The sequence below is a fragment of the Haliotis rubra genome, unplaced genomic scaffold (genome assembly GCF_003918875.1).
Source record: "Haliotis rubra isolate DU_JTF1 unplaced genomic scaffold, ASM391887v1 Scf60, whole genome shotgun sequence".
NCBI classification, from domain to species: domain Eukaryota; kingdom Metazoa; phylum Mollusca; class Gastropoda; order Lepetellida; family Haliotidae; genus Haliotis; species Haliotis rubra.
The window spans coordinates 1,480,987-1,625,165 of NW_025767302.1; the positions used below are offsets into that span (position 1 = coordinate 1,480,987).

The 144,179-nt window shown below is 39.3% G+C and overlaps 1 protein-coding gene, 1 long non-coding RNA gene and 2 pseudogenes across 2 annotated transcripts; all 4 read right to left on the minus strand.

Annotated features, from left to right (window-relative positions):
* Positions 1-45,666: 45,666 nt before the first annotated feature.
* On the minus strand, positions 45,667-80,215 carry LOC124255449 (annotated as a pseudogene).
* A 7,123-nt stretch (positions 80,216-87,338) lies between these two features.
* Positions 87,339-108,678, minus strand: LOC124255423 (15-hydroxyprostaglandin dehydrogenase [NAD(+)]-like). The gene is made up of 8 exons (XM_046689339.1): positions 108,655-108,678; positions 93,116-93,225; positions 92,172-92,295; positions 91,310-91,416; positions 90,476-90,572; positions 89,875-89,951; positions 89,421-89,557; positions 87,339-87,564 (listed from the first exon to the last, which is right to left on the minus strand). The coding sequence occupies exons 2-8, from the start codon at positions 93,206-93,208 to the stop codon at positions 87,438-87,440; spliced, it is 762 nt and encodes a 253-aa protein (XP_046545295.1). The 5' UTR covers positions 93,209-93,225; positions 108,655-108,678; the 3' UTR covers positions 87,339-87,437.
* On the minus strand, positions 99,409-102,549 carry LOC124255425. Its single transcript, XR_006892687.1, has 3 exons — positions 102,453-102,549; positions 99,740-99,816; positions 99,409-99,451 (listed from the first exon to the last, which is right to left on the minus strand). It is a non-coding gene; the product is annotated as an uncharacterized LOC124255425 (long non-coding RNA).
* Positions 108,679-113,033: 4,355 nt separating the features above from the next.
* LOC124255424 lies at positions 113,034-119,684 on the minus strand (annotated as a pseudogene).
* Between the last annotated feature and the right edge of the window lie 24,495 nt (positions 119,685-144,179).

The window sequence follows — 144,179 nt, forward strand, 5'->3', positions numbered from 1 at the left end:
CCCGTATAATGTAAAAGTAAGTCACATTTATTGATATAACGGGAATTATGCTCTCATAACGGGAATAAGCCAGTTAACACAGTTTTAAACCGTATTTATGATATACGATAGCGTGTCAAATTTTAGTTGGAGAAAAGACAGAGGTAGTACATATGGCAAACCAGGAATTGTAATGATGGCGATTTGGGGATTCGAACCAACGATAATCATATCCTGGCATGCCTTAGGGACGCCAACTCTGCAAATAGGATTCTGATGATTCTGACATCCGGGGCACCTGTTTTGCATTACTTAATATCTCAGACATTATTGAACAAGTAGACATTCATTGAAGGTTCCTGTTGTAAAGAAACGCTTTATTCTTGTACATGAAGAACTCCCTCTAATATTACAGAACGTACAAATTTATTAAACAATATGTTGAGGGTATTTAAACAATACATTTCACGAATTTCCTCTGTAACATTGTGTACAACCTGCAACATCTTCTTAGGGTCAAATGAAGCTGAAACTGCTATCCATCTGTATACACGATACTACAACTGTAACTAATAATACCAAAGGTTGGATTTGATTTTCTTATCATGCATGAGTGATTCTAAAACATATTTGAGCTTTGTAATCTCTCCTGGGTAATGTCTATTATGCATAATGGAAACTCCAGTGCCGGAATCGTCTATACTATGTTGATTACCTACTTTATTAGCACATGAATTTGAACGACCTGATAAAGTAATTGTATAGATTGGCTTGTATTCCTCTTTTCCCTCTCTTAGTGTAAACCTGGTCTTTCAGTGTGTCGTCCCCTGTTTAGACGCTCGCTTGAAGAACTATGGCCGCCTTCGAATCTAGCACAATACCTGATTTGTCGGACCGTCTCTTCCAGTTTCTACTGTATTTATACATAGGTTCTCCATGTTCTGTCCACGTGGCCTCTCATACCACCAGTATAACATTTCTTACGAGGGTCATGATCTACCTCGAGTTGCTGCACTGAACCCGCAACGCTGAACAATACGGACCCATGACAGAGATCCGTGAACATCCGGGTTAGAAATTGGTCTTGTGCAACCCATGCTTGTCGTAAGAGGCGACTAACGGGATATCGTGGTCAGGCTCGCTGGCTTGGTTGACACATGTCATCGGTTCCCAATTGCGCAGATTGATGTTCATGCTGTTTATCACTGGATTGTATGGTTCAGACTCGATTATTTACAGACCGCCGCTGGAATAATGCTGAATGCGGCGTAAAACTAAACTCACTCACTCACTCACTCCAAACTATCCCATGACACAGATCCGTGAAGATCCGGGTTAGAATTTGTCTTGTGCAACCCATGCTTGTCGTAAGAGGCGACTAACGGGATATGGTGGTCAGGCTCGCTGGCTTGGTTGGCACATCATCGTATACCAATTGCGTAGATCGATACTCATGATGTTGATCATTGGATTGTCTGGTCTAGAGTCGATTATTACCAGGCCGCCGTCATACAGCTTGAAAATTGCAGCGTTAAACAACAATCAAACAAAGTAAGGGTGCTGCAAACAGAGTTCGAAATGATTAAAATGAAGAGAGAAAAAAAAGTCATGAAAACGGTACATTAATTCATATTGCAATCCGTGTTCTAGTAAGGACGTTATGTAAATATCTCGATTAAAGTTTATTTAAAAGCTGAAAAGAAATTGACGGCACTGAAGAAATTGTGACATGAGTGAAAATGAAGTCTTTTTAATACAGGGAAGTTATCATAAGAGCCTTACAAGAACTATGATCAAAAACACATGAAAGTTATTAATTTGCGGAAATGAGGTGCTTGAAGAGCACTCGTGGTGCTTGTATGAATTAATCGCTGCAAAAATAGCTGAGCATCACAGCATGACGACTGAAAATGTCAGCTGGCAGACTGAGAGAACGCTTTCATGTACTATACTCAGGGTTTAAAAGTTCACAGAGAATACTCAGTACATGAGTGTCCAATATATATTTACAAACTGCACCAGATAAATAAGATATGGATTTTCAGGGTTAGATATTGCCTGTCTTTCGTTTATTTTTAGAGATAGATTGAAAGCACAACATTTTGAACTTAACATGCAACAATTATGACTGAATGGTGTCATCTCGAACAGCCTTTACATGTCAGGGATAGTATTGATGGTAATAGTAAAAGATTTGCTTATATAGTAATAACTTTTTTTAAACATATTGAATTGTGAAACTTCGTTCATTCGGAACCTGTTTGTACAGAAACCCTGGCATTCCGGCGATACCTTTTTGGAACATACGTACTGATGCGTTTTACTGTATGTTATCCAACAGAAGTTCGGGTTCGTGAAATAACAATGTTACCGTCGGTCGTCAGAAAAAAGATCAACAAAAAAGATGACTGTCAGAGATTTAATGGTTTCGGAACGAAAACCTATCACCACACCACACTCGGAATTTTGGAGGGGGTCATTCTTGGTTTTGATACCTTGGTTAAAAGCCCTCAAATCATATTGTTTACTTTTAAATTATCAGCTGTAACGAACAAGCTCTCTTAGCTTGTTTAAAAGCAGAATATGTGATCAGTTGTGGAATGCTTCAAACAGCAACCCTATGGTGGAGTAGTGCTGGGTTCAACAAGTAATACATACATCGGATTCGACAGAAAGGAACATAGCTGTACCCTGAACTGATATACTGCAGGAAATTAGTTCATGCCGTTGCTTAACAATTTGGTTCCAAGTTGATGATATAACTTTAAGAGAAGAATATAACAACGCCTTCAGTTGCTGATAATGTAGGGGCTGTTTACAGTGGTGCTCTGTTTTCAACACATTTTTAACTCACAAAATCTCCCGAAGGCCCAACGAACACCAGTGAAGACATCGGCACATGTCCAATCGTCCTTGTAACGTTTAAAGATATTACATCTAGTCCATCAACAGATGTCCAACCCCATATTCCTTCAACACAATTCAGTTGGAAATAATGAAAAATATATTTGTCGACTTTCTGTTTCAATGGAAGACTTATAGCACAATCGTTCAGTAAAATTGTGTATCTGATATGTTGAGTTGGTACGCATGCCACCCGCTGCAACTATGTAAGGCATTGCAATGTAATTTGATCCAATTACTCGTTGACCAAGACGTTTTCGCCAACTTTTTCAAATGTTCCTTTATTTGAATACATTCAAAATCAGTCAGGCAATCATGTAATCTGAAAAGATTATTGTTAAATTCATTGTGCACATTGGCTTATATTCCTAGAATAGAGAGCGTTAAGAAGGCTTTTAATGTTTTTTTACGTAATTGCTTAACTTGAAATTTGGAAGCCTGTTGGTTTCAACATACACCAGTGAGATTAAGCGCTTCACCGCCATACAGCTGAAATGTCGCTAAGTGAAGCATGAAAAAAGCAGCAGCGATGCTCTACAGCACGGTTCAGTGTTAGTGGATAAAATGAAAACATCCACGCACGCCGTTATTATCGAATATGCAAAAGAACTTGTTCCAGGTAATGAACATTTAGCAGCGTAAAGGATATCTGTACTAATCAATAATTCTTCAAAAACAACATTTATTATCATCTTTCCACATTCGTGCAACTAGGCTTTTGTAAACAAATTCTCCCACGTGTATTTGTATGTAAATATCACTTTATTGGCAGATGCGTCTCATCTGTTTGGCACATCGACGATTCTCATCAGTTATCATTTGGCAAGTAATTGCATCGATATTATATTTCTTGCATAAAGTTATTTTCATGATTGCAGAAGATTTTTTAAGATTTCATAAGCGGTTTCCTATGTTTGTTTTCTAGTAAGGTGGCAATTGGCGTGTTCCCCTTTGTCGTTAATTAGCGATCAGTGAATTCTATACTCAATATCTCAGACTTTTTCGAGATGAATGAAAACAAGTTGCAATTTTCACTCACAGCTGTAGGAAGTTATATTCCATAAAATAACACTCAAACATAACAGCTTTCTTTCATCTTGGGGAGAATTCTGTGTACATTAGTTTTAGTGTCGTTACATAACTCTTTACAATGTTGGTATTAGTGTTCTGTGATTATTATTACTTGTAAAAAAGAAAGAGTTTTCAGATTCCTTTAGGCGCCAAAAAACAAATAAGCTGTCGAAATCATAAGAATGAACCACATATAATCAGTAATGACAGTGGCGTTCAAAGTAAGGTCACCATGACCGGCACCACTTCTTATTATTTTTAACGCTTCCAGTATGTGTATTGGCAGACAAAAAATATATTCTCAGGTATACATGACGACAGACCAACCAAAATGATGCAGTTGAAGTCAATGACGGTGTTTAGGTCGCCCTACAAAGACTTGCTAAAGCAACCAGGTGGACCCATTTTAATTTCTCAGCATTATTTCTTAGAGAGTTCGTAATACAATCAGCATGGAAAAATCGTGTTTAAAGCAATTCAACGTGCCCTTGATTGTAATTCTGCGAATGCAGACGTAACTATTCATAAACATGAAAATGTATAAAATGTGCATCTATATGTAAGCAAATCAAAACGATTCCAGTAGTGTTTTTCCTCTGTACCTTTTGTATCATAATATTTCCCCTTAACTGTCAGTCTTCCTCTGTGTCTGTTTCTAATGATTGCTTGCACTGGCAGTTGTTTTTGTAAATAATCTTGGAGAGGGGTTTTCTAAGTTGTAAGAACTTGTTCCAGATCCTTTTCACTTTGTGAATAAAATATTTGAAACTAACCGATTTAAAGCACTTACTGCACTCAACAGTTTTGTATATATTGTACAAGAGCTATATTGGTGACAATCATGTAGCAACATTTGTGTGAGGCATTTATTATACATATTCTTATATATTATACACATAATATATTACGTGTATGATTGCGTTATCGTATGCACATTGATACACCGGTAGGTAGGGAAGATTAACACTTCTCTGTGAAGGCACTCTGTGGTGTGTCACTCCGAGATGTATACACTGACACGGAGCACAGGTCAGTGATCAACAGGTTTGTGTAGTCAGTATGTCAAAGTTGAAAGTGAGTGAGTAAGGTTTTACGCCGCTTATTGTAATATTCCACAGCAGGGACATACGAAATGGGCTTCACATATTGTACCCAAGTAGGATATCGGACCGGATCTTTGGCGTAGGGGAGCGGACGGTTTAACCATTAAGCTCCACTACGCCCCCTTACGAGTAAAAGGAAGCACTAGTTAATGTACGTTATCATACAACATTCAGAATACTTAGGTCATGATGCACGGTTAAACAAAAACAACAACAGTACTAACATTTATTATTTAGTTTTTCATGTTCGATTAATTTCAATTTCGATTGCCAATTAACCTTTACAATATTCCATCCTGGAACCTTTGAAAAACGTTCCTACGAAGTTGATTGGTTTCAGTAATTGTCGTGATACAAAACTCCTTCCGAAATCTTAAGCTGTAATGCTTGTTTTTACTAGTTTCTTTCTTCCAACTGAGGACATGACAGAAATGTGGCTACTGGAGAACGAGTTGTAACATTAGCTTAAACTGTTCCAAGGCAATTGTTTTATTGTGACAACGTACATGTAGTTTTGTTACAGTCGTCCAATGGATTAAATAACGAGACTTTAAGACCTTGCTATGTGGTGCTCTATCGGGTTAGACTGCCGTGACGTACATTTAACAGCCAAGAATGTATTTCGATAACATTCAGTTTGAACTGATTTTTTACGAAAGGCTAAACAATGGCCTCGATCTTATCAGAACATCTACAATGCAAGAGAATAACCAGTCTTCGTTATCTTCAGAAACAGATTCCATTTGGCATCAAGTGCCAAAGAGTTGTAAAAATTAAATGAATAAAACCATCGAAAATAGGTTACGACACTTCCCTAAATGTTCTCGGTCGGTTCGACTACATACCCTCACATTATTCTTACTACAAACTGACTATTCCTTTCTCCCTTGCGCTAGCTGGGTAACAAGTATTATCTTGTAACGTCTTTGGTACGACGCAGTCAGAGGATTAAACCATTGATTACCCGATCTCAGGATTCATATTATCACCACGGAATCGGTTGCTCCGAATAAACCTTAATGTAGGGTTGAATGAGTAAAATTAGCTGAACAGTTTAAAGCAGGTTTAAACAATACTACAGCAACATTTGTATGTCCAAACCTTGGACGCCGACTTGTCTCGTTATATATTGATCTACTGGGGCAAGCCTAGCTGGTCAGTAAGACCAATGACCGTTGGAATCTTGTTATTGTGGTCAGGTTTCGCTTCTCGTTATACACGGATCCGATTGGTAAAGCAATTGAACGTAATGAGGGACAATGAAGATAAATTCATCATAATTTAGGGAGGTTGATTTTGATTTTACTTAATTAAGTAACCACCTTCTTCATGGCCGGCGGCACTTTGATCATAAGGGGAATCAAGGTTGATAGACGTGAAGTTCCGAATTAATTGGACCGACACACTGCAAGTCGACCAAGATTGCTTCTCTAACGAACCCTGTTTTATATTGATTACTGAAAGTGTCCTCAAGTGAATCTTGTCAGTTCTTCTACATCTCAACAACATTTTTGAGATGTACGTACGGCATTGATAGAACCTTTTCCGCACGGCCTGAAGCCCTTGCTGTTTCCGAAAAATATGGCATTAAAGTTAAAAGCGAAAATGACACTTGGATATTTTTGTGCTCTTGGAACATTGTCATACATACAAAGGTCTGGTTTTCAGCATGTTACTGAATTGACCGAAATCATTCAGTTGCCTTATATGGAAATGTGAAAGTACATTCAATAGCAATTGAAGAGGTGTGATCCTACTATAATCCATTTGAGGTAATATTCCACAAATGTGTAATTTTTCTCAGTCTCTCGGGACGTAGAGGAAAGATTCCTGCTGATTTTGTCATTAATTACAGAAAAACACAATACCGGAACGTATTCCCTGTATAACGACTTTGTAAATGCAATTAGTGTCAAGTAATATAGTACGACATTACAGCAAGTTAGACTCGTAGTATACAGCAATTGTCTTTATTGTACTCCACCAAAGACCCAGGTTCGATTCTCCACATATGGGTGAAGCCCAATTTTGCCCCAATTGCTGGAACATTGCTTAAAACCGGCGTAACACCTTACTCACTCACTCCCATAACTAACTGCCTTTAATACTACAATGAATAGCTCATACTCTTTTCAGCTGATGCTCTAAGATGTAAGTGGTGGTCTCCACAATACTACAACGTTTCGTTGCTTGGATACCTTGGTACGTGGTCTAGTGTTCCGTTGGTGTCGGATCGGGTTTGAGATCTGTGTACTGGAGTTTTCACTAACTGTGGTATAGGGTCCCCCATGCTGCTGGAGTAGCTTTATCTCTTTCGAAATTTAACATTCAATGAATCATTGTATAGACTATAGCGGTAATGAACTCCGCAATAGAGTCTTGTAAGTTAGGAAAAGCGTTCACTCCCTTAACTATAACAATCTGCATTATTCAGTATTTCACCATAGCGTACTCTTGCTGCGTTTTAGGAGTCAATATACCTTAGCGTGCACTCGCTGTACACTAGTTCTCGTTTCTATACTCTGGCGGGCACTCGATACACAAGAGCGGTATTCTCCGCTCAGAATCTCACCGCTCGTTTGCTCAGCCTAAGCGTTCTCTCTGGACTGGAATGTGAACAGTACCGCTCGTTTGCTCAGCCTTTGCGTTCTCTCTCTGGACTGGAATGTGAACAGTACCGCTCGTTTGCTCAGCCTAAGCGTTCTCTCTCTGGACTGGAATGTGAACAGTACCGCTCGTTTGCTCAGCCTTTGCGTTCTCTCTCTGGACTGGAATGTGAACAGTACCGCTCGTTTGCTCAGCCTAAGCGTTCTCTCTCTGGACTGGAATGTGAACAGTACCGCTCGTTTGCTCAGCCTAAGCGTTCTCTCTCTGGACTGGAATGTGAACAGTACCGCTCGTTTGCTCAGCCTAAGCGTTCTCTCTCTGGACTGGAATGTGAACAGTACCGCCTGTTTGCAGCGTTCTCTCTCTCTGGATTCTGGAATGTGAACAGTACCGCTCGTTTGCTCAGCCTAAGCGTTCTCTCTCTGGACTGGAATGTGAACAGTACCGCTCGTTTGCTCAGCCTTTGCGTTCTCTCTCTGGACTGAAATGTGAACAGTACCGCTCGTTTGCTCAGCCTAAGCGTTCTCTCTCTGGAATATTTAGTCGCTGTTCTGAAGATCCGGGTTAGAACTGGTCTTCAGCAACCCATGCTTGTCTTAAGAGGCAACTGACGGGATCCGGGGTCAGGCTCGTTGACTTGGTCTACACATGTCAACGTATCCCAACTGCGTAGAACGATGCTCATGATGTTGATCACTGGATGTCATGTCCAGACATGATTGTTTACAGGCCACCGGCATACAGCTGATATATTGCTGAGTGCGGCGTTAAACAACTCAAACAGACTTTCATTTGGAATGTGTTCCAGTGATCTTGACCAAAATGTGTAAAGCGCATTCTTATGTTAAGCTATCGGTCCTTGTTAGGGCTCTCTGTGGTATCGGGGTTCATCATGCAAATTGAAGGCGTAATATTTTTTCTACCCAAGTGGAAACTGGTGGTAAGGCATGAAATGAGGGAATTCAAATATAGTTTGCAATCTTAAGCGCCCATTTTCTGGTATAAGAGGCAACTGACGGGATCCGGGGTCAGGCTCGTTGACTTGGGTCTACACATGTCAACGTATCCCAACTGCGTAGAACGATGCTCATGATGTTGATCACTGGATGTCAGGTCCAGACATGATTGTTTACAGGCCACCGGCATACAGCTGATATATTGCTGAGTGCGGCGTTAAACAACTCAAACAGACTTTCATATGGAATGTGTTCCAGTGATCTTGACAAACATGTGTAAAGCGCATTCTTATGTTAAGCTATCGGTCCTTGCTCTGTGGTATCGGGGTTCATCATGCAAATTGAGCGTAATATTTTTTTCTACCAAAGTGCAACTGGTGGTAAGGCATGAAATGAGGGAATTCAAATATAGTTTTGCAATCTTAAACGCCCATTTTCTGGTATGGAATCCCATGCGGTTTCCATTAAAAACGCTAAATTACCATTCAAAATTGGGCATGCGCTTTATCTTGCCTCTGTCGGTCCAGATAACGGTGACCGATTGACTAAAACGAGACAAGTAATTTCATGTATTTAGATGAATATGATAACTTGAAGCTGCTCTTCTAGTCCTGGCAGACACTGCTGCAGTATTCAGGTGCGTTCTCTCTGTTTGGCAACCGGACTTGGCGAGCAGAGTGCAGAAAGTCGCGACATGCCACTATGTTTTCTTAACAATCATGTTTGTTTCTCTGTCTACTGCTCGGTATTAAGGGTTTAAATTCTGCTCGAGTCAGTTTGATGTGACCGAGTAGAATGTCCGTCAACTTGAGTAATACGAGAGAAAGAGTAAGAGAAAGGACTGACTGAGTATGGTTTTACGCCGCTTTTAGCAATATCACGGCGGGGAACACCAGAAATGGGCTTCACACATTGTACCAATGTGGGGAATCGAAACCGGGCCTTCGACGAGCGAATACTTTAACACTAGGCTATCCCACCGCCAAGAGAAAGGAAGTGAGAGAGAGAGAGAATATGCACCGTGGAAAATATTAGATGATAACGTTTATATATTGATCTTGCGATACCTTATGATACCATTTATATACTGATGCTACGATATCAGATGATAACGTTTACATACTAATGCTACGATATCAGGTGATAACGTTTATATACTGATGCTATGATATCCGGTGATAACGTTTATATACTAATGCTACGATATCAGGTGATAACGTTTATATACTGATGCTACGATATCCGGTGATAACGTTTATATACTGAAGCTACTATATCAGATGATAACGTTTATATACTGAAGCTACTATATCAGATATTAACGTGCATATACTGAAGCTACTATATCAGATGATAACGTTTATATACTGAAGCTACTATATCAGACGATAACGGTTATATACTGATTCTACGGGTTTCTTCAATAACTCAGCCTTATATCTGCATGGAATAGACAATACAGCTGATGTGGTGTCTAAATCATTTGATTACATTCGCAGTACTTTAGACGCAGGTGTTGTAAACAGTACACCACAAACATGATTTTATCCAGATGAATTGTTATTGCACGTCAGTGGAAATGTGGAAGGTGTTAACTTCAATTTTAACAATAATGAGAGATAAACACAGTTGAGATCAGGCATAAATAGCCGATCTTTTACAATTTATAGAGAGATCGAATTCGACATGTTCAGGTTTTTCGCTCAAATATTCACAACTAAACCTCCATCTTCACACCGGTCGTTGATTGAATGTATTTTGTAATGCATATTCGTCAACGCTTTCTTGAGATGAGTAAACCAAATTGTTTGTGAGCAAAGAGATGACAAGAGTGGCATAGACGTGATGTAAACGTCATCCAAATTAAGCATGTTATTGAACTGTAATGATCGAAGTACCTGGTTTTACACCACAATGTAATGAAACAGTCGGCCCATCCGCCAAACAAAATCGAATCTTTCCCTACACTAAACATGAAATCCCTACTACGCCTGTCTAGTTCTAGAATAAAATTTGTTGATTTTGTGTTCCTTGACAGTTATGTGGTAGGCATTGGGCGGACACATTTCAGGTATCAGTGACAAAATGATGCCCAATGCAATTCATTATTTTGACTTATACCATGTTTCCGTGGCATGTCAACTGTTGATTTGGATTAGCATGTGTTTATGACGGATGCAAGAGGTGTGGAACGACAAGCAAAAAATTTCGCAAGCATCTGGTATTACTTGACACTGATTCATCAACACTTAGGATATAGATGTAATCGTACAATCGGCTCTGCCTTTTTGCAGAGATTCTTATAAATATGGAAAAGGGTTATGTTGATTCTATTCAAATTGGCAAAGTATGCAAAGGAACTAACACTACAAGCTGAGGTTTTTCGTGTTAACTGTGGTGTCAATCATTTCTGATCCCCTAGACGATAGGAGTTAATATCTCCCCCAGGGAGACTGACATGTTAGCGGAAGTCGTTAGTGCTCAAAGAGACATTTATGCCATCCTGGTTCGCGGGCCTCTAAACGAATGACAGGCCCGGGAACCAGGGTGTTATGCAGGCTCTCATTCAGGTCTCCGTTCAGGAGGGTCTTTTCGGTATTACAAATACAATAGATGTTGAGGGTTCAAGTGGACAGTCGACCCAGTCTGGAACTTACAGAAATTTGAAATTCAAAGAAAAGAGCACTTATTTCTACATGTATGTGTGTCTTTGTTATTAACGCTAATTATATAAACATCAGGTGTCATAACAAAACTTGGCCGTAGGGTGGAGGTGTGTTGGCACTTCCATCTCTTTTGTCTGATCGAGACAGTTATTTGTAGTCAATAAATAACATGAATATATGTCTGTCGACAATATACAGTCGGACTCCGTTGTCCCGAATTATCGAATCTCCGAAACTCCAAAACTGTGTCCCAGAACTCACAGTCCGGTCTCAGAAAACTCTCAAAATTGACGGCCCCGATAATTTCCCTGTTTTAAGAGATAAAAATAAGATCCTGGCAGGCTGAACTCAAACCTATGCTAGGCACAATTATGTGTGTTTGATTCGCTTTGTCAGACGGTATAGGGTCGGTAAACCCGAATAAATCAAACTATCTAAGAATGTCGTACCTTGCATTTAGGGACACGCAGTCCCTCTGTCCATGCAGGAAGCAAATGTACTGTAAGTCCCCATGATCCCTCGTATGGTGATCTACCTTCAGTTGTTGGTAATCTATAGCCTGTTTTTGCATTGTCTTGTCATTTCTGATTAACATATTTTAGATTTAATTACTAGTTTTAAATGGATATCTGTGATACACAAGTAGTTTTACTGTTCTTCGTCAACAGGTTTTAATTTCTAATTGCATTAATATATGATATAATCATTTCTTGTTCTCGTCACGATATGGCTGAACTATTGCCGATAAGAAGTTAAATATTAACTCACTCACTAAGTCTGTGGAATATATAATGCTATAGTTACTCGCTTTCGCCTCCACACCTTCAGTGCCTTCACACAATGTTGTCAGATATGAACATGTAGTTATCTGACAACAATATGATAAGGAATCTTACAACTTGACGTAACTACGAGGAATGTTTAGGTCGAAAGGGTCTTCCGTCGACATTGTGTTCAGCTGATCTAAATAGGGCCTGATACCTCCTCCTGATCTTTTGTTATGCGGCAATAGACAGTGTCTAGCCGAAGTTAATACAGTCTAGGTGACTGTCGATTTCACAAGAAGATTATTCTCGAGTGCTCGCTATCATCGAGACCAGGCGATTAAATGAATTCGTCAATTAATGACAGCTTCCATTTAGTGTTCCAAAACGACTAGACTGGAAATGAGGATCTATGATACGTCATGGGAATGGGTTTGTAATTAATAGCCGTAGGCTGTCCAGGCGTCATGGCCATTTGACAGTGCGACACTGCGGTCCTTCAACAGGCAAGTGCACTAGATTGTTAGATTACTGGACTGAAAATAATGCCTATACAATTTGAAAAAAATATTGTTCAGTAGAAGCACACCATCTCAATCACTTCACCCTGTCACCCGCAGCCTCCATCTCTCGAGCAGCCTGCCAAGATCCGGATCAGAATTTGTCTTCAGCAATCCATGCTTATCGGAAGAGGCGACTAACTGGGTCGGGTGGTCAGGCTCGCTGACTTGCTTGACGCATGTCATCGTATCCCAATTGCATAGATCGATGCTCATGCTGTTGATCACTGGATTGTCTGGTCCAGACTTGATTATTTACAGACCGTCGCCATATACACCCAACCACCACCCAACCAATCATGATGTCATCATCAACTTTTAAAACGGCAAAACATTTACATTCTAAGTCAAACTTGGTATCAGCAAAATACCCCTCGCTATAGCACTACATGAAAGTGACCTCGGCATCAATCATATAGGCATAAATGTTTGGGATGTGTTCCAGCGATCGAGCCACCAAAAGTAGGCTCAAAGTGGCAAGGGTGGAAACGGACTTATAAAGATATAGGCGACTTGACACGCTTGCCTCAGGAAGAAGGCTTGTTCGTGGTTAGAACTGGGTTTTTCTGCCATTACTGTAACACGACAATATCAGGCACTCAAGATTGATAGACTGGACTTCAAGTAATGATGACTACGATGACTGTCCCCTTTGAGATATACATTTGGCAGCGTTGTTCCTATCGCTCGGAACTACGGATGAAGGAAGAATGCAGTCAAGCTTCGTACACGACATATCTTCGTCACACGAACCTTTTATTACCTGTCAATTAGGGAACTATGTCTGGAAATCGTCAACACTTTGAATCAACACAATTTGAGAGTGATTCATACAAACATGCTTGGGTGAGTTAGTCTGAACGCCGCTTTGAACAGTATTCCAATTATATTACAGTGAAACATATCAGCTTATGTATGGCGCTGACAAAGATAGAAACAAAATATCGGGCTGAACCTACCCACAACTACAACCACAACCACCAAGGTTGCATTATATTCAAGGTTACAGTCAAGCCTTTTAGGTCTCAGCAAAGCTGTAAAAAGTCCAATGTTCTATGGAAGTAATGTACTGGAAATATTAAAATGTGACGCATCAGTGACCGAAATTATGTCCGATGCCATTCCCTGTTTTGACCTGTACCAGACGTTCCCGTATTTCTTCAGGTGAAGAATTGACTTGCCTCTGCGTGTGTTCATGGCGGGTACCATCGGTGGGGCAGGATACGCTTATTTATTCGCCAACAACTGGAGTCATGACCATTTGATAATTATGTATGTTACAGTCAGATTGTGAAATCAGTCATTTCGTGAAATGACTAAAATTTCAATAATTTCGTGAAATGATTAAGAGGATCAGCCATTTCGCTATTTGTGTATAAATAGGTTTGTACGTTTCCATCAAATTTGATGAAAATGTGCTTGATAACGATTGCCAATGTTCGTTATGCACGAAACAAAACGCCAAAACGCATTTTGTGGCCTCGACTCTCAGAAACACGAAACACATGTCTTAGTCGGATACATGGGAAAGATCGGGCGAAAAATCAGTATAAATGGCCTGTCCAACACAGCAATATCACTGCATCTAAAGTCACACAGCGAGAATGCCAAGGTTAACCCAGGAAGAAAGAAAACGGGCAGTAGGGATAGTTGAATGGCTGACCCTCTTAGCTATTTTACGAAATGACTGAAAGTTTTAGTCATTTCACGAAATGACTGATTTCACAATCTGACTGTAACATATAAACATATGCTCACGATATGGTCAGAAATGTACAATCGACTCTGCTTTTAACAGAGACTTTTTATGGGTGTTTTGTCGCTTTATATTATATTCATTTACGTAGAAGTACGGTAGTGTAGTCCTCTGCAATGGTAGAGTTGTGTCCTTCAGGACGCCAGAGGTTGCGTCCCGATTCTCCCTGATTGTGTTTCTAGGTTTGTCAACACCCTCCCCGTGCTTGTGTGTCTCATCAAGGTGTTAACGTGTCAGACTTGCATCGCTTCTGCCTTTCCTCCCACATATAGCTGACACGCTGTGATATAACTGGAATACTGCTGAATACTGCCGTTAAACCCGTGACATGTTTACTCTCAATGACATCAAGTTACTCATCGCGGATCCGCAAGTGCGTGTTTTGTTGTTTTATGTTTTGATTTATGCTCTATTGGTAATAAATCAAAAGGGAAGAACATACAAGGAAATCAATTTACATTCCTTTAGACCTCCACATCGTCTTCAAATTGTCATTGATTCGGGTTGTTATTTTCGATACGCGAAAAACATTATTCAGTTTGACAGTATCAGTTAGTGTACAGCTACTACTGTCTAGACATATCGCCATTACCATTGATCGGCAATACTTCTAGGTTTGGTATCAATTAGTAGAAGAAAGTGTTACAGCCAACACAATGTACATACAATTATATTCACTAATACATCAAACTGCGTTCACTCGGATAGACAACGGGGTATGAATTTGATGTATTAGGAGGCATAGAGTGCAGAGGAAAGATAGTTTACTATCTGGACGTCCTTTAAAGGAACATGAATCACCCAAAACAATACCTGCAATGACAGTTATCCAGTTTTACGACTTACAGTTGCATATAGTATAAGTATAAATCTTCCATACTTCAGTGACAATAATTCCCTCAAAATCCCTGAATCCAGTTGGCTTACATTACTTGGTACGTACTACTATTACTATGTAATGTGGAAAATGTAGCGTTACAGCTACAGTACAGTTTCCCATTGTTATTTCCTCATCCGTCCTCGCATACCAACATATGCCATAATATATTTAGTGCTAACATAACAGCCAAGACACGTGTGAGTTCTGTTCTGCAGACATACAGAATAACAGAAGTTTATTGTATTTCGAGGCCAGGAGGCCTAGAGTACAGTTAAGATGTAACACAGTTAAACAACATGTTCAAAGCGCTATAATCTTGGAATACACAATGTCATTGAGAAAGTGGTCAAATGCAACACATGTTTTGTTTGGAACCACGTCCTCCCAGCAAAGCACTATTTTGTTTGTTCTACAGACATATCACGTGTTTTAAAGACTCTCTCGTTGTCCTACATCAGTCACATCACCTAGTTTGGAGCGTAGCCATAGTAACGTATTGCGTGTGTGCAAACACAAGGGACTGCTTTCCATGCTTTGTGTCGAGGAACCTTATTATCGCAAATTGCTGTAAGAGCGTCTCCTTCTTCTTGAAGGCCGGCAGGAGTGTATTGGGTTCCTTTGGGTAACGGAGTTCACTCTGACGTGTCTGTGTCAATATCGCATGTGTGTGTACTTGAGCTAGAAGGACAGCGGAAGTGGAACCGAGGTGATACATGGAATATAGATAACGTTGGCTCCGAAAATAGCCCAGGACATGGCAGACACCCTGGCTAATCAGAAGGGATGGGTTGATCTACTGAGGTGGAAAGTGGACAGCGTAGGATATCATTAACTGCATGTTACTATGTGAATTCCAGCGCAGGGTAAACACAATGGGTTGTGGAATAATCCTCCGAGGTGTTGTACAGGCCATGCCCATCCTTAGGATAGCTGATAATTACATGGTGTTATTTTAATTCTACAAGGGTTTATTTCTACGGATGTGTAATTGAAACACGCGGATAAATGTAAATAAATAATGTCCCTATCCCTCAGCAAGTGTTTGGCTCCATGGTGCTGTTTCAATATTGCAATGTACACATGTCACACCTCTACCGTCTTTAAAGTTCGAACCTAAGAACAGTGTCGTGACTTATTTCACAATGGTGTTAGAACCTACGTCGAAACGTCGCTCTAATTGTAATAAAGAAAATCCATTTTATTTTTACTTCGCCTTAAATGATGTGAAGACGCATCTTTTTTCACAAACTCATTTCCATGATTCACAACACTTGCAAGAACGGTACAGTCTTGGTATTCAGGTTAGAAAGGGCTGGGGAAATATTGGTCTCCTTTATTAGATTTCACACTCATAGGAAATCATTAAATTTCAACCGAGTGATGTCTCAGCTGCGCTTGATAAGCCCAAAGGTCTTTTATTGTCCCCAACCCCCTCAACACGCACAAACTACACAGATACGACAAGCACCGTGGGTAATGAGGCGTTCGCGTTGTCAGTTAGGGATCGCAGGTTAGAGTGATCAGCACTTCGTTAAAAATCGGGAAAATAAAACAGAAGGATGCGGCGGTGAACAACGACGAGGACCAGAAACATAACAGATTTCCACTGACGACTGGCAGGTGATAAAATAAATTACTCTTATGCTGGATTTACCGTTGTAACAACTATAAAGCTTCCGCTTCTGCGTGATTCACTGCATTCGAATCTGCAACATTCGTTTGACAGACAGACAAACTGACGAAAGGAGGTGTTGGAGAGATTTTGAAAGGGGACATTATCTAAATTTTCAGTCACGAAATCAGATTACGTTTCAATTTCAGTAAAATCTTGGAAAATAGATTTTTTGCTGCAGAGAATTTCTCTTTTCTACAGTCAAAAGCATAAGTATCTACACACGTCCTCCCACTCGCCCACAAACCCCATCCCACACATACACACACTAACGGCAGGTGGGATCATTGCTACGCTTGATAAAGCAATCACCATATATGAAACACCTCAAGTTAGTCATCGACGGAGATTGCAGTCACCATTAACCTTCAGGGTGACTGGCCTCGCACTAAGGATGTCGACATGTGTATGACGAGACACTACCTGTCTCCACCACAATCGTGTGCTGTTGTGCATCAAATACCAGCGACTGCGCTGACATGAAGATGTTTGTATGACATCGCTCCTCCAGTTCCTTCGGACAAGGTAGATTCCACTGGGAATGGATTTCATGAGCTTGAGTCACTACATCGCTACTCCGTAGGTGGGAGTAGACCACACCTTCATTTATACTGCTTGCAATAATCCACACCTTCATTTATACTGGATGCAATAGACAATACTTTCATTCACACTGTCTGCAATAAACCATACCTTAATTTACACTGGTTGCAATAAAACATACCTTAATTTATACTGGATCGCAATAAACCATGCTTCATTTATACTGCCTGCAATAAACCATGCCTTCGTTTATACTGGCTCCAATGAACCATACCTTCATTTTATAAATACTGGCTGCAATAAAACATGCCTTCGTTTATACTGGTTGCAATAAACCATATCTTCATTTATACTGACTGAAATAGACAATACATTCATTTACACTAGCTGTAATAAACCAATAGACCATACCTTCGTGAACCTGCATTAAACGAAGTCACTATCGTAGGACAGTCACACACCGTTGTGTCGATGTTGAAGGGACCTATGAAAATAATTCGAGTTATACGAGATTCGACAAACCGAAAATGATTACTCTGAAAGGAATACGAAGGGTCAAGCTTCGAGACAATCGTATGTTCGACCTAATAATAATAATAATAATAATGTGTCCATTTATATAGCGCCAAACTCCACACTAGGTATGCTCATAGCGCTAACAATCAAGGCCATTATTACCCCGGATAACCCAAGCTGCCTGTTAGGCGCTAGAAGGTTATAGTCATATGACTTTCTTCCACCGGGTACCCATTTTCCTGCTGGGTGAACAGAGACAATTTTGAACAAACTCACTTGCCTAAGTGTGCCTGTCACATGTGCTTCGTTGTGGGGCAGGACTCAAGTCCTAGAAACTCTCAGGAGTCAAGCTGCCAAACACGGTCACCCATCCAAGGACTCTCCGAGCTCGACGCTGCTTAACTTCACCGATTTGTGACCTCAGCTTTAAGCACAGGACCACGCGCCATCACAATGGTGTTCGGGCGTAGTTGATTATGGCTGTAAGATACCCAGGCCCGGGATTTTCATTCAACAACAGAAGTACTGAGCAAAGAACGAGTTTTTCCTATACAGATATTCGATGTCATGACCATTCATTGAACATATCGATCTTTAGTTCACATATACATACTGATATTCGATGTCATTACCATTCATTCAACGGATCGATCTTAAGTTCACATATACATACTGATATTCGATGGCATGACCATTCATTCAACGGATCGATCTTAAGTTCACATATACATACTGATATTCGATGGCATGACCATTCATTCAACGGATCGATCTTAAGTTCACATATACATACTGATATTCGATGGCATGACCATTCATTCAACGCATCGATCTTAAGTTCACATATACATACTGATATTTGATGTCATGACCATTCGCAGAACGGATCGATCTTAAGTTCACATATACATACTGATATTCGATGGCATGACCACTCATTCAACGGATCGATCTTAAGTTCACATATACATACTGATATTTGATGTCATGACCATTCGCAGAACGGGTCGATCTTAAGCTCACGTTTTCCAGTGATTATAAATTAATATTGCTTGAGCAATTACATGACATAGACACATGCATCATATGGAACAAATGGCCGGTGGTGGGTATATGCACGATAAAATTCCATGTATAAAACTGCCTCATACGAACTATGATTGGAAATCAATGAATATCTATTGCTGAATGACGACCAGCAAATCTGACATATATCCGACTTCAGGCAACAAACAAACAAATGAAGTTGCCATGACTAGGTCCATTATTCTACTCTCACCATTTCCTCTGTCCACACAGGTTGTGCTTATTCTTACGCTCATCAACAGTCTCATTCCCCCTTTCGAAGAATCACCATTATGACGCTTCCGCGCACCTCTCACACAGCTACATTCTCGTGGGCGTTGATTCAATACAACGTTACATTCAAGAGTCCGGAATCAAATGAAACAAAGAACTGTTATTATCATTACTGAGTTGTCACCTTGCACTCCTATACACAACGACCTTACACTGTGCAATGTCACATTGCAAGACGATTTCAGGAGAGCAGTCCATTTCGCCTTCTTTCTCAATCAAGTCTCTAGGATCTCACGTCCACAGAAATGCACTCTATTTAATGTTAGAGGCGAAAGACACAATTTTCCCTAAAGCCAAATTACGAAACGTCAAAGAAAAATCGTTGCACCATTACCTCTGCTGTATTCCACAAAGCCAGAAGTCGATGGTGTTGGAGATGGATTTTATTATTCGCGTTAATTAGTTGTCGTGGTAACAATGAAGCGGCTGCATGTAAACTGATTATTTAAACGTATATCCAGAGTCATCAATACATCAATATTTGTCATATCAAAGGTTTGGAATTATAGCGTTATTCATTTTTTCCCGAGAGTCACAGGCCCCTACTATTTTCAGTGACTTGTTCCACCGAACCAAACTGTAAATGTGGTTATAACTATGACATCCTGTTAAGTTCAAAACAAAAGACTTCACCATTTAGACTTTCCATTGGAATATTGCTGAGTGCGGCGTAAAACTAAACTCACTCACTCAGTTATGAATCATTATCAAAACACTGATAACACCAGGTGTTCGTAACAATGTGTGCGTATCAACTTTCGATGTTTTAATATTATCTATGATTCCCTACAAGTACCTCAGGCACACGTAACATCAAATTCGAACCGTCCTGTTTCCTATTCACACCGCAGCAGGTGCATGATGCTGTAGATACAAATATGGAGAAAGAAATTTGGAATATGTACATTTTGAACGGATTGCATGTTTTCAATAACTCACTGCCAAAACAAAAATTAGGGTTTTTTTCAATCAAAGGTAATGGGGTTGAAAAAGAACTTTCAGCACAATAACTGAATCAACAGTAACGTGCTGTTAGTCTGATCAGCTTCTGTCTTAATGCAGATGTATTTTCATATTTTTACATGTTTCTTGTCCTACTTTACATAAAAGCCATTCTAGCAGAAGGGTAAGTTTTTTCGTAATTTGCTGTCAATGGAAACTCTAAATACTACACTCCTTGTCATGTTTCTCAATCTAAAAGAGCAAAATTGGTCTGTTTTTTCCAGGTCCACAACTCCTTACAAAACTCCTTTTCCTAGACGTGCTCTAGACCGTCTTCGATAAAGCAACTGTCAGATCCCAAGTTCGACCAATTACGCATTCTGATTGCACACCACAAAGAATTACATCCCTTCCGAAGAAAATGAAACGAAATAGATTGAACTGCTTCCTGTTGGTATGCATGGAATCGCCTGCCTGTTGGGAGAACATCGGTAAATTACCATGGTAATAAGAATAATGGGTCCATTGCCCTTTGTCGTATTAAAATCTATTACGATGTAACGTGCCTTGAAAAGATCAAGACGGATGTATATCACTCTCCTGGTAACATTTGTTTTGGATTGGATCATTGACCAGTTTACTGACAGAGTTTAGCTTTACGCCGCTTTTAGCAATATTCCAGCCGTATGACGGTGGGCTTCACACATTGACCAGTTTACTGACTGAGTTTAGCTTTACGCCGCCTTTAGCAATATTCCAGCCATATGACGGTGGGCTTTACACATTGACCAGTTTAAACTCTAAATGGATATTGTTTGAAATGGTTTCAAGGAGTGTGGTCGTTTAGTGAAAATGCCATTGACTTCATATTACATTTTGTAATATTGTTGAAGACATATAGATTGTGTTTATTACTTGCTTTTTTGTCTCTTATCGAAATTCATCAAACATTCGATTAAGACTAAATATGTTATAATTGGTTTGCATGTATGTTTATCAAAACCAGCCAAATATGTTATCAATAAACATGTTTTCATGTGTGCCTCGTCTATGTTATTAATAATCTTAATACTATATCTGTTAACTTGGTGATGGACAAGTTTGTCCCGTCTGTATAACATATACATTCAGCGGAATGTTCTTCAAAACCTAACTGCACCCACAATTTACGTAATCTATGTCTACAAAGGAGCGACTTCAGTGACGCGTATGTACTTCGCTGACTGGAGGCAGCCATTGTAATTAGACTGAGTGAAGTTTATCCCCAGCTGTATTTCTGCAGTATCACAGCGGGGATACCACAAATGGTCTTCACGCGTTTTAATCTTGAGGGGAATCGAACCCGGACTTTCTGTCTGACAAATTAACGTTTAACCTCAATCACTTACGAATGTACCATCAACACCAAAGCTTTAAAGACAGATGGTAAATGTAACTTTTGGGTCACCCCAACCCATTAACTCCACCCCAAATTCCCATTTATCGCACATATCCTGTGATGTCTACGTAAGACACTCCGCCACTCATACACATATTTTCAGATAACCTGTGCAATTTGAATCATATTTTCTACCACACTACAGCAGTTAAGAGAGGGTTCCATGCATGATTGGAAGGTATATCTGGAATAGCGTTACAGTAAAATCGCCAGTTCCCATGTCTTTCTGAGGATAATCGAGACTTGGTATTCTTTCGCACTGAAAGTACTCCTCTGGACCAGAGAAACTCTTGTGATATAACTGTAAATACGTTTGGAAGAAAGTTACTTGATTTTTGCTTTACTCGTCACTTGTACATATGTAATGGTAGATGTCCGGTAGACAGAGAGGGCAGCTATACTTATATATCAGAAGTGGATTGTAGTGTTATTGATTACGTTATTGCATCTGTAAATACCCATTCATATTGTAAATACTTATCAGTGCACTCTCGAGTTGAATCGAAGCATATGCCTGTTGGTTTACTGTTAACCTTTGACTCTGCTGAATTTACAAGCGTAGATAATCCCAGTAATGAAGAACATTTGTATCGTTATATATGGGATGAGAACCACAAGGAAACATTTTTAGATTTGCTACATCAACAGCAACCACCATTTAACGTATTAACTGACTTAGTAAATGCTGATATCAACCAAGCGCTGGATTTATTTATCAGAAATGTTTTGAACGCAGCTGAAATATTCAAGAAAACACCAAGTAAAGCAAACAAGCGTGTTTTTTATACTAGAAGTTGTCAAAACGAGAGGCTAGACGTGCACTTAGACGCTTCAGAAATACTAAATCAGTTTCAGGTAGACGCAGTTACTGTGAATTAAGAAATAGATATAAAAATTAATGTAGAAAAGCTAAACGTATATTCCAAACAAAGAAAGGCGATATATTAAAATCATCTCTCCATAATAGTTCTATCCTTTGGAAGAGTTAAGAAGCTTGTATCACGCTCGAAACGCATGTTGTACTGTGGATAAATCTGTTTTATTCAATCATTTTAAGGATTTATTTAGCACACACAATCATGTTGATGATACGACAAAGAATGATTTTAACTCTGATGACCATAAGCCTTTAAACGAGATTGATTATTGTATTCTTGAATCCCCTTTTATTGAAGATGAAATAAGTTCTTGTCTTAGCCATTTGAAAAATGGGAAGTCAGCTGGAATTGATGGGGTTATTGTAGAAAGTTTTAAATCATCTGAACATATTTTTATGGCATTTTTAAAAAACATTTTTAACAATATCTTTGATATGGAGACTTTTCCCGTTACTTGGACAAAGGCAATAATTATCCCCCTACATAAAAAGGGTGATCGGACAAATCCTGATAATTACAGAGAAATATCCTTACTATGTAATTTAAGCAAATTATATACATCCATTTTGAATGTTCGTATCACGAATGGGCAAATATGTGGAATAAAATACCTGAGACAGGCTGGATTTAGGCAAGGATACTCTACAACAGATCATATTCTTACTTTACACGGTATCATTGAAAAAAGTCTCCTAAAAAAACGAAAAAAGTATTATGTTGCATTCATTGACTTTAAAAAAGCCTTTGATTCAATTGACCGCTCTAAACTATGGAATTGTTTATTCAAATCCGGCTTATACGGGAAAATGTTAACTGCTATTATGAGTATGTGTAGCTCTGTTAAAGCCTGTGTTAGAAATGATAATGGATTTACTGATTATTTTGACTGTCCGGTCGGTTTAAAGCAAGGGTGTGTGCTCAGTCCTCCGTTGTTTTCTCTATTCATTAATGAATTATCAGATGAATAATCAAAAGATGGTAAATATGGTATACAGTTATTTCCTGACTTATAAGAAATTGTATTACTTATGTTTGCAGACGACGCCGTTCTTGTGTCTGATACAATCCCTGGGTTGCAAAATCAACTAAATATTTATAATACTCGAGCTTAAAAATTAATTTAGATAAGACAAATATTGTTGTTTTCAGAAGGGGAGGTCGAGAAATGAAAAGTGGTTTCTGAATGATAAGCCAATAACAACAGTTAATACTTATAAATATTTGGTGGTAATGTTTTCGTCAACTTTTAAAATGAGAAATTGTGCAAATGATCTGGCATTAAGAGGTAAACGGGTTTAAATGGAGGTAATTACTAATCTCAGTAAAATTGGAATTATAGATCCGAGTGTATTTTTTTTAAATATTTGATACGCAGATACAACCAATATTACTTTATGGGGCTGAAATATGGGGAATGCACAAATTTGATGAAATAGAAAAGGTCCATTTGATAGCCTGTAAAAGATTTTTAAATGTCACTCCACAAACTCCTACCGCTATTGTCTATGGTGATCGGGAAGGTACCCTCTTTTTATTAATGCAATGTGTAAAACCTTGAAATATTGGTTAAAAATCACTGGTATGAATGAAGACAGAATTCCTTTAAAGGTCTATCAAATGCAGATGTACTATGATAACTTGGGATACAATACATATGCTTCATATATAAGAAATATTCTTTTTTTCACATGGTTTTGGTTATGTCTGGATTTCGCAGACGGTTGGTGATAAAATTTATTTTTTTAAATGAATTCAAATCAGTTGCAATCAATATGTTTTTCCAGTCATGGACGTGTATATTAAATAACAGCTCACGATATTGTATGTATAGAGAATTTAAAAGTTTTTTGGCTCCCGAAAACTATTTATCATCTATTGTCGACAGAAAATATTGATTAAATTTAGATGTGGATTGCTAAGATTTAAGTATAATGAAGGTAGATGGCAAAATATTATTTAAATGTAAAGGAACGCAACTGTCCATTGTGTTATTTAGGAGTAGAAGAAGAGTACCGCTTTTTATTTGTTTGAAATGTCTATAATGCTCTTAGATCAAAAATTTACCATCTGCATATTGTCAAAAACCTAATTATCATAAGTTGAAATCCCTATGAACTACTAATAAAGAAACACTTCTAAGAAAATTATGCACATTATTATAAGAGAATTAAAATACCTGTCAATTCAGTAAGATAATATTATATATTTTTGTATGATTTCTCCATGTACAATGTCATCATTTATATGTGTTGTTAACTGAACCTTTGTTATTGTATACATGTGTAAATGTAGGTAAAACTTGTGTATATGTTGTATACGGGCCTGTGGTCTATAGATAATAAAAAAGACTTAGACTTTTACTTGGAATGTCCTGAAAAGTTTTAATCATCATAGGGGAGATTCTTACGGAATGACCACTGACCGACTTTCGAGGACTTGAGTGCCTGCTCGCGGTAGATGAATGTTAAGAACGCGAGGAAATTTTCCTCACACACTGTTGTTACCTACTTGTATGTTTATTAGTGTGTAGCAAGGAGCATGTCAACTTTATTCATGTTGAAATGACTTTTTTGTCTGAAATTATGAGATACAGTTAAACACGGCTGTGTCGAACTAACCCTTGTCCATGTAAAATCTTTTTCTTTAATCGTCAGTTTTCGATTGTGTCCAACCTCAGATAAGTCGCAGTATCCATACAACTTCGACACAACACATCACAACTCGGGATATCAAGTGGGTGTTGCGTGGATGTCTATTCTTTCTTCAGTCATCGAAAGTTATAATATTGTCATACAAACTAATATACAAAAATGTATATTCGTGCTTTATATGTCAGAGGTTCAGGGAAATGATGTTAGACTGGATTCACGAATGATAATGATTCAATTTAGAAGTATCAGTTGATGTATAGAGGCGTCTAGACGTGTCACTATTACCGGGTGTTTAACCTTTAAAACCGGATCCATTTTATAATGAGTCTACACTGGAGTAGCTACAGGCATTTGACTTCGCAAAAAATCTCAGTAATATGAAAAGGACTATTGAAATATATAATCTAAGGAATAGTTGGGAATAACTTTAAAAGAATCCAACTCTGTGAGAGATATTAATTCTAATGATACACTCATCAAAAAAAGAAACGCACAGACGTCTTCAGCAGTTCGTTTCGATATATTTTGACAGCAATCGTCATAAGGACAATTCCTATTTTTGAATCTCGTTAATCGTGTAGTGGTTGTTGTGTATTGCGAGCGTTACGAGCGTTTTGCGCCGAACTGCGTTCGACAGGTGGACAGATTTAATGAAGAAAGCGTCATGGTGTGGGGAACCATGTCGGGTAGATCAGAGTTAGTTCAAGGCAACCTTCACAGCAAATCGCTACATCGGCCAAATTCTGGGACCTCACTCCTCCCACCTTTTAACCGCCAGAGGGAACTGTTTTAACACGACAACGCTCGGCCCCACATAGCTCGTGTAACAGGTGCCTATCTCGCCAATGCAAAACGTCAATGTCCTTCCCTGGCCTTCTAAACCGCCGGATCTGGGACGAACTTGATCGGCGCGTCCGTAAAAGTCACCATCGTCCTCAGACACTTGCGGAACTTGCCAGAAGGTATGGCAAAGAATTCCTCAAGCAAACGTCCGACGACTTGTGCAATCTCTTCCAAGGCGGTGTCGAGCGGTGACGGCTGTATGGGGTGGTGTCTCTGATGTATGTAATGGTGTTATGACCGCCCATGACCTTGAAAGATGATAAGGGTCAGGTGGGAAAATTGAATGTCGACGTTTTTGGATCAGTAGTGAGACCTTTTTATGACATAATTATGTTCGGTGTTAAAACTGTGAAAATTTTGACGGGTATTTTACTTTGCTTTTAGAGAATTGTCACATAAACACACATAACACATTCAAAAGCGACCGCTTTGGCTCAATTTGGTATGCGCTGAACGAGAAGTGTTACTGCCTCCCATAATGGACATTGGGAGAATCAAACGCAGTATGCCCCGTCGAGTGAATGAATGCCAGGCAAATCGCGGCGGTATTACGCACTACTGAGTCTAAAACTTCACCGTTTAAATCGCTCCAAGCATATATAAGAATCGGTACATTCAGAACTGAATTGTGAAATCAATACCAAAAACACAGATAGATAGATAGATAGATAGATAGATATTCTTTATTTCCTCCAACTGAATGAAGATTACAATGTCTGGTAATAATATATTTTACATGAAACGATTAAGATAGATTATTGATAGAGTCACAAATTTTCATATACATACAAGTGTTTTAGCAGTATCGCCATTTCCTTATAAAATGGCTTACATTAATTATTACTTTTGCCCATACATCTCTTTCTAGTTCCATGATACACTCTATTGGACATCCACCAAGTAAAAATGCAAGAATAACATCATCATCTTGATCCCAGATCTTAACAAAAGTTTCTACATCCAGAATATCACATATGGAGTTAAAAAGTTCATTTCTGTCATTCATATTTATCGTACATGACATAAACACGTGCTTTACAATATCATTGGCGACAGTTTTACATAAACATTCTCTTGAAACAATTTCAGCTGATCCATAGAATACAAGTCTTGCAATATCAATTAACTGGTCGTTTTTCTCTGCAGCTAGCATCCAGAGATAGTGTTCATTACTGGATCATATATTGATATATCTTGACAGACTAAGTCTTGAATTCAGATGAACATAAAAATTGATTTTCTCGATGAGATTTAGTAGCATCATTTACGGCATTGGACCAGCATTTCTTACTGATGAATTGACGATTATTGACATAGTTAGCTAGTATATCGTTTAGGTTATACTTATGTACAAGTTGCAGCATATTGTATATCGGGGATTTTCTACAAAATACATTGCATGTAGAGCTATCTGTACACATAAATTGACCAAGGCGAACTAGAAACATTACTTTAAAAACACAGTTATACTTTGCATTACATAACTTTCCTAATAGGTAGAGGGTTCTTTTATCTATATAATACTGTAGTGGCATGATACCGATACAATCCAATACAACAATACTGGGAGTGCGCTTGTGTAGTCCTTGAACTTTTTTACAATATTGTCGTTGTACAACTTCAAGCATTTCATACTCTTTAAGAGGCAGTTTACCCCATACGTTACATCCATAGAGGCCACATGATAAGATTACCCTCTCCCAGATACGTGCTGCAGATATCGGGTTAAGACCTCCAAAATACAACCCATTATTATGATTAGTGTTCATGAGTACTCGTAGCTTTTCACATGCAGTTTTTGTACGTTCAAGTGATGATTTACCTGTACTGAGATGTTCACCTGCATATTTAATAGATTTCCTTTGTGGCGAAACCTGAAACCTGAAAGATCATGCCTGTCGTGTTCACGTTTACACAAGAGACTGACTGAGTTTGGTTTTACGCCGCTTTTAGCAATAATCCAGCAACATCACGGCGGGGGACACCAGAAATGGGCTTTACACAAGAGAGGGTGCTTCTAAAATGCTCTCGATGCCGTCGACAGCATTCGACATTTTACTAACGCTTCAACCACTTGCTGCCACTACATGCAACTTACCGTTTGTGTCAGTTCTTGATGACATTTTAATCTCTTTACTGGGTATCTATGTGAGCTTCATTATGCTGTTAGTTTCTTTTCAAGTATGTAACAACTGATTTTTATTACAGTTTGAGTTTTACCACTTGCTGCGAAAGATTTTTAAAAATGAGGGAAATACTTCATTTCCGACCAGTGACTGAAGCTGATCATGACCACAATGCTTTCAATAAACTTCTTAAAGTTCAAACCTTCTTAGCTTTACGGTCCTTCAGAAGAAAATCTATAAGATTTTTAAACCTGTTTGATATATTGGTTTATAGAAATGCATTCTAAGTCCCTCTTCTTTGTTCCAGTATTTTCAGGGAATAAGATTTATATATCTCAAAGAACAAATATCATCATTATACACAACATAAATAATTGAGAACAACTATAACCCTATTTTTGTCATATTGTATTGTGCAAACATAGGATGGCTTACAAAAGAGATTATATATTCGGATATGTTTGACGTACCCACATTCCCAGTTTGTTCTACAGAGCTATCGTTGGATGATCTTAGATGCAAATTGTTTGAAATTATTCTAATTTCACTTGATAACTGTTTTGGCAATTCCTCTTTTGCATAACCTGTTTGTGTATCTTTTCAAGTGTGTCGAAAATCAAATGAAGTGAAAATATCGGGAATTTGCTTTCCTGTTACAAACAGGACTGACAGCCTTGATAGCCCTCGCTCCCAGTACAGTTCACCTTTCTAACTTCCTCTCAACAACCGATTGGTGTGCTTAACTGAAACTAAAAGAACGCCGCTTGAAATACAATATAGAGACATAAAAGCTTCAAAATAGCTGTTTTAATTGCAAAGTTCCCAAAGTTGATAACTCCTTCAGTTCGTAATGCAATCCTGTTTTTCTTTAAACATTAATGGCCATTGGCAGCCCACTTCACAAAGAGAAAGCCTGGCAGCATTTCGTAACTATAATATTTCTTTCTTTAACAAAAACTAAGACCCTTGAAATCAGATAAAGCGTGCTTTGAAATGTAATATACAAAATCAAAATATACACACAAAAAACGATCAGCGCAGATGAAAGTGGATAAGAAAACTACTTCATTATCAGAAAGCATGTTAGGCTTGTTATCCGAAACTTTAGTCATCCAGTAATTGCGATATGATCTAAAAGTTCTTATTCACTTTGTAGATATGAAATAATAGAAAACTCTTTAAATATGAACCAAATTGCGTTGTACGTTTGCCACTGAAATTTTGACGAGAATTCACCCGCTCAAAACTCTGAGAGGTTTTAGGAACAATATTTATGTGAAGATAATGTTGCAGGTATATCATGCCATGCAAAGTCGATACCTTTAAAACTGAAACGGAAATACATAGCTATGTATATTAAAATATTCATTAATTTGGCGTCATTCAAGATGTCGTATCACCTGATCGTTTAAATGAGTTATAAACTTATGCGTGTTAACATGACGATATGTTAAAATAATGAATATCGTCAAATCGTGTCTGTTAACTATCTAAATAAGATAGGTGAAATATGACTTACGGACACAACCTCTGCATATTTTGTCCGTTTCTTCTCCGTGTTGTTGGGGCGGTGGGGTAGCCTAGTGGTTAAAGCGTTCGCTCGTCACGCCGAGGACCCGGGTTCGATTCCCCACATGGGCACAATGTGTGAAGCCCATTTCTGGTGTCCCCCGCCGTGATTTTGCTGGAATATTGCTAAAAGCTCTCTCTCTCTCCGTGTTATTGTCATCGGCATATGATCACTCACTCACTCTCGTCACGATATGGCTGAAATATTGCCGATGTGACGCTAAATAATAACACACTCACTCACTCACTCCTCAGCATACGCACATTTTATGTAACATATATTTCACCTATGTCCCAGTGGTTTTGTTTAGGTATTGTCGAGTATGGCAGTTGCTGAAATGAGAAAGTAGGAGCTCTGTGCATGTTCGGATGTAAATCCTCTTATAATCAATAAATATCCGTGTGTAGTTGAAATTCTTCACCAAAATAATGCCATTAACCATTTTGAAAATTAGTTCGAAAGATGATAGTTTTAATGTGACAACTGCGCAACAAGCAAATTTCAAATTTTGTGTCGTATCAATAATCTCAGGCGAAAATAGGATTAATCAGAAATTCTTCATTTGCCAACACACAGAGCAAATGAATTCAGAGAGAGCATCCTAGAAAGTAATTATGATGAGGCATGGTGATGGAACCAGCAGTATTCAGGCACTGAAGCAATTCGATAGAACAATTTCATGCCCCTTATCATGAACTACAAATAACCGTCCTCCACGAACAGATGAGGCATGGGAAATCGATTCCAACATATAAGAAGTCAGAAAGAAATGTAAAATAAAATCATGTGAGCCATCCTAATACTGGTGAAATACTATCCCCTCGGGAACTTTAATACACGAGGATGGAAGATTGATTCGACTTTTAGGACAATTACAGTAATCTTAAGTAAAATATTCATCTTATTCGACACATTTTGTTACTGCAGGGAAAAAAAAAGTGTATTGGTTACTGATATTGGCAATCCAACTGACAATGATCACTTTGTAAGTATCGCTCTTGCATCGCCATGATCTTTACACAGAATCAAGGCCTGAACACATCAATTCGGTTATCACGCTATTTTACTGCCAGTGAAGACCTATTCACAACCGGGAGGTTAATACAAAAAGCTCAAAATTGTGGTACTGTGGGGCAGTTTGACATCTTTTAGTGTTATTTCACTTGGTGTTGTTCAAGGGGAACATTTCGTTTACTGACCATAGCGGAACAATTTCACTGTTCAACAAGAACAAGTTTAGCGATGTGAGAATTAAAGTACATCCAATGGACTGAATTGGAGGTGAGTAGAACAGAGTGTGTCTCAGGTGGTGCTAGTGGAGATTACTTCACGCACTGGCCCTTCTCGGCAACCATACAGACAGGACTCAATTGTGAGTTATATCCGATTGCCTTCTCGCTCTATCGCTTTCTCGCACAATGATATCACTCTCTCGTCTCGCGTTTCTTGTCGCTTTCTCGTCTCGCGTTATCGCTTTCTCGTCTCGTGTTATCGCTTTCTCGTCTCGTGTCATAGCTTTCTGGACTCGTGTTATCGCTTTTTCGTCTAGTGTTATCGCTTTCTCGTCTAGTGCTGTCGCTTTCACATCTTGTGCTGTTGCCTTTTTACCTCGCGATATCGTTTTCTCGTCTCGCGATATCGTTTTCTCGTCTCGCGATATCATTTTCTCGTCTCGCGATATCGTTTTCTCGCGGCTGCATTTTAAGGTGAGAAAGCGATGGCCCTTCTCGGTCACCATATTTAACACATGTTTGTATGTCTTCGTACTCGCTAGCTCTGTGGTAATTCCGAGACGAATAGGTTGAACTACTCAGTATCAAGTGATCATAATATTGTCAGACTCGAACCCCATCTTCGTCGACAGTTTACAATATGTTTTAACCTTGGTATGGTGCAGTGTAACACGTGTACAATAACTTAAGGCAAAGGGGGACTACTTCTAAAGTCATGTTCGTATGCTGTAATTTACTTTATTCTTTATTTGACAAGTATAATACCCTTATGTTTCACCAAATCCATATTTTGCTATACTGTAAACTTTGGGCAAACCAGGCCCAAAATATTGTCATCATGGTAATGTTGTGTACACGTAATACATGCCCGTTTCAATGGTCAACTCTTCTATAAAATTATGTAGATGGCCTTTGAAGATCCAGACACTAAGCCTGCATCAACCCATCTTTGTGAGATGCTTTGTCGTACAAGGAGACTAACGTGAGTTAAACCATGCCAGTTGATGACGCTCGTGTTGTCAATCACATGACAGATATATATACAGTTCCATTTCTGGTTCACGTTTACACTTGTATATAGCACCATCAACATTTCCCCACGAACAAAACGACTTACATGCAGAACCAATATACTCCTATTTACAATATATAGCTATTCTTATGCATAAACCATGCCAATATTACTTTGATTAACATTTTACAAGTAGATCATACATTGATTGTTTCATCCTATGAGATGCAATAGGTAATTTCCAACATTTTACACCAAAGTTTAAGACAGGTTTATGCATATGTATCTTTACCGATTATTACCCCAAATATTTCCTAACCGTGATGTAGTGTTGATAATGCACACCGTGTCCATTCATTTATGGTATATGTTCAAAAGGTTTTGTTGTAGAGGCTGTTGTTCTCAGAGATTATCTGAAACAAATGCAGTAAACTATGGGGGAAAGCGTATAACGAACGAACTACGGTTATGGCGAATTAAATTTAGTGGTTTACTTGAGTTCGTTATATCTGTACTTTATTGTTCCACGAAATGCTCACTTTAACACGCTGACTGCCTATCACGAGTATACTCGTAGTATCAATTCTAGCCGAATTTGCCACTTCAAGTTATCTCGTAGCTACATCAGTGGTATTTAAATTGGCACACAAAAAACAAACGTCTTCTGACGTTCTTTGTTACCGCAAGGAGACGATTGCTTCTTGTGCCTGTTTTGCCAACATGTGAAACTTGTTTAACATACCACTGATAAAGCTACGAGATAACTCGTAGTGGTACATTCGGCTAGAATTGATACTATGAGTATACTCGAGGTGGCAGTCAACGTGTTAATGCAGTGAGCTGGGATGCATCTCCTGATTCCAGTTTTTTTATTCGCAATAAAAAGCAATTGCAGCCGTTATATATTTACTACCGGAAGAACACTAAAACACTCGAACAAAATTAATGAAATAATTGGAAAAGACTACAAACAAAAACAAAATTGACCAACGATTCGTTAACCCATAATTGTGATGTTATCGGCGATTTTAGCGGTGAATGTTATTGACAGATCTTAACGTGTTGTGCTGTTTCTCAAAACAATTGTCAGTTCTTCCGCCATGATACTCAACTGGCGTTGTTTTCGTAAGATGTAGTAAATATGCTTGAAAGCCATTATCAGCCAAGTCGACATTTACGGTTTGTGATCTCTATATTTTTTACATTAAGTGCCATATGTCTCCGAGTTTTCGGGTGAACAATTACTGATTTGATAATTGATTCATATACACACTCGGAATAAAATCGGAATAGTGAGTGAGTACAGATTTACGCCGCTTTTAGCAATATTACAGCAATATCACGGCGGGGGACACCAGAAATAGGTTTCACACATTGTACCCATGTGGCAAATCGGACCCGGGTCTTCAGCATGACACTTTAACCATGAACCATCTCATCGCCGATAGTCGGAATACCCTCGGCTTGTAGCAGATTATAACAGAAATGGCTTTGGTTCCCTTCATTCAGAAAATGTTGGAGCTATTACAGTTGATCTGATACTGGACGACATATGTGACAATCTGCATTGAAAACACTAACAGCACTTTTCCTCAAAAAAGTAAGTTGAAAAGTGTTCATGTCATTAAAACCACGGAATCACTCACCCTCACCCACTCACCCTCAAAACTGAAGCTATATGTCGCTTGTGTACGATAAAACCCAAATGAGCGCTCTGCCAAGGGAGACACTCTTTTTGGTGTTATATATCATAAGTTCATATCTTCAAGCAGGTATGATATTTTATGTTATAAAACTTATTACCTAGAGCACGTAATTATTCTGTCTGTGGTATCTGTATTCCAGAACTATTATCATGCTTCATAATAAGATCAAAGTACCGACATTAATTTATAAACTACACTTTTAAGATTAATCGGAATTGGATGACCTGTTCGAATTACAACCACCATGATCTATTGTGTCCTCGCAAGCACCGTTCTGGCATACCTGTCAATCATGAAAGCCCATCCTCCTCAATGTTCGATCCGGGAAATATACTAATTGAAACGAATAAGGGAACATGAAAGTACAAATGTTCCTATATTCTTTTCCAGGTTTCTTCACAAGGTATGTATTGCACTGTGGGTTAAATTCTGGAAATAAATGAAGGAACACTTGTACTTTCATGTGTTCCCTTATTCGTTTCCATGAGCATAGTTTCTTACAATGAATCTCATAAACAACAGATCAACAAAGTTGTCAGTCTTCAAAAGAAAGCACTGTAACGGATGTATCAAATAATCCTGACAGTTATCTCGCTAAAGGTTTTAGTGTTAAACGAAATTAAACACATAATTCTTTATGATAACACACTTTTGAGTACGAACTCGGAGTGCACACTCAGCAGCCCGTGAAATGATCATTTTAAAACATATCATATCAACCATCTCTGACGTCGAGGGGTTCCAGTGAACAAACCCCTGTGTTTGTATCAAAACGAGGATTGGGGAAACACCTTGCTTGGCAGAGGTACTAATATGTACAACCAACTCACAGAACAACAGAAGACTTGAGTGAATATACAAAATAGGTTTATTAGACATCCACAGAATCATGCCACATAATAAGTCTTCTCTACAATATATACAATCAAGTTTTATAGCACATTACAATTATTTATAAAATGGACATATACACCATGAGCAGCAATGACATAAAAGAATTATACAAGATACATGAGTCATGTGAACTTCAAGGAAAACGATCTAATTCAGCAGTTTACACATGATTTCATAGAACACACCCGACACACTCTAACTAAGACATTACCCGAGCGGGTAGTAAGAAGATGTACAGTATACATATTCATAGTACATGTTGAAAGGCAAAGACCGTAATGAAGTTAAACAGAACTAAAGTTATCTATTCTGATCAGTAGAAAATGAGAATCTGAGAAAAACAGTAAGTATAATACCTCCCACATAAACCTGAAGGTAGTACCAAGGTTAATAGCATGTAGTTGGGATGCAGTAGATCAAAGTTAAAACATAATAGTTTGGGGCAAAGATTTAACAAGGAAGATGGTAAAGTTTCTTAGCTCAGTAAATAGACCATATGTTTTTGGTCAGTTACAGAGTGATTTGTGACTGACTGCCATCCTTATCTCATACCTATTTTAGCCACTACAGATAATCGCACTTACTGATGAAACTGACGATAAAAGTTGTCATTATGAATTTCTTTGGCGCTATTTCGACAGAAATATATCATTTAGGTTGACCGGAGAGCATTGATGTTAAATGTGTATAATGGCTGGCCACGAATGCGTACGTGGCACCAACGTAAAATGTACACTTAGCCGTAAATACATATATACGTATTGCACCTTGGATCTGTTAACTGATCGCTATCTGACCAGCACAATAAACGATACTGGTCTTGGATTATATCCGATGTTGGTTATCATTTGTAAACCTTGCTGGTTGAAACATAGCCAGTTAGTTTGTAATATTTCCAGTTTCCAGTCGCATAACAAGTGAAAACTATTTGTAAAACTTAGTTCATGTTTACTTGACAGTCACGTTTTTATGGATAACAACAAATTTTCATACTTTACAAAACGTTTCAGAGCAAAGTTCACACAATGAAGAAGCTCTGAAACGTCGTGTAAAGAATAAAAAGCAGTTGTTATCCATAAAAACGCGTCATGTATTCATGTTCGTCCAACTTCCAATTGCCTTTCAAGAACTTTGTTCATGTTCCTCATAATAATATCTGTGACAGCAGCCGAATGTTGTTTGTGGCCTTTGAAATTATCAACAACAGCCTTGAGCAATCTTTGAAAGGTTACATGGCCACACTTTCTGTTGTTCAAAGCAGGGTTATATATCATCTCTTGAATTGAGGGCGCAGCTATTTGCTGGAACAGCTCATTAGTTACCTCTTATCGAGAAGTGACAGTGTACGGCGCCGTAAATTATAGATATGATATTAATCGCATCTCTGTTAAAACACAAATTATTGTTTTCAGCAGGTTGTAAAAGCAATGCAGTTTCCCCAACCAACATTTCGTGTCAAGCACCACAGCACATTTCCCCCCTAAACTATTAAAACGTTGAAGCACATGGACTAAATAGATGATCCTCGTACTGCACCTAATAGTTCAGGACAAAACTGTACCTTATTGCACAACGCAGAGAGGAAGAGCATCAATACTTGTGAGTGAAACTTCGATTACGGTGATTATACTTTGCATGAGTGTGAAGTGGAACGAGTCGGAAGGAGAAAGCTTAAAATGAATACACCGAAGAGAAATTGTTTTATTCCAGGCCAGGATAAGCTTTTGTCAAGATCTCTTTGTCCATCAGATGTCTCATGTCACAGTCCTACATTCAGAAATCTGTACATAGATGTTTTTGTATGTGTGATTGCATGTACGACATGATCATGAACAGCATAAACATTGTACATTGGGTTATTCGCGTTTAAAATACATGTAAGAAGGTTTAAAATGCAAAAAGGAAAATAATAATAAGTCCATTTGTACAGCCCACTATATCCAATCACCAAGTGGTTGCTCATGGCGCTGACATATTTCCAACTGGAGTTCATTTAGATGTCATAGTGCTTCTTCAACAGAAATGTTTTTAAGTTAGACTGGAAGCTGGCTATTGAGGGAGATTCTTTGAGAGATACATGCAGATTGTTCCAGAGGATAGCTGACAAGAAGGAAAAACGTCGATGTCCGTATGTCTTCAGACGTGCATTTGGCACGATGAGCAGCGACTGATTAGCTGATTTAAGAGTCCTGGTTGGAACGTACCCTTTGACAAGACTAGAGAGATGGAGCTGCATTGTTAAGAGATCTATACGTTAAGAGATCTATTTTGTGAACCCAAAATGTTTTTTCTATGGTGTGAAAAATAAAAATAATCTTTGGGTTGAGAGGAATTTTAGGGTGAAGAAACAAGAAAATGTTTATATGTGGTCTAAATGATACACAGTATATTTTCATTCTTTTGAATGTTTTTGCTATATCATTACCTATTTTATGAAATTTTGCCAATATCATTATCATTATAGGATTCTATATGCATTTCAAGTTAGATGTATGTGCAACATATCAATTGAAAGAACATGAAGAAATTGATGCACTTGATAGGCTTATATGATACGTTTTTCTCAAGAATAAATAGTGTAGGATGAATGTTTAAGATATGATATGATAATTTTTTATATGTCCTATCTTATGCTTTTGTATTTAACTTTTTTTCTCAAAATTTATACAGGTCACAGACTGAACTCATGTGTGTTCCGCACATTTTTACTGAAAATTCATATCAGCGAACCCTAACAGGAATTCGCAGATTAAAGAAAGGAGCAGTGCCAACCATTTTCTCTTGGAAGGAGAAGAAGGAGAGGCAGCCACCTAGAAAGCGATCAAGAAGTTTGGTTGGAATTATAAATTTCAAAATCTTTAACTGTTTAAATTATAGTTCCAAGTTTTGAAATGTGATTTTTGATTGATTACAAATATAAACATTTTGCCTCATTTAATGTACAAACACTTCTTTAATTTCAGAGTGTTTTCAAGTGAAGTTTTTATAATAAATTACTTTTTAATATATGTCACAAATTCATGTACCCCAAATCACTGCACTTATTGAATTAGGTGTTAATAATATTAAGTACAAGTTACAATATTATTTTGAATTCAGCTATTCATATGAGGACAACCTCACAGATATTTTGTTCTGGACCCGATAACAGCAGCGAGAATGTAACTACTACACCAGCTCCTATGCCTGATCATGATTATGCCAACCCACCAACTAGTACTGCTGACCAGCTCGAATCACTGAAACAATACGCAAAGAAATTAGAAGACCAACTTGCAGCTGTGTGCTCCAAAAGGTTTGGTATAAACCGATTCACACAGGACCAAGATTTGATACAGTTTTACACTGGATTTAGAACCTATAATAATTTTATTTCAACTTTCAATGCACTGAAGCCAACAGCTGTAAATATGGTGCGATGGAGTCAAGTTCAGAGACATCGAAGTTCTAATGCAGAAAATCCACAAATAAAGAGTGACATTTTCAGAGATGAATCCATCCCATTAATCGATCAGTTTTTTTCATGTTCTTATGTCGTATCAGTTTTTTAGGTTGATTTAGCTGTGAGGTTTGATGTATCCGTCAGTTCAGTGAGTCGTATTTTGGTCACCTGGGCTAATTATTTGTATGTCATGTTGGGGATGCTACCGACTTGGCAAGAGAGAGCTGCTATCAACAAAGTTATGCCAGAGTGTTTTAAGAGCACATATCCCAATACCAGAGTCATCTTAGACTGTACAGAGATCAGAGTGCAAACTCCAAGTTCAAAGACAAGAAACTCTGAGATGTATTCCCACTACAAGTCCCACTCACTGATTATTCCTCCTTTTCTGAGAGAAAAGGGACAGTTTTCTCGCACAGAAGTGAAAGAAACTCAAGAGATTGCAAGGCTTAGGATTCACATTGAGAGAGCCATTCGGAGGTGCAAGGAATATCATATCGTTGATTCTGTCATACCTGTAACATTAGCAGGATCCATAAATCAAGTTTGGGTTGTCTGCTGTTTGTTGACAAATTTCTATGGAATATTATTTTAGTTCATGGGCCAAAGTATGTGAACCCAAAGTGACAAGTATATCAAACAAGAAATGTTTATGAAATGTATTTATTAACACCACGGACATTGTTATATAATGACAAAGTGTGACCATTGACAAGTGATGGTGGAATTCATATATGAAAAACATTTTTCATTGAAATATTACACATATTTCATAAAATATCTATATAGATATGAAAACAGTATAAGATATGAACTTGTTCATATGCAAATATTCAACTTCATCATCATTGATCTCTCATATGTGTACAATATTTACCGAATGTGTAGAAAGGTCCTATTTCCTTGTTCATGTGCAATATGCTTCAATTTATTTATTTTTTGACATGGCAATAAAGTTCAATGTAATAGAAATTTTGAAGCTGTCACTGGTATTGGCCAGGGTAGGATTTCACATATTTATCTAGACTGCACTTAGTGCTGTCTACACCATTTGTATCTGCAATATTGTATTCGTGAATAATTATTCGTATTGGTTATCCAATATTCATGATACGCATCATATTCGCCACATAGTGTATTCATTGCAGCCCTAAGAACAGCATTGAATAAACTTGAAACATTTGTTTTTAAATACTGCACTTCCTTTAATATTTTCTTTTATTGTTTTCAATAGTCATATATTTTGATGATTTCAAATCCCATGCAGAGGAGATACATGTCATGTAAACAATCAAATTATTGATAAAATGCCAACTCTGGTCTGTATTCATGTCATCTGTAGATACACACACACAAGATTACTTACAATTGCAAAGATGTGGCAGGTAATGATTGAAGCAGAATATGTCTTCACATTCCCTACACACACTTCAGCTTCTGCAACTTGTGATTTTGCATCATTAGCATTGAGCATTCTTACGAGTTGATTATCATCAGCATAACAATGATGTAAGATTTTATGGCGAGTAATAAGGTCCCCAAGACTGCTGGTGTAGAGAGTGAATATCATCGGTCCCAATACGGAACCTTGCGGAACACCACATGAAAGGCTGTGTGTCTGAGATCTTATATTTTGGATGAGCACAAACTGAGATCGTTCTGATAGGTATGAGGAAAACCATCTTAGAACAGAGTCGCCTAATCCAAAACGGTTTTGTAGACAATCAAGAAGCTGTTTGTGATGTATCGTATCGAACGCTGCCGATAAATCAAGAAGGACGAGTACACAAGCCTGGCCAGACTCTACCGCTCCAAGCAGAGTGTCCATTACATGAAGTAAAGTTGTCTCAGTGCTGTGATTGCTCTGATACGCTGACTGGAATTCATCATATAGACTGTGGTTTTTCAAATGAGCAGTAATGCGGGTCTTCACAGCCTTTCCCAGCACCTTGGACACAAAAGATCTGTGAATGGCCAGATCATCAGTGTCAAGGCTTGGTTTCTTCAAAAAAGGCTTCACAGTAGCTTACTTCAGGCATTCTGGAACATGTCCTGAGACCAAGCTGAGATTTGCAATCTGTGTAATGAAGGAGAATATCCACAAATGTAAGCTAGAGCGTGACGTTGACATGACACAGATAGCCCCTTTGGACAGTCATATTGCATGAATGTTGGGCTGTACAAGGCAGACAACAATGTGACTGCTGCAAAGTATCAACGAGACAGATCAGACAGCTGATCGTTTCAGCGACATGACTATATTCATGTAACAGGTATCTGACGTTCAACCCCATTATGTCATCAACTCCATTAAGTCACTCCATCAGTGATGACACTTTTGCATGGTGCCGGTATAAGAGCCAATCGCGAAGTCATTGACCAAGGAATACTGTATGAATCTTTTACAACTGGCGAGGACTGTGCGATGTCGGCAAGGTCGGTGCTGTTCTAGTTTGCTGTTCTGGCTACACTGGCCTATAGACGAACAACTACCACAGCCTCCATTCAAGCAGTAAAGTGGTTTGTGGATTCAACACAGAGGAGACCATTGGACACTATACAGAGAAATATGACGCCCAGAGTTACAGGGATGAAGTCATACAGCGAGTAGGCCTCACTGCCTTACAACATCGACGGAGGGTCTTGTGTAAGACTGCAGACCCCCTCCTGTAAAAAGGAAACTAAAATCAATCTTAATGCGACACGCAGGTATGCTCATATTACCCCCAGACTCTTTGTATTGCAAAGAATGAGCGACCTCTTGACCCGTTTCTCACGTCGACAGATGTTCTAGTTATGATGGATGAAAAATCCAGCAATCGCACCACACCATGTCAACATTTAACAACCTCATTCGCAGAAAACGCCACCTCCATAGAAGCACAAACTTATTGTGCCAGTGCATGTGGTAACATAGTTACTTTAAGAGCTTAACGTAAAAAATAAGTTCAACTTTGGTATTAGCATCAACCATTAGCTTTAATGGCTCCATTGTCAACTCAAGGATGTCAGTTCGTAGACAATCCATGGCAAGCCTGTGATCCTATCTACTTTAAACATAGGGAACAGTAATCATTCTCGTTTATGTAATCTTCTTAACTTCTACTGGGGAATAAACATTTGAACTGGCAAAGACTTGTGACGTAGTTAACGTCTTCCCTCTGCCTGCTGCATCATCAACCCAAGAGGACAATGTACGGATGATACTGAAACGCCAGTTAAAAGGGCAACTGCGCAGTCTTCCGGTTTAAATGTCAGTCGGTAGGAGCCAACTGACTACACTGAAATGTTTCGTGACGGTTTTAGACAGCATTGCACAAAATAACTGAACTGTTTTAATTCCCATGTGGGAGGTTCTTTCCACTGTTGATGAATTGAAGAAGTACGACAGTGTTCTCCCACAGGGTTCTCTCCTTGTCTTCCGATAGTCTGGTCTGGTAGATCCAACACACGAGATCATCAATCATGGTGTCCATCTTGGGGATAAACAAGCATTGGACTGACAATTACCATCAACATCTCCATAGAAGTGTCTAAGCGGTCCACTTAAGCACGCCATGTGAGATCCTTGGAACAATGCCGTTGCAACCCACAGACATGGTAATCGGCAGGTCATTGTGTGACCTGACAACGTACCCGGATGCGTGGTCCCTGCTCATTTTGTTAATAAGTGGTTTACTTGACCTGGGCTCAATTATTTTCAAGCAATTACATGATTATTCACATGTAATTGTCCTGAACATTGATTAGTGTCGCAAAATGAGATTCATCGACGTCTCTATGAAAAAGTATACATTTGAGACGTGGACGTCTACTTGCATTTGAAATTCATTAAGATTCCCCGAATTAATATATATGTGTGTTTGTTTGTTGTTTAACGCTACACAGTATTCCAGCTATATGACGGCGGTCTGTATATATTCCAGATAATACAATGATCACAACATGAGCATCGATCTGCAAAGCTGAAATATTCCTGAGTCTGACCTTTCTGTTCTACAGCGAGCGTATATTTGGTGATGATGCTCTTTGGAAACATATTTCTCATTAATGTCATGCAGTACACGTCTTGTTACCCTAATGAAGAAGAATTACTTCAACCTTTACCTATTTGTGAAATATGAATGATCATTTCAGTTATTGACGCGAAAGGCTGTCTGGCGTACTTAAAATGTCATTGATAACACAGCGCAAGGGATATCAGTCTTCAAGTATGCATCCATAGAAGTACTGGTGATCTCACTGGAAGTAGGTACACGCTAATGACTACGCTCCATCTACGTCAGGATGTTCATGTCCAACAATGAATCATCGTTATGAGAGTTCGTTGTTCTATGTAGCCAGAACATAATAAGAAGAAGAACCAGTGATGATCTGGGTCTGAATTGGTCTTCAGCAACCCATGCTTTAAAGGGATCTGGTGGTTAGTCTCGCCGACTTGATGACTCCCGCTCATGATGTCAAACACTGGATTGTCTGGTCCATACAAGATTACTTACACCGCCCTCATCTAACAGGGATATTGTTAAGCGCGGCGTTAAACAACAAACTGTACGAACGTTTAGAATTGTTTTCAACCACATCCAACAAGAACAAAAGAAGGTGCGGTGAAATTAGGTTTTACGTCGTGCTTGAGAATATTTCGCTCATATGACGACGTGCATGCGTGTGTATGTGCATGTGCGGCTGCTTGTACTAGCCTAGACTTAAGCTGGTTTTATAGTGCTAGCCCACTAAGATACCAAGCCGCAGTGAAGCATGAATACCCCACTCAGACACATTATACTGACTCCGAGCCGACCAGTCCTTGTTGTACCCATTAATGCCGAGCGCCAGGCAGGGACCACCAAGTACCATATTTTAACGTCTTTTGGTATGACGCGGTCGGGTATCGAACCCGCGACCTTCCTCTCTCCGGGCGGACGCTCTAACCACTACACCACGGAGGTAGAACAAAAGAAGCGTCATAATTTCAGATAGAAAAGTCTTTATTTTAATAATATTGAACGATGAAAGTGTATGGCGATATGAAGATATTTACATTTAAAACATAACATAAACTGCCGACCAATTGAAAAAAGTATACACGTGAAAAGTGGATTTGACCATTGAAAACCGTCATCAAAAGGGTGTGAACTGACAACAGTTGCAGAATACTGCAAACCTGAGCCCGAGATACGTACGACTGCAAATATCAAATACTTCACAATCCATTTCCAATTTGTTTAAGCATCGACCACCATCAAACATCGGTGTAAACTTATCTTCCCGGCAGGCAGCAATACTGGATGCGACAAAATGGAAAAGGAATTTTTGAGTGTTATGTGTTCGTTCCACTGAAGGCCCTTATATTGAACAAAACGCATCATGGCCGAAAGTGTTTCGCATGGACGGAATAGGATATTTTACGAGTGCTTCTCTAATTGCTTCTGAAGGGCAGCGTTGTGTTTTTTCACTTTTAACTGCATATGGTTGACACTGTTGATATTGAAGATATATCATAATGAGAGATGACAGGAGCCACCATCACATATACCATCCGTATTTTTCATGTCCCTCATCTCCAGCCACAACCAGCAACAACAAACATGCATAAGAGACCATTCTAATTAATGGCTAAACGGAGGGGGGCATCAATTTAGAACACATGTACTGGGGGTGAGTCAGCAATTTTGTACATGACAAGGGTGGGTGGGGTTGGTACTTACTTTGTAGATATAATTTAGGGGGAGTCATTCACATTGTACATGCTTCTCCATAAAAATCATCACCCCCAACTCTCTAGACATAAATTATGAACGGTCCCTGAAATGGAAAAGAAAAATGTGTAATTGTAAAGCCGCATTCAGCAATATTCCAGCTTTAAGGCGGCGGTCTGTACATAATCGAGTTTGGATCAGCCAATCCATTGATCAACAGCATGGCATATAAATCTGTATGTTACAAAGAAATATCAGATAGAAAGACTTCAACTTGAAAGGGTCTAATGTTTTGAATACATACTTGATCTTTTCCCATCAGAAACAAAGATTTTCAAAATATAACTGCCAAATATATCATTCTTTTTGGCACAACCGTAATTTTTAATTTATCATAACTGGAATCTTTTTCGGCAGTTAACTGTTTACAACTAAATATAAAACAACACTATAATGAGACACATTTTGAAGAAACCGTTAAATATCTGTATAATTCACTGTGATTCATTGGTTACGAAACGTTTGTAAAGTATAACTAACGACACAACTCCCTTGAGAGAACTGTTTCATGAGGTGACGTCATCTTGTTTTGGGTTCTGTTCAGGTGATGAAAGAAACGAATTTTGAAGATGCAACACATATTTTATGTGTGTATGTATGTGCATATGTAGTTTATGTAGTTTTCTGAAGGTATTAAATGCAATTTCCTATTTCTATTCTGGGACGGTAGGATCATTCAAATATCTGAAGAAACACGGAGGTTAATTAACAGAGAGGGGTTTGTTTTTGTTTTAGGGGGGTTGAGGGTTGTGGCGGAGTTGGAGTTAATTAACATAGGCTAAGGAGACAATCACCCAAAGGAAAGAGTGAAATTGCTTCATCGTGTTGTGTTTGAGGTGTATTAATAAATAGTGATTGTGGAGTGGTTGAGTAGAAGCATTAAACGAGAAATACATGTTCACTACATACAAATTGTAAGAAATGTCGGTTGTATTTTCATGGCAAGATACAGGATATGATTGTACACTTGAACAAATGATTCATAACAATAATAATAATATTAATAATAATAAGTAAAATTCATTTGATTAAATGGTTAAACATCACGTTATTAAACATGTAGATACACACAGAATAATCCCATGATCCACACGTGGTGGCGGACTCGCAACTGTTCAACGTCATCAAGAAGAGATTTTATCAAAGATGTCGGTTATATACTTATAATGAATACCGTTCAAATGGTTCACCAAATTTCACATAAGTTGCTATTTTGCTTAGGTCAGACATTAATAATATTCTCGTTTTTCTGTATGGCTGGAGTACAGAAACATCAAATGTCGATTAGTGACAAATTGTGTAATTACAGATGACGTTGACAAAGTTAGGCCCATATCACATGGGTACCCATAAACAATCAGTCCGAGTTGGTTATATGACTTCTTCAAAAGACATCACATTGTAACCTGAGATTTATATAAGGCAGAAGGGTTTTGTACGTAAACTTTCAACCATGGAAATGTGGTCAGTCCACAAACAACCTCTGCAATGCTTTCAATAGAGATTGTCTTCGACATGTAGACCACATTCAATCAGCTTAGATTAATCCCATCCTGGTAGCGGAATATGCCGAGCGGATCCGAGCGATCATGGTTGCCATTAAAACCCATACAGCAACACAAGCGCACAAGCAGTCATGAAACGTGTTTCGATTGTCTTAGTGATTGTTTTGTCTTCGGTATTTTCAGCGAAAAACATTCCGATCAAATATAGATGCGTACTGGTCAGTGTTAAAACTGAACACCACACAAACTGTATGAAGTACTGTGCCATTCTGTCCCATGATCAGTCCAAGCCTTAGAAACCCAGGGGCTAATCTTGAGACGCGTTCAATTCATCAACACATCCAAGATCTCACGTTTCGACGGTTATACAGTGCGCCAAAGGGCTGAAAGATGTCAATATTTACGTTAAAGCACACAATACAAACAAAAACACCTAACCGTTACAGCTTTAACTGCAAAATGTCCAAGAAATATTATCGACCGCTTTGTATGGATGTGACATCCAATTAGGACGTACCTGCACTCCATCTTACTGACAGAAAAGATCCGCAGCAGGTAATCACGTGACTTGTTGGGTTGATGGGTACTTGGAACAAGCAGGTAGTCGCCCGGATCGAGGAAGAATCGCCCGGATGTCTCGCGGTATTCTGCGTAGGTTTCTTCGTTTTCCGGCATGAGGGGGATCAGAGATTGAAAGAAATCTGACTTAGAGCACAGCAGGTCTCTCGTAACTGAAACAATAGCCACACTTACTACATGATCTCTTATTCACGACCAATGTGTTATAACTACCTTTTTCAGGATAAATACCCTCCATTCAAGATTTGTCCAAATACCAAATAACACTGACATGCGAGAAAAATTATATAAGTTGAAACTGATAAATGGAATCGGGACACGGACACACAAATCACGAATCCATATACTGGTTCGTTTGCACGATGTAGAACTTCGATGCCAGAGAAAAACTAGTCTCGATTATCCACTGATTATCCACCGCTAATGGCTGAATAGATGTGAACATTATATGATTTGATTACTAAAAATTATCAGTGATGTCACTTCGTGAAAAGCGTAACCATTTCCTGCCAAACTGGGCCCCGTATCACAAAGACATCGTAGCGCTACGACTGCCGGAAGCCTATGTTAGGTAAAGTATAGGAAGTACGACAGTCGTAGCGCTACGATAGCTTTAATGAAACGGAAACCTGGTAGTAAATCCACAAGTCACAAAACGTACGTAAAATGTAAGCTGCACAGCCAGAACTCCAGGCGTTTCTCCAAACTGGATATCAACACATCGTCGAGGAAGTGTGCATCCTGCTCTGCACCTCTATAGACTCATGATGATACAGATGCTACTTTCTGTCAAATGCTAGGGTGAGTTTTCGAAATATTTTTCCGTTGTAGATTTTTTGTAGATTTGTTAGTTCCTTTAAATAATGTCGCCACTAACATCAACTCTTAGACTCAGAACATCATTAAAGATGGCAATGTTTCTGGCAATAAGTAACCCTTGACAATCCATACAGCACAATAGCATGCGTGTGGGAGTGTGGAAATATCAGCGGAAATATTCCAAGAAAGTGGTTCATGGCAACCTTCATATATTTACCTGGAATGTTTCAAAGCCCAACTGCGTGTATCTCGCCTCCCTCCAACGTTTCCTGGCGGCGGTAGACCTGGAGAAGTGCCACCGCCAAGGGGAGACTGACGAAGTACCGCCTCTGTACGCTCGCTGTGAGACAAGAATTTGTTGTAAGTACACTGAACAACACGATTCTCATATCGACGATAAGTCCGACGATAATTGTACATGTAGTAATGTATAGTCACACATAACACTATCTATTATTGACATCCTATAACTAGCCCCATTCAACATATATATATTAGCCAACCTTGCAATGTAAGATTGTCAAGTGACATTTCGAATCCATAGTTTATGTTAGTCAAATGTGTTTGTCATTTTACTGCCGCTTCTTATGACTATTGTGTTTGGGAGGTTGCCGGAGGTGTTGTCATCATAGACAACATTGTTGAAAGTAACATAAAAGCTGAATGACGCGACGCATATTATAGGTATAATAATACGCGCGTGATATGATTACATGTACACAACAAATGTCCCTTTCTACAGGAAAGCGGGAAAGCCTCTCTCTCTCGTATACGTAAGTTTTGCTTTCCTTCACGCACTCACACGCCTAAACATTTCTACAGTTCTACTTACCGTCCGGGTACATAGTGAGAAGATACTGGGGGTTGGTATTAAACGACTCGCACTCCAGCCACCCTCCTGCGTTAACACCGCTGCGCCAGCGTCCTTTCAGGTATCTCTGATACTCTGTTACAACATACATAACCATAGTGGTATCATGTGAAGTAGAACAATACATTATGCTGCGTTTGCACTAGGCCACAATTAGGCTACGGTTTGCTTACGATTTCGGATTTGTTTTGAAAATCGTAACTCATCTTGTAAAGCGTGAGATCGTAGATCCAAATCGTAGTGAACGCAGAAGATGTCCATGATCGTGAGGCATCTTGATAATCGTGCAAAATATTAGTAGTACTGCGTAGTAGAAAGAGTAGACATCAAAACAAATCGTATAAGAGCGTGAGAAAGCGTGAAAAACGCAATGGAGCGTGTCGGGATGATCGTAATAGCGAGTATGAGATGATAGTTCCAATCGTCCCACGATTCTACCAAGATCTACTGCGATTCTATAATGATCTATTACGATTCTATTAAGATCTCCTGGGCTGTGTCACGTTGTACACAATCTATCTCGATATAATACGATTCAATGAAATTCTATGAACTTATTAACACGGCGCACCACGAATAACTTCCACGATCTATCTCGACCCGTCACGATCTATTACGCTCCCTTTATGCTGCTACACGTTCTTCTGCGTTTGGTGTAAGTACATAAACTGTGTCACACTGCCAGACGAAATTCATTGTGATCCAACTGCAAAGCCATATCACACTATTTTATCAGTCATTTTCATGGTAGAATATAGGAGATATTATCGAAATAGGGGAAAAGGGCAAAGGAAAGGGCTCTAGAAGTAACTCATGATGTCCGAGAATCGTGTCACAATCATGTTTAATAACCCTCTTTACCTACCAGAAGGTAACAAAAGTAGCAGATCGTTATGAACATCTCAAAACGTAAGATATCGCAACAGATCGTATACTCAAATCGTGATGATCGTAAAACTCGCTACAGATCGTCAAATGTATTTACAACAGTTCTTCATTGAAGTGTACCTGATCCGGATACCCAATTGTAAGAATGCATAACAGATCCAACGAGAGCGTATGAAACCGTGCAAGAGCGTCAAGAAAGGAAAAATAAACAAAATGTTCCACGATCATGAAGATGTACTACGATATTTGGTTCGCGTCTGGTCGGCCTAATCGTGGCCTAGATGTAAACGCAGCTTTTAACAATTTCTGAGAACCATCTTTGAAGTGGCATGTTTAAATTTCGGGAGTTGATGAGATCAGATGAATTATGAATGAACAACTTTCTGTATTCGAGATGATGCGACGTGTCGATACAAATTGTGTACAAGAATCTGTATCAAAACGTCGCATCATCCTGAACAAAGTTGTTCATCCATAAAGCGTTGTCCTTATTCAAGTTCTGAGAACGTTTAGAAGATGCACATCCTTTTTTAGATCTCAAACAACCTGAAGCAAGCATCAAGCTGTGATACACACGAACTGATATATTCGAACCTTTGCTTTATCACTGATGCCGTCGTGGTCGAAGTCGGGGATAAAATTACAGATCAGATCATATTACCAATACTCGCCGGAAGTCCTGAAAAAGACATCCAGAATTCCCCGTCAGTCCTGTGACGTCAGTTCAAGTTCCAGCTTGACGTCATCGGGTACGCGATTCCTCATCACCCTCTGAAACGAAAATGGTGGACAGCTTGGTAATGTACCGCATCCAGAGCATATCCCAAACACAAAGGCTATGATCATACGCTATGATCATAGGTCAGAACCGATGGAAAGGGTGCGGTTATATAGCTTGTAATGATGACGACGAAAGCAAATTTCCCCACAACGCCTGTGATAAAAAACATATATTGATTGTCACCAATGTCCCGTGGAGAAGGACCAAATCCGTTATATATGTTTTTGAAGTACACTCCTACGCGATGTGACAAAAATATGTCTTGCCAGTTAGAATAGAGTGCTGTCCAAATTCATAAATTGTCTTATATATATATATATATATACATATATATACACCACACACATATGTATCCATTCCTAAATATACACTGTGTTTTCCTAGTATACATTATTGTAGGTTATGTTGAGCACCCAGTCACACTAACATATTCATACATACGTATGCATATAGACATACATACATACATACATACTCAACTTGATAAAGTCAATGAATCTCTGTTTTAAAACGTGGATTTTAGGGAAGTCAATTTTTGCATAAAGCGGTGAGACACGGGCGTTTTATATAAAATAAACACCAAACATATTGTACATATCTTGCGACACATTTGTGTGACAATAGGCTACACATCGCTCTCTAAGCCTGTATCACACGATGATAATGCTCTATTTATTTTGCTTATCTGACAAAGCCACCCAGTAATACCATCAAATCTAGGGCTTTTCCATAAACAATGGTATAATCATGCGATGTTATACTTGTGTATTGATAAAGCTTCAGTGGTGGATTATTAGCCTCCCGTCGAAATATATACAACAAACCATGAGACCAATCCGCGGAAATAGCCTACATAAGCTGCTACTACCTTCTGACCTTCCAGCCACACCATGGTGGTCACCTCTGAACGACATTATTGTGTTACTGGTGCGTTGGTGTTCTAATCTCGTCATTGTCGTCATGTCAAATAGGCATGTCTCCTGTTATCGATCTGTGTTCTCATTACGTTCAATACTACTTTGATGTCGTTGATTGGTATAATTTCATTACCCTTGCACAAGGGAGAATGTAAAGGTGAGATGTTCAACGTCATCATGCTGATGAAGTGGAACTGGGGGAGCGTCAGGTACATCTACATCTCTCAAAGCTGATTACTATTCGCCACATGGAGAGAGACGACATACCTGGACGTTGATATATCAGATGCTAGAACTCTTATCATTGTCAACAAGGACATTTGAATTAATCAATTCATAATAATTGTTTTCACACTGCTTTATATAATGTATTTCGATCTGTAAGGTTGTCGAGCAAATATCATCTTTGAGCGAGCGAAGTACTGATTCTGTCTTATCTGGATTATATGATGTTAACCACTTATTTCCCCAAACATTTACCCATTTTCGTTTAATGAGGGTTTCAATTCTGTTAAGGTTATGTGTCATCCGCAAATAGTCGAGTTATGTACGTTGTAGTTCCCCATAATAACCATGCATTCACTGTCCAGTAGGTATAGATACACACTGTACTTTCCTCGGAATACAATTGTCTACCTTAAGCTGTAGCTTTGTCACAGTTTCCTCAGATATTGACTATCATGGCAACATACACGCTCCTCGTGTGCTTTTGTTAAGAAACTTTGCTTTGTGTGTCCCTTACGTTTATTGTGTAAGATACACTGGCAGGTGGCGTTGATTGGTGGTAGCTCTGCGTTGTTATCTCCCAAGACTACCTTTGTTTTTATTGTTTATTGTCATTATCAACAAACAAACCCAAGCTATCTAAGCAAGAGTGACGACAAATCACAGTTTAAACACAAACTAACCCGTCACACCAGGCTCCTTCCCATTCAGTGTCCCCCCAGGGATTTCGCACCCGGATCAGTTTCGCTGTTGCATCTTGGTGCGGAATTTCTTCGACACCGGTTATGACATAGGAGTGGTTGGATATCATGCCCTTCCGATCCTGCTCAGCTCGTTCCTCCTTGTCCTGTAGCAGTTACACAAGCAATAAATCAATTATAAACTAAATTAATTAAAATATCAAATTAAATTCTTAACGTTTTTTTTATAATACTAGAACTACAATCGTATGCTTAAGTGTGATCTGTGTAGTACATTGAATCGCCGTAATTTTATTTGCATCACGATACGCTAGCAAACACACGTATACACACGCACGCACGCACGCACGCGCGCACACCCACACACATGGACGCACACACACGCACATACAAACACATAGGTTTCAAACCATTGTTCTGTTAAATGCTTCGTATGTACTACATGTTTTATATATTAATCTCGATTCAAGATATAAACACTTTCTTAACAGTTCAACAGTCGAGTAACCCGTGAAGATCTGGGTTAGAACTGATCTTCAGTAACGCATGCTTGTCGTAAGAGGCGACTAACGGGATCGGGTGGTCAGACACCCTGACTTGGTTGACACATGTCATCCTATCCCAATTGTGTAGATCGATGCTCATACTGATCACTTATTGTCTGGTCCAGATTCCATTATTTACAGACCGCCGCCATATAGCTGGAATATTGCTGCTTGTGGCGTAAAACTAAACTCAGTGACACTCAACAGTCGAGTATATATTGTGTATCAACATATATCGTGTATATAGCAACATTACAGTCGAATATGTATCTATCATGCAAACAATCTTATTTTCAGCTCATTTTGGAATGGTCACTTACTACACGAGACAGCCAATCACAGCGCCACACTGGAAAGCTGCCCGGATGAGGTAAAACTCGTGTTCCCGTAAATCAGAAGGATTGTACCCTCGGCCAGGGCCCCAGTCAGGTCGGTGAACGCGTCGGCTTCAAACCCGTACTCCAGAGCCTCATAGGACTGGTTCATCCTGTTATTAACATTGTTTAATTTGGTGTTGGCTTTTTTATTCAGAGCCAAATATATGCTTGCCCTTAACGTCATATTTACTAACGGAAAAAAGTAATGGTGCTTCCCAAAAAGTGATGTTATGGAATTGGCAACATAATATTTAGACTTTCCTCTGAAAAGTTTTGATCGTAACAAATCATTGAGAAAACTTATACACAGTAGCATGAGACTGCGCGACACGCCCTAAATGTGTGATGGCGAAACAGGTTCATTAACAATGTCAATATCGGGTGTCATTGACGTAGAGTCATCAATCGGAGGCAACACGTATCTGGTTTGCCAGAACACGTTACCCCGGTGCATTAAAGATACCAGGTAATTGAAAACGTCCTAAGGGATGGTCTTCCAAAGTACCCAGCAAGCGTAGACAGCTGCTTCTGGGGATTCGTGGTTGACGAGCAACGTGATTACACGTCACTGCATTGGCACAAGAAAAGATAGAACATGATCTTCCAACGATGTCGTCCTGGTAGCATACGTCGTTCATGGAACCATTTTTTAGAACATGTTATCCACTTGTCTACTCAAACCTTATTACAGCTTTATTGAAGCCTTACATGTTGTAACTTTGATCAAACATGCTCGTCTGCTCAACCGTTGTGAAATGTAGACACCAGGCTAGTTAATCTCGAAACGTTCGTATCCCTACGAACTTCTTAAACCCATTCTTAACACACTGGCTACGATCAAAGAATTCTTAGGGCTACGAACCCTACGAGAATAAGGGCCCAGAGGCTTGAGCTGTATGACTTTTACTATAGAAAAGCTAAAGTCAATCATTTTGACATATAGCCTTGTGTCAAAAATGCAGAAATGCACTCAAAATGCATAGACCTAAATAGGGAGAAGGCGGTTTCACTGATCTCCTTTATTTCCAACTCCTCGGGGCAAATCAGTGGAATGGGATATTATTTGAAGCACATTTATGTTTTGTCCGATGAAATATACATGAGAGCCATACAAAACTCAACATTCTATACACACATAACCACACTGCGGTATGTGTTGAGGAATGTTAATCTCTTCGGGGTGCAACAACGATTATTCACATATACTCGTACACATGCCCCATGACAAATAGACAGTCAACCATGTTTCTCAAGATTTCAGACTTTCAAAATTGATCTTGACGCCCAACCATTTGTGTTCACGTTCGAAAAAATATATTTTGTTACTTGGACATTCCTACCCCCATGCTATAAACCTTTTTGTAAATCTGCTTACTTTGCATAAGCTTTCTCCACGAGGGATACCCAGAATTCGTCAGGGTCTGAAGAGTGGGCGAAGAAGATCTTGCCTTCCACGGTGGGGAGCAGATCGTCAATGTACACGTCCACCCACTGACCGAACTGCCAGAACTTGCAATGGAACCGTCCATCATAGCGAGATGTGCCAAATGTGTTATCCTCAGGGATGATCTGAAACAAGTACATCAACGTTTAAAGTCGCCAGTGTAAATTACGTTTCCAGGTTGCAATAAATTAAATTCAACAGAAGATACAACAATACCTGTTTTTGTAAGACAGATCTTTTTAAACAATGTATTATTCTTCGGTTCCCTGCATGATTCATGACATGATATCCAACTTGTGGAGGTGTCATACGCTATAGCAAACATGCAACAAAGCCATTTTCAGTAGTACCGAATTGACATGTTCGGTTTGTGACCCGTATATTTTATAAATGCTTTACCTGAGTAAACCAAATCAAAATATAGTTTTTTATTGCACGTTTCAATATGTGGCGCATCCTTAAAAAAATATGTCCGATGCAAATTCCCGTTGTCTCCTGGACCATATGTCACGGGTTTTTAAGATGAAAAATTTACTTGATTATGCATATATTTTGGACGGAGGTGCATCATGGACTCATCGTGCATCACGTTCACAGAATAAGAAGTCGCAAATTTAAAGCACTCGAGTCATTCTTTCATTCTATGGATACATGTATCTGTATTGTGAACGTCCGTCACGTTTAACGGTGTTTTGTGAATGAATGGGTTTAACGCTTATTTCGTACAGCTAAGGTGGGCAATATGCCAGATTACTTGAACAAGGTATTTTTTTGACAAACGAAGCATCACAGTCAGAAACTGTCATAAGAGAGTTAGTTTGGTATGCCTCTGGTGTTAACTGTTTGTCCCCTTCTCATTCTTTAGCTATCTTCCAGCAATACTCTACCAATTTGGATACCAAAAACGGCTCTTCTGGCAAATGGCACATGCCAGGTGTTTCCGTTGTTTTTGCTGTAAGAAAATGTACACAACGTTTTCCCTTGCATATGGATCATGTTCCTAATTCTTAGACACGCAAGATTTGCTTTAATAACTCTTTTTCATTTTGGGATTCAAAACTATTCTGAGACACAATCTCATTATGTATATTGAAAGATTACCTTAACTAAATACACTTTTAAACAGATTGTGAAAACTGATAGCTTTTGTATTGTTTCTATTGATCACTAAAACGATTACTTCCTGGTCCAATATCATATTAGTTTTGTGTAATATCCGTAATTGGCGTTTTCCGCGTTGGGTGCAGCTGTCACCAGGCTATCTCTGTTTGTTTAGATTTATCTGGCGTTGACGTGAGTCGATGACGGAGCAGTCGATTCTCTGAACGTGTTTAATTGTCGGTGTTATAACAAGCTCATGTCAAGCCATCAAAAACGAATTGTATTTCATGACAAAACAATGACAATGTACACATGGCAGCAATTGAAAAAGCAATACCACTTCAAAAGCATGTGTCGATACGTTGTACAGAACAACAACACCCATCTGTCACTGTGTGGACTCAAACCATCACTTTAATAACCAGATATATCGATGAAAAATGCCATGTTATTTTTATCTACGACTGCAAGTAATGGATTCTCATGAAAGACAGGATATAAGAAGGCATTAACGTAAGCAGGTTGACAGACAGACAGCAACAAAGAAAACAACGCCATCACGAGCCAACATCCGGGCAATCTTACTTCATCAGTAGGTTATCAGCGTAGGAGTGAGATTAGGTTCTAGTGGGGGCCTGTTTTTCTTCTCATCATTACAGTCAATCTCCGGGTCAGTACATAACAATATGTTATCTCTAATCACTAACTGTTCTCGTTCTTCCTGTACTTGAATGTACGCTTCACAATCGCCAAGTTCATTTACACCGATGTCGAATATCGTGAGAAAAGATTAAGATTTCTTCGATTTCGTCCATTGGAAGTTGTCTTTACGCCATGCGTTATCCATTCACATAGAACCTATCATTTAGAAATACCACAGTCGTGTAGTCATTGTGTTATTATTGATATTTTACAAACGTTTTGTTCAATTTTAATCACGGAAGGTGACTTTTAGAATATCCTTTACAATATATCAAAAGTTTTGTTTTCGTTCAGATTCTCCTTTAAGAGGACCGAACAACTGTTTGTGTCTAGATACAGGGTTGATGAACATTCCAGTTTCATGTCCCTGCGTATATGGTTACGTTTTTTTACTGAAATGTATTCCCAATTCCGGGAAGCATTAATGGCAATGTGTTTCAAAGGCTTTCATTCCATTCAATGATCCGACTTGCGGAACCTGCCATTTGCAGGTGTTTGAGTAGCTTCGCGTTAAAGCATTGTGTAACTTCCTGGAGCGTATGGATTCAGTTAAAAGCCGAGGAGAGTCCTACACACTCACCTGTCTTGTTGTAAAATACGAATAATGTTTATTAAGGGGAAATAAACAGAGACTGTTAAATGCAATACAGTAATTGAAGAAACCATGAGAGGTAATCAATTAATTTCTACATAATTGTTTCCTAACATATAAAACTAAAGGGGAGACAGAACTCTTTGATCTATATAAACTAGTGAATGGTATAATTTTGCATTCTTTGTTACCATTTGTGTCCATGATATTATAATTTCATCCTTCGCATAAAAGTTAACCTATTAGAGCAGTTATACCAGGTTGTTAATAGCCTTAAATGCAGTCGACAATAGGGAATGTTCAAAAGTAAAAATGTTTACACATAAAATAATTGAATTAAAAATGTGTAAACTTGTGGAAATGATAGAATTAGAGTGACAAAACCATTTCCATGTCCATAAGATATCTCTGCTAAAGGTATTTGTAACAAGACATTTTATGATAATCTGCAGGTTAATATCTAACTCAGTGTTTTGAATCTTTTTCTTGCATGACAAAGACGATGCCGGTGCTGTGGTCACAGTAAAAGAAGGAGGCCAAATCATCGATGATTTAGATGATATGTTGCCTCTCCTTCGTCAAGACCGATCAAAATAAGAACAAATCCATATTTTGTGTTGTTCCAAGAATTCATCCTCCTTTTCATACGCAGGATTCTACAGACAAAAAGGGTCAACATTATCGACTAGAGCGTTTAGAATTTGATATGTTTAAAAAATGTTTGCTGAGAACAGAAGCAATAATAAATGGAAATATGCAAACTTTGGAATTGGTGCTTTCAACGTAAGACGCACACAGATACAGTCCAATAATCCTTCATTTTTTGGAAAACCACCAACACTGTTCTTCTGCAGGAACATAATCTTATTCAAGCTGTTCATTGAAAGGGACGTGTTGTAGAAGATGTAGCTGGCAGTTTGTGACTGCCAAGATTAATTATACTACCAGCAACATGTTGGTCATATAGTCACTGGTTACTTCTCTACTTACAAGTACTAGTATATCATGTCATTTAATGTAGAAACTTTAAGCCTTTTAGTCATTTCCCTGCATGTAATAAATTAGTGCCGTTATTGAGCCTGTATGACAGGATGCTGAAAGCAGGTATAATGTGCATTGGTTTCGTTTACACTATACACTCTCACACACTCTTTTGTGTAAAGTTTGACGTGTACTTTATGAATAACTATTGCTGGTTCTGATTGGTGTATGGCGGATCTTTAAGCCTACGTCCTTGAACACTGAGACTCGCGTTTAATGATTACATTTATGATCATTTCAGGGCCCTCTGACATTTATACAATATTAGATGACAGCTATTACCTGCAAATGTCATCGCCTACCAACTGGCTTGTGTATTAAGTACTCTCGCTTTATATGAAACATAACGTACTCCAAATGTCAGACGCTGACATTATGATACAGTGATAGATAAAATCCGGAAAACATTGGCCGTAGTTGTACAGTGGTCATTAAGATGAGGGAACCGATAAGGGACAGGAATTGGCCGACGTTCTCATTATCTTATATTTCTTTGTTTAGTTCTGTGTCATTGCTAATCTCCACGGAAGGATGGCTTGCAATTATATATTCCGGAATGAAACTGATTATACGACATATGACCTTTTTCCAGTTTTGTTTGGGGTAACAGACCCGTAACCAAAACAACATGAAATAGACTTGATTGGTGCTTGTGTAAGTTAATGAAAGGATGGCGTGTTACTCGAGATCTAGATCCGAAACAGAACAACTAGGGGTTGATAGCGCGATCATCTGCCCTATTCCTCTGGTGTCTGATCATATCCGTTAATGTGATTTAATGTCGCTTCCAACAATATTTGGTTACAAAGCGTTTCTTGACTCATGTTGTCAGGGGGCGGTTGGGTAGCCTATTGGTTAAAGTGTTCGCATTAACTAAACACGCCGAAGACCAGGGTTCGATTCCCCACATGGATACAATATTTGAAGCCCATTTCTGGTGTCCCACACAATGATATTGCTGGAATGTTACTAAAAGCGGCGTAAAAACATACTCACTCACTCACTCACTGAAAGACATAATTATGTATGCGATTTTTAAGGAGATAAGGAATAATAATAATAAAATTAGAATACCAGTTTTAGAATACCAGCGGAACACACTGACATTTCAATGACATTTCCATTGACTACACGACACTAGACCAACGTCGTCGAAACAAACAAGATGTCCTGACATGAAGCTTTACGTAATACAGAACAAGTTTATTACCAACTCTGTGACAAACGAGTAGGTGTCCAGCATCAGCCTGTGCGTGCTCGGCCTAATCATTCAGCTTCGTGGGAGACTGTCAAAATATCAATAATACAATAGAGAGAAGGTCTGCTTGCCGAAAGGGCCTGTATTGATTAAGTCGGTGGTAATGGCCATGTGTACGTAAATAAAGTAGTCCCCACATTCAGGTGAAATGAGCATCAACGCTGTGTTTTGGTAACAGTGGAACTTCGTAAATAAAGTAGTCCCCACATTCAGGTGAAATGAGCATCAACGCTGTGTTTTGGTAACAGTGGAACTTCGTAAATAAAGTAGTCCCCACATTCAGGTGAAATGAGCATCAACGCTGTGTTTTGGTAACAGTGGAACTTCGTTGAATACGGAAAGCGGCCAGATTCAGGGGTAGGGGCAATATTTCTTTCAACAGGCCTCCCAAGCATGATCGCCATTTACGGATCGAAGACGTCCCAAATAGCGAGGCTTCAATGCCGAAGAGTTAACTAGTTGATTCAAATAGTGTTTGAATAAGTGTTTCCCTAAATATTTTTTGTGACAGCGATTTTCATAATCGTACATACATATTGCAAATGAAAGCGACAAAAACCCTTTCCACATCCATCCGAAATCTCTGCTAAACGCTCAGTATATGGTACAGTTTGGACTATATTCTAACCATGTGTTTGTTTGTTTAACGCCACACTCTGCTATAACACAGCTGTATGACGACGGACTTTAAATAATCGAGCCTGGGCAAGACCATCCAGTGATTGACATCATGAAATACGACGGCAGGACCAAACCAAATCCAAAATTTCCAAATCCTAAAAACAAACGTAACATGAATTAAGAAACAATATTCCACTAATCTCTTCGCAACACAATTACAAGTATTCAAATACCTACCAGTATACAACCCAAGATAATTAATTCTCAACATGAATATATTGTGTTGAACATATTCAATGCCCCCTGACGTGATATGCGTGTTTGGTTAATGCGAACATAGACCCCATCCACTGAATCTTTAGTACAGCTCTCGCTGAAGAATGAATTATTGAATGAAAGACATTGTTAGCACGGCCTGACATCGACAAGAAATCAATGCGATAACTTGTTTTCATGAAAAAATGAAAATGAAATACTCTATTTTAAGCTTGCACTAACCATGTTCTAAGGGCGGTAGAGTAGCTTATTGGTTAAAGCCTTCGCTCGTCACGCCGAAGACCAGGGTTCGAGTCCACATGGATGCAATGTGTGAAGCCAATTGTTGGTCCCCCAATGATAGATCATTTGCCAAAGGTGTTGTAGTAACTTGATTCCATTATTAAGAATCCTTCTCAAGGCTCCTACAAGTTCTTCGCAACTACCATGACGTTAATTGTTTGGCTTGAAATGGGTTTCAGCTACAGTTCTTTTTTGTGTGTAGGAATAGGTTGAAGTCTGAAAGTAGCATTTAATGATGACAACGAGGGTGATGAAGGGGCTTAAAGACGTCAAACGTGGACTGTAAACGTGACGTTGGCTGATTTGAGGAGTGTCGCCTTGTCCGGATAGAAGAGAACATGCTCTGTCTTCATTGCCTACAAGGGCATGCTATGACATGCTCCGCTTATTGTCTGTGCTTCTGGAAGATAGTCCACCATACTGACATGCTCAGTATCACAGAATAAAGCAGCATAACATTTCAGGCCTCCATGTCTTCTTTGCTGGTGTTTATGTCAAATCCTTTAACTGTTGTGATTGTTGGACTTCCTGGAAGGGGAGGAACGCTAACCTTGGTCATGGATTCCTGAACATATTGTGATGTTACCTTGGCTCGAAGTTATGCTGTCCCTGGCGACGTTGCTATGTGCGGAACTTACCTTGGTCCTAGGCTGTTGGAGATGTTGCAATGTGTGACATTAATCTTGGACATGAGCTTGTTCTTTCCTAAAAATGCTGAATATTGCGACACTTATCGTAGCCATGAGCTGTGATTTCTCCTGAATATGTTGCCATGTGGGACACTTGTAATGACCCTGAGATATGGATTAACCCGAAGTTGTTGCTATGTGCGAATACTAATCTGAGAGCTGTGGTTTACCCTGAAGATGTTCTTCAGTGCAACACTTGCATTTAAGCATAGAACGTCAGTGCAAATGAAGACACAGTCTTCACTATCCTCAGAAAAAAACACGTTTTGCGTACAGGAAAAAGTAGCTGAGAAATGGATCACAACAAAACAGTGATGACACCAGTGATCCATGAACCGAAAAATCCAGACTTAGATCATTTGGAATTACGACTGTAGAAGCGGCTGTAGAAACATAGAGATAATCTTGCATTTTAGTAAAGAAATACGTTTAGGAAATAGAAATAGTGTTAATGTCTTGGACAAAACATTTCGTTTGTAGTTACCTCAGCATACCATGAGCTGTGGTTTATCATGAAAACTTGTGTGCACCTTGGCGACATGTGCATTGACCATGAAATATGCATTCTCCTGAAGATGTTGCTTGGTGCACTTACATTGGCCATTAGCTGTGGATTCTGACGAAGAAGCTGAAATAATCAGCACTCACCTTGGCCATAAGCTGTGGCTTCTCTGCAATGGCAGACAGAGTAGAGAGGAACCAGCAGTCGTTCAGGTCGCCCTGCTTCATGTCATGTCGACTTGTGCCATCAGCTATCAAAGAGGGCTTTCTAGAAAGTTCCTGGAAATAACCGTGAATGTGATATTTAAACCGCATGAATCTATCTTCGATGTCAAAATACATTTCATGTATATTTTTTTCATCTTAATCCAATTTTACAACTCTGGCAGTCGTGTTAAAGGCCATGCTATCAATAATTCTGCATATGTGAAATGTCGTATTGGATCAAGTAAACAATATTTGAATGAAGATGAGGTACTAATGACGTACCGAGGGACGTTTCCAGGTTATCTTTTTTTCTATTTTCTTTTTTCGGAAGACAGATTTTAAGCTTGGAGGGAATTCTGGATCAACGAACAACCCGCCCGAGGAAGACTGCGTGGATACAGGAACCTATGAAAATAAAAAAGGAATCAATCGAATGGTACATTTATATAATGTGTTCAAAGAAGTGAGAGTACAATAATGAATGAGCTATGTGTTGTAGAAACATTTCTATATGATATGATAGGCATAGATGGTTATGATGAATTCTACAGCACCGCTATTAAATTATGATAGTGTGGTCGAATCTCATGTGACGTCTGCATATGTATCCATTATTTAATTAGTTAGTTTTGCGGATTAATAATGTCAGACATTGATCATTTCCTATAAAATAACCAAAAGGTTGTTCTATGTTCACCGAAGTTTAAATTTGATATGTACTTATATCCCGCCGACTGGTTCACCATATGTAACATATGTTATGTTTGGGATTACATTTTCTCAGTAAATTACAGATTCCAGTACTTCTGTAAGGCATGGTGGCTGAGTGGTTAGAACGCTGACTTTGTGTGCTCGCCATAGGTTTCCTGACTGGAATCTATACTTTGTTTAGCAAGTGTATTAACAAATATAACTTGTATTACATTTAACCACTTTCTAACTGGCATTGTGTACTCACGTATAACAACAGTAACACTAAATGTAACATTGAACTGTTTGACCAGTTCTTAATAGAAAACCTTACAGAAAACGTTTGATTGTTACACAGTTATGTGTGGTGATATGAATGCATATACAAGTGAACAAAACAACCAGCTTGTCAAGTTGGACGATGCTCTTGGTAAACACAGCATTCCTTTTAGTTAAGAGGAAGACATGCCTATTGATGATCGTAAGTCCCTTAACAGTGTGATAAACAGATTTGGGCAGATATTGTCAGACGTGTGTTATTCATCAGCTGTTTATTGTTAACGGAGGGACATATGATGGCATAGAGGAGGCACATACCATCTGTGGCAACTAGGGTTGCAGTGTGAATGATGACTTTATTCGTTCGCCAGATAGTTTTCGATACATTGACATGTTAAACATTAGAGAACGTGGAGAGTCCGATCATTTATCACTGGAATTTGTTCTTAAATTCTGAACCATGAACAACCAAAACAATATGCCGACATCTAGTAGTTTCAAAGAAAACATCGTTTGGAATGAATCCTCTGTGAAACGTTTTTGAAAAGCCTGAATGAAAGGATGGTATCTTTTAATCAGCAACTTCTGAGTAAACTGGAGTTTAACATGGATGGAGCTGTAGGTGATTTCGTCCATGCCATGTTAGACTCTGCCGATTACAGGAAGAAAAGAACCACGATTATGCATAATTATCATACTAAAGCACCACTAAATGACGAATGAAAAGGTTGCTGGACCCGACGTTCTCAAAGCAGTTAGGACAGTTAGATGTAAACGGACTGACTTAGGCTGAAAACTCGCATTGATACTGTTCATTCTCCCGGTTTTCGAAACAGATACGTTCTTTTAAAAAGCTGTCAAAGTATATAAGGTAGTATTTCATAGGAAGAGTTACTTATTTATGTAAGGACCTGTTTTCAAATGATAGCGTTTTAAACACTAACAGTGATGTGTCCGACGATATTCTAAGTGTTTCCCTCACATGTTATACTGATCCTGACAAGCATATTCTAGAAACATTCATAACACAAGATGAAATTCTTGACGTCATAATGCACCTAAAATGTTGAGAATCTGCTGTCCCTGGCCATATTGTGGCTGAAATGATCAAATTTCCAAAGATGATGTCGTTTCTTCATTACTGTTTAAAAAAGATGTTTGACGGTGGTATATTCCCAAGTTACGGTTATTGTTCGGTAATAACATTCCAATACATAAGACAGGCGTTGTAAAAACTATATGGGAACATTTAATGAGTATTATTGGGACGATTTTTGCTTCAGTAATTGATTTCAGAATTACAAATTGGGCTTATGTGCGAGACAATATTCTCGAAACTCAAGCTGGTTTCAGAAATAAAATACTCGACGTCAGATAATATATTCACTTTATATGCAAAAAAAAAGGTTTATCACGTAGTAAATATAGTGTGTATGTTTTACAAAACCATTTGCCTCCATTGATCGTTATAAACCATAGCAATAATCAAAACATGTCTTTCACGTAGTATATATGTATAGTGTATGTAGTCTTTGTGATTTAAAAAAACCCATTGACTCTATTGATTGTCTTAAACTATGACAGTAATCCAAAAATGTCTTTCACGTAGTAAATATAGAGTGTACATAGCCTTTGTAGATTCTTAAAAAAAACACATTGACTCTATTGATCGTTGTAAACTATGGAAGTAATCCAAAAATGTCTATCACGTCTTAGATCTTCCGTATATGTAGTCTTTGTTGATTAAAAACACACCATTTTACTCCACTGGTCGTTACAAACTTTTGCACTGTACGGTGTGGTGATGATGTATACGACTTATTTGACTGCCCTGTTCGTTTACGACAAGGATGTATACTGAGAATTTTATTGTTCTCATCAAGTGCACTGTATGTATGAAATTATGACTAACGGTAAATATGGTAATCAAATGTTTGCATATATAACGGAAATGTTTATGCTTTCTTTTGCCGATGTAGTATCATATTCGTTTGTTGGATTACAAAAAAAAAAAACTAAACATTTTAGAATGTTACACCAAAGAACTGAATTACGATAAAGTATTAATTACGATAAAACAAATACTGTTATCTTCAAAAGAGGGGGCCAGGTGGCATTGCATGAAAGATGGCTTTCCTATGGCAAAAGCGTTAATGTTGTGAGTCTTTATAGATGTCTTGGTGTAATGTTCACCCGTACGATGAACATCAAGAAAAGTGTGTAGGATGTAACACCCTGTACAAAGAAGGTCTTAATTAATGCAATGTCCATCTCGCAGAAATAGAAGCAACAAAACCCTTTCCACATCTATAAGAAATCTCTGCAAAAAGCAGAGTCGATTGTACAATTGTGACTCTACCATGAGCATATGTAAAGGGGTGCTGTTACATCGAATATATCTTTTTGATAATTTGATGCCCAAATGCAACCAGGATCACGAGTATGGGGAATTCAACGTTACGTTTCTTTCGAAAAGCTACTTCCTTTACCATGTAAATATATGTATTTCCTGTCCCTATATATATTAATATTTATAATCCCTATAGTGAGTTAGTGAGTTGGGTTTTATTCCGCTTTAAGCAATATTCCAGCAATATCACGGCGTGGAACACCAGGAGTGGGCTTCACACGTAGTAGCCATGTGGGGAATCGAACCCGGGCCTTCGGCGTGACGAGCGTATGCTTTAATCACTGGACTGCACCCGAAACCCCTATAACATACTTGTAAGTTTAGGTGACATTGGCAAAGTACCATGTGCATAACCTATAGGAAATCTCATTTTTCCTACAGCTTTGTATGGTTAAACCAAACACGTTAAATCTTTTTGCAACTACTTCGTGAACAATTTATAAATATGTTCTACCAAGAATGGCGTTCCACTCTATCAATTCAAGGTACGACGTGCGGGGAAATTTTAAGATCCTTCTTCAACCACAATGATATTTGTCTATACTAACAGACGCCTTTGTATTTGGAACCCTTACGTGCAATTAATATCTTTGACTTGATAAATCCAACGTTGGAATATAATATAACACACAAAACATAGAAGTACTGGTCATATAGTAACAAAATGAAATATATAATTCATGTCTCCATTGAATGTGAACAAAAATGTGAATGCAAACGAAGCTATGAGCTTTCCCAGTGACGCACGTTATGGATTCCGTAAGACACGTACTAGTCGTATATGTGTGTATGTGTACCTATCGATCAGTTCCAGTTAAAAAGTTGGTTATATTGATGAACATTAATAAATAATGAACACAGCTATTATCTATTAATAAAGTGTATGTTTAAAAACTCCAATACATTGCCACATCACTGCCCAGTGGCGCAGCACTGCAACAGGATATTAAACAAATTTGGCGAACACCGGGTGTTCGTTCTGGCATTTTAATGGTAGGATGGTACTGGTGGGTTCTTCGACTGCTTTCGTTTGTTTGTTGTTTAACGTCGCACTCAGCAATAATCCAGTTATAAACCGGGGGTCTCTAAATAATCAAGTCTGACCAGACAATCCAGCCATGAACATTATGAGCATTGCAGCGTCACAATTCACTATCCGATATCGCCGAGTCTACGTTCCTATAAATGGACCTATCTGAAAGGGGAGTGATGGAGCAATATATATTGCCTAAACATGAATTGAATTGGCCATGCACAGGAGGGGGCATGAACTTTTCGATATATTTATTCTCACACATTATACCTCTGTCAATGAATCAGTTGGCACTCGATTCCCATCATCGGCTCCCCCGGGAGAAGAGTGCCCAAGGAGCCTTCGAGGCTCACAGGTTACATTTCCATCTCATCTCACTGGGTACCCATTCACAAATCACAGAGACATACTTGTAAAGGTTTTGTTGTTTTGTTTGGTTGTTGTTGTTTTTGTTTGTTGGGGGTGGGGGTGCTCTTTAGTGAATTAAACGGTCGAACGTAGTCACTCATCTTCATGTATTTATCCTCCTCAATCAATGTTGCTTCAGTTCACCTGATTTGCACGGGACCATATGACAGCACGAATCTGATGCACACGTTCTACCTATCTGGGAATCGATCCGTGTGACCTGAGCTCTGGACGCAGGGCCACGTGTCACCGCGTTAGCATACACAGGTGGACATTGCGTCCGAGTGGACAAAGAATGCACGTGGACTCCGTTCCAAAGCGATTTTTGGGCTATGTGACCACATATGGTGACTGTATACTGACCACATACCGAAATGATGACCGTACCAATGTGGACCAAATACCAGTATGGTGATCGTACCAATGTGGATCATATACCAGTATGGTGATCGTACCAATGTGGATCATATACCAGTATGGTAACCGTACCTCTGTGGACCACATACCGACAATGTGACCGTGCCATTATGGACCAAATACCAATATGTAGACAGTACCCAAATGGGCTGCGATCCAAAATGGACGGCGTATTCATGCAAACTACATATACATGTTAAGGGCGTACCCATTCACCTATGAGGAGAGCGTACATAAGCGGACTTGATACCAACACAGAGGGCGTACTAATGGCGACACAGAGCGTACCTATCAGGATCACGTATCCATGTAAACATATACACAAATGTTCAATTAAGACAAGGACCCAAGAGGAAATCGTCTTCTTGTTGAGAACCTTGCCTTTCCATATGTAGGGCAAGTGTACATGGAAACATGTACCCCCAGTACTCAGCGAACAGCGAATTCCTGTGAACAACGGACTCAGGCAACTCATCAGAACACTGATTTAATACCTTCTCCTAATCCTAATGAGGAAATATATAGGGATAATGTATATTTACACTGACTCATTAATACAACTAAATGCAATACGATGCACCAACAACAAACAAGACACGCGGCACTGAAACAAAAGCTGAATTCACGTTTGTGGTATTTAAAATAGCGCTGACAAACAAACTGGCACTGTTAGCGATTTACTGGTTTGGGGGTTATTAATCTTTACATAAAAGACACGGCTTTGCTAATTTCATGTAAGACATATTTCAAATGTTCTTGATTCGAGACAGTGTTACTAGGGTACTTGTTCCACACTGTTTGGATAAAAATCAATATTTCATTGTCAATATTTAATATCCTTCCAGTTTGCCTGCAACGATTTCTAAAATCAATATTACAACATTTTCATTTCCTACGGCTTGTTAGCTTTCCTCCTCACCTCAGTATGGTATGTCTTGACTGACATTTGTTTTCAAGGGCTACAACAGTCTATTTATCCAGCGAACAAAAGCAACAAACCAACACATGGTGATATAAGATTTCATCGGAAATAATGAAGACCTCTCTTTTTTCCCTTCCAAACATGTTTCTTTAGGATGTCTTCATCGGTATGTCGCTAGATACTCCTTGACATGCAATAGTTTAGTACCACTATCGAACTGCCGTACGTATTAATCACACTGAATGACACATGTGTGGCATATACAGCATTGTCTTAAACAATAAGCATAAATAGTTCCTACAGTAGAAGCGCTCGTTTGCCCAGGACACAACTGAGGAGAAACACAGGTGGCCAGCTAGCTACAATCTGCTGCTATTGGTTCGAATCCAAGAAATTGCTCGGAGCGAGTGACGAAGGTATACACAACTTTTAGTGACATTCAAGCAAATATATCATGGTGAGTTTATCTACTGTACTTGGTCCCGATCCGCAAAACGTTCGTAGCGCTACGACATTCGTAAGCCTATGATAAACTATAGAGTTACGACAGGTCGTAACGTTTCGAACACTTTTAGAAAACTCTCGTAAGCCTGTGATCTCGTAACTTTCATCGTAGCATTCCTACCTCCTATACTGTAACAATGCCTTACGATAGTCGTTGCGCTACGAGAGCTTTGTCAAATATCACATGCATGATATACTGATTTATTTTACATTATATAGATATGGGAGCATTTGAGATATCATAGTTACTGACGACGACATGGGGCATCCTCCGTCCCCGCGTCCACAGATCAGATGGGACTGGGATTTGTTTTGACATTAATGGTCTTTCTGAAACTACGCATCCAATACATAAATATAGAATGTCAGTTCAAAATAATAACCAGTTTCCTCAGGAATACCGTATTTCCTCTAATAAGCGCCACCAGTAAAGCGCCGGACCTCTGATAAGCCCGGGTACGTTCTTTATAAATGTATTCTCCCTTCATCCAGAAATAGATTTATTAAGGAATGTTGACGTAACGCTCACTAACATTTAATTACGGTACACCCACTAAGCGCAATAAGCTCCGGGTCTCCAATAAGCGCCGGGCCTCTAAGAAGTGCTATGTCTGAAGTCCGTTGAAAAAATATGTGCCCGGGCGCTTATTGGAGGAAATACGGTAGATTCAATTTGCGTATTGGGGAAATAGCTGTGAAAAAATCATATGAGTGGATAGCATGCTTCGAATAACAGGAACAAAATGTGTCTTGACCAGTGTACATTTGTCCGAAAATTACAGACCCATACAAGAGTGAGTGAGTGGGTTATTATTTAACGTCACATCGGCAATATTTCAGCCATATCGTGACGAGAACATTTGATATTGAAATGAAATATATGTATATTATAAAACACCTGCCGATGAAGGACAGTAAAAATACTAGATGATCACAGATAAGAATATAAAACTGGCCAACAAAACTAAAATATTCCAATTAAAGAAGACAATACAATGTAAAAATGGGCTATAGATCGCCAACAACTGAAGGTAGATCACCATACTAGGAGCCAGACCCATACAAGAAGAAGAATCTCCAGATTACAGTGACTTTGGAACTGTCTGACTGAACATGCAGTCTGACACAAGGCTATCAATCAGGTTCCGGTAACGGTTTGAAGAATATATGGTGGCAGCCTGACCTAAATATGTAATATACAGAAATCCCTGGCTTTTACTTACTTGTGTACAATTACGCCCAGAATTGTAAAGAAATGTTATAACATGTTAGTTTTAGATCTGTAAATGGTCATACAAACTGGGCATCAAAACTTAAGAATATTCTTTACTCTTTTGGATTTTGCTTTATGTGGGAACAGCAGCAAAATTGATGTAATGTTGATAAATTCATATCAGAATTTGTTTTTAGACTAAGAGCAAGTTATGAACAAGAATGGCACACATCGCTCGTAAATAGTCCTAAATTTTTACTTTATTCTTGTTTTAAAATCTCATTTAATGTTGAATTTTACATAAAGGATTTATCAATTTCAAAATTCCGATCGGCCCTTGCTAGATGTTCTTCACACCGCCTCCAAATTGAAACCGTTCGATATATTAATCAAAATAGATTATGTTTTGTATGTAAAGATAACTTTATTGAAAATGAATTTCATTCTATTTTGGTATGTAAATGTTATCAAAAACTGAGATGTTTGTATTTACCACATAACTTTTATTCGAATCCCACTATTCATAAGTTCAATATGCTCATGTCAACTGGCAATCCATATATTGTAAAAAACCTAGCTATTTATATACACAATGCAATGAAACTTAGAGATTCACTTCTATGCCAATAATATCATATTTCCTTTTGTATACTTTGTAAATTAACTTATTGTCTTCTGAACTATATATGCACATATGTACCGCTCTGAAATCCTTAAGTGTAGCCTGGGCCTATGGCCTCCACTAGAAAGAAAATAAAGATTGATTGTAAATTACGCTGTCAACATTAATCATTTAAGGATACTTTGTGTACCCAAGGTTCTTCATGATGGCAATTAGTGTCCATGTAGAGTCTGTCGAACATAATACATAACCTTAATGTCATGATGGCCTTCAACTCCATCTGATCCATCCGGCCGGCACCATCATTATTGAAACACGCTCTCAGAAGATGTAATAAGAATGTAACTGGAATCAACGAAATGAGCAGATTCCAGCTATTCCTCTGAATCATGTATTTTCTTTTGTAAATGCACGTTCAGAATGGACATTGAATCCTTGCTCAGAATCACCTACAAGAATAGATCGGCGTCATGATAATGGTTTAAGGGTTGGATATAATGTTTATATCACCCTGAGGGATGGCCACGTTATGCTACGTCACGATGTGATATTACTGACGTGGTCAATGCTTCAGAATTGACTTCTCAACATTTAATGCTGTGCTACAAGAGCTTTTTGACTGATACCCTCGGTTTTCTAACAGACTCATTTCATACATGCATGTCCCCGTTTTGAGAAAAAGGATGGGCATTATGGGGTCCAGTGGGCTTCGGCACCGATGTTTACTGTATAGAGTTGTGTCCCTTTTCTGACCAGGATGAGTCACCCGATGCAAGTCTCAATTTTACTACACGGGCATACTGTAAACATATACCGAGAGAACAGGGATACATACTGTTAGATTCTTGGCGAGGTGCTTGGCCACTCAGCCTTATAAGACTTAGTCCGCATGTACGTAAGGGTAGAAATTTATCTAATATACAAGCATACTAGAGAACCCGATTGTACAATGAGTAAAATATGTATGTGTTTACTCATGAATTACATATATATACTTAGACACCCAGCCTTATCAACCTATATTGCTCCCTCGTTCTTAAACATCACTGCTCATCTAAATCGAAACTGATTAACTAACTCATCAAAATTTCAGCGAATGGCAATACCAGTGTGCCGATATAATTAATTAGCAACAATCTAAGGAGCTGGTTCTTAATATAGTAAATTATTTAAGGTTGTGTCGTGTTCTGACTATGCCACGAACAACATAGGTCACATGCATACTGCAATGCTGAGTTGTCAAAATTGTGAGAGGTCAACATTTAGAGGGTCTTTGGTTTCGGTTTCGTTTTTTCATACCGAAGGTGGTAGAAGGGGGACACGACGACGAGTGAGTGAGTGAGTTTAGTTTTACGCCGCTTTTACCAATAGTCCAGCAATATCACGGCGGGGACACCAGAAATGGGCTTCATACATTGTACCCATGTCCACTCAATCGAACCCGGATCTTTGGAGTGACGAGCGAACGCTTTAACCACTAGGATACCCCACCGCCCCCAAATGACAACGAAGAAGAAGAACATAGAATTTAGCTTTCCATTTCTTTCAATTGTAACTATTTTGGGACCTTTTACCCTCGCGTTTAACCATTACGTTCCCACGTTATTGAAACTAAAGAGGGGCATATGATGTTTACGCATATCTAGAAATCATAATTCTCATTTGTGAAACTAATTGCACTTACTTTATAGATGCCGGATATACACGGGCTACCCTCATTACCGCAATAACATCAGAATATTATATCGCCCGCATATCGATGCCTGGGTCTGTCGTAAAAGAACGCAATATCCGCCATGATCCATATCTATCAGGAATCAGTGTCTATGGAAGGACATTGTAAGCCAGGGACCATTGTCTTGAGGTTATAGTGACTGGGACAATCGTTCTTACTGGGCTTTGAGTAAACCAAGCCGGATGCTTTATCATAGGATATGTGAAGCCAAGCTTATTGCTGAAAGCGGCATACTCACTCACACTATGATAACATATTATAAGCCGTTGTAATCATTACTGTTATTTACTTACCCCGAACCGAATTTGTGAGAATTTCATAATGATGATGGAATTTCGCCTTGCGTTATATTTCAATCATGTTACTACAAAATGTAATAGTCATTCACACATGCGTCACTAGTTTTCTCACTACATCTGTCTGTGTGTGAAGTGTATGATTATCAAACAAGCACCAAGCTCACACTGAATTATGTGTGTTCACATCGTGCTCCGCAACCCGTCGCGTCACGCAATCCCATTGTCTCGCAATTATGAAATGGAGAACAAAATCAATGATAATTGCTACTGAGTAGGATAGTCATTCCCTTGAGAACCCTCTGCTACACTATTACAATAAATCACAACTACATACGCTCGTTCAATTGATAGTTTTCCTATCACGTTAAGATCGATGTCATCTTGTTGTCATGGCGATACTCCGGCGTGCATCTAACGAACCGGAAGTCGTTTATTGACCAACCAAGGACACAAAAGACGCTGGGCGGGCAATAAACCAGTTATAATGTGTTTCGTCAATACACTACACAATGTTCTAACTAAAGACCATCTCCAGTTGTATTAAATGAAAAATTATTACTTTTTAGAGCATGACATCGACTTGTGGTGACAGACAACCGCAATGACCTGTGAAGATCCGGCTGTGAATTGTTCTTCAGCAACCTATGCTTGTCGAAAGGCACCTACCGGCAATGGGTTGCTTGGCAGGCTGACCGCGGCATATTATTGTATCCCATCTAAGCTCATGATAACAATCACTGGTCCACACCTATTATTTACAGCTCGCCGTCACATAACTGGTATATTGCTGAGCGCGGAGGATTTAAACATTATTTCAAAATGGTCGTTTATTTTCATTTGGCATGTTCTGTAGTTTACAATTTACACAATTCATTTCTAATTGTCAAATTATCTTAATTATGTGAACTTAAATACATTCATTTAATATAACGTCAACACATTTAATTAAAGAGTTAGTTTATTTAATGTTCAGATAGTACCGAAATATAGACATAAAGGTTACAAGTCAGACAGATCGGTCGTAATTAATTAAATCCAGATGTTACATAATAGAGACTACTGTCGATTACCGGAGGACAAATATGGTTACCAAAATCTATGATACCTAAGTAGAATGTTTTTGATATAATAGACGGAAGTGAAGTATTTGATTTATCTACGCAGATGCAAATATCATTTAAGTAAAGAGTTATCTTCGTAAAAGTAAAGCATCTTCTTCGAAGACAAAAGGTCCATCTACATAGATGAAAGTATCTTCTACGTAGGATGCTCGCGTCCACTATTGCACCAATACGCTTCCACATATGTTTGAAACTGTAAGTACGGCAATACACCAATACACCAATTGGTCCCGTGATAATTGAGAATCAGTGTAAAATGTTTGTAGAATTATAGCCATTTTCAATTGTCGCTGAAATGAAAAATATTATACACTCGATAATGTCTAGGCAGTGCATTTTAGCTCGTACCAAGTCGGTTGTCGGAGGCATGTGTCGAGATGTAAAAGCGTTTGCTCGCCGGTCCGGGTTCGATGTGCAAAGCAGTTTCTGCTAATTACGCTGTGATATTGCTACAGTCAAAGACGCATAGCTTTGGCTGGATGACCAGTGGGAGGTCAAATCTAAAGAGACCTTACTTTCATATAGCTGTATGGCCACGGGTCGCTGCGTACAATAAATCACTAATGTGTTAAGACGACAAGAGATTGTATATGCCACATTAAAATCATTTTAATTAACATTATTTACTCAGACGTAAAAGCCCATTCACTCAGTCACTCTTAACAAACGAAGTTTATGGATTAATTCGCACTATTTCCGACCTGTCATCCCCAATAATGAATGTAGGACCTGAAATGTGCTTCTGTGTGAACGTCTCGCATCATGTAATCTTGAATACCACGTAGGGCCATTGACCGAACGATTACCAATAACTGACAGCGGTACCGCTCCCAGAGACTCGTGTAATGGCGTTATATTGAATACGTAGATGTACACCTTTGACTCAGCGCTGTTCCACCCTTGTTTGCAAAGTGCTCAAGGGTAGCTATCTTTATCGTTCTTTACAATGCTATTCATTAATTGACACAGGTCCATGTGAATTCTCGATTGCAAGTGTGTTTATCCAGGAGTCTTCCAGCTAACGATGTAACTGTATTCTGTGTACTGTGAACCAATTATTGAGCACGTCAGAAAAGTCCAAAATAACCTGATATTTATATATTTGGCCTTTACGACCTTTCAAACGGAAAACATGGTCGATTGAATTGATTATACCTAATAACTGCTTGAATTTATGTAGATGATATGACTTATTTTGGGGTTTTTTTACATAGTTTACATAAATTAATGTAGGTAGTAAAGTGTGGCCGGTAAGTGTGATTATTCTGTAAATAGTTGTAACTTACCAAATGGCAACACATAGAGATGGGTTGGGATGTATTGCGCATGCATACGACTAATTGTCCACACATTGAGATCGGTGGTGGTGTATCGTACACTCAATACTCTACATGCCTTGAGATGCACGGAGACGCATTGCATTGCAATAATTCTCCACACCTTGAGATAGGATGGGATATATGGTGTACCATTCTCGCCATACCTTGAGGTGCACGGGGACGTATTGAATCCGAACAATTGTCCACACCTTGAGATGCACTCGAACGTAATATAAACCTCCAAATGTAAACACCTTCAGATGGGCTGGGATATATTTTATACCACAAATGTAAACACCTTCAGATGGGCTGGGATATATTTTATACCACTAGTTCTGCACATCTTCAGATGCACGGGGACGTGTTGAATCCCAATAATTGTCCGCACCTTGAGATAGGATGGGATATATGGTTACCGTTACTCGACATACCGTGAGGTGCACGAGGACGTGTTGAATCCCAATAATTGTCCACACCTTGAGATTGGTTGGGAAGCATTGTATACCACCATTTTTCCAACCCTGTGACTGACGGGAACCAATGTACATCACTAATAGTCCCTATGGACTGGGTAAGGACTACTGAGGGGTTAGGGACCAATCAGTGATTGTCTACACATTGAGACGAGTTGGTGCGTATTTTATACCACTTACTGTTAACACTTTGAACTGTGCCGGGACGTGTTGCATATCACTAACAGTCCACACATTAATATTCCCTGCGGAGGTATTGCAAATAACAAACAGTCCACACATTTAGTTGAGTGCATAGGTTTTGCATTTTACTAACAGGTCACACATTGAGATGGATGGTGGGGTTTTGCATTTCACAAAGACGTTTACAACCTATGATGAAACGGCATGGAGCTTGGAAGCCTGGGCCTAGATTTTCGAAGCTCTCTTAGCGCTAAGATAGTCGTAAGTTAATGTTAATGTATGGCCCTTACGACTATCTTAGCGCTAAGAAAGCTTCGAAAATCTAGGCCCAGGAGCATATGCATGACGGTAAATGGGTTCAGTCTGTTTCAACAGGTTTAACAACCATGCACTTGCTATTTGTAACTAATGTTCTGGCTCTCTGATGGAAGTCTGTAAACATTAGTTATATCTGATTGAATGTCATTGTATTTAATAAGCGAATAAGCGTCGTTTATTCTGAGGCCGTTGATTTTTTTCGAGATGCTTAACCCCAACTATACTTGCCGATCTTGCTGAACTAAGACCTTGCGTATTGAAACCGGAAGTTCGATTTTGATTAGCAAAATCAAAACGCGGGACTGTTTAGATATATCGATTATCTTACTTTGACACATGAAACAATAAGTGTGTACAATTAATGACAGCCTCCGTGGTCAAGCGGTCTAGCGGGCAAAGAAGCGTCCCTACGAGCTGAAGGTTTGTGGTTTGTCCCCCTACCACCTCACACCAAGAGACGTTAAAATCGGTACTTGTTGTTACCCTCTCTGTAAGCAAGGACAGGCCATCTTGGGGTCAGTTTAGTGACTCTAACTTCACTGAGGTGTGGTATCACTGCACTGTGGAACAGTCATTAGTCCTGACTAGTACAAGAAGCCAGAGAAAACCAATGTTAAGTAATTAATTCCCTTCAAGAACATGACGTCATGTACATGTAATATGGACGTCGAACCTCATACGACAGTGTATGTTGTAGATTAACGTCTTCTGACAATTATATTTTCACTATTGTACATATATTTAATCATAGTTTATCTCTGATTACTTTTAAGACATAGGAAAGGAATAAATACGGGTGCTATCACAGCCTTAACTGAGCAAAGCCATCGTCTAGAACTGTTTCCTTTCGCCTTGATACAGGCATACTCGGATGTAGACATATTACCTGTGTAAAATACACTCATTACACTTCTATTATTGTCTATACATAAGTGAGGTTCTCTGATATAATCATTAACTGAACCTAAATGGAATCGACACGTTCTCTGACAGCTACATTGCAGACTATAGTGACAAGAGATGGACACATCCATCAAAGTCATTGCGCGCTGACTCTGTTGTATGGCGGCCGCAGTTGCATCTCCATACAAGTTATAATTACATAACAATACCGTCGTGACATATCGTCAGTCACGAGTTACATCAAGGCAATGTACAACTCTTCCAGTAAGGTATCACTCAAAGTCAAAACATAGGAGGGCGATTACTATAAAGGTCAAGCATCTTCACTGGTCAGTACACAGCAACACTGACAGTTAACTGCTTGACTGTAATCGTTCCTTTTATTTCTATTAAGGGTATAATCAAATTCCCAAACACGTATCTAAAGCTTGAACAGCACGAAATGTCCTTGATAATTCAACCAGCAAAGTTAAAATTATTTAGCTTAATATGTTAGATATATATGCTCAACCATAAGAAATCGATACAATGTAAATGAAAACAGACCATTCATATTTTGCGCATATGAAACACTTATAACATATAAAACGTCAACGCCCGGTAGTAATCAATCTATAGTGTCCTCTGAAACCGATTCCGTTAGCCGTAAAAGGCAAATGATGGTAATAGTATGGTATAGATGACCCAGAGTGTCTCATATCTCAATCTCGAACAATCTCATTTAAATCAAATCTTTGTGCTTGCTAGTGCACCACAAAGCTGGGACACCACAATACAGACCGTCAAAACGACCTTTCGCGAACTTTGGAAGTCGACTGTAGCCAGTCATGAAGTTGTTTTCTCTCAGGTCCGGCTTTTGTTTTGCCGAAATGAAGCGCTTTGTTGGAAACAGTGCCAACTGTTATCACATCTGTGCAATTTTGGTGTACTTCTCACGACAGCTTAATGACATTGTGCACAAATGTTAAAAAGGGGAAAGGTGATATTTGGTCGCTTTCTTGGAAACTGTGCCAGTTGTGAGTGCTGTTGGTAAGGTTATAACAAAAGAAAAGACTGGTTGAGAAGGTTGACAAGGTTGACATTCTCTACACTGACCAATACAAAATATTACAAGAGGTTTCTTCTGCCCTCACCACTCATCAACGTTGTTCGACAAATATATAAACAGGATATTAAATACATCCACGTTGTGATCTTGACTATTCGCATCGTCTATCAGTCAGACCAGAAAATGTGTGAGAACGTTGTGAAGAGTTCCTGTTTTGGTAAACTGACACACGAAAGATTTCCAATTTTAATCTCCATTCACATTTTATGTATATAATAGGAAAATTCGAAAATGTTTAGATTCTCTGACACATCTTGGATTGCGATGCATAATTACAATGTTTCGTGCTCTTCTTTGTCGAATTAAGCCCGCATGAAATCTACACAAACGTCACTAAATTCTGTTTTCGTCCATATTAGGTAAACACCCCAATCAATGTCTATTTTACCTTTACATTAGATTAACCATCATCTAGTTACCTTTGCCCACAGATGAAAGCACAACACAATTGCCATAATAATGAAAACTGCAAGACATTCGGTCGATTTCTGACATTTTTAGGTATTCGCCTGCTGCAGATCTGGGTTTCTACTAAACTATTCTTTCCAATCGATTCAACTGGGACTGAAGTAGCCTGTTTCTTTTTATGCTGTGCGGCATATGTTTCTTGTTACACAGTCACAAGGAGGCAGGGAGCAGTTACACGGTGGGCTTACAGGGCTTACGGCAAAGGTCCAAACCTTGCAGGGTTTAATGTTCGACTTAATTACAGCATTTCATAGAAATACAAATGTCCATACATGTGAAATTTTACGGGAATACACTTGTCATCATACTGCTGAATGCGACTGTATGGACAGCATGTAACGACCTGCTTTGCTTCTATAGCTATGGAAGCGGAGGTTAAACGAGAGCATATGTGTGGAGTTACCGACGATTTAGGGGGTCTATCACCCATCTTGACGCCAAATAGCTTACCTTACTGCCAGCGGCAACAATGCTAGTCCACTTCCGAGGATTTATCTTGTCTTGTTTGTCAATGATGTTTGGGTAGATCAGCTTGGCTGGTGGCCAGGCTAGGGACTGATCTGCTTCCATTGATGCTGAGCATCCCATGGTACATTGTCCCGGATCTTTTCATTGCAGGTGAGTTGTCACCCCTCTACACCGGGGAGACACCTGCCTTTCAAATTTCAGAAGTAATATGCACATGCGGTATTAATGACGGCTTGTAGTTGGCTCTCGGAGCGCGAACGGGGTGGTAATGTTGCCTCTCATAATTTCATCCCATCAGTAAGTTTCCTTTGACGTCCACAGAGTGCACCATCTTGAAAAGAAAATAGAGATACTTAAACCAATGTTGAGAAACGAGAATACATGTCCTCACGCTTCAAGTATTAGTGTAAACCACACAGTACTACTATTACTACTGCTGTTGCTGTTGCTACTACTACTACTACTACTACTACTGCTGCTGCTGCTGCTGTTACTACTACTACTACTTTGCCTGCGAAAGCATGTCATGGTACCCCACTTGTGTAGAGTGAGTGTGAAGTTGGCAGCAAATGGGGCCAATCTTGGCAACAAGGACGTAAAGGAGAAAGACTTGCGCCAAACTGTGTCCTTGAACATGATCGTTTTGGAGGGGGTGGTGTCATGATCAGACCACAGACCATCAGAGGCTGCAGACCATCCAACAGCTGTTCCTGAGAAATGCGTGTCTTTCAATGCCCCAAAGACTGCGAGCATGTCTTGCAGCGCACGGTGGACACACACGATATTGACTGCAAGTGACCCCCTCCTTTGTGTGATGTCGTTGTTGCGTCACTGATGTTGTTGTTGACTGGAGATTTTCAAATGAAATTATTCACAGATGTTCACTTAAAACATATCTGCCAGTTAGGTTTATATATGTTGAAATTAGTGTGAGTAAAGAAAGTATGAATGTCAAATTGCATTTTTAATGGCTTTCAGTATAGTTAGGTCCGTAGCTGGAGCGTCGTTGAATTAAGTTGTAGAACCCAATCACTGGTTTGCCTGGTCCAGATCTGTCAATTCACAGGCCACCGTGTTAAAGCTACATTCTTGTTAAATGCGGTGATAAGCAAAAATCAAAGTTAACAAAACAACTTTGGTTCAAAGAATCACCGAACAATGATTGGCATTTCTCTATGACAAGAATATACTGAACACATTACCGTATGTTTCACATTTTCTTTGCAAACAACAGGAACCCAGTAGGGCAATCCACCTACATACGTAAACATGATAGAAACAAGAGACTTTGTAATGACAATAAGAAACATTTTCATAAAATGTCAATGAAATTTTTATATTGACACCGATATTGAACTGACAGCCAACACTCTCTAACATCGGATTTGGAGAAGATTCCGAAAACATAATATGGCACCATATTTCAATTCCCATTTCAACCTGATAACCTGTTTTGTTTGTCTGTTTGTTTAATGTCGCAATCCGCTATTTTCCAGCTATATGACAGCGATCTGTTTGATTTGCATTTAGAAGTTGGTGACTAATAAGAAAGTAAGATTGTTTACGGATAACAACTTCTTTTTATTATATATTATTATTATTACCACCGTGCCTTGTTGTTGTTGTTAATCCTCTTGATTCATACCTACATGTTGTTATTACTGAATCCCTGTTCATGTATATAAGTCTGTTCTGTGCTGTAGTACTTCACTCTTGCTTGACAACGGTATAAGAATCCATACCGAAACGTCGCATCATATATAATAAAAGAAGTTGTTATCCATAAACAATCTTACTTTCTTATATGACAGTTGTCTGTAAATAATCGACCAAACAATCCAGTGATTGGCATCATGAACATCTACGCAGTTGGGATGCGATGACATACCGCAACCAAGTCAGTGAGTACCGGCTTATGCAGTTCTCATATGTGTTTAACGTTGATAAAACACAGAGGCATGGGTATAGCGCAAGCATCAAGTCAGCGAGACTAACCACCCGATCTCATCAAAGCATGGGTTGCTGAAGACTAATTCCAGCAAGTATCTTCACTGATCTCAATATGTGTAATGTTTACAGCATTTTAACTTCATTAGTGTCACACTAAAAGCAAGCTCAGCGTGACTTCAGTGTACAACCATAATATTACATGACCCAGTTATTTTTCAATGGGTTGAGGGACGAAATCCTAGTAAATTTTATTTACGTTGAGTCAAATTATAGTGTATTCCTTGCTGGTCTCAACCATTTGCTTCCTCGTCTTTCGAAGTTAAATGTATTATTCATTCCAACAGCAACCAGATAGTGCCTGTTGTCTTTCATATTTGTCAACGTATCCATATTGTATTGAGAGAAAAGCACGCACACCTATCAAAGGGCTCTGGAGGCTGATGACTAACATCCGACATCAATAAGAAGGTTTCATTAAGCAATATATATGAAGGTAACCTACCTTTCCTGAAAGTGGTAACAGTGGTAACTATGAAGTCCCCTGAAAACGAGTCCTCAAGATTCCACTGTGTGGTATACCTGTCGTCTGCTCATATGCCGTCTGCTCTGCACGATGCTCGTGCCACGCGCTGTTGGTCGGATATTGATTCTGGCTGCTACGTCATCTGGATTTTGCCGATACTTTAGCTGTTGGAATTAACAGGGAAATTGCTGCTACTGTCAATCAACGCCTTCGGTTTACGAGGTGAAACGTAGAACCCGAAGCTTATGTGAAATGGTTGCTATGGTTCGCTCGTCACTGGGTAAAATCGGCCAAACATTGTGCACATGTTGACATAAGAACATTCAACGTTAGATTTGATTAAGCCTAAACCATCGTATCCCTCGGGCCACCATCATGTTTGGCCCTGACAGGCAATTAATCATTACTACCCTTTAAATTTTATTGGCGTTCTTTTGTAATTCCATAATTTCGAAACCAAAAGGTTTTCTTGTTCGTCAGATTTCTTTCTTTTTGTGTAATTTATACTGCTGATTCAATACCAAACAGATAAACATTAGTGTATTGTAAATACAGTAGGTTATTTTATATACATGCACATACCACTTTCTATTGAACGTTATGTTTCATCAACATCCCGGCCCCTTGCCTATAGTAAACAGGTTACTCTGATAGCCATACAAATAAATGCAATGAGTGGTAATATGATGATTTAACTGTCAAGAACTTCGTTCTGTTTGCAAGGCACACGTGTGTACACATGTGCATACAGATCGTTGCGTTATAGTTACACACTTTTGATAATCTGTTACCAGAGCAATGCAATCGAACACTACACACCAAGGAACGGACAACACCGGACGATCAGAAGCATACTGGATATTAACGTGACAAAAGTGAAGGTGTAAGAACGATTCCTTAGCTCACACCCTACTCAAGGCAATTAACATCATATAGCTTACTTAATGTGTAAATCAGGAGTATCAGCCTAATGGTTATGGCGTTAGTTCTTCATGTCAGGATCGATTTATCGCATAGGTACATTGTGAAAAGCAGAGTAATGTTGACCACGGCCTTTATATTGGTGGAATATTCATACACGATGCTTCGAACCACGCTCACGTAACACCTTGTTGCTTACTATACTTTATATATATATATTATACATTTTCATTTGAACTCCAGAGTGGATATATACATTTTATCATTTCTCAAATTTCCATCGTAGCTTATCGACAGGTATTCCGCTCGCTGGGGCGTGTCAGTTATGTATGGGTTTGAATCCAAGGTGCACATGGTTTAAGCTCTATGTTATTGGCGGCACTGTGTTAGTGAGGTTCACAAAAGAAGTAACAATTGAATCGCTTCGTCATTTATTTGCAATCTTCTCTCTTTCATTTTTGTTTTGGACCAGGATTGGACCATGTGCACTTAGCCACCTCCACCTGAGGATTTACGGTATTTATTTGTTTTCTCTGTTTCAAAACATCTCGATCTCTTTGTACACCAGGAGTATCATGATGCACGTGTTATCACTACATAAACTGTTTTATGCTCATATGCAAGTGTTTGACAATCGAAATTTCCAGTCAATTAATCTTCCTAGTAGGCACTTCCTTAAGGCACATAATTCAGGGGCTCGTGGCACGCAATTTATCGTTTACGATAACCGGATCATTACCCAACAGCCATCGTAAAGATGTATTCATGAAAGTACAAATTTAAACATTTGTATGGGGCAATCATTACAGAATGCAGCAACCATTACACTTCTTTCTTCACACTCTAGGATTTCGATCTGAACTTTGGGTCTTCAGCAACCCCTGCTTGACGTAAGAGGCAATTAATGGGATCAGGTGGTCAGACTCGATTGACACATGTGATCTCATCCCAACTATGTAGATCGATGCTCGTGCTATTGAACACTGCAGTGTCTGGTCCAGACTCGATTATTTACAGACCGCCGCGGCCATATAGCTGGGAGTTAAACAGCAAACAAACACAAATCCTCGGGGACCTGGGTTAGAAAAGGCACCACACATTCTACTGCTCGTGGTGAGGAAGATTCGGTGGCTTGGCGGAATGTGCGTCATTTTGTTCTCATCGCATGAAATATGTTTTGACAATGGTCACCTTTTCGCAAACACTTCATCATAACTAATGCTATGTTGATTCATAAACACATGATCATGACATAGTTAGAATTGTTCGGCTTTAGATAGAGATTGCCTTTTGATGTGGAAATGATTTTGTCGCATTTATTTTTTTGTCTGGACAAGACTCAAGTAAAAGCAATCTGCAATGCTGAAAGTGGAATATTGCTTACTAGTGCGAAGTCTACAAACAAATAGACTGCACGATAAATAATTTCACAATTTTACAGTCCTTTAGATTTCTTCAGAGTAAACATGGGAATCATTTCGACTTTCCTCTCAGTTTTTTGGTAAATGAGGGTAAATGCATTCTCTGGTTAAGAGTATTGCTGAGTTGCTATAGGCAACAAACAAACACCTTCCTTTATAATGGAATTGGGTGAGTTGCGACTGTGTTTGCGACGGGTAGAGCTTGAAATGCTTGCCCTTTACCTTTACATGGGTTACTTTACATCATCTGTCATCATTGATACTTGGTGGTCCATTCATGTGAATTTGTCTCGCAGCATAGAGCTTCAAGATTGTTGATACAGCGTTACGCAATACTCACACACTCATATGATCGTCATCACTGTATGGGTTTTCCGCCCCATGGAACCTGATTCGGCAGTTAATCGAGACTGATCATCTCCTGGCGTTGACGTTTTGAATGAACCTAAATGGTCTGTTTGGCCACACACTATTGAATAGTCTATTGAGTAAAGTAGTAGTTATGTAAGACTTTCGGTGGATTGTTTACTATGAAAGGTGGATCATATACCCATGCCAATAATGGTTGTCACCCCCTTCAATTTTATATAAAAACATGTACAACAATATCATGTATGAGTAGTTCACCAAAATAGATCTCCAAAGATGTGAGGTGAGGTGACAGTGGGTTTAACGTCGTGCTTGAGAATATTTCGCACATATGACGAATCTCCAAAGAGGCAAAAGTCTTGGACCTTGAGGCTTTCCATCAACGATAAATTAGCACGCTAAGAATGTTCGGGTGGTGATAAACAAGTCCCTCATTTCCACAAAGAATGTGTAGTCACGGTGAAAGTAGATCAGCATGTCAAAAAGTAGAATGTTCATTCTTTGCTTGGTTGACCACTTAAATCAGATTTTGATGTGTGTCAGCGTCGTCGTCGAGTTGGAGCTAATGCTGATTGATACGGTGTGGAATACAGTTCCTGTGGGCGTCCTCGGGCAACTGGCTGTTACTGGGTATTGTCCAGGTATCGACCAAACAAAGCCACTATCGTCAACTGACTACCGAAATGTCGTACGTGAGAACAATCAATACGCACAGTGAACGTTTTCATTTGTTAAGAGCATTTACATTGATCAGCATGTAAGTCGTTCACACTACAGTTTGAAAGGACAATAAAGGCCTAAGTTGATTTGATTTATTTACAAAGAGTTGATTAGAGTGGTGTCGTACATGTATTGAACACCGGGGTGAAACGGTTTGAAGAATCGATTTGGCAAACATGAACTTGCTAACGTTATCGTTTACCTTTCTGTCTACTGAATACCACAGGTGGTTATAAAATTGCCTCATTAAAGTAAACATAATGTTTATACAGTGTGGTTATAAATGGGGTTGCGGGTGCACAACTAATACATGTTTGTAGACACTTTAACATGAATCGGTACCACTATATTGGATTTTTCTTCACAATGACAAGGGTTACAAACAACCAGTAACTGAACATCCTGGACCCACCTCTGACCCTCATTGTTACCAGTGAAAGGCGGGCGAGGAAGTAGTTTGGCAGCACCAATGAAAGGAATGACACCTCTTGACAACTGTTACATACAAGTGTACTTTAGTCTAAAACCTTTAATGCAATATCGTTCCCACTGCAGATAATGCAGTTCCGTTGTTCAGAGAATTGGAGTTTGGAGAATTGGAATAATAACACGTTAAGTCTCTACCTTGAAATCTCCTGATCTGGGTATGATTCGATAGAATGAAGCGGTAAAGGTCTAACTTCTTCGAGTGGCATTTTTAGAAGTTGGAAATTCAAAGGAGGACAAACTTTATGGTCTTCTTTATTTAGGTGATGCGACGTTTCGATGCAGATTCTTGTATGGTTGTCAATTTAGCCCCTTAACAGTCCTTATCCCGTAAAGGTCTGTTAAGGGGCCGAATTGGGGACGGCATACGCCAAAAACTATTTTCGGTATCACGATACCTCGTTCTGCTTATATTAACTGTATTGTATTCTGAGTTAACAAGAAGACAAAGTCTTCAATATACCCTGCAAAAGGTAAAATACTTTTCATGAATATGTCAACTAGTTATGACTATGTTAACTGTTCTTCACATTGATCTAACGAAAATATGTATTTAAACTATTCATATACTGGCATGATTGTATCAACAACAGAGTCTGAGTGTTTCCACGGTTTGATGTACCTCAGTAATGTTGACACTGGAAATAGAGTGGTATTGTTGATTTAAGTTATTAGGTTCTTGAATACCCACAAAGTGGAAGGAGAGTATTGAAAGGTTTTTAACTTCAGTCGAAGTCAAAGCTGTTCCCATGGAAACGCACAATATATATGTTATTCAGTAATCCAAAACTACCAAAGGTACCGGTTCACCGCCAGACCTATCTATGTGCCAAGTTTGATGAAGAAACATTGAACGCTTTTAAAGTTCTGCTCCGGAAAAGAACACTACCACCAATTTCAGTCGAAGTCAAAGTTATTGCCACCAGTTTACAACCAGACCTATCTATGTGCAAAGTTTGCTGAAAAAATATTGAACTGTTTTCATGTTCTGCTCCGGTAAAGACGGATTTGCATGGGCGGAGGGCGGAGTCCAAAATAATAACCCCCGCAAAACGCGTTGCGGGGGATAAAAAGAACAACGATCAACTCTGATGAAACCCAAGAGTATGGATACGGTACTGAAATCTTAACGATCAGCGGATCCTGGCGAACTCTTCACTAAGAATTCCGGCGTGGTCGACGCAAAGTATCAGACCCGCAGAAAAATTCAGTTATTTCATCGTAACTTCATCTTGAACGTATGACATATGCATGTGTTAACTTCTTTAACGACCTTCGGCATGAAATGTTCGATATTTGACGTGATTCTTAAATGTCTGTTGTCAGGCATTACATTTGATAAACATATATGGATTACTTGCTTGATAACGGTGTTAGTAGCTACACCGAAACATCGCTCATATCAACAATAAAAAGTTGTATATCCATAGAACTCTCTTCGTTGTTCATGTATGGATTAGGTGTACTTGCGAACCGACCAGGGAGGGATTTTACGGCGTGATTTTCAGGTCCTTCAACACGTTAATTCATTGGTTCGTTGGTTGGTTGGTTGGTTAGTTGGTTATCGCAATATCCCAGCTATATGGCGGCGGTGTGTACATAATCGAGTCTGGACCAGACAATCCAGTGATCGCCAAAAGAGCATCAATCTACACCATTGGGACACGATGACATGTGTCAACTAAGTCAGCGAGCCTGTCCACCTGATCCCGTTAATCGTTTCTTACGACAAGCATGGGTTTCTGAAGATCAATTCTAACCCGGATCTCCACGTGTATCTAGTTACTGTTCCAACCCGCTGAGTGACACAAGCGGCGTTCAAACGTTCTCCTGCACGCCAGTAGGCCCTCGTACAACTATCAGATCTATCCAGATGAAACTGAACCGTGAACAGTACACTATCCCTGGCTTGTATTCTGAAGACCCGATGCTGTCAGTACTAGCTTGCTTACTACGTACAGCTGGACGTCGCGGCCGGATATTGTGCTCCCTCAACCGGTTACATACAGTTCTGCCACTAATTCATCTAAAATCAGACACTGTCCGTGCTGTTAATGTGACAATTGTTATCGATCCTGTAGGTACACTTACCGATTATGGTGGTCTTGTGAAGACACCCGTGCACGACCGGTGTGTGGCAAGTCATGGTAGTCATAATATTGTGTTTGACTTAACATTAAGATCTCTCTAATTTTCCAGTTTGCTACAAGCCTACGTTTTCTGGGGTTTTTCTCCTATAGGATGTGTTTCAGTACCAATACAACGTGTACATGCACACAATTTTGGGTAATTCACCATGTTCACTCCTGTAACAAGAGTGAGTTAGTTTGGGTGTAAGCCGCTTTCAGCAATAATACAGCATGAGACACCAGAAATGGGCTTCATACATTATACCCGTGAAAGCTCTTCAGCCTGACGAGCAAACGCCTTTACCACACGGCTGCCCCTCGCTCCTTACCACAAGAAATGTACTACTAGATTTCACGTTCACCTGATGCAAGCACATGACATGAGCCTTGTTAAGATTAAAGAAGGAAGCTCTGACGTTAGCCTAAGTTTTCTGCTATTTCTTAGTATTTCCTTTAGTACTAATACAACGAGTACATGTACATTTTGGGTATTTCACTCAGTTCACTCCTGCAGGTTTAAGTGTGCAAGACATGAGGTGAGGTGAAATTGGGTTTAAAGTCGTACTTGAGAATATTTCGCTCATATGACGACGTGAATGCGTGTGTATGTGTATGTGCGGCTGCTTGTACTAGCCCAGACTGAAGCTGGTTTTATAGTGCTAGCTCACTAAGATACCATGCCGCAGTGAAGCATGAATACCCCTCTCAGACACATTATACTGACTCCGAGTCGACCAGTCCTTGTTGTACCCGTTAATGCCGAGCGCCAGACAGGGACCAACAAGTACCATATTTTAACGTCTTTTGGTATGACGCGGTCGGGGATCGAACCCGCGACCTTCCACTCTCCGGGCGAACGCTCTAACTACTACACCACGGAGGCGGTCGCAAGACATGAACGTTGATAAGATTAAAGGTAGGACGTTCTTCCTTTTGATCATGTGTTCAATACCCTTTCACATGGACGAAGCTTTTGATCTACAGGCATGTCAAAACCAAACTGAACATGTAATATGTAAATGTCACATGTACTTCTTAACGAGGACACGTCACAAATGTCACTTATATCTCCCTTAGTTTGCCTAGTTGAGTGATGATTTGGACCCATCTTCTTATATATTCCGTTCGTTTGAACTGCTTAACTGCTTCATCGATGCAAATCTAAACAATTCTAGGCGGTTACAGGAAAAATTTAATATCAAATGTGATAGCTTCTGTATTTCGCTAACTTTAAAGAAAGGACACATTTTGGGGGACTATTTCATATCGTAGTATCATTCCACCGGGACCATGTTCAACTTCATCTTCTCCACACCTTCTTTGGCTCTGACTGTGAGGGCTGTGCCGTTGATGGTGTCGTCCTCCATTGCCATCAGGAATGCACTAACCACCTGGTCTACCCTGAAACACACAGACATCACACAAACACTATACATGTATATAAGCACAAAGTTACATTAACGCGCCAGTTGCGAGTTCAGGGCTCGATTCGACAAAACGAGCGCCAACATACAACTCATACATTGTAACTCATAAAATGACTAACTACAATCGTAACGCTACGGTCTCTTTGTGAAGCCTATCCCAGGAGTTCCAACGGAGGGGAACGTGTTCTATTTTGGAAAAGTGTGTCCAATATCCTTCGTGCATGTGGATATTGCGAAAGTTTTAATTCAAACTAACTCGTATGGCAAAATCCAATTAAACAAGTGAATTAAGGATTGAAATTCAGTATTATGGAATAACCAAACGCATGACGTAAAATGACTTTCTTCAAGACAATTTGCCATAAATGAAAGCAATCGTCATTGAAGTTACAGGCGGCCCAGCCTGAAAATCAAAGACAGTATCAATACAAAATGTGAGGACGGGCATTAAGGCAAGAAGCAAGCACACCCAGTACCCCTTTACTTGCTGAACTGTTGCCTTGAGCACAAGAATCAGAATTTCTGCACTTACTGGCAAAATCGAGACAAAGGAATTTAAGTTCCAGTTATGTCGATGATTTGGTGTCGTCTTATACCAATTCCCTGATTTACCAGAAGAAATAAAATACGAAAATCAGTCTCGTCTGTTTCTCACTTGGATTGTACATATAATCAGAGCGACAAAACAGTATAAAAAAAAAAACAGTATGACAAGTGAGATGACTTCCGAAGTTTGAAAGAGGGTCGTACGATTCTTGTTCAAAGATTGTGCGATCACACCTGTAGTAGAGAAACCATTAGTAAAGCTCTGCATCATTTCAAAGGTGAGGTCCGCATATTTGCCATGTATTTCCTGAATAGTATCAATCACATTGCTGTCAAAAGGGATGGGAAATTCAATGCTATAAATAATTATTGGTTTCATTTACATATTCTGGATCGTACAATGGGTGGACATCGGAGTCAAGCCGCAAGTATGGCGAGAACAAAGGACCGAGCAACGCCATCTTGTTTCTTAAGATACTGTGTCAGAAAAGCAAAGGGCTAAAATAATCACCCTGAAATATTCCCCTTCTAATGGTAATAGGTTTTGAGGTCAGCACCTGTCTATGGGAATACATATCCGGTCGATTTGACCAGCAATTCATTAAAGAATTGAGTAATCCAAGTAATTGCCCAGGGAGGTCAATACATTCTAGTGACTTCAAAGTCCATTCGTGAGGTACAGCATCATGCGCTTTTCTTTTGTCAAACCAGCACATTGCAAGGTTACTGTGGTAAGTATTATACTCTTCAATGGTATTTTTAACCAAACAATTGCTCCTTATGACCCCAACATCAATTTCAGGCTCCTTTTTGTTCCATGTAAATAATACCATTAGAGGGATGACACAAGGTCCGTAAGACACCCTGAAAATAGTTTGCCTTGTGCATTCAGACACGTAATTGTGGCATCAATCAAAGCACCTTCTGTTGGAGAAGTATCGTGCAATCTTTGAACCAAAGGGAGATCATCCTCTGTATCAAAGAGAGTCTTCAAACAGTGAAGTAATGGTGTTTGGACACAAGGAAACAGTTTCCAATACCGGTTTCGAATACCATTATTATTTTCAGGAAATCAGGTGTAATGAAACAAACCAATGGCGACATTACTTTTGTCATGTACACTATTATTGTACTCCTCTACCCATGGTTCCTCAAGATTGCAGGGTACTGAAAAGGTTTTGTCGTGATTATTTGATAACAGAAAGTTACAGCATCAGTTCACTACAGAAGGCAACATAACATTATTTCAAAAAGTTGTCTTCAGTTTTTAAATAAAGTGCTTACGTGCAAAACACGGTCTGTTCTATGAAGTCTGCACGTTGTATGATCTGGTCTTCATCCAAGTACAAAAGAGCTGTCTTAGCACCCGTGGGGCAGATACTGACTAGTCGAACTTCGGCAGTCCTCATTTCAGGGTTTTGCTAATGAAACCATGGCATTACACAGTGTGAGTGAGTAAGCATTTTAGTACACATCGGCAATATTTCAGCCATAGCTACATAGGTTATTGTTATGGCACTTAAAATGTCGTGAATGTCTGAGCAGATAATCGAGATAGAATATTTTCTGTTATGCATTTTCCTTATACATCCAGATCGGATTGAGTTTGCACGCTCGTTTGGTTTAATCAGCACCAGTATAGAGAACAGGTCGTTCTTTCTAATAGTCCAGACATGTCCAGATTCCTAAGATCTCGAGATCAAGGCACAACATGTAGATTTGCAAGAAATTCACTTACTGCCCAACTCGACGTGAAATGATAAACAGCGCTCTTACTGGCTCCATAAACAGGGAACCAGTACGTAGGCATCAAAGCTACATAAAGAACCAAAGAATGATAAGTTAACAGTTAAGGTTCATTATTTGTAAGGATTTCGAATTTCGAACTTTTACATACACGCATGCACGTCGTCATATGAGCGAAATATTCTCAAGCACGACGTTAAACCCAATTTCACCTCACCTCACCTCATAATCTCCATGTAATGCTACCTTGTGAAGAAAACAACTCGGTCGTTTGTTCAGGGGTAAACTATATTCCAGCGAAACCACCGTGGTCAGTGAATAAATTAGTCTTGAAAATACATTCCGGTGATTGACATCGTGAACATACGGGATACAATGGCATGCAAGTCAGCTAGCCTGACCCTACGTCACGGATCTTCACGGGGGTGGATACCAAGTAAAGGGTGCCAAGTTGCAAAGAAGACTCCTCTTCCTCAACCTCCTCCTCAAACATCTCTCAAACCATTCCATTACACACAGACCTCATGCAGCATCAACACCTTATCCCGACCCAGTAAAATGGACATTAATGGACAGGAATGACTACCTCATACCTGCCGTTGACGCTGTGTTGATGATGACGCCGCCTCTTCCGCCTTTATCCTTCCTCATGTGATTCAGCGCCATCATGGTCCCCCGCACAACGGCAGTCTGAATGCAGAGAGCAATGAAGAGAGTATAAACATAAGTAAGGACAAACTTTATGGATGAGCAACTCGTTCAGGTGATGCAACGTTTCTATACAGCTTCTATCTCTCCAAATCTCCAACTTCTAAAAATGCCACTCAAGAAGTGAGTGAGTTAAGATTTTAAGTCACATCGGCAATATTTCAGCCATATCGTGACTACAAACAAGTTATAATTTTACAATTAAAGGTAAATTATACAAACCTGTCAGCAAAGGACAGTAAAACAACTAGTATATCAAAGATTTCAATTTAAAACTAGTAATAAACACTAAAATACTTTAACTATAGAGGACAATACAATATAAAACAGGCTAAGATCGCCAACAACTGAAGTTAGATCACCATGCTAGGGACCATGGCCTTAGATAGAGAGGGGAGGTGAGTTCACAATAGACAATCTTTTGCATGATGTCCAATTACTATGTCCCGTCAATTTTTCGGGAAGGGGTATTGTGTCTTACGAAATCTATAAACCATAGCAATTCTCTGGTCATATGGACGGATTTGTTCATATTCATAAATTTGTAAATCCTTTGATAGAGAGAGAGGTGACCCTGCCATGTTAACAATAGGATGCACAATTACTATGAGCATTGTGTCTGTAAGGAAATCATAATCCATAGCAATTCTCTGGTCATATGAACGGATGTATGGTATATGGTAGATATTCATATGACAAATTTTCAAACACTTACTTACAAAGTTGATTTCCAGTTCTTTTTCCCATATCCGTTCATTCAAGATGCCTGCATTGTTGCACATTACATCAACATGGCCAAATTTCGAGACAGCAGCTTTGAAAGCATCTGGACAAATAATGTCATACATATACTTACATATTTACTGAAGGTAACCAATCTAGATTATAAAAACGGAAGGTGAACAAATCGTCAGCCGTTAACGCAACATAGTAATAGACGTTATGTGTTACACTGTTGAAGGAAATAATTTTAACATAGCAAAATTCTACAGAAGCGAATACAATGACCAACATTTAAGACGTTCATGGTCACAAAGTAACACGAAAACACACATGCACTTGATGCACTGTTGCAAACTTCGTTAATAAAGGCAGTGTACAATAGGCGCTTGAAAAATAAAAGTACTGAAATCAGTGCCAGAGCTACTGTATGTTCCAAACGAACTGTTGTATGTACTCAAAGATGTGAGGCAGGACGAAGGACCTTGTTAACCCTATCAGGTTTCTAACTACCATTAGGAGAATTGTGCAAGCATCCCCTGGACCCCCGACTTAAGCCATATATATATTATGAATGTAATTAAAGAAGTAGGTATTCAAGATGTCTAAAGTTTTTCCAAACAAGAGGCCAGAATAAAGATTCATTTAACTCTTTGCAACAAAGATCGCAAAAGCTTAAGCTTCTTGATGATTCACATAAGCCGGGATTCGATAAGGTTTGTTGAATATCTGGCCGACCACAATCAAGGATATAACATTATGACCGCCTGAGCCTCCAGATACAGGCATAGCAATTGCTGAAGCTGATTCCCACCTGCGGCTATATCGCTACCATGGTGATCTCACTATTTAGTGTCTCACCCTCAAACTCAGCAACATTCGTCACGTCACACTTCACAAAAAAGACATTATCAGCTCCACTGGAAGTTTGTAGTTCCTTGGTAGTTGCCTCCCCTTGATCCTTCTTGACATCTGCGAGACAAACCTGAATAAATGTCAGACAGGATATGTTCTTTCTTTAGGCCCTTGTTAATAGACAGAGACTGTTATACTAGTTGCTTATTTATACCCACTAATATCCTGCTCAGGTCAAGGTAATCTCATGAAATTGCATCATTCATTCAAACGAAACCACTATTTCTATCTTGAAAAGAGGTGAGGTGAGGGGAAATTGGGTTTAACGTCGTGCTTGAGAATATTTCGCTCATATGACGACGTGCGTGAGTGTGTATGTGTATGTGTGGCTGCTTGCACTAGCCCAGACTTAATCTGGTTTTATAGTGCTAGCCCACTGAGATACCATGCCGCAGTGAAGCATGAACACCCCTCTCAGACACATTATACTGACTCTGAGTCGACTCCGAGTCGACCAGTCCTTGTTGTACCCATTAATGCCGAGCGCCAGGCAGGGACCAACAAGTACCATATTTTAACGTCTTTTGGTATGACGCGGTCGGGGATCGACCGGGCGGACGCTCTAACCACTACACCACGGAGGCGGTCATCTTGAAAAGAAATTTGATTTGGGAGTTCCAAATGCAAAACAAAAAGCACCGTTACTATATTTTTGGCATTCTTCCTGCTTTTCCTGAGTGCCATAGCAACAGAGATTACTTAAGTGTATATTTATGCCCTTACTCACTCACTCCTCTCATGTAACATAATATAATGTTTCTGGTTCCTGAGCTATTGCTGGAACTAAGTACAGGGGAATAATAAATAATAACCCGAACGATTACAATAGGTCTCCTGCCTTTTAGGCTTTGTTTGCATTTCATAATGAACTGCACGTAAGACATATTTACCTTTCCCCCTTTCTTCAATACTGCTTCAGCCACGACCCTCCCGAATCCCTGTGCACCGCCAGTGATGAACACTACTTTATCTTTCAGCTGCATGTCGACTTCAGGGTATGCTGTAGGTGGAAACAATTATATGTGTAATATACACTCATGCTATTCTGTGCAGCGGGACTGTAATAAGTGGACATGGATTTGTCGGCCTGAATAAACATTATATTTTTTTTAACAGATCCGAAACTAATAATGTGAATATCACCAGGTGATCATGACATAGAACTTTGAACATGGCACATTATATATAAAGTATAATATTTAACATATACCTTTATCCCATTGATATGAACTATACACATAGAATGAGTGAGTTTAGTTTTACCCGCTTTTAGCAATATTCCAGCAATATCACTGCAGGGGACACCAGAAATGGGCTTCACACATTGTAGCCATGTTGGGAATCGAACCCGGGTTTTCGAGCAAACGCCTTAACCACTACGTTACCCCACCGCCCATATATACCAAAGAATAAATAGAACAATTCATTAATATGTAAAGCACGGTCAAACATTGTAACTTGCAACCGGATTTTTGCAAAGGGATACTGACAGAGTGAGTTAAATCTTACATTGCACTAATGTTGGAGCAGTTTTGCGATCATGCGATCAAGACAATCCTAATATGTGCCTGTCGACAAAGGGCAGTAAAACAGAAAGGTAAGTATCACATTGTGGTACTGTAGGAGTGTGGCACTAATATGTGATACTGTTGTCATAACCTATCGGAACATGCATTATTCAGACTGTGGGTGGGTGAGTCAGTTTTGCTTTTCGTTCCTTTAAAGACAATTTCAGATTATCGTTTTGGGCAATCTTATTCCATGTGGAAACCAAAGAGATGTTTATCCTGGAAATTTATCGGTACAACCAACGACATGGGCAGATCGAGGATAATGTGAAGTGAATATGTGATTCGACTGTGCAATCAACAAAGGGACGCAACTGTTCACAGCCAATATGCGACACATTAAACAACATATACGGACACCCTCGGCCAAACCCATCATGATATTTCAGTAGACGACTTCCGTCTCCCTTACATCAAAGGCGCGTTTACAGTGCTCTCCACATAACTATTAAGAAACCATCAAGAGACTCCCGATTACAACACCACTAGAGGAATGGCAATCGGAATTTCACGGGTTGGATTTACAGGTTTTGCTGCTTACATCGAAAGAATATCACTCACCTTGACCTACCCATACTTGATTTTTAGCCTGGGCTGTAAGACAGACGCTCAGATACGGGTGTAGGAGTATGTGCACTGTATACAAAATACATCCTATGCCGTTACTCGAAACATGTTCTTCTTAATTATTACTTACCACGTTGGCGGCTGTGTTTGTGAATATATATATAGCCTCTCTCGATATTACGTTCAGAGTCTGCCCTCTCCTGATTTTAATCTTTGAACCTTGAACTTTTAAATTTCACACAGTCATGTTACAAAAAAATAAGCGAAAAGCAATATACATACCTGAAGATCTCCCACCGCTGAGTGACGAGTCACTCTAAACAGCTATTGAGTGGACACGTTTGGGATACATTCTGGAGTTTACAAGGATTGTGTGTGCAATTATTAATACACTGGTCCTCCCGAAAGGGTTAGGAAATGTTTAAACATGTGGCGATGCTAAAACGTGGAGTAGTGTCTTTAAGTGTGGTCTCAATAGAAATACAAACATTATATAAATCGGATTTCTTAGCAACGGATATTTGAAGAATATTTCGGTGGTTGGTTATTCGATGCCATGGTTTGCTGACCAAATGTATATGTTTACACTGGAATGTATTACCCATTATTATCCAGGTTAGAATTGGTCTTCAGCAACATGTGTTTGTCGTAAGGAGCGACTAACGAGATCGGGTGGTAAGACTCGCTGACTTTGTTAACACATGCATGCCATCATATCCCAACTGCGTAGATCGATGCTGTGATCACTGGATCACCATATAGCTAGACTATTGATGCGTGCGGCGTTAAACAACATTGGCATTTATCGTATTTTGTGATACTGGACAGAAACGAGTATAAACGTTATCATTAACCTATGTGTCGACTGAACACAGCAATTGTCTCATTAAAACTAAACATAACATATGTGGTTATAAACGCTACCAAAACATGGTAGCTGGATTGTTAATGAAGTCTCGCTATGCACATTTTCAGCTCCATTCGAACAGATGTTGAATCCAGAGCGGAGGCTGCACAACTAACACATGTTTACAGACGCTTTATACGTAAACATGAATCTGTACCCCCGTATTGCAGTTTTCTTCACCATGACAAGGGTTCCATACATGCTGGACTCACCTCAGGCCCTCATTATTACCTTCTAAAGGCAGGCGAAGAATTAATCTGGCAGCACCAATGAAAGGAATGGCGAAACACCTCTTAACAACTCATAGATATAAGTGAAATTCAGTCTGAAAACCGTGGATACAATGTTGTTCGGGCTTGTTCCCACTGCAGATAATTCAGTTTCGTTATACAGTACATTGCAGTTTGGAGTATTGGAATATTAACTCGTCTCTACCTTAAATCTACCAAGATCTGGGTATGATTAGTTCAATGGAGAGGTAATTATAAAGGTCTATTAACTGACCTAATTGGGTTCACCATACGTTAAAGAATAATGTCGGTATCACTATGGGTCTTTCTGCCTATATAAACTCCATTTTATTCTGCGTTAAAAAGAAACGCTAAGAACTGTTTTCCAATATGTTACAGTACTTTGTATATACCAAATCCATTTCCTATCTCTTGTTATCCTACTAACAGGACATAAAGACCTGGCCAGCAAGGGATTTTATGGTGTGTCTTTCAGTTCCCTTTGAACGTCAATTTTTTGAAATGAGCTGGCAGCTGGAAAGATACCGTCCTTGATTTATGCACATTTTCCATAATTTGTTGTATGCACATCCTTCATCAGAGTCTCATGTAAATTCAAGAAGAAACATCAAACTGTTTCTTGATATGTCTGAAAAGGACATAAAATGGCTTTGGTAGTATTTTACTAGTACCGCCTCCGTGGTGTAGTGGTAAGAGCGTCTGCCCGGAGAGCGGAAGGTCGCGGGTTCGATACCCGACCGCGTCATACCAAAAGACGTTAAAGTTTGGTACTTGTTGGTCCCTGCCTGGCTCTCGGCATTAATGGGTACAACAAGGACTGGTCGGCTCGGAGTCAGTATAATGTGTCTCAGTGGGGTATTCATGATTCACTGCGGCATGGTATCTCAGTGGGCTAGCACTATTAAACCAGCTTTAGTCTGGGCTAGTACAAGCAGACGCACCTACACATACACACGCATGCACGTCGTCATATGAGCGAAATATTCTCAAGAACGACGCTAAACCCAATTTCACCTCACCTCACCTCATTTTACTAGTTAAAAAGGTTTTGCACTGTCGACATGTATTCAGAAACGGAGCTTTTATTAATTTAACGTGAATATGCATGTATCCTTCATTAAATGAAAATGTAACGTGTTGTTCTACAGGAGGTATAAATGTTGAAGGAAGTCAAACTTGTCAGGTTGTAACATCATCATCCATTGCATATCATCTATTGTCATTTGAACAAATCAGATGCTCTTTAGGTTTGTTTGAACAGTATGCCTATTTCGGGGTGTTACTTGAATGCACCCCATCACACTTCCACCCTCAAAACCGAAAGCGCTGTGTAACGCAAACGACGTTCAAACATACTCCTGGAAGGCCGTAGAGTTACCAGATGAAACCCAGATTCAACTGAGAACAGAACGCTATCCCAGGCTTGTATTCTGAAGCTGCGATGCTGTCCTCACCTAGTACAGCGTACAGCTGGACGTCGCAACCGGATTGTGTGCTACCTCAACTGATTGTACACAGTCCTGCCACCAACTGATCTAAACCGAGACATTGTCCGTGCTGTTAACGCGACAGTTTGGTATCGTGTTGGTACACTACCCGATTATCGACGACCGGTATGTGGGAAGTCATATGATAGTCATAATACTGTGTTTCAATTAACATTGATATCTCTATAATCTTCCCAATTTTGTAGGTTGCAGGATTCCTATTTTTCCTGCTATTTTTATGTTTCTGCTATAGGATTTGTTTGGGTATTTCACCCAGTTCACTCCTATAACAAGAATGAATATGCTTTTACGCCCTTATTAGCAAAATCCCTGATAATCCTGTGTTCAGTGCCCTGTAACATGGATGAAACTCTTGATCTACAGACACGTCAAACCAATACTAAAGTGGTACTTTTTATTCACAACATGGCAACGATCATACATATCTCCCATAGTTTGAGTGCAGTTTGCCTTATGACAATGATTCCCAGCTCATCTTATATATTCCTTTCGTTTTAACTGCTTTATCTGCTTAGATTACGTAAATCTAACACGCTAAGGCAGAAAAGAAACCTTGAGACGCTGTTATTCACCTTAAAACTAATGAGCATAGGCAAATACGCAAACTTTATAGAAAGGACACTATTAATACTATTGCTTAGGTTCTCGCATTTGGGGGACCTCTTTTATATGGTACGTGTCGTGGTATTATTCCACCGGAACCAGGCTCAACTTCATCTTGACCACACCTTCTTTGGCTCTGACTGTGAGGGCTGTGCCGTTGATGGTGTCGTCCTCCATTGCCATAAGGAATGCGCTCACCACCTGGTCTACCCTGAGAACAAGCAGACATTACACTAACACTATTCAAATACAACGTTACATTAACACACTAATGCCTGTTCAGTATCCCGTTCGACAAAGCAATCGTAGCGCTAACATATAATAATGACTTACGACAATCGTAACGCTACGGTCGCTTTGTGAAGCTGGTGCCAATAGAGGGGAACATATTCAATTTTTGAAAAGTGTGTCAATTATCGTCAATGTCAGTGGATAATGTCTATGTATGATGTTAATCTTACAGACTCGTATAGCCAAACGAAGAAACTTGTACACATTCAAGAATTGAATCAAGGCCTTAAATTCAGTTTTATGCAATAACAACAGTACGTATTGGCCTGGCATTCCACGAGATGGTCCATAACGACTCCGGAGGACATGCCTATGTCATTGGAAAAGGACTCAACGCGAAGAACATATGCTGTTTATATTCTCCAGTTCAAGGCCATCCATGTAAAGGAGATGAGGAAAAGGTTTGGGGAACTGTGCTGCGGTGGCCCAAGAGGATAACCCTCTTCTTGGTTAAGCGTAAAGCTTAACAGATTTAGTGACAGACAGAAAAGCTCAGGCCTAAAAGAATCACCCTGATATATTCCTATTCTGATGGACATTTCTTTTTTAGGTGAGCACCTACCCTTGCGAATACATCTCAAGTTTAGTTGACCAGCGATTCATTAAAGACTTGAGTAAAACAAACTATCGCCTGAAGTGGTCGATACATTTTCGTGACCTCAAAATCAAATCGTGGGTTACAGAATCATAGGCTTTTGTGTAGTCAATCCAGCACATAGAGAGGTTACTATGTGAAGATTTTTACTCTTCAATGATCATTTTCTTTTTAAAACCAATAGATCCTTTTAACCCAGCATCCCATCTGGCTCCTTTCTTCTCCATATAAATAATATTATTGGAAGAGGAGTAGGACGACACAAGATCTGTAAGATACCCTGTAAGTAGTTTGTATTGTGTGTGTGTATTCAGACACGCAGTAAGGTGGACATTTTTACGGATCAGTCAGTCACCTTTCTTTGGGAGAAGTATTGCTCTACTTTTGCAGAACCAAGGAGTGACATGCCCTGTATCCGCGAGAGAATTCAAACAGTGACGTAATGGTGTGTGGACACAAGGAAACAGTTTCCAATATCGGTATCGAATACCATCATGTCCTGGTGCCGTATTAAATCTGTACTTTTGGGTTACATCAGGTATAATGAAACGCACCAATGGCAGCCATATTTTTTCATGTTCATCATTATTGTCCTCTTTTACTCATGGTTCCTTGGGGTTACAGTTTCCGGGTATTGAAAACTGATTCAAAAACTGTTCATTGAAAAGGTCTTGTCGATACAACTTGATAACCGGATAAAGCAGCAAAGGTCGGGGATTACATCAGTTCTCTACTAAAGGCAACATCACATTTCTACAACATTTTCTTAATTTTTTAAGAAAAGTGAATACATGCTCACCTGCAAAACACGGTTTGTTCTATGAAGTGTGCACGTTGTATGATCTGGTCGTCATCCATGTCAAAAAAGGCCGTCTTAGCACCCGTCGGGCAAATACTGATCAGTCGAACTTCGGCAGCTTTAATTTCAGGATTTTGCTGAAGAAACAATGGCATTACACAGTGTGACACTGTGAGTGAGTTTAATTCACATCGGCAATATTTCAGCCATAGCTACATAGGTATTGTTGTGGCACTTAAAATGTCTTGAACGGCTGAGCAAATACGAGACAAAGGAGCTTCTGTTATACATTACACGTTATCCAGTTTCCCCAGATTGTGTTTGGTTTAATCAGCACCACTAAAGAGAACGTGCTGTTCAGTCTAATAGTAGACAAAAGAACATTAGAGATTAAAACACAATGTGCAGATTTGAAATTCACTTACTGCCCAACTCGACGTGAAGTGATAAACAGCGCTCTTACTGGCTCCATAAACAGGGAACCAGTATGTAGGCAGCAACGCTAAATAAAGAGCGAAATAAAGATTAAGCCTTGAAGTGCATATTTCATAAAAGGAATATATATGAAACTTCAGTGCCAACATCTTCTGTTACAGGTCAAGTTAGAAGAATACTACCAGTTTTCCCAGTCACTCAGCCTACGTTTGGATCTCAGGCTGAGAAGGAAAGGAACTAAACAGGAAATAAACACCTACCACCCCTTCACCTTCAAGGGTTCCTCTACAGAACCATATTGGGTCTCTGACATTGAGGTTACCCTGTCCTCGCAAGACAGGTGGAGGAATAGTCCCCCTCACACTCACTGGTCTCCGATTAAGCACCATCATGCAACTGTCCAATATAATGCAGTGAATTTGCAGAAGATATGAAATGAATTTCAACGAATTACAATTATTGATACAGGATTTCAAAACGTCAGCCTTACGTCTTCAGGAAGCCTATCAAATAACTTTGATTGAAGACAGTACAGTCATTATCATTACTTCTCTCCTCCAGCAGATAAAGCAAGTGGTGCTACCATTTTGCTTCGCCAGGGTATGATACACAGCATTGTATGTCTAAATTCGAACCTTCAAGATGTTGCTGTACGCCTAACACTGCATACTGCGTTGATTTTATTCAGCCTGTATATCCCTCCTTCTATTGATGGTCAAATGGGTTTAAATCGTTTCAACCCAGAAAAAATTATATACATATATATCCACATAAAGACCCAGAACTAAATGGCATCCCCGTAAAAGTTGTAAAGACTCTCATTTTACTGTCTTTGCCGTAAATTAAATACCTTAAAGCCAACTATCTGAAACTGCTCTCCTGCTTATAATTCATACTCTGGATCAAACTACCCTCCTACAGTTACTAAGATTACTGGTCCGCTCAATTCGTTACTACGGCCCCATTGCATAGGGCAGTCATTCTCGCGAGGTGCTACTTCCGGTTCTGAGCTGGTTCCCGTCTCCCTTTGCGCCCGCAAACTTACGATATGCGAGACGGGGCCCAGCTTACTTCCGGAACCAGATTTCCGGTGGCAAGCGTATATTCAAGAACGAGTTCTGGATTCAAATTGCGCGACCGCCAAATAAGACTTTGATAGACCGGACTAAGTGTAAAACTATGCTTGGCTGTCACAGCTGTTGGCAGTCATAATAGTTGGCTAATTTGGGGATGGTTAGATCGGAAAATTGTTAATCTTGCAAGGATTATCGGCTCCTTACTGTCAACTGACAACCATGAGACTATTCGAAATAGTATGAAACGTTGTTTGTCGCCGGAAGTACTAAGGTCTCGCGAAGTGCCGTGTCCTACTTACGGCCTGCAAAAGCAACCTTAAACAACTTGATTCTGTCCACCACCAATGTCCAAGACTTGTCTTGGATCTTTCCGAACTTCTCCGATTGACAGTATTTACGTTGAAGCAAATGTGCCTTCTCCAGCACCAAACACCAGCACGGCATTAACCCCTCTTTCCAATATGTTACAAAACTGTATTCCAATGAGTCCCGTAGTGCATACAAATATGTGTTTTATTTCCTCTATGAAGATCCTCCTTCTTGACAATTGGTGAGGACACGATTCATCCTAACACTAACCACATTTAAGAAGTCAAAAATAACCACAATCAAATACAGTAGGAACAATAACTTAACCCATTAAGAAGTAAATATAATTCATGCATATCTATATTTATCAATGGATGGTGGCTATTGTGCCACTGTCATTGGATCCAGAACAATATCTTCTCGATAACAGCTCTAATTTCACAGCAGATTCATCTGTCATATTAACAGTTCCTAAATATATCAATACACATCTCAAATATAAACTATTAAATATATTTTCAGACTCACTTTCGTACCTTGATGCCATTAAATGGCTGTCTTGTAAACATCCACTTTTAATCGAACTTATTGAATTATATAATGATCATGCTACTGGCCAATACAACATCGTAATCTGTTGGTTACCCAGCCATATTGGAATTTTTGGTAACACAATGGCCGATTCTGCTGCTAAGGCAGCGCTCAACGAATCTGTGACACATCTTATCATGCCATGCTCTGACTATAAAACCGTAATTAGATCTACATCCGTGATCATATGCAAAGAAGTGGAACACCCAAATGAAACCAACTGTTGGATGAATGTGTTTAAGTAGATAAATGTTTTGCAGTTGGGTGATAGTTTAAGTTAACAATTGAGATTGTTAGTGGCTGTAGGCTCACAGGGAGGTGAAGTGTTATTTTCCTCCTGAGGGGGGACGCAATTCCCGAAACATACAGAGTAATGTTATGCCCACCTGAATTTTAATCCTAGTATATTTGTGATTTTGACTGATGGCTAAATTAGAGTACAAGAGATTATGTACATCCAGCTAGGGGTTTCCGGGGTAATCATGTGCTGTGCTATTCATTGTAAGCGCTATGAGCATACCTGGTATGCAGTCGTGTTTGGCGCTATATACATGGACACATCACGATTATTAGGGTCCACGTAGGTCCCCATGGTCCATAGTATGGTGATCAACCTTCATTTCCTGGTCATCAACAACCTGTTTCTATATTGCAGTGTTCTGACAGAAATCAAATTTTAAAGAGAGATGCTAGTTTTAGATACTGTTTCTTTCATACTTCCTCATACCTGCCATTGACGCGGTGTTGATGATGACGCCGCCCCTACCCCCTTTATCCTTCCTCATGTGATTCAGCGCCATCATGGTCCCCCGCACAACGGCCGTCTGAACGCAGAGAGCAATGAAAACAGTATGAACATAGAGCCCTTAGTTAGAAGGAATGTTGACAGTCCCAAGTTCATAATAAGCAGTCCTTTTCATGATGTACAGTAACTATACTGAGTTAAACTAGAAACTTTACAATCATATATTCAATAATATATAAAGGAAAGGACACAGGAATATGGTAAAGAGGTTATCATTTTTTGTTAAGGTCGATAGGATAAACTGAGGATAATCACAATGTCAAAAATCGGTTCCATGTGGTTACAGTGTCACAGGAAATTAATTTAATGTTTCAAACGTTCAGTAGCGTGTATGGCCACCCGCCCGTTCACAACTGCCAAGCAACGCCTCTTCATGGACTGTCTGATGCGTGTAAACACATTATTGGGGAATCGGCGCCATAATTCCTGCAAAGCTGCACAGATCCTGCAAATGCTGGGGTTGGCTCCTGAGAGTGCGCAGACTTCTACCAAGAGCATCCCAGATGTGCTCGATTGGATTGAGATCAGGTGACCTTGACGGCCAGTCATGAACATTGATTCCTGCGTTCTGCGGGTAATTCCTGGTCAAGTTGGCTGTATGGGGTCTGGCATTGTCATGTTAACGTTGAAAGTGCAGACCTGGACCATGTGCTGCCATGAATGGAATAAGTTCGGGGCCTAGCACCTGGTCGCGGTAAACTGCAGCATTAAGGTTCCCATGGATAACCAGAAGTCGTGAACGGGCAATCGCACATAAAGCACCCCGAACCATGACACTTCCGCACCCAAATTTGTCAACACCCTGTACACAACACTGAGCATAACGTTTACAGCATCGCCTCCATACTCTCATCCTACCATCAGCGAATCTGAGGGTAAATCTTGATTCATCATTCTCTCTGAGTCCATCGGAGGTGTCGTCGGGCCCACAACAAACGCTGACGTCGATGTAATGGCGTCAAAAAGGGTTACGCGATATGGTCGTCGAACACGAAGGTGAGCAGCTCGCAGCCGGTTTGGATGGTTTGTGCCGACAATCGACCCTAAACAGCTTATTTCTGGTTCCTGTAGCCGTCACAAAAACGATTACGGAGTTGACGTAACACAATATGACGTCACACGTGGTCGACATGGCCTAGGGCAATCACCAATGGTGCCAGTTTGTTGCAGTCTGTAAATCATAAACAGTCCGATGGCTGCACCCAACGTTCCTGCTTCCAGCTTCCAGAATTGGCTGTTCTTGTTATTTCTTTAAATTGTTTTTTCACTTTGCACAGTTCGTGGGAACATGTGCGATCGAATGCACGTGCACTGATAAGATCACGTGACCAGTGGCACGTCAAAAACACATATTGTGGGGTGCACGATGTTTGGATTGACTTCAGTGTGCTATGGTGACTTTTTTCTTGAGTCGATACTTGGGGAATAATATTATGATACCCGAAAACTGTCGACTATAACAATTCATATTTTTATTTACAAATATAAATTGTGAAGTTTTTATTTTGACTCAGTATATGTTCGGTCAAATTTCGGGAGTGAACATTGTGTCTATACGGAAACCATTAAACATAGCAATTCGCTGGGCCTATGAACAGATGTATGACATAAAGTACATACTCATATGACAAATATTTAAATACTTACAAAATTGATTTCTAGTTCTTTTTCCCATATTCGTTCGTCCACTATGCCTGCATTGTTGCACATAACATCAACGTGACCAAATTTCGAGACAGCAGCTTTGAAGGCATCTAGACAAAGAAAGGTCATGCATATACAGTGTACTCTGTCAATACCGGCATCAGTCGGGACCAAATAAAAATGCCGGTTTTGACAGAGTGCCGGTTTAGCTAAGTTCGCTTATGACGCCTGCGCACACGGAAGTTCGCTGTCGTACTGTCACTTTAGCATTAACAAGATGTTTGAATAAGAAACAAGGCAGTGTCTGAATGCACATTCATGTTGTTTAAATCAAATAAAAATGTCTGAAATCTCTTATTAAATTTCAACTGATCATATATTATCGGCAGAATTAAAATTATAAACTATTTTTCGCAATGTTATTGAAAACAACGATTCTTGTCTATGCTTCGGCAGCGGGTCTACAATAGCATTGTCAAAGAGCAAAGTAACGATGTTTCAAACATCGAGGAAATCATTAAATAAATTGAAATCAACAATAACATTCATAAAAGTTGTCCAACGTACATATAAAATTACTATTTCCATACTTTTGTGCGATCATGCAATGTAAGTCAAGTCACTGACAAGTTACATCTCGGCTTTCACCGCCTCCGTCTTGACGCCCGCACACGATGCTTAATGTGAAAATATATGCATGAAGCATTTTTGTCATAGGCCATAACCTAGCACGATATGTCCAATACGTTCCATAATTTACGTATAGGTAGCGATGTCTTTCTTAATATGTTCAGAATAGCATTATTTTACCCAAAAACTTTCGTCTTAATCTAAAAGTTTTCGTTTACGAAGAAGGTATCCATTTCCATAATATGATTGGCTGCTTAGGTCACGTGTCTGATTTTGACCAATCACGACCCTTATAAGCAGAGTGTAGTGAAAAAGCGTCGTTAGAAACCAATCTTTATCCAATAAAATCGCTTCTTACAAATGTGAAAATACTCTCGGCAAGAGTACAGTGATATTGTTGATGTTCAGAGCTTTCGAACGATACCCGCCATCAAACGATTCGCCTCTATGTAAGTGACACGTGCCACTCACTAATTAACAAGAAACTGATTGACACTTCTCGTTTCTGAATAATCTCGGAAGTCAATACCCGCGAATCAACAAAATGTAAACACTTGCTTGTTTATACAGTCAAACTGCCCACTACATGTATTAATTACTCTGGGTAAGTGTTACGTACCACTCACTGATTAACAAGATACTGATTAACACTTCCCGTTTCTGAATAATCTCGGGAGTCACAGCGAATTGTGTTGTTACATCATTTGGACCTAATTGCATCAAAGGGTTACGCCGTCTTTCATGTGCCGGTTTTTACAGATTCGTTTTCATAACAACTTGTTCGTTGGGACTGAAAAACAATGCCGATATCCTGAATAGACAGATGCCGATGTTTACAGAAGTTTCTAAATGATAATAACGTGCATTTCTGCCGGGACCGAAACTTTGTGCCGATGTAGACAGAGTGCCGGTGTTAAGAGAGGCCGGTATTGACAGAGTCCACTGTACCTACCTGTTTATTGAAGACAAACCTGACCGGAAATGGGAATATAATGTCAGACAGGATATCCTCCCACTTCAGATACCTTCAAAGAAGATATAGAATTTTATACTAGTTGCTTACATATACTCGTCATGTTTCTGATAAGTTCACTATAATCTCTACAATTGGATCATTCATTCCAACGCAAAAGCACATTTGTATGTGAAGATCAGAGAAAACCTCCAAACAACATTTGTATCTTGGAAACAAATATAATTTGGGAGTTCCGAATGCAAAACAAAAATACAACGTTATCATATTGTTGTTATTCTTTCTCCTTTTCAAAGCGCCCTGATATATACATGCAAGAGAGTTTATTACCGAGTATATTTATGTCCTTACTCAATCACTCACTCCTCTAATTTAACACGATGCGATATAATACTATGAACAAAAATGCCGAAGATTCTTCTTTGCTTTGGTTGCATTTCATAATGATCTGCGCGTAAGACATCTTTACCTTTGCACCCTTCTTCAATACTGCTTCAGCTATGGCTTTACCAAATCCCTGTGCCCCGCCGGTGATGAACACTACTTTATCTTTCAGCTGCATGTCGACTTCAGGTATGCTGGTGGCAACAATACATGCATAATACAATACAACCAGAAATTATTGAGAATTTAAAGATTGTAAAGTTTTATATTTTTTCACTCACTACTCACGTAAGAAATGTGAATATTAGCAGAACATAACTCAAGATTCAAAGACAAGTGAACAGTTAGTATTTTGTCAAGTCACCATGGGCAGCAATACAGGCTTCAATGCGGCGTGGCATACTACTGATCAAAGAAGTTAGAAAGTCGTGGTCCATGCTGTTCCAATATCAGACCAACTCTTCTTTCATTTCAGCAATATTTGTGAGATTTTTCTTATTGACACTTTCCTTCATAAGTCCCCAAACATTTTCTATTGGATTTAGGTCAGGGCTATAGCTTGGCCAATCTAATAATGTCATATTTTGGGTCCGAAACCAGGCCTGTGAATGCTTTGAACGATGTTTTGGGTCGTTGTCCTGCTGGAAAATCAAAAATGTCCATAGAACAGATGGAAGTAAATGTCGATGTCCCTCGAGAATATCTGTGTACCGCTCACTGTTCATATTCCCTTCAAATACACAGAGGGGCGTTGCCCCTAACACAGATATGCCACCCCACACGTTAAATTTCGGACTGTACTTTGGGCGCTGATACAAAGGTTTTTCAGTTTGTTTGGTCCAGAATTTCAGTGTATTAGGAAACAGCCACCCAAAACTTTCATCTGAGAAAATCACATTGTTCCAGTTAAAATGTCTATGCTGTAAGCACCAGTTCAACCTTCGCTCCTTTTAGGTTTCATGATCGGTGATGGAATTCCTCGACTGTTCTGCCAACACATTGCATGTAGCTCAGTTCTAATTGTCTCCTTACAGACAGCCACAGTTCCTCTATCAATCATATCCAGCCTTAAGTTTTTCTAAACTCCTTCGTTTGTTTTTAGAAACAAGAATACTAAGCCGCCTCCCTGTCACCGACAGTCAATTCTTCTGGGCCTACCTGCGCCTCCCTGGTGCTCAATGCCATATCCATTTGCATCTCTTTTTCAAACACGATAAACAGTTGACAAAGGGATGCCTGTTCTACTTGAAATCACTTTAGCTGATCTAATGTCCTTGTAATAATACTCTAAAATCAACTTCCTCTTCTCTAAATCATCCATACTGAAACTGTCGTCTGCTAGCAAGTAAACAAAGGGGGATAACTCTTCACAAACTAATGAAAAAGGATGAACGGAGTTGTCTCTCTTGAATGAAACCAAGCACTTGATAGCTGGTCAAGGCTGTTTATACTAGAAATCCAATTAAACATATTCCTAAAATTCTCAATAATTTCTGGTCATACTATATATTCTCATACCGTTCTGTGCAGCGAGACTGTAATAAGTGGACATGAATAAGTCGGGCTGAATACACATTATGTACTCATGGAAACGAATATGGGACACCTAAAAGTACAAGTGTTCTTTTCCAGGTTTCTTCACAAGTTTTGCATTGCACTGTGGGTGAAATTCTGGAAAAGAATACAGGAACACTTGTCCTTTCAGGTGTTCCTGTTTTCGTCTCCATGAGTATATTGTAAACAGCTGCAAAACTAGTAACGGGAAAACCACCGGGCAACAAAGAAATTTGACATACCACATATAAGTAGTATTTAATTTTAATATACACTTTTATCCCGTTGATATGAACTATACATGGAACATGTATCAGACTGCGGGTGAGTGAATGCGTTTTGCTTCTCGTCGTGTTAAAGACAAGTTCAGATGTATCATGGTGCGCCCTGTTATGCCATGTGGAAACCAAAGTGGTGCTTCCCCTGGAAATATATCGGTGTAACTAACGGCATGGCCACTGTGCTGACAGATCAAGGATCAAGTGATGTGAAAATACGATTCGAACTGAAATCAACAAAGGGACACAACTTTTCACAAGCAATACGCGCACATTAAACAACATATAGGGAGACCCTCGCCAAAACCCATCTTGATTTTTCAGTACACTTTTTCTGCCTTCCTCGCGCTAGCATCTTGGGCGCTTCTACAGAACTCCGTCCCCACATAACCATTAGAAAACACTCAAAAGCCTCCAGATGAGAACACCACTGGAGGAATAAACAATGATATTTTCACGGGTTGGATATACAGGTTTTGCTGTGGACAAATAAAGAATATCTCTCACCTTGACCTACCAATGCTTCGCTTTTAGCTGGGGCTGTAGGACAGTAGTTCAAATACTCTTGTCGGAGTATGGGTATGCACGCCAGCGTTTCTATACAACATTCATCCAGAACTGTTACTCGTAACAGTTGGTGCTCTTCGTAATTAAAACTCACCACGTTGCCGGCTGTGTTTGTGAATATATAGCCTCTCTCTCTCGTTCAGAGTCCACATCTCGGGATTTTGAACTTTGGACTGTCGTGTTCCAAAAACTAGTAGGCAAAAGGCATTGAAATTACCTCCGTATCTCCCGCCGCTGAGTGACCCGTCACAGGGAACGTACGATGTCAGATATTGAAAAGAGTTTTTTGTTTTATATGCTGGAGTTTACAGGGACTTTGTGTACAAATATTTATGTACTGATGATTATGTCCTGTGTAGGTGTGACTGGTGCGAAATGGTCAGAACAGGTCTGAACATACGGCGAGGCTAAAACATGGAGTGGTGTCTTTGAGTGGAGTCTAATACAAACAATGCATAGGCCGTGGGAAATCAGATCTCTTAGCAACGGATATAATATTCTTATTGTTCTCATCGCATTCCACCACGGTGTTTAGACATTTCTAGATGGAACACAATCCCTTTCCAACATCTGTTAGCATGTGAATCACTTTTATCAGGAGGCAGGAATTCCTTGTGTAGCTGCATTAATTAACCCTTTAAACTACTGGATCTTCTTAACACTGCCCATTGCTGGACCCGGTTATCCTTGTGCAGCTGTATCAATGAACCCTGTCAACTCCAGGATCTCCTTAACATTGCCCACTGCTGGACCCGGTTATCCTTGTGTAGCTGTATTAGTTAACCCTGTCAACTCCAGGATCTTCTTAACATTGCCAAATGCTGGAAACGGATCCTTTGTGTAGCTGTATCAATCAACCCTGTCAAGTCCAGGATCTCCTTAACATTGCCCACTGCTGGACCCGGTTATCCTTGTGTAGCTGCTTCACGATCTTATTAATTCAGGAACTTCTAAATGCCAATCAAACAGACATATGTATCAATCGTGTTGTCAAGTCATGGATCTAATTACATTGCCTACTGCCGATCCAGTTATCAGTTTGTGAAAGAGCTGAGGTATCAATTAAAACCCCTGTCAACTGGCCGGCCGGACCTGACTTCATATCTGAATTTTCCTGTGGATAAGTTATACTTCATTGTGTATCATATAGCTAATCATCCTTCTATTTAAATCTTCATTCATTGCGGATTCAAAGCTGCCTTAAACTTCACTCACTCAGTCGCTGATTATTTCCAATACAAACAGTAAGTGCTTATATGGCCAATTGCGTGTTTCAACTACTGACGAGAGGTATTATGTTGCTTAATCCAAACACAGAAAATGTGTGTTTCGATACAAACGCACGCACAGACACATACGTACGTATATACATACGTGTGATGGAGAGAGAGGGAGAAATGGGTGGGTGGAGGATTGTAATAATGAAACCATGTGTGTATACATGGTTGTAGTGAAACGAAAGACATTTAAATCCACTGACTGCCCAGTGATCGAATGATTAACATCGCTCTTACCAATAAAACGAATTAAGCAAACCTTAATAAAGAGCGAAAGAGATCATTACTGCGGTGTGACGCTAACTATTAACTCACTCATTACTGTGGCAGGTTACATTGAAAATAGGTTCTAGCAAATTAAGGTATTACAGCTACAGTCATCCGGCTTACAACTGATGCTCAGCAACCCACGCTTGTCATATGAGGTGACTAACGGGATCGGATGATAAGGTTCGTTGCACGTTATCGTAGCCCAGATGCAATTGGAAGAGAAAATGTCCCTTATCAGCTCATTTTGCACGTAAATTAGTGACCGGAACGATACCGTTCTTAATTTATGTCATTTTTCTACAATATGTTGTACGATTGCTTTCCTTGACATCTCTGAAAAGGGCATAAAAAGGTTTTAGTAATCGGATGAAATTTAAATGCAATGGCATGAATTGGTCATTTTGCAACGCGCATGGTATGATTTACAAATATGCTGGACGATTCCAAGTGATCTCCAGGAAAAAGGTCCCTTCACGCCTTGTGTTCTTGCGTACCAAGGATTCCGGTTTTAAACGCTTATCAATCGTGCTAGGATGAAGATAAAGCTACTCTGTTTTCAATTTTGCGGTCCTTTATAGTTGATGTAAGACCGCTAAATGTTCAATTTAAAAACCTCACGCTTACAAGAGTAGCGTTAACTTCTAATTATGGTAATTATGCTTCATATGGAGAGGAATGTTTTATCGCAACGAATTCATTGACTAAATCTAGATCTTTACTTGGAAAAAGGAAAAAGTGCGACGCGCCTTAAAAGAAGTAACAATGTCAATACCGGGAGTGGCCACCATTTTCGTCGATACAGGCGAGATAGCCACGAAGCGTTAAAGACACAAGATGATCATTCAAGCATGTGCCCAAGGGAAAAACATGATTTCGAACGATGTTGTATCGGTAATCATGAAGAGTTGTGTTCTCATATAAGTTGAGATGCCACCCCACATAATTCGACTTCCACCCCTTAAACCGACGGCGTTGAGTGGCACAAGCGGCACCCAGATGAAACCAGACTCAACTGTGAACATTACACTTTCCTGGTTTTCAGCAAGCTGTAGCACTAAGTATTCATGGCAAAACAAAAGTGTTTTAAGATCAGATGGTAGCTGAACAATCTTTGTGTGCTTTTCACGTTCCAAAACCATGTGTATGAGTATCATGCTCCCAACGAACATGAAAACATCTAAATTGTGTGAAATGCGTTACCATTAACGTGCAAATTGTCAATCACGGTGGGGTGAGGTAAAAATGAAGTTTAACATCGGACTTGAGAATATTTCGCTCATATGACGACGTGCATGCTTGTGTATATGTGGCTGCTTGTACTAGCCCAGGCTTTAATCTGGTTATAGTGCTAGCTCACTGAGCTACAATGCCGCATTTAAGCATGAATACCCCACTCATATTGTCTCCGAGTCGACTAGTCCTTGTTGTACCCATTAATGCCGAGCGTTAGACAGGGACCAATCAAGTACCATATTTCAACGTCTTTTGGTATGACGGGGCCGGGGATCGAACCTGCTCTCCAGGCGGGCGCTCTAACTACTGCACTAGGCGGTTAGATATCTTCATGAACATGCATCAAAAGATGCATTTATTCCAAAAAGCACACATTTTATATTAATAGCATTATATGAAGAACAGTTACGAAAGCTCACAACACCACTACCTCCTTCCGTATTAAGAAAACTTACACATATATCGCGCTTCGACGAAAAGCTCATGTCACAGATATTTAACAAAGTGGCAAGACCTTTAAGCACAGGATGACATTGGCGACATGTCCTCAACTCAAAATGTTATACTGACATTCAAAAGTGGGTTAAGCAAATACCAAGCTCACCTCGACAATGACAGTGCAAAAACTACTTAACTGAGTTCGTAATACCAACAAAATGTATTTGGTCTATGTCTATGTGACCAGCAACAAATGGCTGGGGAAATGTTGACGTATAACACCTTTTAATTGTTTAAGGGCTATATATACTAGTATATATATATTTATATCTATGTATGCCTACACACGTTTAATGTAGGCCACAACATAACGGACGCTACCGACAGATAATTCAAGTAGGATTGGAGGCATGGAGGTGTGTCGATATGTACGTCAACAACGGGAATATTGGTCACATGGTCCTGGCGTGAGCTCTGTCACGTGATTATGATCCTGTACGGTTTCGACCTTCTTTCGATGAAAAAAATAAGCTCAAGGTTTGGTAAGATTAATATGATTCTTTAGCGTGAGGAGTTAAGTTGAATAATGACTGGAGTATGCAGGATTATATGCCGCTTTTAGCAACATTAAGGGACCGTTCATAATTTATAGCCGGAGGGGGGGGGGAATTGATTTTTTATGGAGAAGCATGTACAATGTGAATTACCCATCCTAAAATTTATGTACAAAATATGTGACCCCCCTGCATGCCATGTACAAAATCTAACTCAAAATCATAATTTCTAAGCATAATTTCAAACATACTTTTATGTACAAAATTGCTTACCCCTAGTACGTGTGTATACATTGATGGACCCCCTCCCCAGCTCCCCAGAACAAAATGAGTGACCCACCTTAAAGTCACCCCCACCACCCCAAAAAAAACACCACCACCACCCCCACCCCACCCCAAAGCCGTAATTATGAACGGTCCCTAAGGACATAACACAGTGACTACAAATGGGCTTCACAAGTTGTACCCATTAGGGCAATTGAACCCGACATAACGCCTTAACCACTAGGCTACCCCACAACCCCTGAACACACTACCATGTAACATAACAATTTATAAATCATTTCGATGCAAACAAATTGACTTTGGCGGGTCTTCATGATATTAAATTTCAGCCTCCGACTTTTGTTGTTAGAGAAAACAATACGGAATATCTACACGCACATGTCGCAAGTATTACTAAACGCGGAGACAAAACACGATGTAGTAATATGTTTTATTCACAAAATGTCAACAATCACTCATATCTCCCATATGTTTAGTGCAGTTTGCCTTATGACAAAGATTCCAAGCTCTGTATATAGCTATCTTTAGACCCATCTTTTTATACATATTTTTCGTTTTAACTGGTTTATCTGTTTAAATGATGTAAACCTGAATATAAAACTGCTAGGCGTTTAAGACCCGTGAATATCCAGGTTAGAGTCGGTCTTCAGCAACCCATGCTTGTAAGAGGCGACTAAAGGAATCGGGTGGTCAGGCTAGCTCACTTGGTTAACAAATGTCATCGTAACACAATTGCTAAGATTGATGTACATGCTGTTGATCACTGGATTGTCTGGGCCAGACTCGATTAATTTAAAGACAGCTGTCGTATGGCTGGGATTTGCTAAAAGCGACGTTAAATAACATACATACAAACTAAGCTGAGGCAGTTACAAGGAAAATATTTTGTTCACTTCAGCACTAATAAGCACCCCAAAATCAAACGTAATAGTTTTCAATATTTTGCTAACTTTCAATACTATTGTTTCGTATTTGGGTGGGGGTGGGGGATGTCGTGGTATGTACGTGTCGTGGTATTATTCCACCGGGACCATGCTCAACTTCTTCTTCTCCACACCTTCTTTGGCTCTGATTGTGAGGGCTATGCCGTTGATGGTGTCGTCCTCCATTGCCATCAGGAATGCGCTAACCACCTGGTCTACCCTGAAACACAAAAACATTATACTAACACTGTTACAATGTTACATTAACACGTTACGTCAGTTCAGAGCCCCTTTCCACAAAACGATCGTAATGCTAAGACAATCGTTACTCACATAATGACTTACGACAATCATAGTGAACGCTTTGACGAACATGTCCTATTTTAGAAAAGTGTGTTGATTTTATTCAGTGTCTGTGGATACTGATGATGTTTAAAATCATATAGCCAAAAACAATTCAAGAAGTGAAGTTAGGACGGAATACCAACGGTAAAAAGTAACTTTGTTCAAGACAATTTATCATAAATTTCATGCCGATGATTTGGTGTCGTCTAATACCAATTCCCTAATTTACCAACAAGAGGTAAAATACGAAAGATCGGGCTGACACTTGTTTCTGTACCGGCAAACAGTACAGAGCACTTCCATTCAGATTCTGTCCAACGCCAGTGGCTCTTATTAGATAGCTGTGAAACGACCTTGTTTTCAGCATGGGTTTTGACATGTTTCACAAGAGGATCATCGGACAAATAATTATGTACAAAAGTGAACAATAAAATTTCTGTCATGAGGAACCCCCACTTTAATCAAATCACGCCCACCCATTTTAATTGATAAATACACGCAACTGAGGTAAAAGTATTGGTGTTGGGGTCTATTTTCTGTCACGATGTTTTTTTGTGAGAGTGTCAACACTCTTAATTTCTTGTTTCGCCCAACCAACAACACCAAAAGAATATGAAAGGAAGGGCACAGCATTAGTATTTGCGAGCGGTCGGCTCTGAACTCCAGATGTTTTTAAGTCTGGATTTCTATTCTGCCCGAATGTTGGGCACGCTGCAGTTCGTCTCTAACCTGCATCCCCAAGTAAATACACGAGATGTCAACAACTGTCAATAAAATAAACCCCCCACCCCCAGCCCCACTTCTTCTATCTTTGCCACGTTTCAGATTTGAAATGTTCCTATTTGTTCAGTGTTGAATCTCCATTATCAACCACTTCAAGTCAGGTCAGCACATGCCATTGCGAATACATTTCAAGTTTAGTTGACCAGCAAATCATTGAAGGCTTGAGTAAAACAAGTAGTCCCTCAGGAAGGTCAATACCTTCTAGTGACTTTAAAATCTATTCGCGAGGAACAGAAATATAAGCGCTCAGTAGTCAAGGATAATTTGTTTAAACCAACAATTGATCCTTGCAACCCAAACATCCATTTCTGGCTCCTTTCCATTCCATGTAAATAAAGGCATTGGAGGAGCAGTAGGATGACACGAAATCTCTAAGACACCCTGTAAATACTTTCTATTGTATATTCAGGCACGTAATGGGGCGGACCTTTTTCAGTCACCTTTCTTTTTTCTACTTCTCCACAAGAGAATTCAAACAGTGACGTAATGATGGTTGGACACAAGGGATCATTTTCCAATGCCGGTTTGGAATACCATCAGGTCCTGGAGGTGTATTAAATTTCGACTCTTTGATTACCTTTTTCAGGCAGTCAGACATAATGAAACATATATACCAATGGCAACTGTTTTCATGTACATCGTTATTGTACTCCTCTACCCATGGTTACCGTTGCTGCGTATAGACCACAACAGATTTAAAACCTTTCATTGAACAGATTGTGTTGATATAACTTCATAACCGGACGATATCGCGTCAGAGGTCGGGGATTACATCAGTACACTACAAAAGGCTTCATCACATTGGTTTTCTTCAGTTTCTATGTAAAAAGCATAAATGCTTACGTGCAATACTCAGTACGTTCCATAGTCTGCTTGAAGTGTGCATATTGTACGATCTGGTCTTCATCTAAGTCCATAAGAGCCGTCTTAGCACCCATAGGGCAGATACTGGCCAGTCGAACTTCGGCAGCCTTCATGTCAGGGTTTTGCTGAAGAAACAATGGCATTGCTCAGTGTGAATGAGTTACGTCACATCAGCAATATTTCAGCCATAGCTACACAGGGTGTAGTCATTCAATTTGCATGGGGTAACATTGTCATTGTTTCACTAACACGACCAGTAATTGCAAATTATAACTGCTGACCATATAATCGACACGGAATAATTTCTGTTACACTGTATACGTTATACATTTACATCATATTGCATTTGCACACTCATTTAGTTTCATCAGCACTAGTAGAGACAACGCGTTGTTCATTCCAACAGAAGACAGGTTCTGGTCATGTATCTCGAGATTCATATTGATGATTCAGAATATATCGAAATGAAAGCACAGTATGTAGATTGCAAGAAACGTTTAAAATTAACTTACTGCCCAACTCGACGTGAAGTGATAAACAGCGCTCTTACTGGCTCCATAAGCAGGGAACCACATTGTAGGCACCAAACCTTAATAAAGAGTGAAAGAAAGATTAACCGTTAATGCGTAAGGATTTCTTATTCATGTAACTGCTTGAGGCGTTTCATAAACAGCATGTAATGCAACCTTGTGACGAGAACTACTTTGTCGTTTGTTGAGTATTTATTTTCCAGTTAAGTAAGTCTGCGGTCGGCAGACAATCCACCGACTATCATTATGAACCAAAGAGATACGATGACATGAGAGTCAGGTAACCTGACCATCCGACCATTTGACGCCTTGACAAGCAGGGGCTGCAAGAGCAGTTCAAACCCGGATCTTCGCTATTGCGGTTGGTAAGTCAAGGAAAGAAGGACTCCTCCTCCTCCTCCAACATCACTCAAACCATTCCACCACACACAGACCAGCCTTAACACCTTATCTCGACCCAGTATAATGCACATTCCTGGACAAGCATGACTACCTCATACCTGCCAATGACGCAGTGTTGATGATGACGCCGCCTCTGCCCCCTTTATCCTTCCTCATGTGATTTAGCGCCATCATGGTCCCCCGAACAACAGCTGTCTGAACACAGACAGCAATTAAGCCATTATAAATTCGTAAATCCTTTAATGGAGAGAGAGGTGACCCTCCCAAGTAAACAATAGACAATCTGTTACTGGATGTACAGTTACTATGAGCATTACTATTTAGCAATTCTGTGAGGTGAGGTGAGGTGAGGTGAAATTGGGCTTAACGTCGTGCTTGAGAATATTTAGCTCATATGACGACGTGCATGCGTGTGGCTGCTTGTACTAGCCCAGACTGAAGCTGGTTATATAGTGCTAGCCCACTGAGATACCATGCCGCAGTGAAGCATGAATACCCCACTCAGACACATTATACTGACTCGGGCCGACCAGTCCTTGTTGTACCCATTAATGCCGAGCGCCAGGCAGGGACCAACAAGTACCATATTTTAACGTCTTTTGGTATGACGCGGTCGGGGATGGAACCCGCGACCTTCCGCTCTCCGGGCGCACGCTCCAACCACAACAAGCAATTCTGTGGGCCTATGAACGGATGTATGGTATATCGTATATACTAATATGACAAACACTTACGAAGTTGATTTCCAGCTGTTTTCCCATATCCGTTCATCCATGATGCCTGCATTGTTGCACATTACATCAACATGACCAAATTTCGAGACGGCAGCTTTGAAAGCATCTGGACAAAAAAGTCATGCATATACGTTCATATGTATTAAGGGCAACCTATGTAGATATATATGATTGAGTTGGAGCCGTGTTCTACGAAATCAGAACTAAATGTAAACACATCGGCTGTCGTCAACGCTACATCTGCAACCATTATAACATTAGCATGGCCATGCCACTAAACTCACCCTCAAATTCAGCAACATTTGTCACGTCACACTTCACAAAGAAGACATTATCAGCTCCACTGGAAGTTTGTAGTTCCCTGGCCGTTGCCATCCCTTGATCCCTCTTGACATCTGCGATACAAACCTGGCCGGAAATGGAAATATGATGTCTGAAGATCTGAGAACACCTCCAAAACACATTTGTATCTTGAAAACAAATGTAATTTAGGAATTTCGAATGCAAAACAAAATGCAACGTGATTATATTGTTCTTATGCTTCATGCAAATTCTGAGCGCTATGGCATCGACATCCAACAGAATTTACTTCAGGTTATATTTTTTTTAATGTAACGTTAATCCTGTGAAAAGATACACAGTTCTGAATCGAGGTGGTACAGAACTCAAGCGGAATCATTTCAGAAGACAACTTCTGACTGAACCCAGGCATCCCTATCGTTTATTCATCATCAGAAGCGGACTCAGGTCTCCACACTGAGATGTATCGTATCGGAGTAATCGACCTGATAAGAATGGTATCCAGGCATTGCAACTCGTAATGTCTAAAACAGTGTATATGGTATCCTTGTCAAAAGTGTCAAAATTAACTAAAGCGTCACAAAAATACGACAATGCGACTACGAATCATTTGTGCCCTTCGTCGCATTGTCGCTTTAGGATAAATATTTTAATTTTTGTTTACAGAAGGGCGATAATGTGATATAGCGATAATGCGATAAATGGCCAGAATGTTGTGATGTTATCTCGCTTTGGTCAATTTTGACATTTCTTGCTTGTATTTGTAAAGGCTTATGTCCCTTCTTGGATTTCATATGTATGGAAAGGTTTTGATGACAGCGTAATTCATAATACACTTTATTACCTTTGGGGTAACAGACAGGCAATGTGCTGTTTGGGAGATAAGTACAAATTCAACCCACAGAATCGAACCGGAGAATCAAACTGTTGTCTCGAGACAACAAACAAAGACAACATGCGTCATCTACATAGTGTTGGTTCTTGATTCCCCATATGGGTGAAATGAATACAGTCCACTTCTGGTGTCCCCTACCGTGATATTGCCAGAATGTTACTCACTCACCCCACTCATATCATATAATACTCTCTGTAAATAAGCTGTTTTGCTTTGGATGCATTTCAGAATGAACTGAATAAGACATATTTACCTTTGCACCTTTCTTCAATACTGCTTCAGCCACGCCCCTTCCGAATCCCTGTGCACCGCCGGTGATGAACACTACTTTATCTTTCAGCTGCATGTCGACTTCAGGTGTGCTGTAGGTGGAAACAATATATGTATATGTAATACACACTTATACTGTTCTGTGCAGCGGGATTGTAATGAGTGGACATGACTATGTAGAACATTATATTTTAAACAGTTGCAAAACTAATAGCTTCAGAACCACAAGGCAACATAGAAATTTAAACTACATACAACATGGCAAGGTATATATAAAGTAATATTTCATTTTGAAATGCACCTTATTCCTGTTGATATGAATTATACACTAAAAAAAATTAAAAGAACAATTCATAAAATTCACCGAATCAGTGACAGATCTGAGTACGTGGACATGAATATGTCGGACTGAATAAATATTATATTTTATACAGCTGCAAAACAAATAGCTTGAAAACCACCAGGCAGATCAAATGGAGAGAATATGCTAAACCACAACCAGCAGTTGACAGTACAAAGGGACGCAACCAATACGCCACATTAAACTACATAATCGGAGAAGCTCACCTAAACTCGTCATTGATATTTAGTACACTAATTCTTTTCCCTCACAAAAGCACCATGGGCGCTTCTGCAGAGCTCCGACCCCACATAACAATCAAAACCCTCCTCATTGAAACACCACTAGAGGGAAAAACAATTATCATTTCACCGGTTTGATTTACAGCATTTGCTGTCAACATCGAAAGCATATCTTTCACCTTGACCTACAAACGTTGGGCTTTCAGCTGGTACTGTAAGACAAACGTTCAAATACTGATGTCGGAGAATGTGTATTTATCCAAACTGCACCCACTACTGTCACTCGTAACAGCTGGTGTTATTCGTGATTTGTACTCACCACGCTACAGGCTGTGGATATAATGATGGCCTCTCTCGATACTGTGTTCAAAGTACACTGCCTCGAGATTTTGAACTTTCAACTTTCTGCTTGCACACTATCGGAATTGCAAAAACTTAGTTGAAAAGCAGTGGACACACATCTCCCGCCGCTGAGCGACTCCACGCTGGAAACGTATTGATTAGACTCCTTTTGTTATAAATGCTGGAGATTTCAAGGACTGTGTATACATATATTTATGTACTGATGATAATGTTCTATTTGCGGACGACTGGTGCTTCCGAAATGGTCGGAATAAGTCTAAACATACATCCATCCATCCATTCATCCATATACAAATACGTACATATGTGCGCTCACACACACACACACACACACACACACACACACACACACACACACAATGAAGTTATGGTGCTATCTGATGGCATTTACAGACTTCTTTCTATAGAAATATCATTGATTGTTTTGTATACCTTGTACATCAGCACAATTGTACCTACCAACGTCACACATTGACTACACATACTGTCCCTACAAATAAATGAAAAAATGGTAAATAAAAAAATAATAATAAACGTCTAAACATACGGCGACACTAAAACATGAAGTGGTGTATTTGAGTGGAACATTATTGTTACAACAAACAATATATAAGCCATGGGAATTCAGATCTTTTTCCAAAGGATATATAGAGGGTATTTCATGTTACTAGAGAAATATGGTTTACCTGTCATCGAGTGACGTCAAAATGTTATATTTGACGTTCTTTAGGAGGCAGAGACATCATATTTAAGCAGACACATAAAATATTCTTTTCATCATTCCCTTCCAATTTTGTGCAATTACATTAAAACATTATAACTTGTGAAAATGAAATTAACAAAAGCTAAATTCTCCTAACTGTAAATTGAAGACTGTTCACTTCCTTCGTCTGGCACACAAATTAGACAGTCATAGTTTGGTATTCGAAAATAAAATAAAAATCGAGACAACACACATCTGTATCAGTTGCTATCTATTTATCCAGTGTCATTGTTTGAATAAGATCACCACTTATAATAATATTCATCAAGCTATCCATTTGGTCTGAGCCTAAACGTCAAAATTCGGTGCTGCCGCACAAATACATAAGAACCACTAACAAACATGGAGGACCGAAAGAAAGTAAGAACGCAATTGAGCAAAAAGTCAACTACTAACTGTGTAATACTAGTAAAGACGGCTGTCGATCGATTGAAATAAACTCACGTGTACATAAAATGTCATAAAATTGAACTCTGCCAGAACGTAACTCAATTGTTTGGAACAGAGGTAAACTGGACTGGAGGCGTGGACTCGACGTAACACAGTCGCACTCCCTCGGTGCTGGAGGCTGATCACCCGATGTTCAGGCTTGCTGGTCAAATGCATATGATGAAATGTATATGTTTACATTGGAATTTAAAGTGAGTAAAAATATACTCAACTGGGCAGAAAACTTTGTTGGCCCACAAAGAAGTTCTTGCAAAGTGATATTTTCACACATTTTCCCAAACTCAGACATTTACCTTTCACCATGGTGTTTGACATTACAGGCGGGTACAAAATCACAACAGTTTTTCATGAGGCAGAAGGTCCTTGAGCAGCTGTATCAATTAACTCTGTCAACTCCTGGATCTCCTTAACATTGCCCACTGCTGGACCCGGTAATCCTTGTGTAGCTGTATCAATTAACTCTGTCAACTCCTGGATCTCCTTAACATTGCCCGCTGCTGGACCCGGTTGTCCTTGTGTTGTTGTATCAATTAACCCTGTAAACTCCTGGATCTCCTTAACATTGCCCGCTGCTGGACCCGGTTATCATTGTGTAGCTGTATCAATTAACCCTGTCAACCCCTGGATCTTCTAAACACTTCCCACTGCTGGAACCGGTTATTGTTGTGAAGCTGTATCAATTAACCCTGTCAACCCCTGGATCTTTTAAACACTTCCCACTGCTGGACCCATTTATCCTTGTGTAGCTGTATCAATTAACCCTGTCAACACTTGGAGCTCCTTAACATTACCAACTACTGGACACGGTTATCATTGTGTAGCTGTATCAATTAACCCTGTCAACTCCTGGATCTTCTAAACACTTCCCACTGCTGGACCCGGTTATCCTTGAGTAGCTGTATCAATTAACCCTCTCAACTCCTGGATCTCCTTAACATTACCCACTACTGGACACGGTTATCATGGTGTAGCTGTATCAATTAACCCTGTCAACTCCTGGATCATCTAAACACTTCCCACTAGCTGGACCCGGTTATTGTTATGTAGTTGTATCAATTAACCCTCTCAACTCCTGGATCTCCTTAACATTGCCCACTGCTGGACCCTGTTATCCTTGTGTAGCTGTATGAATTAACTCAATCAACTTCAGGATCTCCTTAACACCAGATGATCTTTTCAATCATTTGCTGAAAGGGAAGAACATGATCTCGAACATATCCCTTCGACGAAAAGTTGATGTCACAGGTATTTACCAAACTGACACATGCCTTTAAGGCACCTTACGGAACAGGACAAGGATGTGACTCTACACGTTCTTAACTCAAAATGTTAAACTGACATTTACAAGTGGGTTAAGTAAATACCAAGCTCATCTCGGCAATGACATTGCAAACACTACTTAACTGGTTTGAGTGGCATTTTAGAAGTTGAGACGTACAATATATAACAAGTTTTATGGATAACAACTTCTTTATTTTGGTGAGTGCGACGTTTCGATACAGATTCTTGTACCGTTGTCAAGCAAAGAGTGATACATGAAGTGTAGGAGCTGCATATATATACTGTATATATATGCAGCTCCTACACTCATGTATCACTCTTGCTTGACAACGGTACAAGAATCTGTATCGAAACGTCGCACTCACCAAAATAAAGAAGTTGTTATCCATAAAACTTGTTATATATTGCACTACTTAACTGGTTTTGTAAGTGGTTTTTGGCCTAAACTAAACGCCAAAAGAAACGTTACGCTCCTTCCTTAGTGACGGAGGTACCTATCTTCAGCTGGCGTTGTGGTGCGTGGACGTCCATTTCTTGGTCTGTCTACAATGACTCCAGTCTGTCTGAAGCCCTAAATAAGTCTTATAACCGTGACACGGTGGCATCCGAGGGCGTTGGCGACCGCATTGTATGTCGACCTCATCTGCACCATCCCATTGGCTCTTTCTCTCTCTTCGGCTGTTAATTGTGGTATATTTCGCGTACCCGTGTATCATATCGTGTATTCTAGGCTCTCTTCATACCCTATAGAATCACTGTACATGTGAAATGGCTGCAAATACTGCCTGAATATTCCTGCGTTAAGGCGATTGATATTGCTATGTGTAAACAAAAAACAGAAAATTGTTATTTTGCAAACAAACATGTTAACAAAGACAATTTTTGATGTTCCTAAACATTTTTTCACAATACCAAAGACACGTTTTACTTGTTTTTACTAATGCTTATCAGCAGACAATGTTTTAAAAGACTGAAATCATAGGAATGATTATTTTACAATTTTACACACTCTGCAACAGTTGTTTCTTGTTTTAAGAGTTGAAAAATGGTGCCTTTATATGGTAAACATTGTCCCAAAGCAGAATTTTATTTCAACCTTTCATTTGGACATCAAAATCACTGTTATTGGTTTATTTCGGCATGGGCGATTATAAAACAATTTAACTCTTCCGAAAAGATGCATTCACCTAAATATGAATGCATTTGAGATTTTGTTTTTCGTGATTTGCATAAAGCTGTGTTTTTAAGCGTTCTTGTAAACTAATACCTTCTAACATGTCTTTGATAGTTTTTCAGTAATTCATAAAGATTAACGGGTTTTTTTGGCGTTTAGTGTATATGAATTTGACCATAGCAATATAAGGCAAGGGAAATGTTGGCATATAATGCCTGAGAATTGTTTATAGGCTTTAGATACAACTATATATATTTATATCTATGTATGCTTACTACCTATGAGGTCCGGGTTAGGATATTGATCTTCAGTAACCCATAAATAAAAATAACAGAGATACTACAATTAAAACCTGGTAGATATAAAAATACTTGGAGAGACATGGACTTACATACGGACAATAATTTTACGGTACTTCAACCCCCGTTGAGGGCACAGCCTTAATCAATCCCTGTTAATAAATAAATCCTACCTAATTATATAAAAAATATCTATGTACATCAGAATTTATTAATTAGATCTGTTTCTTTTTAAAAACCCAAGATTAAATGAGAATGAACGTTATTAAATGGTCCTTTGCTGTTTTGACACTGAAATATTTATCCCTTGTGATGGAAAAATCCAGAAAAGAGAGACAGCATTTCATCTTCTGGAAGTGATTCTATTTGTACAGAAACATTGACATGAAAAAGATCTAAAAGTTCCTGTTGTAGATGTAAAAATCACAATGTAGAATGATATGGCAGTCATAGTCATTACAGTGTCTTTCACAGAGTTCACAATACTTTGAAACTTTTGCTCGAGAATTGATTTGTACGCAAAATTGAACCGAGGCAGATGAAAAACGTTTGCCAAAGCCCTGAATACATCTGGCAAAGTATCTTTACCATGCAGAATAAGTAAAATTTCACACCCATAGAAGTTTGTGGGGAGTATCATCCTCCTCCATATTTTTCCACAGGAGGTAGGATGGAGATCTTTACTGTGTAACCCTATTCACAATTTGGAAGGGTTAATGTGACTGTTTCGTTATATTGAATAATTACTGGAGTATCATACTGGTCATACGTTACTTTTAGCAACATTTTTATCCCCCCGGCATGTAATGCGGGGGGATATAGTCGTCCGTCTGTCTGTCCGTCGGTCCGTCCGTAATCATTTTGTTTCCGGAGCATAACTCAAAGACCGTTCAATATTTTTCAACAAAAATTGGTAGATATGTCAAACATAACCTAAGGTGGTGCCCTTTGCTATTTACAGATTATTGTCATTTTTATTTTTCTCGGTTTCCATGGAAACGTTTGGGACTTAGTCTTAAAGAGGGGTGGGCTTCGTTTCCGGAGCATAACTCAAAAACCGTTCAATATTTTTCAACAAGACTTGGTAGATATATCAAACAGAACCTTAAGTGGTGCCTTTTGCTATTTGCAGATTTTTGGCATTTTTATTTTCCCCGGTTTCCATGGAAACGATTCAGACTTAGTCCCAAAAGGAGGGGTGGGCTTCGTTTCCGGAGCACAACTCGAAAACTTCTCAATATTTTTCAGCAATACTTTGCAGATATGTGAGGCAGATCCCAAAGTGGTGCCTTTTGCCATTTGCAGATTTTTGTCATTTATTTTTTTCATGATTTCCATGGAACGATTTGCACTTAGTCTAAAATCAGGCTGGACTTTAAGTAACTGTCAGATGATTTGTTCTTTCAAAGATGTGGGGGCCGGGGGGATATGTCATCTTCTGATGAATCTTGTTTGGAAACGAACCCGACATAACACTTTAACCACAAAGGTACCCCACCACCCCAATACAAACAATATATCAGCCGTGGGAATCGGATCTCTTAGCAACGGATATATAGAGGATATTTCCATATGACAAGACAAATATGGTTTATCTGCCATTGAGTGACGTGACATTTGACGTTCTTCACGACAAGACTGACTGACTGACTGAGTTTGGTTTGACGCCGCTTTTAGCAATATTCCAGCAACATCACGGCGGGGGACACCAAAAATGGGCTTCACACATTGTGCCCATGTGGGAATTCGAACCCGGGTCGTCGGAGTAACGAGCGAACGCGTTAACCATTAGGCTACCCCACCGCCCCTTTCACGACAAGAGATGACATGTACATCATATCATATTTAACCAGACGCATGAAATATTCTAGCTATCATACACTTCCAATTTGGTTTAATTTGATTCAAACATCATTAACCTAAGAAAATTAGATTCATGAAAGCTAAGTTCTCCCAACTGTAAACTGAAGACTGTACACTTCTTTCGTCTGGCGCACAAATAAGACATAGTTTGGTATTCGAAAATAAAATATAATTCAAGGTAACATATATCTGTATCAACTTCTAATCTATGTATATATTGTCAATGCTGAAATAAGAGCAGCACTTACAATAATATCCACCAAACGATCCTTTTGGTCTTAGGCTAAATGTCATACGTATACATATTCTCTATTACAGAGCTGTTGTAAATGTAAGGTGTTTAGAGGTGCATACTATTCAAGGTAAAAAGTTGAAGAAAGCCAAAATTCGAAAGCTCCATAACATTTCGTCGTTGGTCATATGAAAAAAGTCCTAAGCTCTTTAAGTTGGTTTGAACTGTATAAGTGTAACTTAAATAAACATCTACACACTTAGCAGATTATTGTTATTGTTGCTAGGTTGGTTTGTTGTTTAACGCGAGTCTGGACCCGACAATCCAATGATCCAATGATCGATGAGCATCGATCTATGCAACTGGGATACGCTGACATGTGTCAACCAAGTCACAGAGCCTGACCACCCGATCCCGTTAGTCACCTCTTACGGCAAGTATGGGTTACAGAAGGCCGATTCTCACCCAGATAGACGGGTTATTAGTAGTATAGAGGCCTTTATGGGGGCAAGATCTATTTTTAGCTATGGGGCTTTATAGGGTCAAAATCTATTGTTAGACTTCACATAGTCTATTTTTAGATGATGAGTCACTGCTCTCTATTGTATATTGAGATGGTGTGAACACCTGGTGTGTCTATTTTTAGACTCGGGTGGGTATATAAAGTCCCCCAAACAGTCCCCATATCATACTCAGTCTCTGAAGTCATTAGCGGATATACAGTCAAGTGATTTCACACATTGTGGATATACCAGAGTGCATTTCTCATTGGATTATACTGTGTGCACTGGATTACTAAACAACCTTGGATTATACTGTCTACTGGATATATATTTTCATCAGCCTCTCAACTATACATCTCTGGAGTGACTACACATTTGTGGAAACAACATCAGAATAGGGAATTGAAACAACTTACCTCATATGATCCATAGGAAATCCTCAGCACAAGCTTCACACATATGTCCATGAACAGCACAATTTCACTTAGAATAGTTCCATGAACAGATCGATTCACATACATATCCATTGTATCCACACATATTTCCATGAATACACATATGCAGTCCAGCAGGTATGTCCAATATTGAGAATATATTCAACATCCTTGTTCCAAGCATGTCTGGATGTTTAGAGGGGTTGGGACAAGTAACCCATTCATGTGAAGAAACAGATTGATTCATACTGTACTCCAACAATGAATGACTCATTTGCCCACCCTTGGGCACCTTTATTTACACAAACACATATATGAACAAAAGTTAACAATATATACACAAAGATAACAAATTAAACATAATACAAAACTAACACTAACTAACACTACAAAAACCTAATATTCTCTAATAATTATCTCTAAAATGTCCAATAAGGACTCTTCATGTTGAAGAGCCCATATTCGATTTTCCACCTCCCCTCTTCTCCACTCTATATGTGCCTGGATGACTTCTGTTAGACTGAAAAAAAATAAGGAACAAAATAAGATAAAAATCCTGTATATGATAATAATACATTTACTTCAGATAGTAATAACTTCAATGTATCTAATATACACTTACGAGGAGGAGGTGGGGGAGGATGCCCCCTCAGTGGTGGTGTCACTGATGTTGGTGGCATCACTGGCAACAGATAGGGTAGAAGGCATTTCCACCCCTGTGATGACACAGTCATCATCACTGAAAAATGAGAACAATATACCTAAATTAACACAAAATGGTTGAAGGTCATAATCACACACACACACACACACACAAACTTTTGTGTGATTTATGTTAATTCTTTTACATCATGTATTACATACATTAGTATTAAATCATTTTCAAATTAATATTACTTACTCCACAGAGGTGCTCATGCCCTCAACAGCTTCCAACAGAAGGCTGTCATCAATATCACTGAAAGAGCAATAAAATTGACATTAGTGAAAAAATGAGCCTACTGTTTATCAGAAATTGTGTTTTACAACATTACCATTGATTAACTGAATACTTGTAAAAAAATAACTATTTTATAGCATACTTACTCTGTATCCCAATCTGTGATGTCCGAATAGTTGGGGAGACTGGGAAAATTCCTCAATCATGTCTTGGCTGAAATCCATAATGAAAAATGCTTTTAGGACTGTCATTTTACACTAGTCTTAGTGTCATAAGGATTCATGTGAAATGATAGTCAGAAAACATTTTGTGATGATGAAATTACTTTCACAATAATTATCAAAATGTAACATAGAAATACTTACAGTTCCAAAATTCTTCTGCCATTTTTTCTTGTTAGGTACAACAGTGAATGAGCCAGGGGTGAAGTGTGTAGGAATGGGGACCCGGGGTTTTAAATAGGGAATATTCACACAAAGAACGTCCAGTACCAAACCCTGGAACTTTTCATCAATGACCTGCATTTTCTTTTCAAGTTTACCAAAAATGACCAACATGTTTTGAGGTTAGCAGCTGGTGCTGGAAAATTACACTAGTTTCACAAAAGAAGACTCCTAAGGTTAGAATACCGACATTGGACAAATGTACCACCCTATGTTAGCGTCCTTCATTTCTTTCAGTGCTAACAATAGGCCAGGTGTGTCTGTAGTCACCTGGAAAACATTTGGTTGTGCTCTCAACGTTTGTAATCATAAAACAGAAGAAACAACATCTAGATACAAAAAAAATTACAATTATATGTAGTGACAATATTTACTTTATTTCTTGTTGTTTCAGTTACAATAAAATAGTTGTTGAGTCATTGAAAACAATTAATAACACACAAAAAATAATAATACTGATAACCATGCCTGAATCATAATTAAGAACCAACAAGGCAGATACAAATAATAATCATTATGTGATTACATAGTATGTGATGAATTATGGTAAAACATCTCCGATCTCGTGTCACTTTGTATAAATATAGTTCATAATCTCGTATTCGAGCCATGATCTACATCAAACACATCTTGTACTATGTGTGGATATAATAAACATGTCAATGTTAAATATAGATGACGATGGGGTTAAAATCATAATCATCAGATCATACATACCAGTATGATACCGCAAACATGTCAATGTAAACATACATACGTGATCGGCATGAAAATCATGAACGGTAAACTCACAAATTATTGTCCTCCGTATGATTCCATCAAAATATTGAACATGTCCTTCATGATATAGAAAAGTCCATTGCACAAATTCCACACATTTCGTGTCATCCATGGACATGAATTTCCCTCCATTTCTAAGATCAGACAAAGAAACGCCACGCGGGTTCAGTAGACTAGAGTTACGGCCCTTACCTGTCACAGTCTCAAAACCGCTTCTGCCAAACCGGTTTCAGTGAAACTTGGTCAAAACGGTTCGCAAACGGTTCTGACTCAAAATGACTACATGTCCAAACCGGTTACATGTCCAAAACGGCTTTGTAGACCGGCTTTACAACACTAGTGTAATAGCTTATGTATTTATAAACCGTTTATATATAAATATATTCATTACAGATCATTTAAATTGTTGTTCAATACAATGAACTGTAACAGTTATTATCTTCAATACCATGAACTGAAACAGTTGTTATTCAATCAACAGGAATGACATTTAAACTGAAACTTGTATGTCTGATAATAATATGAGGAGGTTAAACATTTTCGTGGATTCGGTGAAATAGGGTTGAAATTGGTATTATAAAAACAAAGAATTGCACAACAGTTGTCTTATGTCAATCCTACAGCAATACATTCAGTGAGTCAAGTACACTCTCAGCAGCTCTATGGAGGTGGTCTGTACATAATGTACATAATCGAGCCTGGACCAGACAATCCAGTGATCAACAGCATGAGCGTCATTCTACACCATGTGCCATGTGTCAACCAGCGAGCCTGACCACCCGATCCCGTTAGTCGCCTCTTATGACAAGCATGGGTTACTGAAGGGTAACCCAGGGTACAATACATTAAGAAACAAGAGAGATATACAGATTTCATTGTTTATTAGCTCCGTTTCAAATGAGTAGACATTAGGATAGGAGCTCTCCCAAATGCCTACTTTACATCTGTTGTCTTATTACCCTTCCTCATCATCCACCTGTCCTTCACTCTCTTCATCAGATGTTATGTCATCATCTTCGGTCATGCCTTCGACCCAAGACTTATATTGGTACAATTTTGAAATCACTTCATGATACATATTATTTGTGTCTTTTACTCGTTTCAGTATTCCTTGTGTCTTTGGACCATCCTGCATATGGTACAGATAAGTAATAAATCGGGCATACGTCTCTTTAAACGTGCTCCAGATCAATTTGTTCAGTTTGGCTTGAATCATGTCTTCGTTTAAACCTCTTTTTATGTACAGCTGTCGTTTCTCATCCAAAAAGTCTTTATTCAGCTCACGCGTACGTGAATACATTTGTCTTATACCTTGCTCTTCGAGATCAACCATCTTATTTTTCCTGTTGTGTGTGACATCGCTTAATGATTCAACATCATCGTCCTCATTTTCCATTTCAGGACATTGTTTATCGTGTAAATGTCTTTGTAAGTTATGGTTAGTGCTAAACACTTGACCACAATAGTCACAATCCACCAGAGGACGTGGTCTCTTCACAGGTGAGAAGTTGTTGTCTTCCTCCCACTGCCTTTTCACTTGGGGTATCCCAGGAGGACCCACTGAAGACTTTTCGGGACACCAGTTTCTTCTGTGTTTTTGCAAATCTTGCACATCTTGAAACACGAGTCCACAGGCATCACAAGTTGGCATGGTTGAGAGGTTTTCTTCACACGTCTGCTCACGCTGAACATCTAACTCGGACTGATTTGTCCTGGCTTGGAGGTGTCCTTTTAAACTGAATGCATTGGGACAAAGTCGCCTATGGGGAGGTGTTTGGGGTTTTAGATCAACCAACAAGTAGCCATAAGGCTTCTGGGTAGCCCTTTGAAACAGCTCCATGAAATGGTCTGCGTTACCTGGATACATTTGCCTCGCCAAAGTCATGATGGGTTGTTGATCGATAGGGTTGTTGAACAGAAGCAGATAATGACAGTTTCTTCGTTGTGTGGGATCCTTACTGAAATACAAATTCTGGTTCAAGGCGATCACTGAGAGATTACGATGATGACTTCCTTCCGTAAACAGATCTGTAATGCGTGGATCTTTGCTGGCAGTAGACATTAAGTCATCGAGGATAACCACGTTCACCACATGGGGGTCTAGAAATGCATCCTTTTCGAGATCAGAAGGAATGCCTTGATGAAATTCCACATAGGGATAAACATGGGTTTGAATGGCATTATACAAGGGCTGCCATCGTTTGTAGAGCCATATAATACGTTCAGGATAAGGTTTAATGTTCATCCTTTCTAGAATCTGTTTCACTAAGTAGGTTTTCCCACAGGAGGTGGGCCCTGAGACAATCATGGTGAAGGGGTGAATCAGTCTACATTCTTCCAATGACTGGGTAATACTTTCTGATGAATGTGGTTGCTGCTGCTGCTGCTGCTGCTGCTGCTGCTGCTGCTGTGGTGGTGGTGGTGGTGACGGCTGCTGCTGCTGCTGCTGCTGCTGCTTGATATCTTTTGGATGTTTTGTTCGAATATGACGGGACAAGTCATGAGCCCAAACATATTGTTTGGAGCATACGGGACAGGGATGCATAATGATGTTCACACGTCAACAGTCCTACTACAAATGATACATTTAACCTTTTGTCTCTATTTAAAAATATGTTTTCATTCGCTTTGTGTTTTCCCTATTGACGGCACTTTCCCTTTCTCTCTTCAACTTGGCTTTAGCTTGTTCAACCACTTGTTGAGTAGGGGTAACGAAATTAATCTTAGGTTGCTCTGTGGTTTCTGGTTTTTGTTTGTCTTTCTTCCACTCTGGATCATACAGTTCCAAATATCGCTCGACAGACATCATGGCAGATTTTTCTCCTCCACGTGTTATAGAATGATAAGGGTCTCCTTTCCCTTCAGCCCTGAGCATGTAATACCGTGTCCATTTTTCGGCATCCGGTACGAAGAGTTTGTATCGTGGATTATTCATGATGAAAACGGGAGCGGTCTGGGGTGATGCGTCACTGTCACTGGTCCACGGCTAAATGAAGTTAGATAGTCCTTGTGGCCTGTTATATAGATATCTTCATTGACCTTGGGCTTGGTATAGCTTTCAACATCGCTGCCAGGATGGTTCGGATGCACTACTATGACAAACTAAACCGGGTGTACCAGGTGTACTAAGCCGATGCTCTGTTATACTATACATAGACAACCAAGGCAGACATACTCTTAACATTGATTTATTTCCAATAGTCACACATTTTACATCACACTCTTGGTTGCAAATCCACATGACTACCCCAACGGGTCACCTCTTTCTGAGGTACTCCCACCAGGGCCAAATACGGACAATCTGGAGACCATTTTTCATGTTCGGCCCAGGGATCATCATCTACTTCCCAGTTCTTGAGAACGAGACCACATTGAAAACACTTGCAAGCGTCCCCTCTGATTAAGTACACAAATCCTGCCTGAGCCATGTGACTAGGACTCTGTTTCATTTGCACTGGCCAGTCTTTAAACGAATCGAGTCTTTTCTGGAATGAAGTCCATTCAGTCTTGATTGCACAGCAATCGGCAACGACAGTCTTGTCGAATGGGTAATGTCCACACACATCCATGATATCCCAGACCAATGTTAACACGTCCGCACAGTACAGCGTCTAAACCAAGAATGGCTTTACACCCAGTAACTGTAGTCACTAGGGTTGCAAAAGGAACACTGGTAGTATATCCACAATGTGTAATCACTAGGTGTAGTGACTGAGTATGACATGAGGCTGTTTGGTGGACTTTATATACCCACCCGAGTCTAAAAAATAGACACACCAGGTGTTCACACCATCTCAATATACAATAGAGAGCAGTGACTCATCATCTAAAAATAGACTATGTGAAGTCTAACAATAGATTTTGACCCTATAAAGCCCCATAGCTAAAAATAGATCTTGCCCCCATAAAGGCCTCTATACTACTGTTATTGTTATTGTCATTGGAACTTTTTAAGAAAAACAGCATAATATGAGGTCATCAATCGGATCAATGTTTTATGACAACGAATTCTGTGGTTTTACGTGGAATTTACATGGAAACAGGAAAGAGAGCGACAAGTAACAGTAACAAGCGTAGGTAAACAGTGTTAATATCTGGTGTGGCCACCATTTGTGTTGATACAGGAGAGGTAGCGATTATGCATTAAGACACAGGATGATCTTTTCAATCATTTGCTCAACGGGAAGAACATGATCTCGAACGATGTTGTATCCGTAGCGTACGGCATTAGGGATGCCATTAATGACGATGTATGTGCTGATTATGTTCTGTGTAGGTATGGCGTGCACGAAATGGCCAGAACAAGTCTAAACAAACTGCGAGGCTAGTGTTTTTGAATGGAGTCTAGATGTAAAAAACAAGCAATATTCAAGCCGTGGGAAACCAGATCTCTTAGCAACGAATATACATTTCATATTTTTGTCATATTGTATATATATTCAACCACGGTTTTTCGACAAGAAGAACTGTCAAGCTGATTATCTTGACAACTCGGACGAAAGGAAAATGCATTGATTTCTCTATAATGACAAAACAAGAAGCTGTCGCTGCAGTATTATGTTTTATTTACAAAGTGTCAAGGATCACTCATATCTCCCATAGTTTGAGTGCAGTTTGCCTTATGACAAAGAATCCCAACTCTGTATATTGGTAAATTTGGACCCATCTGTTTATATACGTTTGCCGTTTGAACTTCTTTATCCACATGCTGGTAGAACAGCTTGTAATCAACAGCGCGTGTAGTGAAATATCAATTTCACACGTGCAACTCGCATACCTGACTGTTCCACCTGCATACAGTCCCCCCTCGTTAACAATAGCGAAAAGTGACAACAAAATAATGATCGTTTGTTAAGCAACCATTTTATTTGGGTGTCCAAAATTATCGCAAAAATCATATGAGTTGGTCTGTCGATTTCACGTGACTGTGCAAAATGTGGTTTGGTTGCAATTAATAAAGTTTGTGTTTGTGAGTAATTCATCGGACTCAAATGAAATCAAACTCACTGTAACTGGATCGGGTGGGCATTTAAAAGCATCCGAAAATCAAACGTGATAGTTTTCAATATGTCGCTAACATTACAGAAAGGACTCTGTTGCTTTGTATCTTGGGGGAACTATTTTATATGGTACGTGTCGTGGTATTATTCCACCGGGACCATGCTCAGCTTCATCTTCTCCACACCTTCTTTGGCTTTGACTGTGAGGGCTGTGCCGTTGATGGTGTCGTCCTCCATTGCCAACAGGAACGCCTCAACCACCTGGTCGACCCTAGAACACATACATTACACTTACACAGTTACAACGTTTAATTTCCACGTTACATCAGTTCAGAGTCCCTTTCCACAAAATGATCGTAGCGCTATGACAACCTTAACTCATATAATGACTATCGACAATCGCAACGCTACGGTCGCTTTCAGGAACGTGTCCTATTATGTGTATGGATTATATTCAGTGTCTGTGGATACTGGTGATGTTTTAAATCATTCAACTCGTGCAACCCAAACACATTCAAGAAGTGACGTTAGGACGGAATACCAAAACGAACGGTAAAAACTAACTTTGGTCAAGACAATTTATCATAATATTTAGTTATGTCCATGATTTGGTGTCGTGTAATACCTATTCACTAATTTACCAACAAGAAGTAAAATACGAATGATCAGGTTTCTGTACCACCAAGCAGTACAGAACATTTACAATCAGATTCTGTCCAGTACCAATGGCTCTTTAAAATTGGTATTCAAATATTTATAAATTATATTAATGTCAACTTCTTCTTTATTATATACACAACGTTTCTGGGCTATTCCTTGCCCCTTCTTCAATTATAAGACAAAATTATATGGATGTCAGCAATGTGTTATACTCTTTTAAGGTAGCTGTGAAAAGACCTTGTTTTCATCATGAGTTGTGATGTGTTTCACAAGACGATCATCGGACAAATAAATATGTGCAAAAGTGCACAATAACATTTCTGTCATGAAGAGCCCCCAATTAATTTTAACAGATACATACACACAGTTGAGGGAAGACGATGGGTGTTGGGCTCTATTTTCTGGAATGATGTTTTCTTGTCACAGTATCAAAACTCTTAATTTCTTGTTTTGTCTAACCATCAATGCCAAATGAAAATGAGAGGGAGGGCACAGCGTTGTTATGAACTCCAGATTTTCAAAGCCTGCATATGCATTCTGCCCCATGTTGTACTTCACATAGGCACTCAGGAGTTACCCGTGAAGATCCGGGTTAGAATATTGATCTTCAGTAACCCATGCTTGTCGTAAGAGGCGACTAACGGGGTCGGGTGATCAGGTTCGCTGACTTCGTTGACACATGTCATCGGTTCCCAATTGCGCAGGTCGATGCTCATGCTCTTGATCACTGGATTGTCTGGTCCAGACTCGATTATTTACACACTGCCGCCATATAACTGGATTATCGCTGAGTGCGGCGTAAAACTAAACTCACTCAGTCACTCTGGAGTTCGTCTCTAACCTGCATCCCGGAGAACATATAGGCCTGACGTTCCACGTGATGGTCAATAACTACCAATAAATCATCGCACTCCTCTTCTGTCTTGCCACGTTGCCAGGTGTGAAATGTTGCATTTGTGGAGCCTGAAGGCCATGTCGATGTCTTTGGAAGAAGACTCCTATTTTTTCAGTGTTGATTGTCCATTATCAAGCACTTCAAGGCCTTCCATGTTAAGGAGGTGAGTATGAAGTGTCTGTGATCTGTGCCGAGGAGGTCCAGTATGATAACACTTCTCTTGGTAAAGCATAACGCTTAGAGGATTTAGTGACAGACAGAAAAGCAAAGAGCTAAACAAATCGCTCTGTAATATTCCTCTTCTAATGGAAATGGGTATACATCTCAAGTTTAGCTGACCAGCAAATCAAATAAGACTTGAGTAAAACAAATAATCACTCAGGCAGGTCAATACCTTGTACTGATTTTAAAATCTAGTCGTGAGGTACTGAATCATAAGCTTTCTGCAATTAAGGATACTTTTTTTAACCAACATTTGATCCTTGCAACCCCCAAATCCCTTTCTGACCCCTTTCTGTTCCATGTAAATTATTTCATTGGGCAGCATTAGGATCACACAAGATATGTCATACACTTTGTACATATTTTGTATTGTTTATTCAGAGATGTATTAGGGAGGACTTTCTTCAGTCAGTCACTATTCTTTATTCTTCATCTCCACGAGAGAATACAAACAGTGACGTCATGGTGGTTGCACAAAGGGGATCTGTTTCCAGTGCTGGTTTCGAATACCATCAGATCCTGGCGGTGTATTAAATTTCGACTTTTTGATTACATTTTTTCAGGAAATCAGGTATACTGAAACACACCAATGGCAACCATATGTGTTCATGTTCATCATTCTTGTACCTGTTTACTCGTGGTTCCTTGGGGTTACAGTTTCCGGGTATTGAAAACTGATTCAAGAACGTTTCATTGAAAAGGTTTTGTCGATATTACTTGATAACAGGTAGATACAGCTTCAGAGGTGGGGGAGTACGTCAGTACACTACAAAAGGCTACATCACACTAGCCTTCTTCAGTTTTTCAGTGAAAAGACTATGTGCTTACGTGCAATACTCGGAATCTTCCAGAAACTGATTGAAGTGTGCGTGTTGTATTATCTGGTCGTCATCCAAATCCAAAAAAGTTGTCTTAGCAACCATGGGGCAGATACTGACCAGTCGAACTTCGGCAGCCTTCATTTCAGGGTTTTGCTGTAGAAACAATGGCGTTACACAGTGTGAATGAGTTACGTCACATCAGCAATATCTCAGCCATAGCTACACAGGGTGTAGTCATTCAGTGTTGGGGTAACATTGTCAGTGATTCACTGACAATTTTAATCGAGACAGAAGGATTTCTGTTATACGCTTTCCGTTATACATTTACAACAGAACAGAAGACAGGTTCTGTTCATGTATCTCGAGATTCATATTGATGATTCAGAATATCTCGATATGAAGGCACAATATGTAGATTTGCAAGAAATGTTTGAAATTAACTTACTGCCCAACTCGACGTGAAATGATAAACAGCGCTCTTAGTGGCTCCATAAACAGGGAACCACAATGTAGGCATCAAACCTTAATAAAGAGTGAAAGAAAGATTAACAGTTGAAGTTCATCATTAACGTACTGTCGGAAATGCTAGAAAAATGCTTTTTAGCCTTAATATCTTTATAAAAGTGATAAATGTACTATGTTGTCAATATATCAACTCATCTATTGTCTACCTAATTTTTATTTCAACCGATTTAACATTCCCATTCATTTAAAGGGCAGTTTACAGGAGAGAATTTGGTACCAAAACAGCAACTTAAGATTTTTTCAGAGTTCAACAACAGAAATCTGAAATAGTCTTTACATTTATGCTAATAATACAGGTGGTGTAAAAATATGAATTAACGTGTTTCTTAAACAAATAAATGTTGAATGTTTGTGTTACTTTACTTAAATATCGTTTCTTTATTGAAGAAATATAATATAAATGTTAAGTCTTGATTAATAAGTTTCCCGTCATGCATGCACATCTTTATCACAACGTCCAGTATGGCCAACGATTTGCAGTCGATTGTTGCAAAGGTTTATAGGTTTTTTCTGCTTAAAAAAGACAGAGGTAAACCTTTCATTAGTTTAGAAAGGGTTTATTACAGAACTTGCATAGCTGTTGGCATGTCTTACCAACAAGTTTAAAATATTGTAAACAAATCATACAAGACAGGGACCGTCTCAAATGCAAAACCGGGACGTAAAACCATCCTTGACAAATTTGACAAGGGAGTGCTTAGACGGGCGGTCTACAAACTTTATGAGAAGAAAAATATATATATTCTAAAGAAGCTACACCAGTGACTTCGTTAAATCTTTGGCCAATGTTCACAACTTGATTAAACTGTTCGAATTACATCCATATTTTTGCAATGAAATATACTGTTGACATGCAAAACATTTATTAAAACGTTGCACATTTCTACCATCAATCGATAAGATAACACAAGTGATAGGATTCTTTCCAATGTACAGTAATTCGTATGGGTATTTCAAAACAAACACACATACACAAATGATCCCTTACATAACCGATACGTATACTTTACGTACACATATTCAACATTTTGCAGAAAACATCTATTGAGATGACCCCTCGCCCGACCGTGTGCTCAGATGTCAATTTCACCTGTCGATACCGTGGATGCTGATGACGTAACACAGGCAGTTAATGTTTGTATCAAATAACGTCCCACTACCCCCTTATTTTTCTAAGTTTTTGGTATTTTCATCAGTAAAAACACATTTTAGAGCATGTCTCAAAATTTATTCCCTCGGTCTACATTAGGTAGATGTTTCTTGAAGTGATATTTGTTATTTAAGTAACTGTAATACCTCTGAATTTTAAATATAAGTCAAAAAGCATTTTTCTAGCATTTCCGACAGTACTTTAGTAAGGATTTCTTCTTCGTGCAACTGCTTTACTTCAGGTGTTTTATAATCACCATGTAACGTGACGAGAAATACTTTGTCGAATGAGGACTATTTTTATGGATTGAGCAACGACATTAGAATCTAACGAAGACTCCCCCTACTCCTACTCCAACTCAACATTACTCAAACCATTCCACCACACACATACCAGCCTCAACAACTGATCTCGACCCAGTAAAATGGACATTACTGGACAAGAATGACTACCTCATACCTGCAATTGACGAGGTGTTGATGATGACGCCGCCTCTGCCATCTTTATCCTTCCTCATGTGACTCAGCGCCATCATGGTCCCCCGCACAGTGGCTTTCTGAACGCACAGAGCAATAAAGACAGTGTAAGCTTGTAAGTCCTTTCATTGAGATCAAGTTAACACTAGACTATCTTTTACATGATGTACAATGTGCATTGCGTCTGTACGGAAACCATAAACCATAGCAATTCTGTGGGGCAATAAACAGGTGTATAGTATATAGTAGATACTCCTGTGGCAAGTTTTGAAACACTTACGAAGTTGATTTCCAGTTCTTTTTCCCATATCCGTTCATCCAAGATGCCTGCATTGTTGCACATTACATCAACATGGCCAAATTTCGAAACGGCAGCTTTGAAAGCATCTAGACAAAAAAATAAATACATTTTATAGAGTAACCCATGTAGATAGAAATGGTAGAGTTGGAGCCGTGTTTTACGAAATCAGAACTGAAGGTAAGCAAATCGCCAGTCGTCAATGCCCTATCTGCAACTACAATAACACGATCATGGTGATCTCACTACTTAGTATCTCACCCTCAAATTCAGCAACATTCGTCACATCACAGTTCACAAAGAAGACATTATCAGCTCCACTGGAACTTTGTAGTTCTTTGGCAGTTGCCTCCCCTTGATCCCTCTTGACATCTACGAGACAAACCTGACCGGAAATGGGAATATAATGTCTGAAGATCTAAGAACAACTCCATAAATAATTATCTTGAAAACAAATGTAATTTGGGAATTCCGAATATGTTGTGGTTATATTTCATGCAATTTCAGAGCTCCATGGCTTCTACATCCAACAGATTTTACTTCAGATTATATTTATTATCTGGAACGATATTCCTTTGAAAAGATACACAGTTCTGAATCGAGGTGGTGCAGAAATGAAGGCAGACTGAATCCAGGCATAACTATCTTTTATTGTTCTAGTCTCTGGTCTTCACGCTTAGAGGAATCGTATCGACCTGCAACTTGTAATGTCTGAAACTGTGTACATGTATATGGAATCCTTGTCAAACGTGTTAATTTTAACCAAAGCGTTACAAAAAATGAGACAATGCGTTTACGAAACATATTTGCCCTTTGTCGCTTTGTCGCTTTTGGACAAACATTACTTTTTATTTCACAGAAGGGCGATAATGTGATTTAGTGACAATGCGATTAAAAGCCAAAATGTTGTGATGTTGCATTATCGCGTTTTGGTCAATTTGGACACTTTTTGTTCGTTTTTGTAATGGTAACAGTGCGATTATGTCCGTTCTTGGATTCCATATATTTATGGAAAGGGTTTGATGACAGCCTAATTCATAATACATTTTACTACCTTTGGGGTAACAGACATGCAATGTGCTGTTTGGGAGACAAGTACAAATTCAATTCATAGAATAGAACCGGAGAATCAAACTGTTGTATCGAGACAACAAACAAAGACAACATGCGCCATCTATATAGTGTTGGTTGTTGATTCCCCATATGGGTGAAATGTATAAAGTCCACTTCTGGTGTCCCCTACCGTGGTATTGCCGGAATGTTACTCACTCACCCATCTCGTATCATATAATACTTTCTGTAAAATAAACCTTCTTTGCTTTGGTTGCATTTCATAATGAACTGTACGTAAGACATATTTACCTTTGCACCTTTCTTCAATACTGCTTCAGCCACGGCCCTCCCGAATCCCTGTGCACCGCCAGTGATGAACACTACTTTATCCTTCAGCTGCATGTCGACTTCAGGTATGCTGTACGTAGAAACAATTATATGTCTAAGATACACTAATACTGTTCTGTGCAGCAGGGTTGGAATAAGTGAACATGAATGTGTCGGTCTGAATAAACATTACAGTTTAAACAGCTCCAGAACTGATGACGTGAAATCCAACCGGGTGACATAGAAATTTGCATTGTCATTGAACAGGGCTAGGTATTTATGCAGGTCAAACTTTCTGACGAGCAACCGTGTTTTTTTTCTTTTGCAAGGGTGCTACTGAGTTAAAATCTTACATTGCATCGGAAATATCGCAGCCGTTTTGGCAATACCGATAAGGACAGTAAACAATGAGGTAATTATTAAGATACACTCATACTGTTCTGTGCAGCAGGGTTGTAATAAGTGAACATGAATGTGTCGGTCTGAATAAACATTACAGTTTAAACAGCTCCAGAACTGATGACGTGAAATCCAACCGGGTGACATAGAAATTTGCATTGTCATTGAACAGGGCTAGGTATTTATGCAGGTCAAACTTTCTGACGAGCAACCGTGTTTTTTTCTTTTGCAAGGGTGCTACTGAGTTAAAATCTTACATTGCATCGGAAATATCGCAGCCGTTTTGGCAATACCGATAAGGACAGTAAACAATGAGGTAATTATTAAGATACACTCATACTGTTCTGTGCAGCAGGGTTGTAATAAGTGAACATGAATGTGTCGGTCTGAATAAACATTACAGTTTAAACAGCTCCAGAACTGATAACGTGAAATCCACCAGGTGACATAGAAATTTGCATTGTCATAGAACACGGCAAGGTTTTTAAGCAGGTCAAACTTTTTGACGAGCAACCGTGTTTTTTTTCTTTTGCAAGGGTGCTACTGAGTTAAAATCTTACATTGCATCGGAAATATCGCAGCCGTTTTGGCAATTCCGATAAGGAATGAGGTAATTATTACATTGTGATGCTGCAGGAAAACATTTTAGACTGTGGCACGAATACTCCTCCATACTACTGACATAACCTGTTGAAACATGCCTAAGTGTAATTCAGACTGTGGTTAGGTGAGTGAGTTTTGCTTCTCGTCACTTTAAAGGTCACATGCAACCAAAAAATCAAACATAATTAAAACACAATTATCACTTATTCATGACATATAATATACATTGCTGATTATGAAAACACATATAAACAAAATTATAAGCGTACAATCGCAAATCAAAAGGGCAATATTTTGTACTTGGGTTTACTTCCCAAGAAACGAAGCAGACGGGATACCGAACCCAGTCAGAGCGGGTGGGTGTGCACTCAAGTGTAACGGCTGGTTCATTTGCAGATGCCTTCACGGCTCATTGTGTGTGTATATATAGAGATGTTGGGTTTTGTAAATACATGCTCATTTTTTGTGTAACATTTTGCAATCAACAGACATCATAACATGTCATGTGTACACGTATCACACCTGCCTGTCTGTGTAATTACATAATGTGACAGAGACCGAACTCGGGCCATAAATCAATGCGTTTTGTTTGTGGTGTATAGCCTGATAGGTGTTAAGTTCAAATTGCATGTGGTCAGTGATCGAAGTTGTGTATTGAATATTGTCATTAGCAGACAGGCAGGTAGACACATAGGTGTCAATAAAACAGACATTGAGTTTTGTCTGTGACAACGACATATATATATATCATAGTTAGAAATTCTGTCAACGCTAAATAATGACATTGCTTTTAAGTATCGAACTGAGAAAGTGACTCGGTAAGAAGAACGTGTGGTGAAATAGACAAATGAAATTATATAAACAGTTAAATCGGTAATCTACTGTCATAACATATAAAAAGCTCGCGCCTGTGCAATATCAACAAAACATTAGAAAAATAGCTCACACCAAAGCCTTCACCGAGGAGCCTTACCGAGTATTCACCGGACAACACGCTTCCAAGCTGCGCGACCCTATTTCACTGCGCATGTGCTATGAGCGCAGCCCAGCGCAGCGCAGCCAAGCTGTTGAAACCACTTTTCCCCCAAGCGCTGGGGAAAATTAGTGAATCGTTTGAACTCCGATTTCGCGCGGTTTTTTTCATCGCATTATTTTTCAAGTTGAATTTGCATTTTTGATGATTTGTTTCGCTAAGTTCATACCGAAAGGTATCAGAATCTGCAAAGTTGTGTTTTACGTTGTGACCTTTAAAGATAACGATGTGCTTCCTACCTCATGGGGAAACCAAATGATGCTTCTCCTGGACGTTTATCGGTATAACCAACGACATAGGCATTGTGCTGGCAGATCGAGGATCAAGTGATGTGATTAGCGAAACTACAACCAGCGGTCGACAGGACAAAGGGACGCAACCAATACGCGACACATTAAACTACATAATTGGAGACCCTCACCCAAACCCGGTATTTCAGTAGATTACTTCTGTCTCCCTCACAAAAACATCATAGACACTTCTACAGAGTTCCGTCCTCACATAACTATAACAATCGAAAGCCTCCCTGTTAGAACACCACCAGAGGCAGAAACAATGATAATTTCACGGGGTGGATTGATACGATGGGCTTTCAGCTCAAATACTGTTGGCGGAGAATGTGTATGTACGCCGGAGTTTTTATACAAACTGCACCCATTTCTGTTACTCGTAACAGTTGGTGTTATTCGTAATGTGTACTCACCACGCTGCCGGCAGTGGTTATAATGATAGCCTCTCAATATTTTGTTCAAAGTAAACCGCCTCGAAACTTTGAACTTTCGACTTTATGCTTTCACACTCTCGGAATTGCAAAAAAACTTAGTAGAAAAGCAGTAAACATACATCTCCCGCAACTGAGCGACTCGACACTGGAAACGTATTGATTGTACTAATTTGTTCTAAATGCTGGAGTTTTCAAGGACTCTGTATACATATATTTATGTACTGATGATTATGTTCTATGTGCGTACGACTGGTGCTTCCGAAATGGCCGGGACAAGTCTAAAAATACGGCAACGCTAAAAAATGAATCGTGTCTTTGAGTGAAGTATTAATGTTAATAGAAACAATATATAAGCCGTGGGAATTAGATCTTTTAGCAACGGATGAATAGAGGATATTTCATGTTACTAGAGAAATATCGTTTATTTGTCATCGAGTGACGTCAAAACGTGATATTTGACGTTCTTCACGACAAGAGATGAAAGATACATCATATTTCACCAGACACATGAAATATTCTAGTTATCATACGCTTCCAATTTTGTTTTATTAGATTAAAGCATTTTTCAACTGAAGAAAATGTGATTAACGAAAGTTAAATTCTCCCAACTGTAAACTGAAGACTGTTCACTTCTTTAGTCTGGCACACAGATTAGACATGGTTTGGTATTCGAAAATAAAATGAAAGTCGAGACAACATATATCTGTATCAATTAGGATCTATCTATCTATTGTCATTTGTTTACCTTGTGTAGCTGTGTCAATTAACCCTGTCAACTCCTGGATCTCTTTAACATTGCCCACTGCTGAACCCAGTTATCTTGAGCAGCTGTATCAATTAACCCTGTCAACTACAGGATCTCCTTAACATTGCCCAATACTGGACCCAGTTATCCTTGTGTAGCTGTATCAATTAACCCTGTCAACTCCTGGATCTCCTTAACATTGCCCTCTGCTGAACCCTGTTATCCTTGTCGAGCTGTATGAATTTACCCTATCAACTTCAGGATCTCCTTAACACCAGATGATGTTGAAGAAAGCCCAAATTCGAAGGCTCAATAACATATCATCTATGGTCAACCGAAAAAATCTAACGCTCTTTAAGTTCTTTTGAACAGTATGTGTACCATTTGAGGGCTGGTATAAGTGTAGCTTAAATATACATCTACATACTTAGCGGATTATGGTAACTGTACTTCATCTAATAGATGGACTGAATATGGT

Coding starts and splice junctions, on each gene's coding strand:
- LOC124255423 (XM_046689339.1), bottom strand. CDS start 93,208: ATGCAGCTGAAAGATAAAGTAGTGTTCATCACTGGCGGTGCACAGGGA. Junction 92,296..93,115: donor TATTGAAGAAAGGGGGAAAG/GTAAATATGTCT, acceptor ACATTTATTCAG/GTTTGTCTCGCAGATGTCAA. Junction 89,558..89,874: donor ATTTCACGTCGAGTTGGGCA/GTAAGTGAATTT, acceptor TGGTTTCATTAG/CAAAACCCTGAAATGAGGAC.